General features: G+C 42.8%; 6 protein-coding genes and 2 long non-coding RNA genes across 19 annotated transcripts; 2 read left to right on the forward strand and 6 right to left on the reverse strand.

Moving 5' to 3' along the window:
- Positions 1–15,534: 15,534 nt before the first annotated feature.
- vimr2 (vimentin-related 2) lies at positions 15,535–37,643 on the reverse strand. The gene is made up of 10 exons (XM_035744683.2): positions 37,310–37,643; positions 36,333–36,477; positions 35,737–35,886; positions 35,256–35,375; positions 31,071–31,166; positions 28,816–28,953; positions 27,318–27,455; positions 24,695–24,805; positions 24,139–24,263; positions 15,535–16,394 (listed from the first exon to the last, which is right to left on the reverse strand). The coding sequence occupies exons 1-10, from the start codon at positions 37,423–37,425 to the stop codon at positions 16,352–16,354; spliced, it is 1,182 nt and encodes a 393-aa protein (XP_035600576.1). The 5' UTR covers positions 37,426–37,643; the 3' UTR covers positions 15,535–16,351.
- Positions 37,644–37,771: 128 nt separating this feature from the next.
- ocrl (OCRL inositol polyphosphate-5-phosphatase) lies at positions 37,772–77,684 on the reverse strand. Of its 8 annotated transcripts, none has more exons than XM_052488455.1 (23): positions 77,611–77,684; positions 68,947–69,038; positions 68,519–68,557; positions 67,774–67,887; positions 62,391–62,600; positions 61,863–62,130; positions 60,600–60,761; positions 60,023–60,124; positions 59,499–59,613; positions 59,135–59,251; positions 58,393–58,574; positions 57,872–57,983; positions 57,385–57,494; positions 56,223–56,358; positions 55,812–55,922; positions 55,263–55,428; positions 54,426–54,661; positions 49,722–49,745; positions 42,452–42,571; positions 42,126–42,210; positions 41,504–41,631; positions 41,186–41,297; positions 37,772–40,832 (listed from the first exon to the last, which is right to left on the reverse strand). In XM_052488455.1, the coding sequence occupies exons 5-23, from the start codon at positions 62,569–62,571 to the stop codon at positions 40,708–40,710; spliced, it is 2,592 nt and encodes an 863-aa protein (XP_052344415.1). In that variant the 5' UTR covers positions 62,572–62,600; positions 67,774–67,887; positions 68,519–68,557; positions 68,947–69,038; positions 77,611–77,684; the 3' UTR covers positions 37,772–40,707. The 8 variants fall into 8 exon arrangements, with proteins under 8 accessions (XP_052344415.1, XP_052344414.1, XP_052344416.1 ...); XM_052488454.1 differs by lacking the exon at positions 77,611–77,684 and adding an exon at positions 77,184–77,511; XM_052488456.1 differs by lacking the exon at positions 77,611–77,684 and adding an exon at positions 77,131–77,511.
- Positions 77,685–78,103: 419 nt separating this feature from the next.
- On the reverse strand, positions 78,104–87,131 carry si:ch73-335m24.2 (protein eva-1 homolog C). 3 transcript variants are annotated; one of them, XM_035744679.2, is made up of 8 exons: positions 86,915–87,131; positions 82,087–82,289; positions 80,361–80,484; positions 79,947–80,099; positions 79,418–79,561; positions 79,176–79,253; positions 78,960–79,043; positions 78,104–78,648 (listed from the first exon to the last, which is right to left on the reverse strand). In XM_035744679.2, the coding sequence occupies exons 1-8, from the start codon at positions 87,024–87,026 to the stop codon at positions 78,254–78,256; spliced, it is 1,293 nt and encodes a 430-aa protein (XP_035600572.1). In that variant the 5' UTR covers positions 87,027–87,131; the 3' UTR covers positions 78,104–78,253. The 3 variants fall into 3 exon arrangements, with proteins under 3 accessions (XP_035600572.1, XP_035600574.1, XP_035600573.1); XM_035744681.2 differs by lacking the exon at positions 86,915–87,131 and adding an exon at positions 84,098–84,242; XM_035744680.2 differs by lacking the exon at positions 78,960–79,043 and having other exon boundaries at positions 86,915–87,126.
- A 352-nt stretch (positions 87,132–87,483) lies between these two features.
- On the reverse strand, positions 87,484–90,925 carry LOC127914009 (uncharacterized). 2 transcript variants are annotated; one of them, XR_008087594.1, is made up of 2 exons: positions 88,411–90,925; positions 87,484–88,211 (listed from the first exon to the last, which is right to left on the reverse strand). It is a non-coding gene; the product is annotated as an uncharacterized LOC127914009 (long non-coding RNA). The 2 variants fall into 2 exon arrangements; XR_008087593.1 differs by having other exon boundaries at positions 87,484–88,216.
- A 1,184-nt stretch (positions 90,926–92,109) lies between these two features.
- On the forward strand, positions 92,110–97,505 carry LOC118363625 (chloride intracellular channel protein 2-like). The gene is made up of 6 exons (XM_035744684.2): positions 92,110–92,381; positions 94,624–94,733; positions 95,558–95,683; positions 95,775–95,878; positions 96,201–96,382; positions 96,667–97,505. The coding sequence occupies exons 1-6, from the start codon at positions 92,328–92,330 to the stop codon at positions 96,826–96,828; spliced, it is 738 nt and encodes a 245-aa protein (XP_035600577.1). The 5' UTR covers positions 92,110–92,327; the 3' UTR covers positions 96,829–97,505.
- LOC127914008 (uncharacterized) lies at positions 92,389–93,894 on the reverse strand. The gene is made up of 2 exons (XR_008087592.1): positions 93,642–93,894; positions 92,389–93,290 (listed from the first exon to the last, which is right to left on the reverse strand). It is a non-coding gene; the product is annotated as an uncharacterized LOC127914008 (long non-coding RNA).
- Positions 97,506–98,309: 804 nt separating the features above from the next.
- Positions 98,310–100,374, reverse strand: urp1 (urotensin-related peptide 1). Its single transcript, XM_052488461.1, has 5 exons — positions 100,094–100,374; positions 99,513–99,644; positions 99,291–99,331; positions 99,064–99,169; positions 98,310–98,737 (listed from the first exon to the last, which is right to left on the reverse strand). Exons 1-5 carry the CDS (start codon positions 100,194–100,196, stop codon positions 98,706–98,708), a joined length of 414 nt encoding a protein of 137 aa, XP_052344421.1. The 5' UTR covers positions 100,197–100,374; the 3' UTR covers positions 98,310–98,705.
- Positions 100,375–106,408: 6,034 nt separating this feature from the next.
- Positions 106,409–109,442, forward strand: LOC118363629 (C1GALT1-specific chaperone 1-like). Of its 2 annotated transcripts, none has more exons than XM_035744687.2 (2): positions 106,409–106,573; positions 107,966–109,442. In XM_035744687.2, the coding sequence occupies exon 2, from the start codon at positions 107,988–107,990 to the stop codon at positions 108,942–108,944; it is 957 nt and encodes a 318-aa protein (XP_035600580.1). In that variant the 5' UTR covers positions 106,409–106,573; positions 107,966–107,987; the 3' UTR covers positions 108,945–109,442. The 2 variants fall into 2 exon arrangements, with proteins under 2 accessions (XP_035600580.1, XP_052344420.1); XM_052488460.1 differs by having other exon boundaries at positions 106,419–106,569.
- Positions 109,443–124,415: the final 14,973 nt, after the last annotated feature.

Here is a 124,415-nt window from a genome sequence, read left to right on the forward strand (position 1 = left end):
TATCCTTAGACATTCAACAGTACTTTATGAGGTCATGTCATATTAAAGGCCAAGCAATTGAACTAATTATCAATTAAAAGAGTTAATGCTCTGGCTTAAATGAATCAGCAACACACATGGCAAGTGTTTATGTACGCAGGGAATTTTAACTGTTGCCATTAAGAGAAAGGATTGAGTCTCTCACTCAAGTAATTTCCTATAAAAGTTGCAATGCATTAATCTTTACTGTCTTTCCAATGTTAAAACAACATTTATATTTGGATACACACATGAAACCGATTAAAAACATTTTTAAAAGCACTCAATATCGCTTCCATTCTGCCAAAGGGGCTTGGCAAAAGTCCAATTAAATATGCACCATGGACATGGTTGGTGATGCCCATAACATCAAGGGGTTTAAACGCTCCGAAATATGCTACTTAATTCGTGGTGCACATTTGGCACTCCCTCTCCGCCCTGTTTCTATGCACATTTGTCTCCATCTCTGGCTGGCAGCTGAGTTAGGCCTGGCCGCCAGCTCCTCTCTGATTGTTTGATGATTAAATACATCTTGATTTGCCGAGCTAGCTGTGTCGTAAACTTCCTGTGCGGGTGCAACCAGTCAGGTCTGCGTTCGTTCTCCACCTCCACTCCCCAAAGGCCTTCTGGGAACACCGTTATTAACCCTGCTAATTAGCCTGGTTAACCACGCCCCTGCTCCGGCTTCACTGTCTTTTAACCCCTCATTTTTCACTGTCTGGACTCTGGACCTGAGGATCGAGAAGGGGGGGGGGTTCTTCTAGCTAGCTCCTGTGAATATTAAACAGCAGTGACTGCGGGAATGCTAGCCTGCTAAATTGGCAGCAGATGCTGTTGGGGGGGATTGGGTTAAAACTTTTTTTTCTCTCCAACTGGAGCTGTAAAACATTACAGGGCAGACACGTCCTCGGGTGGAACCTCCATGGAGTTGAGGCGCAGGCGATATGGGCCCGGTGGCTCTGCTGGTTTATTGGTGGCTAAACACTCCACCAGGCATTTAATGGTCACTGATGAGGGGTCTTCAGGAAACATGTTCCCAAAGGGAGATACTCCTTTAACAGTCTGAATACAACAGGGATTGAGTCTATGTAGAGCACTTGAGCCTTGCCCTTCCCCCCATTGTAGGTGATAGCGGAAAAATAATTCTGAGATTAAGTGGAGGATAGCCTTCTTACTAACACCATGGAGTGATGTCACTGTGCTCCATATGTTGACCCCCTTTATGTAGGCCTCCTAAGCTTTTATCCGGATAATTAAAAACATGTCGGTTTTGTCTGCACAGTTTGCGTATTTTCGGCTTAGATGTCTTACGTCAGCTAACTGGAAGTCCCATTTGGGATTAGATGGGCACCAACATGTTTAATGTGTTCGCAAAGCTACATGGGAGTTAAGTTACCTGCTTGGTCTGTCAATGTTGTGAGAAACTAGACCTAGTCATCTGGGACAAGATGAATGACTGGCACTCCAAGAAAATGATTTCGGAAATTTCTCCAAATACTAAAAACCAGCCATACCTCCAGGCTATGGCTGCCTACATAAATTGTAACGTGTCATTTTTGGGTTTCAAGCTGGATTTCTGGTGTTCTGGCTCCATGTCTTCTGAGGCGGACGAAAAGGAATTGACAATGAGTGTATTTGAGAAACAAATATTGAAATTCATTATTTAAAACAATGAACCTCCTTCATTCCATTGGCAATACAGGCATATTACAGCATTCTATCCTAAGCTTGGATATCCACTGCAAGGACAGGGTACGGGGACATTTAGGTTGAAGATGAGGCTTAACATGGGAACTCGGTGTTCAACTCCAGGGAAGCTATGATCCTTTCAGGCCATCTGCCAAGAGTCCAATAAGGAAAATGGATGGATCTGTGTAAGCCATGGCCTAGCAAAGTCACTATGCTGAAAATGTTGCTGACACCTTGTAACGCAAATGAAAGCCACAGCTAGAGCGCCATACAAATCCTGCCAACTTACAAGTGTTCCCGTAGTCAAGACTGTTATCTGCCGCCATCCATTACACCCTTCTGATGTTGATTAATTGAACACTTGAAAAAAAGGGGAACCTTTTATCAGCTTTGATCAAGACCGATTCGCTGTGTAGTGTTGCGAAATCCAGCGTAAATATGCCAAAATTACACTCTTTTATCATTAGATCAGAGGCAACATTATCATCACTAGGATAATTTCCATAGAAAATACAGACATTATTTATAAAAGGGCCTACTACAATAGTAATGGGTAAGTAACCAGGGTCTCAAAACAGCAAAATACACAAGATTCAAACACGGAACACTAATGAGTGGTAATGTACTGTTTGCCACCTGCTATGGAGAGACATATGGGGAGTGTGGGATAAATGAGGGGCCATGGCTGTCAACAGTCTCTCAGTTATGCACACCAAGTGGAGACTGAAGACACGAGGGGCCACAAAAACACATTGATGAAATGATAGAGACCCTTAGGCCACATGACTAAACCCCTGCCATCACAATGTGGTCAGGGCAAAGGTGTGTGAAAGAGGTTGGAAGGGGGGCATGGGGTCACATTCCCTTATGGAGACAATGCTAGAGTTCTGGTATTTTTTCAGGGACTCGGGGACGAATCCTATGTACTTTGATGCTGTTCTTCTTCTCCTACTGTGGTTCTAAGTCCATGACCCCTATAAAGATAGAGGGATGCCCACGTCCTTCTACCCTGGGGCCTGCCAGTCGCACCCCCCAGGGAGAGGGGCCCCATCATTTATTATTTCTTCCCCTCTTCTTAAGGAAATACTTTCTCAATAGCCTCCTCAGGTTTGTATATTTTTACAGTCTTAATTTTCTTCCTTGATTCAACCCCCTTTTCCTCCTATTTATTTGCTGTATAAACACCAGCTCGGTCCCCAGCTTCCACCCAGGGTTGAATTATTTTTTATTTTTTATGATGTTTCTTCCCATTGAAGACTGTGTTTATTTGCCCGGGCGATCTGGTTGGGATAAGGGTATTTTGGGGGTACCTATGAGTAGGCGAGAGCTGAATTGAAGCATAAAAGCTGACCTGGTTACCATTACCTCAGGTTCTAATCAAATTCCTCAGCTGCAGATGGGAGAGATATGTTGACTGATCCAGCTCCTGCTGTTGGTCTCAAATGTCATAATCCATAGGCAAAGGCCCTGGCTCATATTAACAGGTTCAATATTACATTTCAATATTACACTCAATTTCAATAACCCACCCTGTAGTTTGGGTAAAAGAGCCAAACAGTCAATTATGTTAAATTATTCCTTGGTCTGTTGATTGCCGTTTTCTCCCCTCCTTGAAACTCATCAAGGGCAACAGGATTAAAAGGCCAACCAAGTCACTGACCACTGACCACTGACCCGTGACACAGCTTTGATGACCCCTACGACCCTTCCTTAAAGTAAAATTGTCCAGTTATCGAGGGCTGCCCTTGGCCCCTTCAATAGCTTGGTTTCCATTCAATTGGCGACAGATCTCCATGCAAATATTCTAAAATCGCGTAAAGAAAATATGCACATTTTCCCACCAGTGGTGTTTCTACCAAACGGGACTTGTTGTGGATAAAAGTTAGTGGGTGATGACATAGTGGGTGATGACATAGTGCACACAAAATGTTTCCATCACATTTTCAACTCTACTGATAGTTTTGTCACAAATATTGTTATGTTAAATAGAAAATGTACCTAATCATGTCTTGGCATGTGTGCTCTCGCTAATAGCTTGCTGTACGGGTAGGGTGATCTATGTGATTAAATTATTATGGATAAGAGCGAGATTATTTTTATTTGCCAAATGGTAGTCAAGCATCGATCATCATTTCACCAGAATAAGACCCTTTGTTTTTATTGGAAAGGAGCAGCAAGATCACCGTGCACTTTCACCACCCTATGAAGTTCATCATAACTTCTTTCATCTGTAGCCCAATAAACTGCATGGTTTCCCAAGTCATAGAGGGATGACCAAACACCATATCATCGCTTGACTCTAAGTTTACTTTGATGTGATGGTTATTAGATACGTTTCTACCACTGTTCCTCACATCATTTATTTTACCGACACAAAAAGATCCCACCATGTCGAACGAACAAAAAAAAATACATAATGAGGAAAAATATTTTTGAAGAGTCTATCCTATATCTGATTTAGGATATAAAAGAAATTTCAGGAAATATTGTAGTATTTTGGACAAATATTTGTTTTTGTTGGCAATAATCTCCATACTTCCATTCATTCACCTTCAGACGAGTCCCGTGACAATTGTGAGGCTAATAAAAAAAAGGAGAACACCATCATGTTCGTGAGAGTCTCATCTTTCAATGAAGTGGTCATACTTAGCAGGCCAAACCGTTCAGACACTACAGGTATTTTCGTGAGAAGACCTGATTTTCGGGACGTCCGCTGGTCTGACAAACAGTGCGGTAGCTCTGTCACTTCTGCAGATGCCAAATCAAATCAAATGTATTTATAAAGCCCTTCTTACATCAGCTGATATCTCAAAGTGCTGTACAGAAACACAGTCTAAGTCCCCAAAAAGCAAGCAATGAAGGTGTTGAAGCACAGTGGCTAGGAAAAACGCCCTAGAAAGGCCAGAACCTAGGAAGAAACCTAGAGAGGAATCAGGCTATGAGAACTGCGAAAGGCCGACATAGGTGGATGCGGGGGATTGAGACAGCACATACAAAAAAAACAGATATCTCGAGCTGTCATAAGGTGAATGCACCAATTTGTAAGTCGCTCTGGATAAGAGCGTCTGCTAAATGACTTAAATGTAAATGTTAAATGAGCTTAAACTGACAGACTTTGATGGGGATTTTTATATTATATTACATAGATTGATGCACAGGTGAACAAATAGACTCTTAACGATGTTAAGGTCTTCATTCGGCATAGTCGAATATATAACTGACTTGCCATGCAGTTGTAACAGGTTTCACTGCATTTTGAGGAGAGTTCATGCCAACTTCTGTCTTGATGGATCGGAGTTACCTGCCTGCATAGTTACAGAAATAAAAATGTTCTGTTCAATGTGTCTCTCAACTACCTCCAAACCTTCTCCCATATGAGCAGAAGAACAGTGAAGAAGAGGTAAAATAAGGACTTAGTGTACACACACATAAAATGCACAGCACTACTAAATAAATACAGCACGATACAATATGAAAATAAAAATCTATTTTAATTCTTAACAGGCTGCATAGAGTTATAGAAATCGAAAACAGCATTCAGTTCAATGTTTCTCAACTGCATCCGCGCCTGTTGGAAAGTAAAGCAACATAATTGTCAGTGCGTTGATCATTGAGATATGTCGTGGCGTGACTACCATTGATGTGATGACTGCTATTCATCAAATAATTATCTCCTACATTTAATTATTACCCGATTAAATTAATCATGTAACTCATTAGGAATCTGGGGCACCATGGGAAAAGTTTGTTTCATGAGTTACCTTTTCCCAATTACCTCAAGAATATATCAGAATATATCGATATCATACCAGTCATCAATTAATCAATTAATAATTTCCTCATGTCAGTCTCATTCTGAATGTCGTTGACCTCATAAATCTGCACGAACCCTAGCCTAAGTGATGAATCAGCGATAATCAATTGACTTAATAACTAACTACATAATCACACATAATTACATAAACACACACACACGGTATAGGTTATATTGATTACTAACATAATGCAATGAAAAGTCCCTAGTGGACTACCCTAATATGACGGCTTGTTACACAATGGAAAGGGGGTGGGGAAATAAAGAGCGGGAGAGACAAAGTGAGTGGACTTATCGAACATACATGTGGAAGCTATGCACATGGGAATATGAATACTTTGCACATGAACGACCGCTCATTCGAAAATAATTACAATGTATATTTTTACACGTGGATGTCTTTGTCGCCTCTCTGTTGAACTCGATCCATCTTTGGGAAGTGGTTCGATGTAAGTTTCTGTTTGTGTATGTCTTTAGTTGTAGTCTGTTTTGTCTCGGAGTGTTCGTTAAAATGGATACGTCAGAGGTGTACCAAGCGGTGTTCAGAGGGATCTGTATTTCCCTATGTTTGTTAGAATAGATACAGAGGTACCTATGATGGTGAGAGGAATTTGTCCTTCCCTCATCTCATCTTGGTCAATTGTCCTAGACTACGTTACATGTAGAGCTGCTGGCGGTGCATGTTTTAGTCTAGTCTTCACCTTCGTCACTCGTTGAGCATTTCAGGGGGTCTTACCATTTTCTGGTCTTGTAGTTTTAACCATTTCCATCGTTGTAGCCACCGCTCCATGCTGTCTGGTCTGGTAGAGTCTAACCATTGGACGGCTTACACCGTCCACCTGATTGGTCTAATGTACGTACATTTCGTTACATTTACGAGTCCTTTTAAGCACTCTGGTCTTGGAGGGTGTTCTATCCTGTTGACACAATATGTGCGCTCAAGTGAGCGTGGTCACTGACCTGGCCCAGGTCTACATGAAGAGCCGTTATCCCGTTTAGAAGGCCAAAATTCCACTTCCATCTTCTCAAAAGTATTCCTAGACTTAATCACCTATTTTATACAACATTCAGATGCAAACCTGATAACACTTTCAGAGCTACAGCTATCTTTCTATAAGTCTTTCTGAAAATCTCAATGACATCACAAAATAGACATTCATTTTTCATATTCCATCTGACATCATTACCAACATTCTTTATGTTAGAAATATTGTTTCAATGTTCATTGTTTGATGTTTTAGTTCTTTGGCAAGAGTCTCTCTGTAACACTAAGACATTCCATTCTCAATACTGCAGAGCCAAAGGGAAGGTTTCTGCTAGGTATTTACGATCTGGCAGTTAAGTCATAAAACCGGACCAATTCCCCCAGGAGAGAGAGAGTTTGGCTATCTGTCAGCCATTGGCCTAGCTTAGTGGTTCCCAAACGTTTATAGTCCCGTACCCCTTCAAACATTCAACCTCCAGCTGCGTACCCCCTCTAGCACCAGGGTCAGTGCACTCTCAAATGTTGTTTTTTGCCATCGTTGTAAGCGTGCCACTCACACACTATATATTTATTATACACATCTATATACACATCTATATACACATATATTTATTTAACATAAGAATGAGTGTGAGTTTTTGTCACAACCCGGCTCGTGGGAAGTGACAAAGAGCTCTTAAAGGACCAGGGCACAAATAATAATATAATAATAATCAATCATTTGCTCTTTATTTAGCCATCTTACGTATAAAACTTTATTTGTTAATCGAAAATTGTGAATATCTCACCACCGGTTAATGAGAAGGTTGTGCTTGAAAGGATGCACATAGATAAGCAATGTGGGTTGTATTGGAGAAAGTCTCAGTCTTAAATCATATTCCACATAACCGGTGTGAAATGGCTAGCTAGTTAGCGGGGTGGGTGCTAATAGCGTTTCAATTGGTGACATCACTCGCTCTGAGAACTTAAGACTGCAGCTTTTGTGGAGCAATAGGTAACGATGCTTCGAGGGTGTCAGTTGTTGATGTGTGCAGAGGGTCCCTGGTTCGAGCCCAGGTAGGGGCGAGGAGAGGGATGGAAGCAATACCATTACACACACACAGTCTGTGCCTGTATTTACATTTCATGCTAGTGAGGACCAAGAATCCACTCTCACATAGGTACGTAGTTGCAAAGGGCATCAGTGTCTTAGCGCGAATTGCCAAGGAAGGATACTCTGAGCGCCGCCCAATACAGGAATCTGTCAGTGGCTTCTAATTAAATAACATTTTCACAGAACAATTTCGATGAGGCTCTCTTGTTCAGATATCAGTAAGTGGACTGGAGGCAGGGCATGAAAGGGATAACGAATCCAGTTGTTTGTGTCATCCGTTCGGGGAAGTACCTGTGTAAATATGCACCCAACTCACTCAGGTGCTACACTATATCACGTTTGACATTGTCCGTAAGCTTGAGTTCATTTGCACACAAAAAAATCATATAATGATGGAAAGACCTGTGTGTTGTCCTTGTTAATGCAGACAGAGAAGAGCTCCAACTTCTTAATCATAACCTCAATATTGTCCCGCACATTGAATAGTTGCAAGAGTCCCTGTAATCCTAGATTCAGATCATTCAGGCGAGAAAAAACATCACCCAGATAGGCCAGCCATGTGAGAAACTCATCATCATGCAAGCGGTCAGACTAGTGAAAATTATGGCCGGTAAAGATAACCTTAAGCTCATGTCTCAATTTTTAAAACAACGTGTCAATACTTTCCCTTTGATAACCAGCGCACTTCTGTATGTTGTAAAAACATTACATAGTCGCTGCCCATATCATTTCATAATGCATAAAATACACAAGTGTTCAGCAGCCTTGCATTAACAAAGTTAACCATTTTCACTGTAGTGTCCAAAACGTATTTCAAGCTGTCAGGCATTCCTTTGGCCGCAAGAGCCTCTCGGTTGATGCTGCAGAGCAACTGCTTGCACGCGCGTTACCACTCCACTATGTCTCCCTGTCATGGCTTTTGCGCCATCAGTACAGACACCAACACATCTTGACCACCAAAGTCCATTTGATGTCACAAAGCTGTCCAGTACTTAAAAAATATCCTCTCCCGTTGTCCTGGTTTCCAGTGGTTTGCAGAAGAGGATGTCCTCTTTAATTGACCCACCATAAACATAACGGACATATACCAGGAGCTGTGTCGGGCCCGCCACGTCTGTTGACTCATCCAGCTGTAAGGCATAGAATTCACTGGCTTGTATGCAAAGCAGTAATTGTTTCAAAACATCTCCTGCCATGTCACTGATGCGTCGTGAAACAGTGTTGTTTGATGAAGACATTGTCTGTATAGTTTTTTTGCCTTTTCCCCCAGCATTCCCCAGCCATATCCGCGGTAGCAGGAAGAATGAAGTCCTCCACAATAGTATGGGGCTTGCCTGTCCACTCAGTAGCTCCCCATATATGACGCTTCTAGCCCCTTCTTATTAATGGTATCTGTTGCTTTTGTACTCAAAGTCGTCTTAATTCTCACTCAAACTCCTGTGGCTTATTTTTCAAATTGGCATGTTTTGTTTCTAAATGTCTGCACAAGAGTGAAGGTTTCATCAAGTTGTGAGATAGTACTTTTGCACATATAACACACTGTGGCTGAGGAAAGGCACTACTCCCAATATAAGTGATCACCAAATCAATGTAGTTCTCATCATATTTGCGCCTCTTCGATGGTTCAACGTCCCCGTCTGTTGTTCGGTGCTTTCCAGGGTAAGGGTGCAGTCGCTCTTTGGCTGCATCCGATTCACAACTGTCAGTGTCCATGCTAGCTGGGCTAACAACAAACGTAGAATTACTGATGCTAGCATTGGATGTGCATGTGGAAGTAGACCAACTTGTGTTGTCGACAGGTTTAGGTGTGTGTCTCTGGACGCGGGCCTTACTTTTTTTGAACCATTTATCAATTTTTGAGCAAACGGAATGAGCAGCAGCTACATTTGGCTACATACGGACCTTTAGTGGAATTCCCGCCAGAGAACAATGGTTAATGTGATTGGATGTTAATTATTTCACTCGGCTACCTTTATCTGACATTGTGTTGTTATTTCGGCTAAACACTAGATGGTTTCATTTTATTTTTGGCAGTGAAACGAGGCTACTCAGGCGAGAAAAGAACCTCACCCAAATGTATAGCCCTGTTGGAAAATATAAATGGACTGTTTGAAAATGTGAAGAAAAAAAGTAAATATTTACACAGATGATTTAAAAAAATGGGAATCACATTTTTATTTGGCGTACCCCTCGACGGCATTGCGCGTACCCCTGGGGGTAGCTGATACCGCACCTTTGATCCTCACTGGGGAGAGAGAGTCATGACAGATACAATAAACTCGGTTTACCAATGAAAATAACAGCATTGCTAAAATGCTAACAAATCTGCATAGCTTGCTAGTGAATGCTACAAAACAGAGTTAGCAGCTGGTGCTCAATATGAGTGAACATTGAGTTTGTGTACAAAAATAACATTTACAACCAACAGAATTTGAACTCAATGCAATAATTACATTTACAATAAACACAGTTGACCATTTCTAGTAAACAAAGAGTGATATTAACACACTTTTAAAAACAGAATTGTAAGAGCAGAAAAAAACAATACCTTTTCCAACAAGTATAGACAGGAATATATAGCCATTGAAACAGATGATGCAACAGGTTCACAAGAAATGAACTGAACCAGGCTACACTGAACAAAAATAAACGCAACATGCAACAATTTTAAAGATTTTACTGAGTTACAGTTCATATAAGGAAATCAGTCAATTGGAATCAATGGATATCACATGACTGGGAATACAGATATGCATCTGTTGGTCACAGATACAGTACCTTTAAAAAAGGTGGAGGGCATGGATCAGAAAACCAGTCAGTATCTGGTCTGACCACCATTTGCCCTTTGCAGTGCGACACATTTCCTTCACACAGAGTTAATCGGGCTGTTGATTGTGGCATGTGGAATTTTGTCCCACTCCTCTTCAATGGCAGTGTGAACTTTCTGGATATTGGCAGGAACTAGAACAGGCTGTCATACACGTCAATCCAGAGCATCCCAAACATGCTCAATGGGTGACATGTTGAGTGAGTATGCAGGCCATGGAAGAACTGGGACATTTTCAGCTCCAGGAATTGTGCAACAGATCCTTGTGACATGGGGCTGTGCAATATCATGCTGAAACATGAGGTGATGGCATCAGATGAACGGCACAACAATGGGCCTCAGGATCTCGTCACAGTATCTCTGTGTATTCGAATTGCCATCGATAAATGCAATTGTATTCATTGTCCGTAGCTTATGCATGCCCATTCCTTAACCCCACTGCCACCATGGGGCACTCTGTTCACAATGTTGACATCAGTAAACCGCTCGCCCACACAACGCCATACATGCTGTCTACCATCTGTCCGGTACAGTTGAAACTGGGATTCGTCCATGGAGAGCACACTTCTCTAGAGTGCCAGTGGCCATCGAAGGTGAGCATTTGCCCACTGAAGTCGATTACAATGCCAAACTGCAATCAGGTCTTGACCCTGGTGAGGACGACAAGCATGCAGATGAGTTCCCTGAAACAGTTTCTGACAGTTTGTGCAGAAAATCTTTGGTTGTGCCAACCAACAATTCTCTGGCATCAGCTCTGGTGGACATTCCTACGGGGAGCATGCCAGTTGCATGCTCCCTAAAAACATGAGACATCTGTGGTGTTGTGTTGTGTGACAAAACTGCACAAGGTGCACCTGTGTAATGATCACGCCGTTTAATCTGATTCTTGATATGCCCCACCTGTCAGGGGGATGGATTATTTTAGCAAAGGAGAAATGCTCACTAAGAGGGATGTAAACAAATTTGTGCACAAAACTTATTTGTGCATATGGAAAGGTTCTGGGATCTTTTATTTCAGCTCATGAAACAATGGACCAACACTTTACATGGTGAGTTTATATTTTTGTTCAGTATAGTTGGCCGTCCTCACTGTCATGTTTTTATACCAGCTCTGCTAAACTCAAATGACAAAGATTTGCATTGAGGTTAGAAATAATACACCAGCAGTGACAATAAGCCAGTTAATATCCCAGTAAATAAAGAGAGCAATAAAATAACCCTTAGCGACCAGATTGACCATTCAAGATTAAGATTTTTGATTCATCAAAATGGTGGCACTGGCAAAAGTCAGTGACTCAGTGTGATACTGGTCTGGTATATATTTACATTTACATTTAAGTCATTTAGCAGACGCTCTTATCCAGAGCGACTTACAAAACTTACAAATATATCAGCTTGTTGTTAACGTGACACTACTTCGCTATAGCCAATTGGCATGGAATGAATAAAAATCTTGCCATCCTGTCTTGTATTTGGAAAGTTTTAAAAAATGTGTTACATTTTGTGCGTTTGTATAGTTCTGCTGTGTAAGAACATTTCCCCATGAGACCGTCAAAAGACAGAATTAGTGTGAATGATAGAGGGAGAGAGAGGCCATACTATCTCTTTAAGCACATATGAGTTTATCTTCCACCCCTTTTTGACACTTGAACAGAAGGTCCAGAAATCGACCATCGGGGCCCTAGCAGTCCCATGTGGTAGAGGAGATGGGTGGTTGGCCGTCAGAGACCCATATCCATCCTGCCCTGCCTTTCTAAAGTCTTCGAAAGCCAAGTGAACAAACAGATCACCGACCATTCCGAATCCCACCGTACCTTCTCCACTATGCAATACGATTTCCGAGCTGGTCACAGGTGCTCCTCAGCCACGCTCAAGGTCCTAAACGATATTTACATTTACATTTAAGTCATTTAGCAGACGCTCTTATCCAGAGCGACTTACAAATTGGTGCATTCACCTTATGACATCCAGTGGAACAGCCACTTTACAATAGTGCATCTAAATCTTTTAAGGGGGGTGAGAAGGATTACTTTATCCTATCCTAGGTATTCCTTAAAGAGGTGGGGTTTCAGGTGTCTCCGGAAGGTGGTGATTGACTCCGCTGTCCTGGCGTCGTGAGGGAGTTTGTTCCACCATTGGGGAGCCAGAGCAGCGAACAGTTTTGACTGGGCTGAGCGGGAACTGTACTTCCTCAGTGGTAGGGAGGCGAGCAGGCCAGAGGTGGATGAACGCAGTGCCCTTGTTTGGGTGTAGGGCCTGATCAGAGCCTGGAGGTACTGAGGTGCCGTTCCCCTCACAGCTCCGTAAGCAAGCACCATGGTCTTGTAGCGGATGCGAGCTTCAACTGGAAGCCAGTGGAGAGAGCGGAGGAGCGGGGTGACGTGAGAGAACTTGGGAAGGTTGAACACCAGACGGGCTGCAGCGTTCTGGATGAGTTGTAGGGTTTAATGGCACAGGCAGGGAGCCCAGCCAACAGCGAGTTGCAGTAATCCAGACGGGAGATGACAAGTGCCTGGATTAGGACCTGCGCCGCTTCATGTGTGAGGCAGGGTCGTACTCTGCGGATGTTGTAGAGCATGAACCTACAGGAACGGGCCACCGCCTTGATGTTAGTTGAGAACGACAGGGTGTTGTCCAGGATCACGCCAAGGTTCTTAGCGCTCTGGGAGGAGGACACAATGGAGTTGTCAACCGTGATGGCGAGATCATGGAACGGGCAGTCCTTCCCGGGAGGAAGAGCAGCTCCGTCTTGCCGAGGTTCAGCTTGAGGTGGTGATCCGTCATCCACACTGATATGTCTGCCAGACATGCAGAGATGCGATTCACCACCTGGTCATCAGAAGGAGGAAAGGAGAAGATTAATTGTGTGTCGTCTGCATAGCAATGATAGGAGAGACCATGTGAGGTTATGACAGAGCCAAGTGACTTGGTGTATAGCGAGAATAGGAGAGGGCCTAGAACAGAGCCCTGGGGGACACCAGTGGTGAGAGCGCGTGGTGAGGAGACAGATTCTCGCCACGCCACCTGGTAGGAGCGACCTGTCAGGTAGGACGCAATCCAAGCGTGGGCCGCGCCGGAGATGCCCAACTCGGAGAGGGTGGAGAGGAGGATCTGATGGTTCACAGTATCGAAGGCAGCCGATAGGTCTAGAAGGATGAGAGCAGAGGAGAGAGAGTTAGCTTTAGCAGTGCGGAGCGCCTCCGTGATACAGAGAAGAGCAGTCTCAGTTGAATGACTAGTCTTGAAACCTGACTGATTTGGATCAAGAAGGTCATTCTGAGAGAGATAGCGGGAGAGCTGGCCAAGGACGGCACGTTCAAGAGTTTTGGAGAGAAAAGAAAGAAGGGATACTGGTCTGTAGTTGTTGACATCGGAGGGATCGAGTGTAGGTTTTTTTTCAGAAGGGGTGCAACTCTCGCTCTCTTGAAGACGGAAGGGACGTAGCCAGCGGTCAGGGATGAGTTGATGAGCGAGGTGAGGTAAGGGAGAAGGTCTCCGGAAATGGTCTGGAGAAGAGAGGAGGGGATAGGGTCGAGCGGGCAGGTTGTTGGGCGGCCAGCCGTCACAAGACGCGAGATTTCATCTGGAGAGAAAGGGGAGAAAGAGGTCAGAGCACCGGGTAGGGCAGTGTGAGCAGAACCAGCGGTGTCGTTTGACTTAGCAAACGAGGATCGGATGTCGTCGACCTTCTATATTATAACCACCATCGATAAAAGACAGTACTGTGCAGTCGTCTTCATCGACCTGGCCAAGGCTTTTGACTGTCAATCACCGTATTCTTATTGGCAGACTAAACAGCCTTGGTTTCTCAAATGACTGCCTCACCTGGTTCACTAACTACTTCTCAAATAGAGTTCAGTGTGTCAAATTGGAGGGCCTGTTGTCCGGAGCTCTGGCAGTCTCTATGGGGATGCCACAGGGTTCAATTCTCAGGCCGACTCTTTTCTCTGTATATATCAATGTTGTCGCTTTTGCTGCGGGTGATTCTTTGATCCACCTCTATGCAGATGACACCATTCTGTATACATCTGATGCCCTTCCTTGGAGACTGTGTTAACTAACCTCCAAACAAGCTTCAATGCCATACAACACTCTTTCCATGGCCTCCAACTGCTCTTAAATGCTAGTAAAACGAAATGCATGTTCTTACACTGATCGCTGCCCGCCCGACTAGCTACTACTCTGGACGGTTCTGAATTAGAATGTGTGGACAACTACAAATACCTAGGTGTCCTAGACTGTAAACTCTCCTTGCAGACTCATATTAAGCATCTCCATTCCAAAATGAAATCTAGAAACGTTTTTCTGTTTTTCTGCTCTTTTGCACACCAGTATTTCTACTTGGACATCCTCATCTGCACATATATCACTCCAGTGTTAATTGCTAAATTGTAATTACTTCGCCACTATGGCCTATTTATTGCCTTACCTCCATACTTCATTTGCACACACTGTATACAGATTTTTCTATTGTGTTATTGACTGTACTTTTGTTTATTCCATGAGTAACTCTGTTGTTGTTTGTGTTGCACTGCTTTGCTTTATCTTGGCCAGGTCGCAGTTGTAAATGAGAACTTGTTCTCAACTGGCCTACCTAGTTAAATAAAGGTGAAATAAAATACTTTTTTTTTTTTTTAAAGAGGGGGGTGGCAGGGGGCTGGGTGGGATATGTCTTTTGTGGGTCCAGTCCTCGGAGGCAGAGAACATGATTGAGTGCTGCAGCCCTGAGAAAATAAAGGCCCCACAGACCCACCGGTCTGCTTCCTCCACTGCTCACCATGTTTCATGTCCACGCAATTAAACAAGTCCCCCTGACCGCTTGCAGCCTTCTCCTAGTGTGTGTGTGTGTGTGTGGATGCGTTTCAATTCACCAGGAGATCACCGGCTGTAGCAAATCTTATCTGAGCCATTATTAGCGGTATTGTTCATCTTTATGGCTGAGCAAACAAGCCTCCAATACCGTCAATAGCTGAGAACGTTCACATGTGAGGTTAAGCATGAAGACAAATGGGGCAGGGATCACACGGCATAACTCATCCTCTGTTAAAATGGTGCAGTTATGATTGTGAAATAAGGCACTTAAGTGGAGAGTGAAAAGGACAAGAAGGTGATGTCAAGCAAAATGTTTTTATTTTTATTGTTATGGTTTTAACTTGACTAAGTTCCTCCAGGTGTCATGGGCAGAGAATGAGCAAATAAGTCAGGAACAGCACACAAGCTATCTGCTGGCCAGCTGTATGGGAGCTGCAGAATGTCAACTTCAACAACCATTTGCAAAGCTAATATACCAGTTCGCAAGTATACATGAACAGTGTAACTGACTTGACTGTCATTTCTGTGTAAAAACCCACATTAATGCATGACTGTAAAACAAATGAATGGTGACCTGCCATGATCAGTTAAGGCTATCTTATAGGATATAAGAGCTGTCCAATGGCTGTGAAGAGTGGAGAGGTCAGTGGTTAAGAGCGTTTAATGGGCTCATGCTGGAGTGAGGGTTAACGGGAGGTAAATGATTCTGCAGAGTCAGTCAGTGTGTGTGTGTGTGTGTGTCATATCAGTGAGTTAGCTCCAGAGACTGTAGCCACAACAGATAGAGACCACTTAAGGAAATTTCACAGACACTGAATACACACTCTATCCGGTCCCATCCCCCTCCACCCCAATGTTAGACAACTTCATCTTTCTTATAGGACAGGGGTCACCTGCCAGTGACCTGTTATCAATGGCCCTGGCACGCCCTCCAGACCTCGTTAATCTGTCATGATACTTTTATATCTGCTCAAATGGTTGTGTGGCGGTTAGCTTCATGTGATCTCTAATGGCCGACTTAGGTCTGTTGTGTTTTGGCAACGCATGAAATCTGTATGGGAGGATATCCATCGCCGAAAGCAGGTTGGTTGGTCTGGTCTGCATCGGTTCCTCTCACAGGTAGCAAAGCCTCGCATCCTCCTCTTCCACCAAACCTCTGGGAATAGAAGAGAGGAAAGGGAAGAGAGGAAAAGGAAAACTGTAAGAAGGTCTGCTGATAACACACACACACACACACACACACACACACACACACACACACACACACACACACACACACACAGAGTTCTTCCACTTCAGCTAGGAGGACTTGGCTAGCCTCCATAGAAACATTGTCTGTTTTATTTACTTCTTAATAAGCCACTATGAAAGCATACCTATCGGAGTTACGGATATTGCTTTTTCATATTATTGATTTCAACCAGATTGTTTAGATAAGATGTGAATTAGATCAGATGAATTCCATCAGTTGTGCCTATTTCATTCATTATAGCCAGCATATCAGGGCTAGGGGTAATCTCAATATCTGTTTAAACCTCTGCTTGTTCTTGTTGTGTCGTCTACCACTAAGACATTGTTTGTGTCCCAAATGGCACCTTATTCCCTATAGTGCACTACTTTTGACCAGAGCCCTATAGGCCCTGCTCACAGTCCGAGTTACACACGTAACACTGCAAGCAAGTGAATTGTCAACATTAAGACTCCATCACTGGGGAGCTACAACAGCGGCGAGCATCTGGTCCAAATGGCTCAGTGTACATTTTACAGGCGAGACTCGTGTCATAAGGCTCTCTTCTGCAGACACATTTCCAAGGTGTGGAGAGAAGCTTTTTTTCCATTTCTTATTCATGCTTTTAAATCACAGATGACAAAACAGCCCTGTTAACAAGATGTTTAAAAAAGTAAAGCAATGTCGCACCCAGACCGTCTTGCCTGACTGTGTCTTGACAAAGTGTTTGTGTATGTATGTAAATGTAGGCGCGTCATTGGAACAGTCTGTTCAGGAACCAGAGTGTTTAAAAGATGCTACGGTGGGTTGCGGGGCTGCTGACATTAACAGGCTGGCGGATAAAGTGGCTTGGCAGAGACCCAGCCCACGGTCCTGACAGTGTGAGGTCCCCCCCACCCCCTGTCCATTCTAATGAGGAATTGTTTGAGGCTGCCTCTTCCTGAGCCGCAAGGGGGGGCTCCCAAGGATCGGATGCGTAAGGAAGGGGAGTCCAAATGTAGGGGGGTCAGCAAGGGCAAAGTGCATCACTCTACATACCAGGATGGCAGATGGTTGAGCGCACAGACAGACAGACACAACAGGAGGGAGGCATGACAGAAACACAAAAAAAAACGTCTTCAATAGGCACACCGGACAGGAAACTGCATCATGTTTTCTGGGGCTGTCGTAGGGTCTGTTTCCTGTGACCCCTGTTAACCTTGAATGTCAGGCCTTTGTTCTCAGGAATGTCTTAATATGGATATGGAGTTGCCCAGGTGACATACTACATGTTCACAGTGTAGAGCTACACAAATATTGTGAACAAAATCGAAAATATCACGCCATCTGAAGACGCCATTGTCATTGTAATACTACAGAGGCCTCTGTACACTCTTCTCAATTTACATCAACAACATAGCTCAGGCAATAGGAAGCTCTCTCATCCATTTATATGCAGATGATACAGTCTTCTACTCAGCCGGCCCCTCCCCGGATTTTGTTTTAAACGCCCTACAAGAAAGCTTTTTTAGAGTCCAACAAGCTTTCTCTGCCTTGTTCTGGACACCTCCAAAACAAAGGTCATGTGGTTTGTTTAGAAGAATGCCCCTCTCCCCACAAGTGTGATTACTATCTCTGAGGGTTTAGAGCTTGAAGTAGTCACCTCATACAAGTACTTGGGAGTATGGCTAGACGGTGCACTGTCCTTCTCTCAGCACATATCAAAAGCTGCAGGCTAAAGTTAAATTTGGTTTCCTCTATCGTAGTCGCTCCTCCTTAACCCCAGCTGCCAAACTTAACCCTGATTCAGATGACCATCCTACCGATGCTAGATTACAGAGACGTCATTTATAGATCGGCAGATAAGGGTGCTCTCAAGCAGCTAGATGTTCTTTAGCATTCAGCCATCCGATTTGCCACCAATGCTCCTTATAGGACACATCACTGCACTCTATACTCTTCCGTAAACTGGTCATCTCTGTATACATGTCGCAAGACCCACTGGTTGATGCTTATTTATAAAACCCTCTTAGGCCTCACTCCCCCCTATCTGAGATATCTACTGCAGCCCTCATCCTCCACATACAACACCCGTTCTGTCAGTAACATTCTGATAAAGGTCCCCAAAGCACACACATCCCTGGGTCACTCCTCTTTTCAGTTCGCTGCAGCTAGCGACTGGAACGAGCTGCAACAAACACTCAAACTGGACAGTTTAATCTCAATTTCTTCATTCAAAGACTCAATCATGGACACTTACTGACAGCTGTGGCTGCTTTGCATGATGCATTGTCTCCTCTACCTTCTTACCCTTTGTGATGTTGTCTGTGACCAATCATGTTTGAACAATCATTAGTTAACCTCTTGAAACTAGGGGGCACCATTTTCATTTTTGGAAAAATAATGTTCCCAAAGTAAACGGGTTATTTTTCAGGACCAGATAATAGAATATGCATATAATTGACAGCTTACGATAGAAAACACTGTCTGTGAATATAACAGAACTGATATTGCAGACGAAAGCCTGAGAAAAATCCAATCAGGAAGTGACTCTTATTTAGCTGCGATCTTATTGCGTCCCTATTGAGCAGTGAAAGGGATATCAACCAGATTATTTTTTCTATGGATTCCCTAATGTGTCTAGTGTCACAAGACATAGTTTCAGGCTTTTATTTTGAAAAATGAGCGTGAGCGACAACATTGCGTCAATGGTCAGCTGGTGGCTCTCAGAGTGATATGTGCGTAATAGACAAATGCGGCCATTGTTTCTCTCACTCCTACTAAGAAGCCAACTGACCCGGTTGATATATTATCGAATAGATATTTGAAAAACACCTTGAGGATTGATTATAAAAAAGGTTTGCCATGTTTTTGTCGATATTATGGATCTAATTTGGAATATTTTTCACCGTTGTCGTGACCGCAGTTTCCGGTGGATTTGTCAACCAAACGTGAAGAACAAATGGAGGTATTTCAGCTATAAAAATGATCTTTATGGAACAAAATTAACATTTGCTGTCTAACTGGGAGTCTCGTCAGTGAAAACATCCGAAGATCATCAAAGGTAAACGGTTAATTTGATTGCTTTTCTGATTTTCGTGACCAAGCTTCTTGCTGCTAACTGGACATAATGCTATGCTAGGCTATCGATAAACTTACACAAATGCTTGTCTTGCTTTGGCTGTAAAGCATAATTTCAAAATCTGAGATGACAGGGTGATTAACAAAAGGCTAAGCTGTGTTTCACTATATTTCACTTGTGATTTCATGAACATGAATATTTTCTAGTAATTTTTGTCCATTGCGTTATGCTAATTAGTGTCAGTTGATGACAATTCTCCCGGATCCAGGATGGGTAGTTCCAAGAGTTAACACTGCTGTGTAGTCTTTTTTCACTACTACATAAGCCATAAGCCCTGTAGGTTATCCATTGTTATGCATAGGGACATTTGGGTGAAATGTATCAATGTCTCGAGTATGGCGCTGGAGGGGATGGCTGCCATTTTACGGGCTCCTGACCAACTGTGCCATTTTGTTAGTTTTCTTTTCTGCATTTTTGTAACTCATATTGTACATAATGTTGCTACCGTCTCTTATGACATCAGAACAGCGATTATTCACCTCGAACTGGAAAAACATTTTTTCTTTAAAGATTCCGATGTGAAGGATTTGCTTTGTCAAGACAAGGCACAAATTCCCGTCATCAGCGTGAAGACAGAGAAAATGGGGGAGAAGTGCCTTGTAAGAATTCGCCAATGAGTAAGTAAACCACCACTACCCTCTATATTATTGGCCAACGTGGAATTATTAGAAAATTAGCTAGACGATCTATGATTAAGACTACCCTACCAACGAACATTAAAAATTGTAATATCTTATGTTTCACCGAGGTGTGGCCAAACGACGACATAGAGCTGGCTGGCTTCTCCGTGCATCAGCAGGACAGAGCAGCTACATCTGGTAAGACGAGGGTCGGGGGTGTGTGTCTATTTGTCAGTAACTGATGGTGCACGATGTCTAATATTAAAGAAGTGTCGAGGTATTGCTCGCCTGAGGTATAATACCTCATGATAAACTGTAGACCACACTATCTACCAAGCGAGTTCTCATTTATACTATTCGTAGCCGTCTATTTACCACCACAAACCGATGCTGGCACTAAGACCGCACTCAATGAGCTGTACAAGGCTCATTGTACAAGGCCATAAGCATAAGCTTCTGGAAAATGCACATCCAGAAGCGGTACTCCTAGTGGCCGGGGACTTTAATGCAGGCAAACTTAAATCTGTTTTACCTTATTTCTACCAGCATGTCAAATGTGCAACCAGAGGAGAAACCAGAGGAGGAAAAAAATAAACATACAAAGCTCTCCCTCGCCATCCATTTGGCAATTCTGCCAATAATTCTATCCTCCTGATTCCTACTTACAAATAAAAACTAAAGCAGAAAGTACCAGTGACTCGCTCAATACGGAAGTGGTCCGATTACACAGATGCTATGCTACAGGACTGTTTTCCTAGCACAGACTGGAATATGTTCCAGAATTCATCCAATGGAATTGAGGAGTATACCACCTCATTCACTAGCTTCATCAATAAGTGCATCGACGACGTCGTCCCCAGTGACCGTACGTACATTTCTGAACCAGAAGCCATGGGTTAAAGGCAGAATCCACACCGCGCTAAGGGCTAGAGCTGCCGCTTTCAAGGAGCAAGACACTAATCCGGACGCTTATAAGAAATCCCGCTATGCCCTCAGATTAACTATCAAACAGGCAAAGTGTCAATACAGGACTAAGTTTGACAAATATTTTACAGACTACAAAAGGGAGACCCAGCCACAAGCTACCCAGTGACGAAAGCCTACAAGAAGAGCTAAATGCTTTTATATGCGCTTCGAGGCAAGCAACACTGAAACATGCATGAGAGCACCAGCTGTTTGGGACAATTGTGTGATCACACTCTCAAGACTTTATAACAGGTCAATATTCACAAAGTCGTGGGGCCAGATGGAATACCAGGACGTGAACTCAAAGAACGCACGGGCCAACTGGCAAGTGTCTTCACTGACATTTTCAACTTCTTCCTGACCGAGTCTGTAATACCTACATGTTTCAAACAGACCACCATAGTCCCTGTGTCCAAGAAAGTGAAGGTAACCTGCCTAAATGATTACCGCCCCGTAGCACTCATATCGGTAGCCATGAAGTGCTTTAAAAGGTTATAGCTCATAAAATCATCATGCCGGAAAACCTAGACCCACTCCAATTCACATACCACCCTAACAGATCCACAGATGACACCATTTTTAGTCACACTCCACACTGCCCTTTCCCGCCTGAACAAAAGGAACACCTATGTGAGAATGCTGTTCATTGACTACAGCTCAGAATTCAACACCATAGTGCACACAAATCTGATCACTAAGCTAAGGAACCTGAGACTAAACACCTCACTCTGCAACTGGATCCTGGACTTCCTGTCGGGATCCTGGACTTCCTGTAAAGGGTAAGCAACAACACACTGGGGCCCCTCAGCGCTGCATGCTCAATCCCAGTCCCCTCATGTACTCCCTGTTCACCCATGAGTACATGGCCAAGCACGACTCCAACACCATAATTAAGTTTGCTGACGACACAGCAGTGGTAGGCCTGATTACCAACAGCGATGAGACAGTCTATAGAGAGGAGGTCAGAGACCTGATAGTGTGGCGCCAGGACAACAACCTCTCCCTCAATGTGAGTAAGACAAAGGAGATGATCATGGATTACAGGAAAAGAAGGGCCGAACAGGTCTCCATTAACATCGACAGGGCTGAAATGGAGCGTGTCGAGAGTTTCAAGTTCCTTGGTGTCCACATCACCAACAAACTATCATGGTCCAAACACACCAAGACAGTTGTGAAGAGGGCACAACAAAACCTTTTCCCCCTCGGGAGACTGAAAAGATTTGGCATAGGTCCCCAGATCCTCAAAATGTTCTACAGCTGCATCCTGACCGGTTGCATCACCACCTGGTATGGCAACTACTCAGCATCTGACCCGTAAGGCGCTTGTGTGTACGGCCCAGAGCTTCCGGACATCCAGGACATATATACTAGGCGATGTCAGAGGAAGGCCCCAAAAATGTCAAAGATTTCCGTCACCCAAGTCATAGACTGTTCTCTCTGCTACCGCATGGCAAGTGGTACCGGAGCGCCAAGTCTAGAACCAAAAGGTTCCAGAACAGCTTCTACCCCAAGCCATAAGACTGCTGAAAATGTATCAAATGGCCGCCCGGACTATCCCCCCTTTGTTTTTACATTGCTGCTACTCGCTGTTTATTATCTACGTATAGTCACATTACAAATTTCCTCGACTTAACTGTACATTTACTCGGTACTGGTACGCCCTTATTATAGCCTCGTTATTGTTATGTAATTCTCTTGTGTTACTTCTATATATATATATATTTTTTTTTTAAATTTTAGCAAGGCCTTCTCTGCTGGCCTAAACATCATCAGAATATAATTTTAAAAAATATATATTTTCCCACAAATATGTATTAAATTATTCCCCAGAGTAAGAGTTATACTCTTCATTTCATAGCTTTCCTCTTGGTTGCACTGCTTCCAGCCCCAGGTTGAGATTTGGAGGGCTGGTCTTTATGTTAGATCTTTTATCCAATCATATTCAGCCATCATGTGTTTACCGGGGGTCTAAAATCTGCCCTCAGGCCTTCAGAATCAACAGTGCGGGCGCTTGTAGCTTAAAGTGAATGGAAATGAAAATTTAGTGTCAACCAATCAGCTTTAGAGTTGGCTATTGTACGCCTGCTGGCTGGCTCCAGTGTTACACAGGAGCCAGCTAGCAGGCGTAGTGCGTGCACGTCTTTTGATTGGATTACCAATATTGAGAGGCAGGTCCTATATGGGCAGGTCTATGCAAACCTCAGAACTAGGAAACTGAATTTGATAAACTAATTAATTTGCGTACTACTAAGCTGTTTTTTTAACCCACAATGGCGGAAGGAGGAGAAGATATCGATTTGGTCGAGGATATAATTATAACGCCATTCTCAAGACAAACTTTTCAAGAAAAGTTAGACATTGTCAGGAGAGGTCGCCCGATGCCGACCCTACAAAGCCTGTCACAGGCGGGAAAGAGGTTAATTCGCCACTTTCAAAGTTCCAACTAGGAGCGCTATCAATGGCTCACAGGCCCCGAGAAGCACTGCAAACTGTACTGCTGGGAATGCCTATTATTTGCAAGTGATAGATTTGGTGTTTGGAGCCACACTGGCTTTGCAAACTTGAGTTGTCTAACCAAGGCAGCAATGAGACACAGCTGGGCACTTACAAGCAATGGTGCTTTTGAAAACTTTTGGGGACACCCGAGTGGATCTACAGCTCAACGAACAAGCGCGCAGGGCAACAGGAGCTGCACAATGAAAAGGTATTATACTCTTCCACTGCAATTCTATGAATAAAAATGTCAATTTCAAGGTGACGCAACGCCTGGTTTTATACTGCGTTTGTCTTAATTAATTCGGGTGGGACTGTGTAGGACTGCACTGAAGGCCCAGCCCCCAGGCCCACGGCACGCCACTGCATTAACTCTATTTCTTGAACTGCATTGTTGGTTAAGGGCTTTTAAAGTAAGCATTTCACGGTAAGGTTGTTGCGCATGTGATAAATACAATTTGATAAGGCCCACCTGTAGGCAGCGATCTCGATTTCCCGGGCCATCTTCTGACCCAGCAGCTCCTCGTAGTCATCACATTGTTCCGTCATCTGGACCTGCAGCTCATGCTGCTGCCTCCGCATCTCCTCAAGACGACACTGAGGAGAAACGGAGAGATAATGGGCCACGTTCTAATAGCCGCACAAGCATACTACCACTTAGTATTAAGCCATGTATCTATGTATTGGACACATTCTAAGTGGTATGCTAGTGTGGTTATTGGAACAGAGCCATTGGGTTTATGGGATGGGTGGAGGGAGAAGTTATTGGAATAGAGCCATTGGGTTTATGGGATTGGTGGAGGTAGAAGTTATTGGAATAGAGCCATTGGGTTTATGGGATGGGTGGAGGTATAGAGGTTGACCCTAACATCTGGTCTATGGTCTGATATTTAACTTTCTACCCTTAGGATTGAGGGTAGGGTAAACTGTTCATAGATCTGTGATTAGGGGCCATGTCTACTTGGAGCAGAGATGGTGGGGTACTGTACTTGGGTCAGTTTAAGCTCGGTGTGGTCTGTCCCTCTTACCTCCAGCTCAAAGATCTCCTCCACATACGCTTCTCTCTTCATCTCAATCTCATCTTCCAGCTCCTCACCACACTTCTCCAGCTCTGCAAGCTCCTTTTCAAGCTCTGCAATCTATAAACACAGGTATAAACGCAAAAACACAGAAATTCAGGTACATAGTCAGAGGAAACATGAGATGCGTGACTTAATCTCTGCCAATGTCATTCTAAACAGCACATTGAAACCTCTAACTGTATACTACACACACACATACAATCACACCTGGCTCCCTGCTGTCCACTGAACAAAAATGTGAATCCAACTGTTAAGTTTTTTTTTGTTAAGTACTTTGTATCCGCTGCTTTTAAGGTATGTGTGTCCCCATAGGAGGCAGTGTTTTTGAAATTCTCTGTCTGTCATCTTTACTCGCACCTATAATCCCATACCTCTTTCACTCTATGGGGAGTTGAGTTGTAGCAGGGCGTTGCGCTCCCTCCTCCGAGAGGCGTACGTAACACCAACATGTAAAGTGTTTCATGAATTGAAATAAAAGATCGCAGAAATTTTCCATACACACGAAAAGCTTATTACTCGAAAGTTTTGTGCACAAATGTGTTAACATCCCTGTTAGTGAGCATTTCTCCTTCGCAAAGATAATCCATCCACCTGACAGGTGTGGCATATCACGAAGCTGAATAAACATCATGATCATTACACAGGTGCAACTTGTGCTGGCGACAATAAAAGACCACTCTAAAATGTGCAGTTTTTGTCACACAACACAATACCACAGATGTCTAAAGTGTTGAGGGAGCGTGCAATTGGCATGCTGATTGCAGGAATGTCCACTAGAGCTGTTGCCAGAGAATTTAGTTCATTTCTCTACCATAAGCCACCTCTAACGTTTTAGAGAATTTGCAGACCACGTGTATGGCGTCATGTTGGCTGATGTCAACGTTGTGAACAGAGTGCCCCATGGTGGCAGTGGGGTTATGGTATTGGCAGGCTTAAGCTACGGACAACAAATGCAATTGCATTTTATCGATGGCAATTTGAACGCACAGAAATACCATGAAAGGTATCTATGACCAACAGATTGCATATCTGTATTTCCAGTCATGTGAAATCCATAGACTAGGGCCTTAATGCATTTATTTCAATTGACCGATTTCCTCGTGTTGTTCCTGCATGTTGCGTTTATATTTTTTGTCCAGAGAAGTTAAACAATTAGCTGTCAGAGACGGATGAGGATACGTCCTAAATGGCACTCGATTCTCTATATATATTCTCTGGTCAAAAGTAGTGAACTACATATGGAGCCATCTGGCAGACGGCCCCAGTCAACTAGGTCTCTCTCTCTCCCTCCCCTGGTCGGATGCCCTGTGTGTGGGCAGGGGGGGTTGGGTGTGTGTCATCCCCATCAATGCATGTTCTACTCTATTATACACACCTCTAAGCTGAGCCTGATTTCACTGCAAGGTTGTTTGTTTGGCCAAGTTGTGTCTCAGTGAGAAACCAGAACTGGAACATCCATCATGGCCGGTGAGTGATAGATTAAGGGAGGGGAGAAAGACAGGCAGGGACGTGTCCATCAGACTAGGCCCAGGCTAGGCAGAGCGAGGACTCGCGTGCTGCACATTAAGGGAAGAGGAGACGGTGTTATGAGAGTGCGACTGCGGTTACAGAGGGGGCCTGTTTATTTAAAGACCACAACCTCGGTAATGGGAACCAAACCTCCATGTTTGTTGTGGAAATGGAGAGGTGTCGGCTGTGGTCCGACCACTGATGATTACGGTGGAGCGAGCAGTTAAGCCAGTTACTGTCGATTTAAGTCATTGACTGATTCTGTTAAGTGTGGATTCTTGAATGATAGATGAACTGCAATGGGAAGTTCCAGCATTTCCTTGAATACTGTAAACTTGAGTGAATCATTGAGTTTTGGGTTGGCTGGAGACTAATTCTTGAAAGACATTCTACCATTTTATCAATAAAGCCTCTCTGTTGTGTGTTTCTTTTTCTCTAGGAGACGGGTGATATATGATGTTCTATTTCCATTGTTCAGTTTGGGGTTGGAGTCTCTGGAGACACAGAGGAGGAATGTGTGAAGTTTTAAGAAGTTGATGATGAAGAAGAGAGAGTACTGTGAAAAGTCTGTCTAATAATATATATAAATAATATATATAAATGAGAGAGAGAGAGAGAGAGAGAGAGAGAGAGAGAGAGAGAGAGAGAGAGAGAGAGAGAGAGAGAGAGAGAGAGAGAGAGAGAGAGAGAGAGAGAGAGAGAGAGAGAGAGAGAGAGAGAGAGAGAGAGAGAGAGAGAGAGAGAGAGAGAGAGAGAGAGAGAGAGAGAGAGAGAAGTCACTCATTGAGAACTCCTGAGGAGTGCCTTTCTCTCCCTAAACTTTACTGTCTGTGGGAAGAAGCCATACATTTTCTACAATTCCTCTTGATTTCGTGGCTGATGTTTGATGCTGAACTCATGGTGGGGCTGGCTTTTCTGAGGAGATGTCTGAGAACTGTGAATTTACTGGAAGGAAAGTTTACGGGAAAGAAAGAAACTTGAGAAACAGTCAAAATCAGCAGGTAGTGATTGTCTGAGAAAAAGTAGGTGAATGCCAGAGAGAGAGATAACGGTTCCTCACCAGTTTCTTCAGTTCGCTGACGTCCGTTATCTGGCCAACGCCTGTGACCCCCGCAGGTCTAGCCACCGTCAGCTCCTTTCCAGCTCCAATGGCGACAACAGCACCAGCAACAACCGCACCAGTTTCCCTACACTCACACTGGAAACATAACATAGTTCACTGCATGACACTAGTTGGGGGGTAGCCACAAGTACAATAACCACAAGTAGATATTTCAGTCTTACGGTCGTTGTTTAGAAATGCAGTATGCGTGGGTTATTCATGTGCAATGAAGTCCTTATGTAGATACACTTCCAGTAAAGTGTTAACCTTTCCCCCATAAAGGGAATGGTGAAGAGGAACAACTTAGACAGCAAACGAGTGGCATCAAGGGCTCACAGGTGTGTCAGAGTCATCCAGCAATCACAATCACACTTCAATCCCAATGGCAATCATTTGGGGATGGAGACAATTGCACCTTGTAAGACACTAATGGAGGCCAGGCCCAGACCGCAAGCTGTCCAGCTGGCAATGAACGAGGGAAGGAGGAGGGGAGGATGAAGTGGGAAGGAGAGTGTAAGTGTCTGGGTTAGAGAGATTAAGAACTGTGGTCAATTTCTACTAGTTCTCACAGTCTCACATCCGAATTAAACATTCATCCATGTTTTGCAAACGTCAAATTTCAAAGTGTGTAAGGTTAAGTTTAGGAATTAACTTCTAATGTTTAAGGTTAGGGCTACATTTAGGAATTAACTTTGAATGTTAAAGGTTAGGGTTAAGTTTAGGCAGCCCGAAACCTTAATGTTTCTATCGCTGGATTAGATAGCTGGAGTAGATGCTCACACCCAACCACCATCCCTGTCCACCATGGTCTCGCAAAACCAAAACTTACTTGACGGTAACAGCGCACACTGTTGCCCATAGTGGCCGGTTTCCAGGTCATCTTTTGACATCCACAGACAAATGGACATCAACTATTGACTTTAATCACAGGTAACCTGGCTGGAAATTTAGCCCAAAGCCTTTTCACATACACATGCACTCACACACACCGCCTAGGGGCCTGGGAAGGAGCCCAGGGGTCTGATTACGAACGTGACCTCGCTTGGGGGGGGCAGACATCCCCGACCCGGGACCCTATGGTGGGTCAGACCCCCCTGGAGAGCAAGGTTGACCCCAGCAGAGCACCTCTAGCTTGTAACACACTCACACAAACTCTCTTTCTGTAAAACACACCAATATAGACACACCAACGCAAGACACAGAGGGAGAAAGTGGGTCTGTACTGGTGTGCGGCAGCACCTCCGAATCTAAGTTTCGCCTCCAGTGTTATGTCAAGAGGAAAAGAAAACAAGCGGGCACGTCCCTCTGCGATGTGAGAAGGCTCATATTTAGCCAGACGGTTTGGGGAAGAAAGGGGGAGTGGTGTGTAGCCGGTGAGTGCACTGTCAGGAGTTACATTGTGTGTGTGTTCTGTTTTTGTGACATGCACATTGTGTGTATGCTCCAGACTCTGTACCTGGATGGTCTCAGCCAGCTGGCTGTAGTTCTCCTTGATATCTATGAGGGCTGAATTGATGTCAGGGTTGCAGAACTCCAGGACTCCTCTCCCTGCTGCAGCTGGACTCTCTACAGGGGCCACCATGTTCTGAACCGTCTGCAGACACACACACACACACAATTAAGTAAGTGGATAACAACATTAAGCCCCCACCGTGTACGTCTTCAGGTCACAATACCTAAAATTCCATTATTAACCTCCATGCATCTATCATAGCAGAATGAAGTGCTGGAGAAATACCAAAGCAGCTTGACCCTCATCTAATTTTTCCTCGACATGAGTAACGGCGGCTGATTCATCAGGAGAATAGGTGTTTGGAAATGCCTGATAATAATAGCAGTTAATAAAACAAAGGGGGACTTCTGTTTTCATTGAGCTGGTGCTGTGAGTTATTCAGTGCAGGGAGTTATCGAGCATGTCCCTGAGGGAGTGTGTTAAACGTAGCCGGCCAGCCGAGTGGCCGGGATTCACAGAGGAGAAAAAAGAAACTGAGTGATGGAACTGCCTCGCTTTCTCCCTCTCTCACTGCTCCCAGTTTCTTTTCTCTCTGCCTCGGCCTCTCCTACCGCCTCAGCCTCTCCTATCTTCTTTTCTGCTGTCTCCCTCTGCCCCTCTCCCTCTGATATTGCATTAACACCCCTACTCTTACGAAGTGCCATGGGATCTTTAGTGACCACAGAGAGTCAGGACACCCATTTAATGTCCCATCCGACAGACTGCATCCAACACAGGGCAATGTCCCCAATCACTGCCCTGGTGCATTGGAATATTTTTCTTAGACCAGAGGAAAGGGAGCCTCCTACTGGCCCTCCAACACCACTTCCAGCAGCATCTGGTCTCCCTTGCAGGGACCAACCAGGACCAACCCTGCTTAGCTTCAGAAGCAAGCCATCAGTGGGATGCAGGGTGGTATGCTGCTGAGATTGCCCTGTGTAGGGTGCCGTCTTTCGGGTGGGACGATAAACGAGTGCCTTTCTGTGGTCACTAAAGGTCCCATGGCATTTATGGTAAGAGTAGGGGTGTTAACCCCGGTGTCCTGGCTAAATTCCCAATCTGGCCCTCATACCATCATGACCCCCTAATCATCCCCAACTTCCAATTGGCTCATTCATCCCTCCTCCTCTCCCCTGTAACTATTCTCCAAGTTGTGCTGTAAATGAGAATGTGTTCAGTCAACTTACCTGGTAAAATGGAAAATAAATAAAACGATTGGTCTATAAACTCATTTACCACCTAGTGATGTCACCGGGCAAGCTAAAACAGACATTTCCGGTGGTCTTTTCAAACACTAAAAGGGCATTATTATTTTCACGATTTCACAGTATTATTCCAACCTCCAACAATACATTTCACTGCACCTATCCGGTGTTTGTGACAATAAATGTAAAACAAATTATATAGTGTGGAAATATATAGAAAACACAGGTCAATTATGTTTTTGACAGCACTGTGCCTTTAAAAATATGTGGGTTTTTGGTAATGAAATTAAAAGGCACAAGGCGATATTTATTAAAATAACCGGAAAGGAAAATTGTTTCTCCAAAACAAAATATAAGTGTTGATATTAGTTGGCAGAGGTCTTTACCTCAACTTGCGTGTTGATGTATTTCTAATACCCGTTAAGACTTTTTGTTTGCAGATGTTTTCCCCCCCTTTCCCTCTGTTTGACCAGAAATTAAAGCCATTACTTGATATGCTCTTGTGACCTTCACATGTTAGAAATTTCCTTCAACAACTGGTCATATCACCTGTGAGATCTATCCTTGGCAAGGCTTATTCTGGCTCTACCCTGCTTTGCTCTAATCCTGTCTCAGTACCACAATTGTTCCTCGTAAAATAACTACTGTTCATGGTAAAAACCTGGTCAACAAGGTGGCCGGGGTCATCTGAACCCGTGTTGCCCCCCGGCAAACCCTAATGGGAATCTCTCCAACACCAGCCCTTGTCTGGAGTTTTAGTGGCTTTGGCTAAACAGAAAAGCTTGCTGCTTGTGTAAAAGTGGTGGTTCAGCAAACCTTGCCAAAGATCTGAAGACTCAGTGGGTAAACAGTCTATTGGCATGCATGAAATATGGGTTCAAACCCAGTCACACATGTAAGTAATGACTCAGAGAGCCATTGAGTAGTATACTTTTCCTCATGTGTGTACTAATACTGTGGGATAATCAATGTTTGCCATCCAGCCATATCTAGGATATGTCCCTTCTCTCTTACCGTCTCATGCTGTGCCTCCATGTGAGCCAGTTGTTCCTCATAGATGTTCACCTGCTCCCTCAGGGCCAGACAGTCTGTGGTCACTACATCCACTTCCTACAAAGGGGTGGCAGACAGACAGGTCAATAGAAAACCGAAAGCACTCGTATGTTGAAAGCTCCCGCTTGTCTTTTGATAGACTAGATGTCATTTTCACAAGATTGCTTACACCAGTGTTTCCCAAACCGGGTGCTGGGGGCCCAAAGGGGTGCACCCGTTTGTTTTTGCCCCCGCACAAAGACGCTTGATTCAACTAATCAACTCGGCATTAAGCCTTTAGTTGAATCAGGTGTGTTAGTGCTCGGGCAAAAACTAAAATGTCTACCCCTTTGGGTCCCTGGAACCAAAATTGGGAAACACTGGCTTGCACCAATCCAATCCTTTAATATCTACACTGAACAACATAAAAACACAACATGCAACCATTTCAAATATTTTACTGAGTTACAGTTCATAACAAGAAAGTAAATTGCAATAAATTCATTCAGCCCTAATCTTCCACATGACTGGGAATACAGATATGAATCTGTTGGTCACAGATACCTTAAAAAAAAGGTAGGGGCCTGGATCCGAAAACCAGTCAGTATCTGGTGTGACCACCATTTGCAGCGCAACACGTCTCCTTCACATGGAGTTGATCAGGCTGTTGAGTGTGGCCTGTGGAACATTGTCCCACTCCTCTTCAACGGCTGTGTGAAGTTGCTGGATATTGGCGGGAACTGGAATATGCGGTCATACACGTCGATCCAGAGTATCCCAAACTTGCTCAAATGGGTGACATCTCTGGTGAGTATGCAGTCCATGGAAGAACCTTGACATTTTCAACGTCCAGCAATTGTGTACAGATCCTTGTGACATGGAGCCTTGCATTGTCATGCTGAAACATGAAGTGATGGCAGCGGACGAATGGCACGACAATGGGGCTCAGGATCTCATCACGGTCTCTCTGTACATTCAAATTGCCATCGATAAAATGCAATTGTGTTTGTTGTCAGTAGCTTATGCCTGCCCATACCATAACCCCACCGCCATCATGGCGTACACTGTTCACAATGTTGACATCAGTAAAACAGTTACGACGCCGAACTGCAATCAGGTCAAGACCCTGGTAAGGACGACGAGTACACTGATTAGCTCCCTGAGACGGTTACTGACAGTTTGCGCAGAAATTCTTTGGTTAAGCAACCCACATTTTCATCAGCTGTCCAGGTAGCTGGTCTCAAGACGATCACGCAGGTGAAGAAGCCGGATGTGGAGGTCCTGGGCTGGCATGGTTACGCGTGGTCTGCAGTTGTGAGGCTGGTTGGACGTACAGCCAAATTCTCTAAAACGGTGTTGGAAATGGCTTATGTCAGATAAATTCATATTCAATTCTCTGGCCACAGCTCTGGTGGACATTCCTGCAGTCAGCATTCCAATTGCACGCTCCATCAAAACTTTAGACATCTGTGGCATTGTGTTGTGTGACAAAACTGCACATTTTAGAGTGGCCTTTTATTGTCCCCAGCACAAGGTGCACCTGTGTAATGATCATGCTGTTTAAATCAGCTTCTTGTCAGGTGGATGGATTACCTTGTCAAAGGAGAAATGCTCACTAACACGGATGTAGGGAGGAGGGTAAGGGGCTAGGTGTGGTAAGGGGAAGGTAAGGGCTAGGGGTGGTAAGGGGTTGGGAGGAGGGTAAGGGGCTAGGGGTGGTAAGGGGTAGGGAGGGGGCAAGGGCTAGGGGTGGTAAGGGGTAGGGAGAGGGGTAAGGGCTAGGGGGGGTAAGGGGTTGGGAGGGTAAGGGGCTAGGCGTGGTAAGGGGTAGGGAGGGGGTAAGGGCTAGGGGGGGTAAGGGGTAGGGAGGAGGGTAAGGGGCAAGGGCTAGGTGTGGTAAGGGGAAGGTAAGGGCTAGGGGTGGTAAGGGGTTGGGAAGAGGGTAAGGGGCTAGGGGGGGTAAGGGGTAGGGAGGGGGGTAAGGGCTAGGGGGGGTAAGGGGTAGGGAGGAGGGTAAGGGGCTAGGGGTGGTAAGGGGTAGGGAGGGGGTAAGGGCTAGGGGGTAAGGGGTTGGGAGGAGGGTAAGGGGCTAGGGGTGGTAAGGGGTAGGGAGGGGGTAAGGGATAGGGGTGGTAAGGGGTAGGGAGGGGGTAAGGGATAGGGGTGGTAAGGGGTAGGGAGGGGGTAAGGGCTAGGAGGGGTAAGGGGTAGGGAGGAGGGTAAGGGGCTAGGGGTGGTAAGGGGTAGGGAGGGGGTAAGGGCTAGGGGGGGTAAGGGGTAGGGAGGGGGTAAGGGCTAGGAGGGGTAAGGGGTAGGGAGGAGGGTAAGAGGCTAGGGGTGGTAAGGGGTAGGGAGGGGGTAAGGGCTAGGAGGGGTAAGGGGTAGGGAGGAGGTAGGGGCTAGGGGTGGTAAGGGGTAGGGAGGAGGGTAAGGGGCTAGGGGTGGTAAGGGGTAGAGAGGAGGGTAAGGGGCTAGGGGTGGTAAGGGGTAGGGAGGAGGTAGGGGCTAGGGGTCGATTTGAAATTCAGAACAAAAGTACCATGACGCACTATTTCCTCAACCAGCAGGTAGCTAGACAACGCAATGCAGAGGAAGAGGGGCTAATTAGCTAAAAATGCCTTCGTCCTCGATTCCATTCAGCGGCAGGGTTTATCCAGCCCTTTTAAGTGCCTGATTAATTGGTGATGAATTCAATTACTCCTGGTGCTAGCATTTGTATCTGAATGCAAAACGGGTAGGGTCCAACGGTGGAACCTTCCTGCTGTGGCTGCCTGAAAACATGGGTCCCTGATGGACGTCACACATAAGGCAAGCGGTCTGTTACTGTTATCTCTGGGCAAACACAAGGCCGTAGATTGGAGAGTCATGCACTCACAGTCTATGGACTGTAAAGACCAAAGAGATCCCCCCTAGATCACCCTTCTCTTCTCTTGTTCCTCATCCATCGCGTCAGGCTAGCTGTGCTTTATAGCACCGTCTTCTGCTTTGGATTTGGATGAGAACCAGCCAGCTACCCCAGCCTTCTTCCACTGTGGGAGCCTTGGTGGGAGCCTGCTGAACCTTTTAAACACTATAAGCCTCAGCCCCAGATAAAAGCTCAAAAGAACACTCCGAGAATTGGCTGGCAGAGAGACGGACAGACAGACCATGGAGTTTGTCCAAGATGTGGGCAGCTTTACCACAAAATACAAACAGGCTTAATCAATAGCTAATGGCAAGGCTGGATTTTAAATACACAGCCATGCCTTGTTTTAAGCCTCTTCCAAAGTTTGTCTGCTTGCCTACTGAGAAAGACTGCAGCCTCCTCTCGTGGAGCTGCTTCCAACACCGGTTCACAATCACATACAATCTCTCCTCTCCCTGCCTGTTTCTGTTGGTTTGTTTGCCACCCGACTCTAAGCACTCTCCACGCTCCAGCTGCTTTCCAATCGGAGCCAGAATCTGAGCCAGCCAGCAGCATTACTGCACCGACTACATTACAGTCCGTATTGCATCTGTATAGGAGAAATTAAAGACTGAATGACTCAATAAGGAGACATGTCAACAGCCTCTCCCACATCTGGGCTGGCAGCGGGGAGATGGGCTGTGAAGGCAGGGACATGTGTGGTGTGGTAGGCAGTGAGGGAATGGGATAGTAGGGTTTGTTAGGACTGGGGTTTTGTGGTTGTGTTGTGGCCACCGGCCCAGACTGTAGGACTGATAATTAATCAACACCCTGTGGGTAGAGATACAGAGGAGCAGCAGGGCTATGCTGAGCCACACAGCTTATGAAATTCGTTTTTTTGAATAGTAGAGAATAAAACAGTGTTGGCAAATCATGGCAATAGTGCCGTCTAGTGGTAGTTATACATTAGTACAGTCAGTTTATTAGTTCTCCTAAAGAGATTTTGGCCTTCTTTGACTATTTAGATAATTCAGGCTGCTTTCCACCCTTCCTTGCCTATTTGCAATCTTTCATTTTGAGGAATGAACAAACTGGGAAAATTGGGTATAATAGTTGAGCTACCACAAGTTAGATCTATGTCTATGTACAGGTTCTAAATTGACAGTAGCACACACACACACAAAGTCTACTTATTGTCAGAGAATAAAAGACCAACAAAGACACCAGTTCAACACAATTACTAAACAGTGACACCAAAATGAAACAGGAAGCGAGGTCATTACCAGGCCAACGTCTTCCTGTTCCAGTTGGACGAGGGTCCTCTGCTGAACGGTCTCCTCATACTGCTCCTGCAGACACTCCAGCTCTCTCCTCAGCTCCTCCACATCAAACAGGCTCTGGTCCTGGACACACACAATGACTTATCAGTCTGGCACTGGTAAGTAATGGTAATGGTCTGTGACAATGGCTACCTGTCAATTTGGCAGCCCGCGTGCCTCTCTGATTCAGAGGGGTAGGGTTAAATGCGGAAGACACATTTAAGTTGAATGCATTCAGTTGTACAACTGACTAGGTATACCCTCTTTCCATCTGCACAGTGGCTGTACATATAGACGCTCACGCTGACACATACACACTCACATTCGTTCGCACACATACTACTTATCTGTCACGGGAACCAACCACCATTAGACAACAGGTTCCTTTTCTCCTAGCATTCATGTGACATGAATGCCTCCACTCTGCTGCGTTGTTAATATGTACCCTCTCCTTGCGCAGTCTCTCCATCACGGCGTCCAGGCTGTATTCAGGGACAGCTACGGTTGTGGAGGTGGTCTGTTGGCCGGTCAACCTCTCCTCCAGCTCACAGATCTGGGCCTCCAGAGACTCATTGTCCTCCTCAAAGCAGCGTGCCTATAGGGCGCACACAGCATGTACAAATGGTATGGGAATGTACATGAATGTTAAGAGTTGCAAAATTCTGGTCATTTTCCCATAATTCCCAGTTTTTTCAGAAATCCCAGTTTGACTATTAGAATTCATGCTTATTCCTTCCTTGATTGCGGGAATATTCCAAGTGTGATTTCTGGAAAATCTGGGAATTCGGGTAAGGTTACCAGAATTTTTGGGGAGTTGTTGCTTCCTTGGACCATCTGTGTAGAATAGACTTGGGTCAAATGCATAAGAAATACCTTTGAACTTTTGGGACTATCCCATTGGTTCTACTGTATTTGTTGGTCACTCTAAAATCGAGCACAGTGCTCAAGTTAGTGTTCATTGTGACCCTTAGGTGTCAAGTTTATATAACCTTATAGAACCTTAGAAGAATGTTTCAAGGGTTGAATCCATCCAGGGCTCACCATGTTGATGAGGGCGACAAAGCGATCATTTAGGGCGGCAATGATGCTGCGGTCTTTAGCGAATCGGACCAGACTCTCCTTATTGAGCATCTTGGCAGCCACAAAGTCCAGCTGGACACACGTACACTTCTCAGCAGCCGCACCCCTGTGGGAGACACACAGCTTATGAGATGCCTGAGTTTGTATAAAGCCCTGGAGAGAGACACACTAGCACAATACATTTCAAAAAAGTATCAGCATCAGTTTTGTGCATGTACATAGAAAATCTAAGATAGCAATCCCTAAAAAGTATTTACTGCATAGCATTGCTGCCCCACCCAAATTATATCTGTGTAAATGAACACAACAGAGGGGAATATATCATCATTATCTGATGGAAGTTTTTTTTATTTTTAAGGCATTTGTCAACACCCTTCAAACTTTTCCCTTGGGACAGACAACTAACGTAACCAAACATGCATAACTAACACTAAACACACAATAGCCAATTGGGGGACATTCAATACTGCATATGAAATCCATGCAAAGCTACCACACACACACACGTGCTTGCAATTCAATGAAATAAATATTTAGACATACTTAAGGAGTGAAAGGAAACAAACATCTGGTCCCTAGGATGTTGCTGCCTGGTCCCACAGATGTTGTCGGACACGTTCTAGTTTTAATCTAAGCAGTCCCCCAAGAAGAAAGGACACTAGCTTGCCGGCCTGTGGTACACCGTAGTAAACCATCCTCAGTGCACAGGGTGTTCTCCATAAAGCCCTTTCCAGTGCTCCATATGCATGTTGAGTCATGTTTGATAAGAGCTTACCGTAGCAAAACATTTTGTGACAGAAAACATAAATCCTTGAGTTTAGGTAGTACCTCCACATTTCACTCAGTTTCTAAATGCTTCCCCACCCCCCTACTGAACAGGACCCAGGCCCCCTAAGCCATGAAGAGGTGAGGGGGCTACCAAGAAACCACACACTGACCTGGCCTTGACCGCTGAGGAGCGGTACTGCCCTCCACAGCCTCCGCCGGACCGTCCATTCCGACTCCACTGCTCCTCAAACTGCCGGCGGTAGGACGACACTCTCAGCATGGCCATGGCTGATACTGGGACACGTACTGCAGGCTGGGGCTACAGTAACAAATAATGGCAAACGGATGACAGTGAGTCCAGTTTGAGGACTTTATACATGGAGATGAAGGGGAATGTTGCATCCAGGCGATGGATCTCTCACGGCCCGCTGACTGGACTAACTATAGGGGCTCACACCAACAGCTGGCCATTTCACACAGAGCAGACAAATCGGCCATAGCAACGATGTCACCATATTGTTTATCTGATTCTTAGGATTTCCAAAAAAAGGGGGGGGGGGGCTGTAATTACTTAAGAGTATCATACGTGAACAATTGGGTATTTCGTAGGAAAAATGTTCAAACAATGGATGTTCTTTGTACATTATTTTATTTCCGTTAAATAAATTAAAAGTACCACACAAAATATACATTGAAAACAGTTGTGCAAGTCTTCCTTTGCATATGTAGCATTATTACTAGACAGACCATTACGAAACTTGAGGCATGAAGAGGAGCAGAGCGCATAAGCCAACACATGAATACACAGACAGGCGCCAGATGAAGAGAAATAAGGAAACATGAATGTGGATTTCTCTCCCAAATATGACTATTCAGGCCTGGCTATCTCTACTCAGCTTGGGTTGGCCTTATTTCTGATGTAAAAGCTTTGTGTTGTGAATGAGATGAAAAGACCAGATTTCCTGTTCCTCCTCTTTTGACTCCGAGACAACCGGAAGGACAAATCCATCCAGGGCCAGCCATGGTTCGGCCAAGCTAAGCAAAGCGCTTAAGTCTATGACAACTCTGAGGAACACTAAAAAGCATGCCTGGCCCATTTAGAAATATACTGTATGGGATGATTGCAGCGAGGCACAGAAATGTACACAAGGCCCACTCCACTCAAACTCATTTCAGGTACAGAGCGAACACTGACATAGAAACCGGTAAGTGCTTTGATTAACGAACTATCAGTGTTCTAGCTATAAGATTATGTAACATACTGAAACAAAGGCTTCCGTCTCAGAACGCATTTTCTGGTGTAGCAATGCCTGTTAAACAAGATGACGAAGTACAGGCTTTTCTGGCAAGAAGGTTGGTGTGTTAGCTATAATGTTATTTAACCCATTGAAACACTGTTTGAAATGTATTCATTAGCCTGGACCTGTAGTAGGCAAATCAATACTCGATGTCATACCTTAGCATGGATGACAACAATAGAGGCGTTGGCTACACCACATACAGTGTACGGAACCAGGCTAGTCTTGAAGTGTCTGTTGACTAAGCAACAGGCTTTTCTGGCATGATTAGTTGACTGGAGACTTACGCCAGGGCAACAGCTCCAGTGGAAACGGGCGTCATATACCAACCGTGTCACATAACCGGCCTGTAAAGTGCCGGCCAGGAGACATTTTGACATATAACTTCTAAAATGACTGGACAGTGTCAAACACAGAGAGGAAACACTGTTGAAATTGCACAGCATTGGAGTTCCCCATTTCATAACCATAACAAGATCCACGACAGCGTTCGGGGAAAAACATTTCCTTTGTGGCCCAGAAAAGAGAATCTGTCTGGAAAACAGTTTTCGTTTCTCAGGGTGTAATGAACAACTAAATCCTGTTCAACCTGCACTGTAAAAAATGCTTAGTGACTGAAAAAACTAACAGTGTTTCCGAAATGGCACCCTTATATAATGCAGTGCTTTGGATCAGAGCTCTGGTGGTGGAGCACTATAAAGGGAATAGGCGGCTATTTGGGACACACGGACAGCAAAACAGGACATTATATTGTCTCAATATACTGCGGGAGACAAAGTGACAAAAAATACCCTTGCATGAGCACACAAGCCCAAAACAATGACGCTCTAAATCGGCATGAAGGCAGATAGTGATGCTGAAGCAAAGAAAGAAAAAACTAAATGAGGACATGGCAGACATTAAAAACGACTGTACCACCTGCACATACATTTTGAAAACAAGAACACATAGTTTGCACCAGCATAGTAAGAGTTGACAAGCAGAGTCGAACATCGGGGACAATGGGGACTATTTACAACAGTTAAGACACCGATACCGTAGAGGTGTTTTCTCTCTGATGTTCTGTAGGACTGGTTTCTGGGAAAGCCTCCTCTTGAACTAAAAAAAATGCATGCTCAATAGAGAATGTTCATCTCTGGGTCTGAAAAACTGGCCCATAAAAATGGCAAATAAATGCAGGCATGATGACTGATCACTCTATTGTGAAGTTAGTGTTACGGGTTCAATGTACTCTCACTGATATTGAACGACACGTGTTTCAGAACGGCAGAAGCAAAAAGGTGGGTTTGAACAACCACAGGCAGTTAAACAATACGCAAAATGTGGTCTCTTAAAACAATTATGAAGGTGAAATAAACTAGAAGATGGTGAAAAAAAAGTCATGTAAGAAAAAAGAGAGAATAAATAACATTGGTTTAAAGGACAGCCCACTGATCGTTCTAACATCTCCCAATATCACAGAACCCAGACGGGACTTCTCCCCATTGTCATCGTTGTCTTGTAACAACGGAAAATCTTCCTTTTATCAGATTTTTCCAAACAAGAAAGGACTCACTCAGTCTCTCTGTGTTCACTAGAATTATTTTGTGCCCAATATCACTGTCTACTGATGGTTTTGAATAGTTCACCCCGAGAGTAGTATCCATCGGATAGCTGCAATTCAAATCTTCTGGACGACCACCTGTGTGGTCCATCTTTAGTGTCATGGACTAACGGATCATCATTATCTTAGTATCTATGGGTTCGTACGTACATACATACATAATACATTACACACATACATACACACATTGTATTTTCATTCAGAGTTCAGATCAGGTATAGGGAGTCATTTTGGCATGGAACATGTTATATGAAGGGGTCTTGGGGGTTGCCTGGGGGGGGTGAATCCATAGACAGGGCATTCAGGTCTCCTGGTACAGCAAAAAGTGCAGAGAGGCATCAGTCAGTTCACTGTCACTCCAACACCTAATCTGCAGCTACACTATGAGCAGAGGTGAAAACTATGGTGATGGTTGTGAGTGACTGAAGCACAGAACTACAAAGGCTGGGGCAATTGGTAAGAGCCTGTGATAAAAGAGAGGGTCCCATATAACTACACTGTTTGTTCTTCCACCACAGGATCCAACACACTTCCCCTAAGGGCCAGGGGAGTCACACCATGGTCCCCACACACACGCCTTGTGTGCACCAAAACTCCACTCTTATAACAGTTATCAAAAGGTCCAGCCTGGAGGATGTCTGAGCCCTAACCCCTGACTCTTAACCCCTCACTCGTCGTCCCCGCCCGTGAGGAAGCCCAGCATGAAGATGACGGCTCTCTGTCGGTCCTGCGGGGTCTGTCGGCCCAGCATTTTGGGCGGGGGCCGGATGAGCAAGCTGGCAAAGAGGGTAGCTGGCATGGGGCACAGTGGAGGAGAGAGAGGTAGAGGAAGATGTTAGAAACAGGAGTTTGGATCCGTTTCCTTTCAATTCAGTGAATTCCAGTTCCTGAATATTTCTTTTCAATTCTAAACTTGAGAATTTTATTTCCAGAATTGAAGTGGTATTGACCCTGAATTTGGGTTGTGTTCAGTAGAGAGGATACATGTTGAAATGGAGTCAAGTGGGGACAAACTATTCTACCTGAACATGTCCAATAAGAACACTGATATTTGCATTCTGTTGTTAAATGTTTTCCTACATTGTACCCTAGTGAACTCAACCTCAGAAAGCGATTGTGAGAGAATGTGGCCATGGGGAACTGACCTATGAGGTTGGCAGTGAGGTTGTTGTTGTGGGCGTATTTCAGCAGCTCCTTGAGGAAGGCCATCAGGTAGCGGAACACGTTGCGGTGAGCCCGGGGCAGCTGGGAGATCAACTGTCAAAACAGCCCAGAGAAAAGACAAATGAGAACCCCAACCAGACCCTTCTAGAACATCGATGACAAACTATGTCTCATGGTGTGCAATGACCATATGAGCTTTTAACGATTCAATAGAAGTCAATGACTCCTACTTGTATCCATTACGATTCATATGGTATCAAACACATACATTTTTCTGTGGAAATATGTACACAATGCACCTGTTTGCAGAGGCGGCTGTCGTGGGAGCAGTCCAGGCTGCGCTGGTAGAGCTCGTAACACACCACTGGCTCAGGCAGAGCTTCCAGAAATATCAGCAGGGCCTCGGCCACAGAGTGGTTACAACCAGCTGACACACACACAGTCGGGGAATAACACACAGATTTGGGGCCCGAGGGTCAGTGTGCGTGTTTGAACCACATTGCTGTGCAGAATCACCCTCGAAATGGTTACCCATTATGTGATGAAGAATAGCAATCTTGTGCCTCTCTTTGCTCAAACTGATCCTCTCAAACACACTGGTTGTGTGTGTGTGTGTGTGCGCACGTATGGGCAGGAACACTGATGATAGGGAGAATTGCACACCATAAAAAACCCAAAAACCACACACATAATTTTTCATTCACATGGCAAATCTACGTAGCATATGTCATGAATGTAGCATCTCCTAATACTACCACCCCATGCACATTGGCAGCAGTCTGTGTATAGCAGCTGCTTTATCACAGTGACCCATATAGCTGTGTGGCATCTCAGTCACAGTCTCCCGTTACAGGGCTGGGCCTACTAGTGGATCTGGGCCAAAGGGTTTGGAATGACTTGGGACATATGAGCAAAGGATACGGATGGAGTCAGGAATGCTGGTGTCCAGGCAATCAATGATACTCTGCAGCTCCTCCTGCAGGCCCGGAGTCTGGAACAGGTCCTCCTGGAATAATGGTAAGGAGTTTACTGCCATTTTGTTTTTCCTTGGAATAAGGGTAGGTTAGAAGACAATTTAGAGGCTGAGACGCTAAGTCTAGAATAGTGCTTGGAAAGGTTAGCCTGGAATACAAAAACAAAATGTTGTGCTGTTTCGCTCCATCCAAACAGAATCATTGACGTGACAATAGTGAAATGGAGTGATATTCCGTTTGGATTCCAGACGGAATCCCTTACTATCCTCTCACCTGTTGGCAGGACTTGGTAAAGAGGTGGTTCACCAGCAGCCACACCTCCTTGGGGATTTTTAAAGGCTTGTCCTCCGTACCAGCACTGTCCACCATAAGGAAGCTCATCTTAGACTTCTCCTGAAGTAACACACACAACCACAAGATGTCAGAAACATAGATAATATACTGAGAGCCCCCCCGCTAGATGTCAGAAACATATATACTATACTGAGAGAACACCATAAGATGTCAGAAACCTATATACTATACTGAGAGAACACCATAAGATGTCAGAAACATATATACTATACTGAGAGAACACCACAAGAAGTCAGAAACATATATACTATACTGAGAGAACACCATAAGATGTCAGAAACCTATATACTATACTGAGAGAACACCATAAGATGTCAGAAACATATAGTATACTGAGAGAACACCGTCAGAAACATACATAATATACTGAGAGCCCCCCGCTAGATGTCAGAAACATATATACTATACTGAGAGAACACCATAAGATGTCAGAAACCTATATACTATACTGAGAGAACACCATAAGATGTCAGAAACATATATACTATACTGAGTGAACACCACAAGAAGTCAGAAACATATATACTATACTGAGAGAACACCATAAGATGTCAGAAACATATATACTATACTGAGAGAACATCACAAGATGTCAGAAACATAGATAATATACTGAGAACACCATAAGATGTCAGAAACATAGATACTATACTGAGAGAACATCACAAGATGTCAGAAACATAGATATTATACTGAGAGAACACCATAAGATGTCAGAAACATAGATAATATACTGAGAGAACACCATAGGTTGTCAGAAACATATATACTATACTGAGAGAACACCATAAGATGTCAGAAACATAGATACTATACTGAGAGAACATCACAAGATGTCAGAAACATAGATATTATACTGAGAGAACACCATAAGATGTCAGAAACATAGATAATATACTGAGAGAACACCATAGGTTGTCAGAAACATAGATAATATACTGAGAACACCACAAGATGTCAGAAACATAAATACTAGACCGAGAGAACACACACAACCACAGCATGTCAATGGAATACTATACCATAAGGACAACACACACACTCACAGTATACTGAAGAAAATAGTTGGCATTTCAGCGCAACTTTCAGGCCAAAAAAGACTGGTCGTCAGAGCATAAGCATACCAGATTCTGACACAAAGTCTCTGTTAGTAATGTGACTGAGACCAGCTTTACCCGGTCGATTCATAAACTTATGAACTGCTTAATTCCCTAGGGAGGATTTGGTTAGATTCATCCTTAGACATTTTAAAAGTATCCCATTTATCAAAATGTTGATTCCATTCCAAAGATGATCCCACATGGCACATTGCCTGCCATTATAGGTATAGGGAACATAGAGCGGATTAACGCAAGGGTTGGATGTCGGGTCGGCTTGTAGGAGAGCCATCTGACTGGAAGCGGATCACATTGTTTTGTGTCTAGCTGCAAATGGATCCCTGAGAACTAGGGAGAGTCGGGCCAAAAATAACCACTGGCAATGGGGGGGTCACACACACACGAATGGGACACAGTGATAGCCTACAGAGCCATATACAACATCAAGAGCTAGAGAGCCTCTCAAAGTGTTACTGTTAAACGTCTAGGAGTGCAGCTTCTACAAGAGATGTAGCCTAGGCTATGGTTAGATGACCAGAAAAAGGCTTTTACAGAACTCAAATACATCAGGCCCTGGATGTTGATTGGGGGGGTTCCACTGGTGCTACCAATTTTTTCAGTTGATGGCACCAGCAATTGATTTGGTCGCACCAATGTTTTTACCTGAACAGTGTCCCATAATGTACCTTCATTCCATAGAACCAGGCTAAAAGACGAGCCATCTTTTAAAGTAACATGCCATTGCAGGGCTTGACATTCTGGTCAGTGACAACTGAATGCTACTGACCTGACTGAAAAGAACACTGGCCTGGGAAAGCAGATGATGCTCACATTACTTAAATGTTATATTTCATTTGAGGGCTGAGCAAATACCCTATTTCTCGGGATACCCAGACTCCTTGCTCCATCCAAACGCTACGCCACACCACGGACGTTAGTTTCTTCACTGTAATTAGTCTGGATCGGAGTACCTCCCCAAGCCTTTACCGAATGCGAACACATTCGGGGCCATCTTATTGGTAGACACCGATGGGTTGGGCCAGAGACCAAACACACATGGGTAAACTGGCAGTTTGACAATTCCTCATTGGATCGGATACGAAGATTGGATAGGAGACGATCCAATTGCTGAATAATTTGTTTTGTACAAACACCCCTCGTCACCACAAACAACTTCAATAACGGCGCAATCTCAAAAGGGGTGTTTTTGTTAGAGATTTTTAAGTCACTCCACAGTTCAAGAGCCCTTTTTATATTTTGGTAAATTCTGTTTTATTGTTCTTGGTTTCTGGTTTTCACTATCAAAAAACTGGATGTTCTAAATTAACAAAAATGCTTAAACCACATCAGGAGACCAATTTTGAGGTCAGGAAACAAAAAAATAAATAATAACTTGTAAAAAATTGGAGGGATTATTAGGTGGCCATGATGGTATGAGGGCCATATTGGGAATTTAGCCAGGAAACCGGGGTTCACACCCCTACTCTTACGATAAGTGCCATGGGACCTTTAGTGACCACAGAGAGTCAGGACACCCATTTAAAGTCCCATCCAAAAGAGAGCACCCTACACAGGGTAATGTCCACAACCACTGCCCTGGGGCATTGGGATGTTATTTTAGACCAGAGGAAAGAGTGCCTCTTAATGACCTTCCAACACCACTTCCAGCAGCATCTGGTCTCCCACCTAGTGACCGACCAGGGCCAACCGTGCTTAGCTTCAAAAGAAAGCCAGACGTGGGAAGCAGGGCAGTATGCTGCTGGCCCACCATAACACGTTAACTAGCTAGCTAACTTAGCTGGTCCATTGTTGCCTATGCGAGGACGTTAGGCTAGCAAGCATTTTTAGCTAGGTAGCCTATGACAACAAAAACTAAAATCCATAAACCATAGAACATGAAAGAGGATGGCATTGGCGTTCAACTTGTCTACAAGTAGGGCGAGTTCAAAAAATGTTTTACTTGGGCATGCGCACACACACAAATAAACACAGAAATCAGTTCCATGGACAGCCACATTACATTTAGCAACATTGATTGGACTAAATAGTTTTTGATATCTTTAAGTTAGTTTTCACTGTATTAAAGCCTAGTTGATTTGATGATTTTTAAGTGTAAATGGTGCTGGAATAGCAGAGGCAGGGCTCCTGTTGTCTTTGTGCTAACCTGCAGTAACTCCATGGTTCTAAATCAGTAGTTGTTCAGTAACCTGTAGGAAACATTAACTTGCTGGACCATGCTGCAGGTCTGTTACATCTAATATTTGCTTTGTGGACTTCACCGGACAGATGTTGCTCTCCAGTTTTGTCATGAAACAAACGACTGTGTAGTTGAATTTATTCTACCTCTGTGCGACTTGTCTTTTTGTTGTCTCGGTCTTATTCTACTGTATATCACAGTGGCGTATGAATGAATGGGTTATAAAGCATGCAACGCAATTATCATAGGTTGTAATACAGCTTTTATTACCGTCTTGGCTTGACCAGTGATTGATCCCACGCACCACTACTGGTAGTTCCTGAGTTAATTAGCAACTAACATCCCATCATGCTTAGGGTCATGTATAAAAATGCCCAGTTGCACATTATTTTGCCTTCCATGGTTAGAAGAAGGATCTCAGTGACTTCGAAGAGGGGTCTCAAAAGGAGCATAGGGGGTTTAAAGGATATGTGTGTGTCTCTCAGTCACCAGATCCCAACTCAATTGAACACTTACGGGAGATTCTGGAGTGGCGACTGAGACATCGTTTTCCACCAATTATGGAATTTATTGTAGAATAATGGTGTTGAATCCCTCCAATAGGGTTCCAGACACTTGCATAATATATGCCAAGGCACATTGACGTTGTTCTGGTGGCTTGCAGTAGGGCCCAACGCCCTATTAAAACACTATGTTGGTGTTTCCTTTATTTTGGCAGTTACATATTTATGGTGCCATCTGTAGTGGGTTTAGCCATGCAGTGATTCAGTTTCACTGGCCGGTGAGCTGCTCAGATACGGAAGGTGAAGATGGGATTAACATCAGGCTTTATATGGGTGAAGTTGATGCTGCTTAACTGAGCACAGGCCCCCTCTGCTTCTCCCTAAACTCTCATTAGCCTTAATCATGTGTGTGAAGGCCTGTGCACTGTAGGGTGACCTGCTGTGAAATGAGCTTGGGTGTGCGGAAAAAGGACTGTATGTGTGTGTAGAGGGACGGTTGTGATGCGTGTGTACTGCGGTGGTACATGTGGTGTCACTTCTATGATCACACACGCACGCAAGTGTGAAAACCAGGCTCCTCTCTTGTAGGGCTGGGCGATATATCGAATACATTTGAATTCATCAAATTAATATGTTTTTGCACGATATTCTAAATGCCTGTATCGCTCCTTCTTTGCACCTTACCATTTACACTAGAGATCTAAATATAATGACAAGATGCTCATGACTCCAGCCTAACAATAGATGTTGTTGTCCCAAAGGCGGGAAGGCAGGCGACAAGCTTAGGTCCAAAATAAAACCATAGAAATGCATTGGACAGATTTTAACGAGAGCAAAACCTCTCGCTTCGCCTCTTCCTCTGTTCACACACACACAAGCCCCTGAACCTAACACCAACAAAGTTGAGAGATCACTTCTTCCTCTCTATTTGCATTTGAGGTTTGGTCCAACAGAATCGGTCATATGGACACCCAAACACATTGAACCATTTTACTGTAATAGTAGAAGTTAACCTGTCTCAACGACTCAGCTGTCTAGTCTTTTATAAAATGTCCAATAAGCATAAAATATAGCTATATTAGGAATTGACCACTTATTATCAATCGGAGAAATACGGTAGGTTACTTGATTTCAACATCTGAACAAAGTGAAGAGGCTGGCATGCTGTTCAAACAGTTGGAGACGCATAGAAGGTAGTCTTCATAACAATTAAACTGTTCTGCCGTGTTAGCTACAAAACATATCCAAGTTGGCCAAACTTGAAATATAAAGATTAGCTGGCTACTCACTAGCATGTGGGCTTGTGCTTGAGAGATTGCTGTGGAGACCTGTGTTCATTTTCTCTAATGCCTGCTACAATAAATTGGTCATTATTAGTGAATGTGTATTGTGAATGGTTCTGGTTAAATGTATAACGAGGGCATTTTCATAGACTTGAAAGCCATATCAAGAGACGTTGGCAAAAAAGCTGGATAAACTATTTAGAATAAATAATTACATTATCAGTGGGGCTTTAAGCCTAATTTCACACACCCTGAATTCATTAGATTATTGCTGACTGCTTGAAATGCAATGTATTTGACATTTAACTGTACAACAAAGCTTAGAGAAAATGTTTGTTTTTTTTAAACAAATTTAATAGAGATGTATTTGAAGAAAAAAAACAATATGATTTTTAGGACATATCGCCCTGCTCTACTCTCTGGTCTATCACTGCCTTAGGGTTATCAATCTCAACCAGTGCTTGCATAATTTGAAATATTTAAAGCATATTATATGCACATTTCATGACGGTCTTATGCGGAACACCAATATCTCAGATTGAAGACTAGTACAGCTAGTAGTACTGAGAGATTAGGTCTTTAGGTCAACTATATATATTTTTTTAAATAACTTTTTTTTTTTTGCGATTTCAAATATTTTTGTAGACATTAAATGCAATACGCATTATGTGGGTTGAATGCAGTAACAGAGAGTAAAAAGTCCCACGATGGTAGTGACTGCCCATTACTGCTTATCACTTATTAACCACAATTTATTCACATTACTTCAATCGAATATTTCAGTTGTGTATATTACATTAGTTTTTGGCCTAGTTGATGACTTTATTATTTCATTTCAGGTGATCATCTCTATAGAGCAGCTGCCTATGCTGTCTGACAAAACAGAATATTGGCCTGCTGGAAACTAAAACGCCCTACTATATATATATATATATCACACAGTTGGGGCTTGATCGGATTTCTCTCTAGAGAACCTGCACATGGCGATCACACAGCAAAAAAGGAATTCAAATAATTGAACCAACAACAGTCAATGAGTTGTTTTAAAAAACGGAAAAATATCACAATTCAACTAATTGCTCAGCACTTACAGCTAGTACTGCTATAGCAGAGACGGACATGCAACCAATGCGTCTAGAGCTGTAGTAAATTAAGCCTTTAGTATTGGATCCCAAAACAGAATATTTGATCATGGTCCTGTCTGAACCAATGTCCTTCCCTAATTCAGAACATGAGGTACTGTATATTTGGTTAATCTAAAGGTGTTTTTATGTCAAATCTGGAAAGCAACATTACTAGACTAGAACCTGGGTTGCCTATTCCGCTGACCAACAGCGGGGCAACAGACTAGCCTTATCCCCTGACTACACAGCTCGCGTCGCATGAGCGAGTGTTGCAAAATAAATGTAGAAATCTGTTATTCAATTATTGCACCCACACTGCTTGTGTCTGCGTTGCCAAGGGCTAAAATAGAAGTGAGTTCTATTTCTGACGCAGATCGTCCTGCCTCTCCCATCTCCTCATTGGTTTATAGAAGCAGGTACCCACGCGCCATCTCCTCATTGGTTATACCCAAGTGGGTGATTGAAAGACTAACTGTGTTGTCGGTCGTCGTAGTAAAACTATGAAAGTTTACCAATCACCATATAAGTTCAAAGATGAAAAAGCTTGGAAGGAGGAGAGATGACTAGAAACGATTCAGTTGACCATTTTATGTGTGGATTAATTGTCAGAGTAGAAGACCTTGTGCATTTCAGGTAAAATAACAACTCAATGTTTATATCCCAGGACAAATTAGCTAGCAACAGCAAGCTAGCTAAATAGGAAAAATTTGCTAGCAAGTGCAAGCTAAAACTGCCAGAAATGTTTAATGCTTTTCGACCTGTCCAAAAATTAATGCAATTGGTTCAGAGTTTGTTTTGATATTTTAACCTGCGTGTCGTGATCGCGTTTGGTGTAGGGGGACAAAATACATGTATGCACCATGGCGCACAAAACACCGTTTGGGTTCGGTGTTACAGTGGACAGTCCCATAGTGGGACACCATAGAAATAGAAGGATTCCAAACATTATATATTTCTATAAATGGGCACACCATGTTGACTTTACCTTTTCCATGTAGCTGTCCTCTCCCTGAGCACCCAGCAGCCACCAGCACAGCAGTGAAGAGTTGGAAAGGAATGATCAACGCAATGAGGAAAGAGAAATAGAGAACAGAGAAGATACTGTAGATAGGACATAAAGCGTAACCACAGAGGAGTAAGGGAGTAAGATAATGACATGCTGTTTGAAAGGTGCAATCTGTAGGTTACTTTGTTTTTTTAAAGTATTGTCCCAGGCCGGCAGGATTGGGGGAAAGGGTCTTTGTGAGTGTATCGAGCACTGATTGGCCTAAATTGAGTTTTGTTTTGTGTGTGTTTTTGTTTGTACATTGACTCCTTGAGCATTACAGGGGTTTAAGAAGTTACAGATTGCGCCTTTAAAAATGAATGATTTCACCCAAAAGTAATCCATGCAAAGAATGACAGTAGAAAAGTAACAGTGGAAGCAAGAGATCACTTGAAATGCAATGGATCATATAAACATAGCATACACATCTAACACTAGTGGCCAAGGTGGATATAGATATAAATGCATGGACAGGCTATCCCTAGACTTTTAGTCAATGATCCCAGCATTTCAGGAAAGCCCTTCTGACATTTGTACACACCATGTGCCACTTCCTTATTCCCTTGGAGATTCTAAACAATGGCACAGGTTGAAACATTCTCGCTGCACTCGACATACTATGGAGATTAGGGCTGTGGCGGTCACTAAATTTTGTCAGCCGGTGATGTCAAGCAAATAACTGTTGGTCTCATGGCAATTGACCGTTAATTAAAATAAACACGTGGAAGCCAGGAAAAGCTACATGCAGACCTTTGGAACATCTACAATTTAAAAGTCTAAAAAATCCATGTAATATAGCCTACACCTTCACAATAAATCCATTATATATTTTAGACAGGTCTAAAGAAGCATGATAAAAAGAAAATGCAGTCTATTTCAAAGGAACAGAATAGCATACTCTGAGTTGTCTTTATGTTAGGTCCTGATCTGGCTATGCCAAATGGATTTGGGCTACACTAGTTCATTTAGTAGACCACAATTGCTTAGAATTCCATGGCATTATTTTATATTATGAAGAATACAATTGAACAAAGCTGAATAAAATAGAAACGATTTGAGGGTGTGCGGCTATTCTGTATTGAGCGGTTAACAAAGAAATAGGTACTCCTATATGCTTAATTTAGAGTTATTTATGCAACTTTAGTTGTTCTACAAACGTTGGGCTATATGTTTTGATTTTTAATACATTGTAAGGCTGCATGATGCGACTCTAATGATGATTTGAAAAAAGTTGCTTGAAAGGCATGAACTCTGCTTAGTTTTTTTGTGCAGGCTGTACACACTTCATCAGTATCTCATTCACAATTTGACAAGCACTTGATAATGCCTTGAACTTCACGGCGGCCTCCCCTTTGTGTGGCCGTAATGTACCCTAAAAAATCCATGCCTTTTGCGGCCAGTGGCTGTTGTGCCCTTGACCCGGAGTGCTGTGTTGTGCCCTTCTCCCGGAGTCCTGTGCGCTCCGAAGCACCTCTTACTCACATGGCTCTCCATCACGTGATCGGATCTTTCTCACAGGCTACCAGTGAAGACGGACATCTGGGATGCAACTGCGCGCGTCCTTATCCAATTCCGAGGTGCATATAAAAGATATTGGAAGAATTGTCCCCATTGACTTTTCATCAGCAAACAAGATGTGTAGGCCTACCGAACAGCAAAAGCACTAGCTTATGTCAATCTACTATCCCCCATAGTACAATAGTCAACCTATTCTATTCTGTGCGAGAAATAAATATTCCAAAACAGTCTGGAACAGTTGTGGGATGCAATAGATCCCAAATTAATACAACCACTAATATCCAAAAACCTTTTTCTTGCCATTTTGGCTGACAAAATGGAGCAGAACATTTAGCTTAAAATGTTGATAAATTAGGCTATTTCTTCACATTATAAGCGCAGCAATGTGCACATTGCAGTAGGCTATAAGTGCAAATGTTTTATTAAACAGGAAAACACCATTATTAAAAGTGACCACAATTGTGATTATGCATGTAATGCTTTTATTATAAAATTATCTTCCCCAAACTTGAAACTCACGCGCTGCTTATGTATGCCAGTTAGGCTCTACACCCCTTGTAAAGTGGATTAATGTGCTTCATTTTAAGAAGTTATTTGGCGACTTTAGTTATGATTACAAACCTTAGCAAAACATAAACTATGGGCTAGGTTACATGAGGTGTCCGACTAAGATTAGAAAATGTTTTTATTTTTTAAAGGCATTGTTTCTTATGCTGGGCATCATTCACAGGTGATAATATATAATTCAGGCTAATATTGTCACCCATCAGACTATTCTTAATTGAATCTCGTCTTTACATTTACTAAATAATATGTGTGTGAAATTTGTTTTGATTTAGAATGGACCATTATCATGCACCTGTATTGAAATAGGGGCAGTGTGAAAAAATACATGCCATCTATTCACTTAAATAGCGAATGGAGGACGCTTTTCCTGTGGTTCATTTTCATGCCACCCAGGTAGGCTATACTCCTGTTGTAAAAGATAAGCAATGTGCTTAATATTATGAAAGTTGAGAAATAAATATAGTAAGCCTAGCCTATAGAAAGCTGATGGGATCCTCCTCTTTTTAGTAGAGACCATCACTGTTTTCTCGTGCAATTGCGAAGCCAATAGAAATGTTGCGCAACATGAGCTCTCATGTGGAATTTGACTGCCTTCATGACCGCTGGTGTGGCGGTAATACGGTCACCGCAACAGCCATAGTGGAGACTCTTTACAATCCCTTAAAGGAGTGGACAAACAGGCCTTCACGTGTCCCTGCCAGATATCACTTTCTGAACAGGCTTTTTGAACAAATAAAGGAGGGGCCAATGGAGGACGATCAAGAGCAAATCTATGTGCTCTTCAACACCAACCTTTGAGGCCTGCTGCAGTGTTGGCTGCTTTTCATGTCTTACCCGTTTGATGGTTTAGGGTTAGGGAAAACAACTTTAGCAGAATCTCTTTGCCAAAAGTGTCATGAAGAAAAAACAACTTCCTGCCTTCAGTTCCTTCAATGACTGAAGTACTGTATATTTAAAAAAATAAGCTGTTGCATTGTTGCATTGCTGTGTTGTCATCTTAGGTCTCTCTTTATGTAGTGCTGTGGTGTCTCTCTTCGTGATGTGTGTTTTTTTCAATCCAATCCCCAGTCCCCGCAGGAGGCCTTTTGACTTTTGGTAGGCCACCATTGTAAATAACAATTGGTTCTTAACTGACTTGGCTAGTTAAATAAAGGGAAAACAAAAATAACAATATTTAAAAATACACACAGTACCAGTCAAAAGTTTGGACACACCTACTCATTCAAGGGTTTTTCTTTATTTTTACTATTTTCTACATTGTACAATAATAGCGAGGACATCAAAACTATGAAATAACACATATGGAATCATGTAGTAACCAAAAAAGGGTCATAACATTTTAGATTCTTAAAAGTAGTCACCTTTGCACACTCTTGGCATTCTCTCAAACGTTTGAGGTTGTGAAAAGGTAGGACTGGTATACAGAAGACAGTCCTATTTGGTGAAAGACCAAGTCCATGTTATGGCAAGAAGAGCTCAAATAAGCAAAGAGAAACGACAGTCCATCATTACTTTAAGACATGAAGGGCAGTCAAGTCATTTTAAGTCATTTTGCCACAACTTTGGAAGTATGCTTGGGGTCATTGTCCATTTGGAAGACCCATTTGCGACCAAGCTTTAACTCCCTGACTGATGTCTTGAGATGTTGCTTCAATATATCCACATAATTTTCCTCCCCCGTGATCCCATCAATTTTGTGAAGTGCACCAGTTCCTCCTGCAGCAAAGCACCCCCACAACATGATGCTGCCACCCCCAAGCTTCACGGTTGGGATGGTGTTCTTCGGCTTGAAAGCCTCCCCCTTTTTCCTCAAAACTTAACGATGCCCATTACAGTTCTATTTTTGTTTCATCAGACCAGAGGATATTCCAAAAAGTACAATCTTTGTCCCCATGTGTAGTTGCAAACCAAAGTCTGGCTTTTTTAGAATTCAAGGCACACTTAACCAGCATGGCTACCACAGCACTCTGCAGCGATACGCCATCCCATCTGGTTTGTGCTTAGTGGGACTATTATTTGTTTTTCAACAGGACAATGACCCAACACATCTCCGGGCTGTGTAAGAGCTATATGACCAAGAAGGAGAGTGATTGAGTGCTGCATCAGATGACCTGGCCTCCACAATCACCTGACCTCAACCCAATTGAGATGGTTTGGGATGGACCGCAGAGTGAAGGAAAAACAGCCAACAAGTGCTCGGCATATGTGGGAACTCCTTCAAGACTGTTGGAAAAGCATTCCTCATGAAGCTGGTTGAGAGAATGCCAAGAGTGCGCAAAGCTGTCATCAAGGCAAAGGGTGGCTACATTGAAGAACCTAAAATATACTTTGATTTGTTGAACACTTATTTGGTTACTACATGATTTCATATGTGTTATTTCATAGATTTGATCTAGTAGTAAAAATAAAGAAAAACCCTTGAATGAGTGGTTGTGTCTGAACTATTGACTGGTACTGTGTGTGTATATAATTTAACTAACATCTCTTTAATACATCAATCCTAACCTACTTCGAAAGTATTCCTTCCTGCTTGCTATCACGTTAACTAGTCCCACTCACCAGGTCGATGAGCTTGGTGATGGGGATCTCCCGGATGGGCTTCTTCATGCGGCACAGGGTCTCCAGTGAGGTACCGAAGCAGCTGGGCAGGTAGTTGCCTGAGATGGTGATGAAGTAGTCCTTGCCTCGGTCCAGATGCAGCACCAGAATATCCTCGATGGCGTCCTCTCCTGAGTTGAGCAGAGTCACCGAGTCCTTGCTCACATACACATCCAGGAAGATCTCTAAAGTTTCATCTGGTGGGGAGAGACAAAGAGGGGAGGTGTTCATTAGGGTTTAGGATGGAAAACATTCTGCAATGGAAAGTAGACATGGGCTTTTCTTATTGAACAAAATCCTTGTTTCAATCGGTTTTCTTTCGTTTTGGTGCCTCAAGAACAAAGCTCTAGTGGCATGATAACTGAAGAGGGATAGCCACACTGGGAACAAAAGATACATGCACACAATGGGTTATGACAGAGTATAGATACTATACAAATGCATTCTTCGGTCCAGTTGCAAAACAACCCCTATGTAAAATATTTGATTGGTAGGCCTATAAATAATATGGTAGCAGCATGCCCTCTGACAGGCTTGGTAGGACTTTCAACATATTGCATAAGTATCAAAAGTGTATTTAAGGAGTAGAGGCGAGGGGTCGTATCTGGACAGGCCTTCCTTCTCCCTCCTCTAGGAGATTATTCAACTGATTGATCAGTAAATCCTTAGATCCACTCAGATCAGTGAAATCCCACCAAGGAAGGAGTAAAGGATGCATTGTGAAAGTATCCCCACCAGACAGGGCCTGTGACTGACTGTGGAAGGTAGGTGCCATGGCTGAAAGTGAAGTGGACTCACTGGGCTCTAGGAAGCCTTCACTGGGCTCGGCGTGGAGCCAATTCTTGCAGTACTGGGAGTCGTTCAGCTTGGGAATGAAGGCAAAGTGACAGGGGACCTGCCCGTCGTTGGAGATCACAAAACGCTCCCGCTGAAGCTGGCGGAACTTGACGTCCTTAAAGGTGAACTACGGGAGAAGAGGGAGCGAGAGAAAGAGAGAGATGTTGGGAGGACAGACACACAGTAAGCCAGAGTGCAATAATATTTGATTGATCTATGCAAAGCAGATTGTTTAAAATACAAATAGATGCCCATGTCATTCTACCTGTGCAAAGTAACTCAAGCATCTTGGCAGGCTTATATCAATTTTCTTAGTGATTTAAATTCAGACCAAAAAAATTGCCTGTCACAAGTCCCTGATTCAATTCAAAACGACCATGTCCCTTGCTTACTGCCAAAAACAGAGAATTATTGATCTGAAACAACATGTCAGTGGGGAGGACATGCTGGACAGGAAATCAATACGATGAGAGTCATGGCTCTGTACGTGTGCATGTTCTGTCTACTCACCTCTCTGTCGGTCAGTGACAGAGACGGGAGGAATTCGTTCTCCATCCTGTCCATCATGCGCACAATCTCCTCAAAGACCTTCTTGTAGCGTGCCTCATTCACCACCTTCACCTGTTACACACAGATTCATTTTCCATCAACACCGATACATTCATTATAGCATAACTAAGCACGCTATTCGAGAATAAACACATTTTAAGCCAATTTATATGTATTTATGATTCTCAATAAGCTGTATAGTATGTTAAAAGGTTTTTATGTCTATTTTACTTAATGGACTCCTTTGGCTTAGCAGATATGTGTTTATTGTGAAGGTGAGGTCTCCATTGACTGCCTTGACCTGAATCAGTCAGATGTGATTTCCAGACGCTGAGGGACAATGTAGTGAGTAAGTGGCTCCATGATCCTTACCCCTACGCTGAAGAGGGAGCTGACGGGCTTGTGGTCGCTGGTCTTCAGTTCCATGTGGCTCCTGTAGTGGAGCTGCTTAACGTTACTACCCCTCCACAGGATCCGGTCGCACCACGCCGGGACACGACACTTACCACTGCAGGAGAACCCCAGACAGAGAGACAGTGGTTAGGAGGCACACGGTCAGCTAACCTCACACAAGGATCGTGTTCCTCCAGTACCTCCAGGCTCTGATCAGGCCCTACACCCAAACAAGGGCACTGCGTTCATCCACCTCTGGCCTGCTCGCCTCCCTACCACTGAGGAAGTACAGTTCCCGCTCAGCCCAGTCAAAACTGTTCGCTGCTCTGGCCCCCCAATGGTGGAACAAACTCTCTCACGACACCAGGACAGTGGAGTCAATCACCACCTTCCGGAGACACCTGAATACCCACCTCTTTAAGGAATACCTAGGATAGGATAAAGTAATCCTTCTCACCCCCCTAAAAGATTTAAATGCACTATTGTAAAGTGGCTGTTCCACTGGATGTCATAAGGTGAATGCACCAATTTGTAAGTCGCTCTGGATAAGAGCATCTGCTAAATGACTTAAATGTAAATGTATGTTAAATGTGTTCATTTGGGCACTAAATGAAAGACAGCGGATTGAAAGTGATAGACAACATCCAATATGAAACAGTAATTTTCGCTTTCCGCTGAAAAGTTTTCCAAACAGGTTCAGTTGCATGCCACACAACCCAGTGTCTCCCTAGATACCTTATATTGTTTTCCAGGTAAATCACAAAGGCCCCCAAAGCAACCTCCTGAGTCTCTTCAAATTATTTTAGGCAGGAAGGGAACAAAGCTAGTTAGGGCGGCCTACCATGCCTATTCAATACTGGAAAAACATTGCCTCAAACAGCTGTCTATATTTGAGTAAGGACTCGTTTCATTACTGGGACAGAATGTTTGGAACGGTGGCTTTTCAGATTTGACCTTACACATAAACATGAATAATCAAGGTGCTATGGCATATGAGGACTATCCAACACAGGGTATTTCCTTTACACTCTGTTGGGTGGGGGAGTAATAGTTTACAGCTCAAAATACCAAACTCTCTGGGTATTATATACTTTAAGTACGTACTTGGAGGGAAAGGAATCAGGATCAGTGGTAAATTTACCTAGAGTCCCAACGGTCCGTCTTGGCATCATACTTATATGTGGGCATGAAATTGATCTCTCCCTCAATGAAGTCTGTGAAGGCTCGCCTGGTCTGTCTCTGGATATTCAGCTTCACACAGAGGAAGGAGGGGAAATATAGCAACAACAAAGGTTATTCAGAGACAGACAGAGGAACTCCTGTATTTATAACCCTCATAAACAACCAGAGAGAAAAAAGGGAAGGAGGGATTACACCAAAGTTATTGCAGAATACAGAACTCCACCCAAAAAACATTTACTTTTATTTAGTGTCACTCTTATCGTTGAGGTTGCCGTTTTCTGTTTTGGTAACTGATTTGTCACAGTGCAGAATGACAACATGATTTATGTGCAGTATTGTTGAATTAAATGTCAAACATTTATGACAGCGCTGAACCTTACACTTTAGGTTGTTTGCATAAACAAGCTGTAAAAACCCATTGTGTGTGTGTGTGTAAATATTCCTACCTGGTCATACTCCTGCAGCTTCCTTAGTTCGTTGTGGGAGATGAGCTGTTTGACCTCAGCTGCATCGTACACAAACAACCGGTAGTTCAGATCTCCTACCCAGATCACTACACTGGACCACAGAATGGATGAAGAGTTATGCATTGTAACACAACAGCATGTAAAGTCTTACAGTAACACCATAAGTTTACACATAATATAAAACTCTACGAAAGTACATCTGTGACATGGTTACACCATTTTACAGTTCACTATTTACTTTGAAATTATGTTGAATTACATTAGTTTTTACCTGAGAATTGTTTATTGGGTATTCAATAACACAATCACCACAGCACTTTGTAAGTACTATTTCAAATAATTACATGCATTATGGGCAATGACGACTACTGTAAGCCCCTTAGGTCTTGAAATACTATTATGGAGAACACATGCCCAATGCTTCACACTAAGTGGTATGCTAGTGTAGTCATTGGATCAATGCCTATGACTTTACAGTATGGGTCTTGTAAGGGACTGACTCGTGTTTGACGATGGTGAGGGGAGGGTGGTCTAGCAGGTGGAAGCTCATGCGGGCACAGATGTCTTTGTAGTCCTGGTTCCTCCTCTCAAAGTCCTCGACGTGGGCCGCCAGGTGGGAGTTGACAAAGCAGAAGCTGGTGTTGTGGAACACAAAGCGCACCGCCACGCCTCCCTTGTTCCCCTAATGGGAAAAGAAAGCATTGAATGTTGATTGACTGATTTGTTTGTTCAGTGAAGTGTCCCGCAACAGACGCTCAGCCCATCAAAACTTAAGACATCTGTGGCGTTGTGTGGTGACAAAACTGCACATTTTAGAGTGGCCTTTAATTGTCCCCAGCACAAGGTACACCTGTGTAATGATTGTGATGTTTAATCAGCTTCTTGATATGCCACACCTGTCAGGTGGATGGATTATCTTGGCAAATAAAAATGCTCATTAACAGGGATGGTAAACACATTTGTGTGCAAAATTTGAGCGAAATAAGCTTTTTGTGCGTATGGAACATTTCTAGGATCTTTTATTTCAGCTCATGAAACATGGGACCAACACTTTACCTGTTGCGTTTATATTTTTGTTCAGTGTATTTCATATTGCATGAAAAGATCTGTTAATTTACATTTGCGCATAAATATAGTGTATACGTTCTGTATACCTACCTATAAAATGGTATAAAGTTATAAAGTTGATTGGAGAAATAGGAGAACAAACACTTCCTCTTAGTTGACTTGACTCATTCGTACCATTTTTCCCATGATGCCAGTTCCCACTTGCTCTGCAGCCACTTCTTTGATGTGATTCTTGTGCACCTTGTTGACATACACCACCAGCATCATGCCCACTAGTCGGATGGTGCGCACCTGCGGGGACAAAAGCATCCATTGTGGACGACATTCATATCCAAATAATATTACGTCTATTTGTGTATGAACCAAATAGATTGATAAGGGCAAATAGATTGATAAGGGCATCTGATAAGTGCCATTGATAAGTGTGTGATTACGGCCATTATATTCCGTAATTACAAGAATGTAATATTTTTAGTTTAGCTGATCGAACCATTCCTGTTTTACACTGAAGATGAGAAGAGACCTCTCACTGGCTCACCCTTTTGTACTTGGCTTTGGGGTGAAGACTTCTCTCCACAGCCTCCACCCACAGCTGCTCCTTCGACGAGTCCAGATAGAAGAAGGCCTCTGTGCTCAGGTCCAGCTCCTGGAAACTACAGCACCCAGAATGCACAGGAAAGTCAGTGTTTCAATGCTTAGTAAAGTGCAATCAGCACTCATGCATGGGAAAGTGCACAAAAACACTCTTTAGAGTATGCAATGAAATTTAGGTTATAACTAAGTCCATCCATCATTAATGATGTGGCATTCAGAGGATCCGTTTCCCGAAAAGTATGTTTTTTGCACAATTCTGTTTTGTATTCACTAGGCCCCAAACGGAAGAAAACGGACTGAATCAGGGAGGGAATACCTGAGGTTGTCCGATAAGAAAATCTTGTTGCTTGTTTCTGTTTTGCGTAGCAAAACATTTTGCAACGGTGTGCACTGATGAATACAACAGGTCCATTCACTCATACATTCTGTGTAGAAGACATTGGATACTCAGATAGACATGTCACTGACCCCAGAGCGTAGACGTCAGGAGGTTCTTGGTTACAACACAGCCAGGGCTCTAGACTGCTGTCTGGAGACTGGCCGTTCACATTCCACGTTCCGGTAAACAATCTGAAACAAACACACATAACATTCTTATATAGACATTCACATGCTTAAGTGGACAGACACATAAGTGAGTAGACTGATAAGGGTTGCAGGTAAGAATAGGGACAATGGCTCAGTGAGTGAAGGTAATTTTTAGAACAATGCAGGATCCTGCCCACTACAGCCTCCAGAAAAATGTATAATAACTAAAATAGGCGCATTTGATTTAATCTCACCAGAATGGAATTTTAAAAAAGGGTGATGCTGCTATAATCCCCTTTCAATTGATCTCCTCAATGTTCTGTCCAGAATAACAACTGTCTACTGCAGGGGAGCACATGTAATGAAGCTGGCTCAACGAATCACGCTTGTGTGATGTTACCTTGCCGAGACCTGAATACTCGGATTAGCTCTCCAAGGTAATGCCTAGTGTTTCGCTTGTGGCACACAGGAGACCCGGGTCGGTCACACACACCCCCACAAACCAACGGGCACTCACCTGAAGTCCTTGATGTCCACATACTCCTTCTCCTTCTTGCCCAGGCGGTGTTTGATGAGGTACTCTCTCTGGCCGGCCTGAGTGGAGAACATGGCATTCCGCATGCTGTTGGTGGTGGGGCTGTCGTTCCACGAGGTGGGCCGGTCCACTGAAGTCCTAAGACTACAAGATCAAATGAGCTAAGTCATCACCACAGTATTTCCACATCATTATTTTCCAAGCAGGGTGTAAAGCAGACACATCAACAACTAGGCAAGTGGTCACCAACCGATCGAGAGAGCTCCAAGGCATTAGTAGGCGATCACCAAACATTTCTATAGAAAAGCCAACGATAAAGCCTTGTGTTCCTATTTTTTTTGGTTTGCACTGTTGGCGGTAGGTGCACTTGATTCAGCAGCCTTAGGGCCAAGAAGGTAAAGTGTTCCCATTGTGAACCATTTCATGTGTCTGAAGGCAGAACTTGGCATACGTTCATGTTTAAGTTATTCAGCACTGTAAACACTTTGTTCAACACTTTTTACAAGTCATTCTGCTTACCTCCACTCACGCTACAACCAGCACTGCAGCTACAATTAATGAGTTCATCAAAATGTTTCCATAAGCTTGTGTTTCATTAACACATATATATATATATATATATTCGAGAAATATGACTTTCTCTGGTCATAGGAATAACGACATGAATTGGTGCATGAGGCAGAAATAATGCAGTGCGACTTGAATTTCAACCATCAGCTGGAAGGAAGACCTTTTTCTCAGCGAAGGGAGGGAGAGTGGAGCGACAGTGAGTCGGGTGAGAGACAGTCTTATCGCTGCTCTCTCCCTCCCTCCCCTCAGACTGACAATCAGATGCAGGCCATCAGTCCAGTAAAACAAAAAAAAGCCAATTATTATGCTCGCTCAGCTTTGCCTCACAAGTAATAGAACAAATTATCTATTACCAGTGTGGTCAAATACGAAACATTTCGCAATATAATTAAAAAATGCTCTGAGAAGAACAACATTGGCAAGGCAATTCAAGTATAGCCAATATGTAGTGATAATATATTGGGCCTATAGCCTACAGCACAAACATTAACGTTGCATATGATTATGTTTTTTAAGTCACGTTTATTTTGGAATCAGAAAGTGATCTGGACTCAAAAAGGTTGGTGACCACTGATCTAGGCCCTCTAGAAATAAATAGAGGCCCTCTGACACCAAAAGAAGCTAAATACAGTTCTGTAGAGGGAAAAATATCTCCAACAGGATGGGCATACTCACTCTGTTTTGGCAGGCGTGACGAAGGCAGCATCTTTAGCCTGTGTGGACGAGGCTCTGTCTTTGGAGGTGGGGATGGGAGCGGGGGGGAGAGGATTGGAGGGAGTGTACGAGCCTTTACGTGGAGGTAGAGGAGGAACTGGAGGGGCTTCCCGGGGGGGCACAATGCGATTCTGCTGGTTCTTCTTCTCCTCCACTTTGAGGGAGTGGTTGAAGTTGTCCTCAAAGCCAAAGTCCGTGGCCAGGGAGAGAGCTGTGTCCTGTCTATCTGCTGAGATGGAAAGATTCAGATGTGAGAAGCCGTGACATTCAACAAGTATTGATTCACTCCGGACCACTTCACTGTATTGTGTGCTGATGTAAAAAGGCTGCAGCACCATCACCCAGGTGGGTGCTAGACATAAGTGGGGGACAAGGTGAGTTGACCCTATACAATGTCAAGCGCTTTGAGCAGCTGGAAAAGCGCTATATAAATGCATTCAATTTTAACTATATTATCCATGTGCATACCTGTGCAGGTTGTATCCATACCTGTGCAGGTCTGGTTAGATGAAAAGCTATTGGCGAGGTTGGGAGGCGGTGGCGGTACGCCGGTGGGCTTGGTATGAGAGTTGACAGCTTTATGGATCCCTCTTTGTGGAGGGATGGGTGGGACTGGGGCAGAAACTTTGCGAGGAGACGACATTATGGGAGCAGGTATGATGGGATCCATCACCTTGATTTGCGTGCTTTTGGACTCCACTGGAGGAACAAAAATCAAAATTTAAAAAATTAATTAAAACATTTAAAAAAAGAGAACCTTGGGTTTGACGGCAGCGCTGGATCACTTAAGAGATAAATGTTCTGAGTTACATAAGACAGCATTTCTGTACAGGTTGCAACCTGCATAGTACATAGTACCAAGAATTGCAGTCTTTCAAATGTGTATAGTTCCAAGAATGTACAGTAAATGTCATTTTTGTGGATCTAAGGAGAAATGCAAATAGCAATATCACTACTCCCTTCAAAAGGATCCAACTCATTGTTCTATGAAATGTGCCATCTTGTTTCTATTGACCATCTCAAGCTGACATCAGCAGTTTCTGTGAATCATTATTACAATGACTGGGAAAACAGACTTATCTAGAGGGACAATCCAGGAGGAATAAGATCGTTGTGGATGTCATTCCAGAGTCTTCATAGGAGAACTGGGCCGTATGAAGAAAAATGCTCAGTGAATAGCTGCAGATGGATCATACGAAGATTGAGGTGGAGCGCGCTTACAGGTCTGGAAAACATTAACCAGCCTAGGTGACAGACCCATGCCAATAGTGGTCAAGTTCCTGAGGTTTAAAGACAAGATGGCTGTTCTGGAGAGAGCCAAAATCTTGAGAGGAACCAACATCTTCCTCAACCTGGACTTCTCTGAAACTGTGCACCAGTGGCAGAAAGAACTTATCCCAGCTATGAAAGCTGCCAGAGAGCATGGGAACATTGCTTACATTGACTATGACAGGCTCATTGTCCACCCTCCCTCCCAAAAGCCTGGGAGGAATGAGAACCAAACATATTTATTTATTTTCCCTCCGTATTATATCTAGCTCTGATTAACTGCCAATGAAAGGGCTAAGGCCCATATTCATATATGCAGCCTTAGAAATAAGGTTCACGAAATCAATAACTTGCTGACTGACACTGGATAACATTCTGGCCATCTCTGAAACTCAAATAATTCCATTGATGATACAGCAGTTGCAATACAAGGATATAACATCTACAGAAAAGACAGGAATGCTTATGGGGGAGATGTCGCTAAATATGTTCTGAGCAATATTCCTGTAAAGCTTAGAGAGGATCTCATGTCGAATGTTGTTCAAGTGTTGTGGTTGCAGTTCATCTGCCTCATCTAAAGCTTATTCTTTTGGGTGCTGCTATAGGCCACCAAGTGCTAAAAGTCAATATTTCGATGAATTGTGTGTGATGTTAACAGAGGTAAATTTTCTGGGTAAAATTAACATTGACTGGTTAGCAATTAGCTGTCCTCTCAAGAGGAAGATTCTAACTGTGACTAATGCCTGTAATATGACTCAGGTTATCACTCAACAAACTAGAGTGCATACCAATATTGGATCTGTGACATTCACTTCTATTGATCTGCAGAGCTTTGCTTCAAAGCAATATCAGTTTCCATTGGCTGAAGTGACCATAACATTGTGGCAATAACACAGAATGCCAAAGTACCAAAAGGTTTGACCTAAAGTAATTTAAAAGAGATAATACAAAATGCTCTCATGATTCTTTTGTTGAAGATGTGAAAAATGTTTGTTGGTCTGAAGTGTAATGAAGTGAATCCAGACACAGCACTGGAAGTATGAAGTGAACCCAGACGCAGCACTGGAAGTATGAAGTGAACCCAGACGCAGCACTGGAAGTATGAAGTGAACCCAGACGCAGCACTGGAAGTATGAAGTGAACCCAGACGCAGCACTGGAAGTATGAAGTGAATCCAGACGCAGCACTGGAAGTATGAAGTGAATCCAGACGCAGCACTGGAAGTATGAAGTGAATCCAGACGCAGCACTGGAAGTATGAAGTGAATCCAGACGCAGCACTGGAAGTATGAAGTGAATCCAGACGCAGCACTGGAAGTATGAAGTGAATCCAGACGCAGCACTGGAAGTATGAAGTGAATCCAGACGCAGCACTGGAAGTATGAAGTGAATCCAGACGCAGCACTGGAAGTATGAAGTGAATCCAGACGCAGCACTGGAAGTATGAAGTAAACACTGGAAGTATGAAGTAAACACTGGAAGTATTTGTAAAATTATTAATGCCAATTGTTGACAAGCATGCACCTGTTAAGAAACTAGCTGTGAGAACTGTTAAAGCTCCCTGGTTTGATGACGAATTGAAAAATTGGTTAAAAGAAAATTATGCAAAAGAGGTGGCAAACAAGTCAGGCTGCTCAGCTGATGGAGTGATCTACTGTAAATTGAGAAATGTCATGATTAAATGTAAAGACATTATACGACAAAACAAAGATAAATGACATAAAAACAATGGAAACATACTTTGGAGTACCTGAAATTAAGTTCATGGGTCATTTATAACAAAATATTTCTATATTGTCAATCATTTCAATGACTATTTCACAAGTAAAGTGAAATTACAATTTCACAGTGAACCATCATATTTTTGTATACTGTAAAACTTCAATTATGCGCAGTCTCAAATAGCCACCTGACCTTTTATTAGCCGTGCAACGGCACACAGTTCAGTAAATAAATGCCCGTTTCAAATAAACGGTGGGTCTAAACAAATTGTTGACTAGGTTTAAAGTTAGATTTGTTAGATTAAATAATTCAGTAATGACAACAAAACATGTCATTCATCCATTTGTATCACCAGTAAGAAACCGCTAGCCATTCGCTACTGAGAACTGATAGCTAGCCATAGACATGTAGCTAACTGGCAATCAAAAAAACAGTCAACAACTTCGGGAGTACAGACCCAGAAAATCAAAAAAATGTATCTTCCCAAAAGAGACAAAATAAACCTGACAGTGTGTAAATGACAACACATTATTGCAGGAAATAAAGAAAGTAATTTAAATGCTGGAAGTGAAACTGAAATTGCCTGAGTTAAAACATTTACTATGCAAATGAGCAAAAGCTGTGTGCCGTGCCTTATGAAAACAAAAGGCTGGCTCAAATAGAAGCCTGACTTAAATAAAAGCCTGTTGTGTCCAGTGATTCAGTGAATAAGCGCCTGGGCTATTAATTTAAGTTTTACAGTAAAAGATCAAATAATGAAAGAGAAGGATTGCCGTTTTGAATTTGGTCAAGTTAGTGTGACATATGTCGAAAAACCATTGTTATCAATCAATAATGATAAGGCACCAGGTATAGACAACCTTGATGGGCAACTATTGAGAATGGTAGCAGACTGTATCGCCACCCATATTTGCTATATTTGTAACCAAAGCCTAAAGGAGTGTGTGCATCCACAGGCATGGAAGGAAGCTAAAGGAATTCCACTGCCTAAAAATAGTAAAGCACCTTTTGCTGGCTCTAACAGCCACCCAATCAGTTTGCTGCCTGCTATTTTTCAGAGCACAAGTTAACTACTGACTTCCAGCATGCATTTAGAGAAGGGATTGTACTTGTACTGCACTGACTTATACTTAGGAGTTTATCATTGGATGGTCAATTATCATAGGCAACTCACACTGACAAAGTTGTTGTGAAGATGGGGAGGAGTGTCTGTTATGAAAAGATATTCTGCGTTTTGACACAATAATCAACTGTACTAGTTGTTCAGGCGCTGGTCTTGTCCCATCTTGATTACTGTCCTCTAATATTGTCAAGTGCTGCAACGAAAGACCAAGCAACGCTGCAGCTAGCTCAAAACAGAGCAGAACGCCTTGCCCTTAACTGCACATAAAGAACTAATATCAACAACATGAGAAATGTTACTGTGACAAATTCCAGATTGTCTGCAAAAATCAAATAACATTCAACTCAGATTCCAATACAAAAGACATGCAACCAGGGGTCTCTTCACAGTCCCAAGTACAAAACGAATTCACAGAAACGCACAGTTTTATACAGAGCTATGATCGCATGGAACTCCCTTTCAATTACTCAAGCAAACAGAAGAATTACCTTTAAAAAAATGGATTAAGCCTCCCGAGTGGTGCAGTGGTCTAAGGCACTGCCTCGCAGTGCTAGCTCTGCCACTAGAGATCCTGGTTTGAGTCCAGGCTCTGTTGCAGCCGGCCGTGACCGGGAGACCCATGAGGCGGCGCACAATTGGCCCAGCGTTGTACGGGTTAGGGGAGGTTTTGGCCGGCCGGAATGTACTTGTCCCATCGCGCTCTAACAACTCCTGTGGCGGGGCGGGCGCATGCATGCTGACACGGTCGCCAAGTCTGCGGCGTTTCCTCCCGACACGTTGGTGCGGCTGGCTTCCGGGTTAAGCGGGCATTGTGTCAAGAAGCATTGCGGCTTGGCTGTGTCATGTTTCGTAGGACGCACGGCTCTCAACCTTCACCTCTCCCGAGTCCGTACGGGAGTTGCAGTGATGGGACAATTGATTACCGCGAAATTGGGGAGAAAAAGGGGTAATTTGAGGTTAATTTGTGTGACTTTCATTGTCTATCAGTGTATCAGTGTTTTGTTACTTTCCATGTTCTGTTTTATGTGGACAGCAAGAGTAGCTGCTGCTTCTGCAAAAGCAAATGGGGATCCAAATTGCCACTGGTCAAAATTTGTGCACGGAATAGGGTGCCACTTGGGACAGTCAGAGAGACAGCACGTGGGCAGTTTGGGTGGTATCTAGAAACTAGGAAGGAACTGGTTGATGTAAGAGGCTGTGTTGCAATATTTTTACAAGCTCGCTGTGACACTGCGTCCCAAATGGGACCCTTACTCCTTATATAGTGCAGCCTATGGGCCCTAGTCAAAAGCAGTGCACTATATAGGGAATAAGGTGCCATTTGGGACAATGTATCAGTGTGACCTCATTACAGTGGGCTTTCTCAATTATTAACCAGCGATGCCAAGGCAACCATTGACACGGACAGGAACTGTTCAAAACTTAAAAGGGCAGGTTGTCATATTGAACAGTTACTATCCCCCATCTAGCCAAACTGCTTCAGAACCTGGCTAAGGTTCATGGCTAAGGCTGCGTGATCGAAGGTAGCCGCCACTTTCTGCCCCCGCCCCGTCCCCTTGGTAGACTTCAACAGAGCTTCAACATATCTGAGGAATGTCACAGGCAGGCATGGGTTCAACGTGAGAGAAGAGAATGTAGAGATATATCAGTAACGTGAAGCAGTGCTAAGTGAATAATACATGCCCAAGGGAGTAGGGACGTCAGTCCGGTTCAGCAGTGTTGAGCAGTGTGAGAGAGAAGAGAGAGGAGACTGGCTCACCTTGCTGCTTGGCTCTCTTCACTTGGGAGAAGAATGACTGGCTGCGCTCATCGTCCTGTAACTCCAGCACCAGCTCTGGGGCTTTCTCCCCTCTGACACGAATCCTAATGCAAGCTGGAGGGGGCAGGGAGAAAGACAGATTCATTCAAACAAACACACATTCATCATTGACTCACCTTATGGCCAACACAGACCCCTTCAATTCAAAACACTTTATTCCCAAGGGGCAATTATTGCTGGACATGGTGTGTGACACGGGCAGGAGTGACATGCAGACAACACATGGATAAATTAGTTACATTCGCCACAAATATACCATTGACTCACTCACCACAACCATGGAGACAATACCCACGTCTACATGCATGTCTACCCACTATGCACAAAATTAGGTAAACAGTGATTTGGAAACAGTGACCCACTTCAACCGAGTGCAGATTGCCACATTGCCATAGGCAACTCATGACCAACTTTTGCAACCAAATAAAGCTGCAGACACATCCAGGCATGGAGCTCAGGGCATTGCATGCTCTAAAAATGTAGCCAAATTGAATGTAGACCGACTGAAATGTTTTTATTGTAGTATTGTTGCCACAACACTGGTCTTGCACATAAGCTCATATTATAAAAAGGTAGAAACAACAACCTGATCCATTGTTTACAGTAAATCTCCATTAGAAACAATTCCTATCAAGACGGATGCACATTTTTAAAAGAAATAGAAGTATGAGGAGAAAAGTCTTACTTTTTAATGGTAAGTCAATGAACAGCGCTTCTTCGGCCTCTGAAATAAAACGGGTAAAAGGAGGGGGGGTTTATGTCGTGAGAAGGTTCCAATAGGCTTTTGCTGTTGACTTTTAAATGCTGTCTAGCAAGAGAAAAGAAAGCACCTTGGACTTGTTGCACACTACGACAAGCAATAACCTTGAGTAAATACTCCTCCCATGGTAAGGAGTTAAGGAATGTGAAGTGAAATGCCTGCAGGATTTTGAGGAGAGGGGCTCTGCATCAAAAATAACTGTTTCATGACTGGAAGCACAAACATTTCATATAAAAATCTCTGAAAACGAGCCTGTTGGAAGTTAATTTAAAAATCATTTACTTAGCCTGCATTACAAACTGCATGGAATTTAGTCTCAAAGGATAACTTAGAGAAACCATATGTTCACTTACGTCGCACTATCTGAAAATGACTGTTGATGGGTATGGACAACTGAGGTACCGGAGAGGACACAACAGCATCAGGGTTAGCCAAAACACCCAACCTGGAGGGAGAAGAGGAAATTATATTTAAATACAGCACCCTAAATGGTTGGTTTTCAGCTAAAAAGTTTAATTTGATGCAATTTGCATAATGCTTCATGCAATATAGTGAGCGAGAGGTTTTGTCATAGCGATTTCATGGACCTCATCTCAAAAAATGTATCAGGGAGGGAAAAATACATTTCTAAATAACTTCCATAACTTTTGCAGTTTCATGCAAGACATTCAAATGCAAGTGCAATGAAAGGAAATGTAAATGATTAGGTCTGAATGTTAGAGCTTCAGAGCTGTGATGCTAGGGTTAATATAGGGTCATATATTTCTCTCTCTCTCCCTGATGATGACAACGCAACAGCCAAAGCATCAGCGAACTGAAGCCGATTCCAATTGAAATCCATGCAAGACACTCAAATAACAGACAGCTTAACCTCATATGAAATGCTTACAAGGCCTGAGCTTTAATCCATATCAAATGGAGAGTTTGCCAGAGCTGTTACGTGGGTTAATGTAGGTCGTGTTTCAGTCCCCAACAATGACTGTGCAGCAGCAGCCAGGGCATCGGGTTCGGCAGAACATGTCCACACATCCGTTCAAGTCTAACCAGGAAATGTGATTACTGTGGAGTTGTAGAAAATGATTCAACCCTGGCTGCTTGTCGGAATGTGTCAAGTCGGGACACTCTTTTCCAAAAAGGCTAGCTGGAGATAGCTCAGTAAGTAGTACACCCAACTTTTAAAAAAATATATATATCAAATCACAATGTTTTATCCCCTTCGTAATTTAGGCTACATTTAACATCAACAAGTAGGCCTCTATTACCATGACAACCCTTGTCCCTCACCATCATTCCAGCAAGAAACGATCAATTCAACACGTGACATCATTGAAAAAAAGCCTGACATCATCCCCTCCTGGCACCTCTCCTTGCAATCACTGCCTTACGAGCACTTTCAGCACGTTTCCTTCAAGTTGGTAACCAACTATAGGCAAGTCATACAGAGGGCCTGGGACCTCTCTCAGCTTATGAGAGCAAAGCATAGACCTATGAGTCAGACTGGAGCAGGGCTTAGCTCAGTGTGTACAGTTTTGATGCATTTAGGTAGCTCCCATGCCAGTCCCATTAGAATCTAGGACATGGTAGTGGAATGCAGGTATAATACAGTGGCTGGTACTGGGGCTAATTGCCCTCTCTCTGCCACACATAGATGTAATGTTCCTGAGTCTTACTGCTCGCTAAACAAAAACATCCAACAAGCAACCATGTGCTCAAGCTGCAGGCTGAGAATCTCCTCTTGAACCCAAGATGGGTGCTGTAAACAGCTTACTTTGAGACTGTGGCTGTTCTGCTTGCTCCTGACTGTCCATATTAAGAACTCAGCAACAACAACTTTTCACTTTTATACTGAAACATCTGATTGCAGGAAAAGCCACTTCGGCAGCAGGCTACATCAACATGACATTCTGACGTGAAAACCACTAGGACATCTGAGATCTGTAATAAATGGCCTGCGTGCATTTGACAGTGAACTCCCATCAGGACACAGCGGATCAATTTCAGGCTCTTTCTGGCATGATGCACTGAGGTCTATCGCTTTATGCTGCAGTGTTTCTCTTGAGAGGCATACCTGGGAATTATCACTCCACCTCAACATTATACTGCTAAAATTGTAACGACGCAACCCTGTTATTCAAGGTAGACTACAGTATACACAGCAGCACAGCCAACATTGGTATGGTGGTTCTGCAGATTGTCTTGTAGAGAGGGTTCACAAGAAGCAAAATGCCTTACAAGTAGCAGTCAGAGCGGAAGACGTTTTGCAACGCAATGTGTCATCTTAAATTGTGCACCACAGCTTGACAAAAATAAACCTGACCACTGGAGTGCAACTCATCATTATGTGCATGTTTGTTGACCCAGTCTGAGTGAGAAAGGCAGATATGAATAGGGCTTTGGCGGTCATGAAAATGTGTCAGCCGGTAATTGTCATGCAAATTACTGCCGGTCTAACGGTAACTGACTTAATTAACGTAAACACTTTTAGCATCTCCAAGCCTTTTAATATACACCGTCACAATAAAGCCATTATTTATTTTAGGTCTAAAGAACCATGATATGAAGAAAATTTATTTCAGAAGAACAAAATATGAGTCGGTCTACTGTTTGTTATCTGGCTATGTGCCATGCCATAGGCTGTAAGCTACTTCAATTAGCAGACAAGATTTGCTTATAAGTCCTGTGCCATTATTTTATGTTATATGATTTTATAGTAAGAAGGATATAATTTAACTTAGCTGTATAAGATAGAAATTATATTTTCACCATTCCAGAAATAGTGCACATATGAAGTGGCTACATTGACCATAAAAGTGATCATTTGAAAAGGTCCTATATGCTAGATTTAGAGTTATTTGATAACTTTAGTTGTGAACGATACAAACCTTAGAATGTCTTAGAAATCAACACATATATGCATGATGTGACTACACTGAGTATACAAAACATTAGGAACACCTTCCTAATATTGAGTTACACCCATTTTTGCCCTCAGAACAGCCTCAATTCGTCGGGTCATGGACTCTACAGTGTCGAAAGCGTTCCACAGGGATGCTGGCCCATGTGGACTCCAATGCTTCCCACAGTTGTGTTAAGTTGACTTGACGTCCTTTGGGTGGTGGACCATTCTTGATACACATTGGAAACTGTTGAGCGTGAAAAACCCAGCAGTGTTGGATTTCTTGACGCACTCAAACCGGCGCACCTGACACCAACAACCAAGCCTGTTCAAAGGGACAAAACTTTTGTCTTGCCCATTCAACCTCTGAATGGCACACAAACAATCCGTCTCAATTGTTTGAAGGTTTAAAAATCCTTGTTAAACCGGTCTTCTCTCCTTCATCTACACTGATTGAAATGGATTTAACAAGTGACATCAATAAGGGATCATAGCTTTCAACTGGATTCACATGGTCAGTCTGTCATGGAAAGAGCAATGTGTTCCTAATGTTTTGTACTCTCAGTTTATAGGCTATTGATGATATGAAAAAGTTGCAAAAAAAGCTTGCGGCCTGTTCCTTGCCTCAGGCTGCACACACTGTTCTCTCATCATGATCAGACTATTCTCAATTTAACCTCATCTTTGCTAATATGTAAAAGGAGTTCAGATTTAGAATGGCCAGTTATTAAAAAATGGGCAGGAACAGGGGCAGGGTGAAAAAATACCTAATCCGTATGCACTCGATTAGTGAATGGAGGCCGCTTTCCCATCGAATAGTGAATGGAGGCCTCTTTCCCCCTGGTTTGTTTTTTAAATCATGCCGAGTATATAGCGGTTTTATAGCGGAGCAATGCTTAATATTAGAAGCTGAGAAATATATATAGAAGCAGTAGAAAGCTGGGATCATTTTTTAGAGGCAACCATCAAAAAAGTGCTTCACACAGGATAGCATTTATAAATAAAATGTCTGGGCTTATAAGAACACTTATTTCACTCAAGTCATCAACCACTGTTTGAGTAGTATGCAGCCTCTCGCTGTGTGGCAGGCGATATTCCACCCAAATTCCTTATGCCATGGACTCTCCAACCCTGTTCCAGCAGCTACCCAGTGGTTACATTTGGGAAACAAAGTGAAATCTGCTTGGGAACATCTATAGTAACATATTTTCACAACAAAACATACACTGCTCAAAAAAATAAAGGGAACACTTAAACAACACAATGTAACTCCAAGTCAATCACACTTCTGTGAAATCAAACTGTCCACTTAGGAAGCAACACTGATTGACAATACATTTCACATGCTGTTGTGCAAATGGACTAGACAACAGGTGGAAATTATAGGCAATTAGCAAGACACCCCCAATAAAGGAGTTGTTCTGCAGGTGGTGACCACAGACCACTTCTCAGTTCCTATGCTTCCTGGCTGATGTTTTGGTCACTTTTGAATGCTGGCGGTGCTTTCACTCTAGTGGTAGCATGAGACGGAGTCTACAACCCACACAAGTGGCTCAGGTAGTGCAGCTCATCCAGGATGGCACATCAATGCGAGCTGTGGCAAGAAGGTTTGCTGTGTCTGTCAGCGTAGTGTCCAGAGCATGGAGGCGCTACCAGGAGACAGGCCAGTACATCAGGAGACGTGGAGGAGGCCGTAGGAGGGCAACAACCCAGCAGCAGGACCGCTACCTCCGCCTTTGTGCAAGGAGGAGCAGGAGGAGCACTGCCAGAGCCCTGCAAAATGACCTCCAACAGGCCACAAATGTGCATGTGTCTGCTCAAACGGTCAGAAATAGACCCCATGAGGGTGGTAGTATGAGGGCCCGACGTCCACAGGTGGGGGTTGTGCTTACAGCCCAACACCGTGCAGGACGTTTGGCATTTGCCAGAAAACACCAAGATTGGCAAATTCACCACTGGCGCCCTGTGCTCTTCACAGATGAAAGCATGTTCACACTGAGCACGTGACAGAGTCTTGAGACGCCGTGGAGAACGTTCTGATGCCTGCAACATCCTCCAACATGACCGGTTTGGCGGTGGGTCAGTCATGGTGTGGGGTGGCATTTCTTTGGGGGGGCCGCACAGTCCTCCATGTGCTCGCCAGAGGTAGCCTGACTGCCATTAGGTACCGAGATGAGATCCTCAGACCCCTTGTGAGACCATATGCTGGTGCGGTCTGCCCTGGGTTCCTTCTAATGCAAGACAATGCTGGACCTCATGTGGCTGGAGTGTGTCAGCAGTTCCTGCAAGAGGAAGGCATTGATGCTATGGACTGGCCCGCCCGTTCCCCAGACCTGAATCCAATTGAGCACATCTGGGACATCATGTCTCGCTCCATCCACCAACGCCACGTTGCACCACAGACTATCCAGAAGTTGGCGGATGCTTTAGTCCAGGTCTGGGAGGAGATCCCTCAGGAGACCATCCGCCACCTCATCAGGAGCATGCCCAGGCGTTGTCGGGAGTTCATACAGGCATGTGGAGGCCACACACACTACTGAGCCTCATTTTGACTTGTTTTAAGGACATTACATCAAAGTTGGATCAGCCTGTAGCGTGGTTTTCCACTTTAATTTTGAGTGTGACTCCAAATCCAGACCGCCATGGGTTGATAAATTTGATTTCCATTAATAATTTGTGTGTGATTTTCTTGTCAGCACATTCAACTATGTAAAAAAAAAGTATTTAATAAGAATATTTCATTCATTCAGATCTAGGATGTGTTATTTGAGTGTTTCCTTTATTTTTTTGAGCAGTGTATTTCATTAAGATGTTGACAGCCACTCACTCTGCAGGCTCGAGAAAGGAATGAAGGACAGAGGGGATAGAAACACTCGGTGAGATATTCTGTAGCTAAAGGTGTCAGCCTAGTCATTATGTAAATATTAAAAATGACAAACACAGGCTACATATACGAAAACAATTGCAGCCTATTTGACTGATAAACCTTAGCTTACAACCCAATACGGCGAGAAAAATAGACTTGCTTTCTAATTTGACGCTGTAGAGTCTACAGCGTCAAATTAGACGGTCATGGCCTGTAGACGGTCATGGCTGTGTTCTCTCGGTCACTCGAGTGCATTCGAATTCCAGGTGTTCTTAAAAAAAAATGTAAACGAACAAAATAAACCGCTTTTTGATTGATTTGGGCTTAACTCTAAACCGCCCTGCACCATCAATGAACCAACAGCATTGTCTACAGGCTCATGGATACAACGTTTGGACTGTAGCATAAGGTAACCAGTCCATCCATAATGAATAATGCAGTCCACTCAAAGGCGATTACTAGAATTTGTTTCATTTTGCAGTAGAGGCTAGACCAATTATGTACCAAAGACATCTTAAATCTGTTTTTTTCTCCCGTGCATAATATGTGGTAGGATATTAGACTATGTATTGTATAATGCCACAATCATTATTTGAATTCATTTTTTAAAAATGTTTTTTTACAGATCTGGGGGTCATATATACGCCCATGCGCATTGGTGTTTAGAATGAGTCATAACCTTAGAAAAAGCTGTCCATTTGTTTGCGTTTGGATTAGAAAACACATACACAACGACCATGTTTTCCACTCAGTTTCAACCTGTTGTTAAACTTCTTTCTTCAAATGTAGTAACAGAAAGGTTGCAAGTTCAAATCCCCGAGCTGACAAGGTACAAAATCTGTCGTTCTGCCCCTGAACAGGCAGTTAACCCACTGTTCCTAGGCCGTCATTGAAAATAAGAATTTGTTCTTAACTGACTTGCCTAGTAAAATAAAAGGTTAAAATTATTATTATTATTTTTTTTAACTTTTTTAAAATGGATCGATCACAGTAGGTGAGTTTTAAAAGCATGGTACTGTTTTGATGACAAGTGTTTGTTGTGATTTTCAATTGCATTTGCATTGTGAGTGGTTAGAGGGACAATAGAGTGCCGACAGAGTTGGGTACTACTAACGCATGTCCAGAGTGCATAAAAGGAGATTACCATGACTCAACAGTTAGGTGGAATTTGACTGCGGTCATGACTCATGACTGCCGGTGTGGCGGTCGGTAATACTGTCACCACAACAGCCCTAGATATGAATTAACATTACATTTCAGACAATGAGTTCTCTATTGTTAGTACTTACACAAACTCCCCAGAGCACTCAATCAACGACAATAGCCTGGGTTCCTTCTGACCAGACAGCCTTAGCTCCTGTCCTCTTACAGTTTGAACACCACTATTAAGGAACCAGCAGCAATCATGAGAGGGCAGGGACACAGACTAGGGCAGGCTAGTCTGTGTCCCTGCTTGAACATAAGACCAGAATATTGACTATGATTTTGTGAACAAATATTTTAGCCACTAACTATTCAAGACTGTCTACTCAAGGCTGTTGTGAAATTCTTCAAATGTATCTAAAGCCTATAATGCTTGTGGTATTATTAAAGAAACAAAATGTTAACTAAAGTTAGTACATTTGCACAATCCTCAAAGAGTAAAGCATCATGACCATAGATTGATTGTATGGGCCAAGCAATGGGTTATTTGGTTACATTGATAGCTACATTGTTTTGGAAACTGAAGTTAAAAAAAAAGCAAGCGTTAGTTACGTTAGGCTGTAAGCATTCCACCAACACTGGCATGCACTTCTGAACATAGCATTCCAATCTAACTAGTTTAGTAACTAGGCTAAATGGGTTATCAAATCAATAAACATCTGACATGTTCAGAGTAGCACACACAAACGTTTGACCCACAAGACAGTATTAGCTACACGAACTGTCCTGTTTCAATTTACATTCAAATGCAAGCGAACCTAAACAGTTGGACAATATTCAGGAAGCTAACGTTAGCTAGCTAGCGTTACGCAAGCTAGGTTTTAAAAGCAGAACAAAAAAAATGGCACAGACTTTCAAAAGGATATTGCCAAGCACTGCTCGTCACGTCCGAAGGCCAAAGAGGAATCCATTCTCAGCTATATAATATACACGCGTATGGTAGTTATAGGCAACTAGCTATATTTACTCGGGTCCATCCAGACGTTTTAGGCAAGGAAAGTTGTTCAATCCCCGGGCCCACCCCTGACCCGCGGCCTTCCGGGTGACAGCTGCGGGCGGGGGGCGGGCTATGCTAAGCTTGCAATAGGCTAGGTAACTAGCTAGCTTGCTAATTCCACCATCAACCACTTGACAGCCAGTGCCGTGTGGTTACCAAGCGAGTTATCTAACGACAATAGCCTGGGCTCCTTCTGACCAGACAGCCTTAGCTCCTGTCCTCTTTGCAGTTTAAACACCACTAATAAGGAACCAGCCGCAATCATGAGAGGGCAGGGACACAGACTAGGGCAGGCTAGTCTGTGTGTTTCATTCCAGTTATCTGAATATAATGAGGTTAGGACACCATATCATATAAAACGTACATTAAGGAAAGATAACATAAAGTGACAAAATAATCTACTAAATATTAATTTTCAGTCTAGCTTGGCTGGTTCAATAAATTGTTGCAAGAGGTAGGCTGCGTGCTATGTTCATATGGCTAGACTGGTCCTGGCTTAAAATGTGTCATCCACACGCTCACGGAGAATGCGTGCTAGCTGTGCTAATCAAAATGCCGGTGGCATAATTAGCTACCTAGGTTTGATAAGAATGTCATTATATTGCTAGTAACTCCCTCATCGTGGCACCTTGTCTGCGGTCTGTCTTCTCCCCTCTTCAATGGCCGGCTAGCTAGCCATCCAGCGGCTGCATAAACCCGAAAACTCGGCACTTGCGTTGCGTTGCGACCATTTGTGTACAACTTTGGTTACAGATTCACTCATGTGAACTTGCCCGCTTCGCAGCATTTGCGCACGGTTACTTTCTCCAGAGCAGTGGGGACGAGGTCGTCCGGGAAAAGAAAACAGGCTACATCAGAACAGTCAATTGAATATCATTATGATAATCATAAAGCCTGTTCGTGTGTGAATTGATCATACCATTAGGAATGAGCCCACAAAAACCCTTTAGCCCCTCTATACTGTATTAGGGCAATACAGTGCCTATTTAGGGATTACACTGACAAAACTCTTGGATCCATGTATTCAAAAACGTTTCCAGCTACTAATCTCTTACCTGGACTAAGATTATCAATAACGTGGATGAGGAACAACAGTGAGAACAATGGAGGTCTGTATACCATAGCATGAGCTGGACCTACACTATGCTTGAGGATGGCGTCATCTACTGGACAGTTTACTGTAGGCTACATGAAGATCACCAATAGATGGAATTTAATGGTAAAAAAAGGCCTAAATCAAAGAAACATTTGATTTGACTCAGTGCAATTGAAATTGTCTTACCATTTCCCCAAACTTCTAGGCAAAAAGTTATTACGTTTATTGAAACCCACCAACCAAAAACATGTTGAACTTGTTATTATGTGTGTGCTTCATTCCAGTTATCTGAATATAACGAGCTTAGGACACCATATCATATAAAACGTACATTAAGGAAAGATAGATAACATGAAATTACAAGAAAATAATGTCTACTAAATATTCATTTTCAGTCTATGATTAATGTGTTGCTGCTGTCTGTTCCCACAAACTTTCCTGTGGATTCTCAGGCATTGCAGGCCTTTTATTTTGTGTGTAGTATAGAATACAATAAAATACCTATAGATATTCAGACACTGCTGGCCTTTATCTTATGTCTATTCAATTTGATTCTATTCTACTCTACTCCTGTGGAGTCTCGGGCACTGCAGGCTTTTATTTTATGGATATTCTATTCTATTCCCTATTATCTTATGGATGGCGTATGGGCTGGAGTCCCTGTGGGGCCAGATGTCTCCGAACTTGGGCATCTCCTTCTCCTCTCCCTCCCTCTCCACCATCTCCACCGTCATGGTCGCTGGACTAAAGATATCCGCCGCACGGTAGGACTGGGTGAGGCGGCGGAAGGAGGAGGCATCAGAGGTGTCGTCGTCATACTGGTCCTCCATGACTTCCCGGCGGGGTCTGCGGCTGGCCTTGAGCTCATCCCCCAGCTCTGTTGCCAAGTCCTTGACGTCCCTCACCAAGGTGGAACGCAGGCCGAACAGACAGAGCAGGAAGACTAGACCAGCGCAGATCCCTGAGACAAAGTAGAGAGCCACTCTCTCTGGAAGACCTGTGGGTGGAGGGATGACACACTAGTCTGGGGTGAAATTAGCATGATATTGCTCAATGAGAAATAGATAGAAGACAAAGTCTATATTGACAGCTATACAATCGAGATAGTTACAATTGGTTGGCCTGGTCCCAGATCTATTTGTGCTGTCTTGCCAAATCCTACAGCTATACAGAACAAAGAGATCTGGGACCAGGCTAATGATGGGTGCCTGCTGATCATTAAGTAAGACAAGGCATATTATATAAAGTACAAAGAGGCCCTGCTAATGAGTAACCAGCCTACATGCACACAGAAAACAATAGACCTACCCAGTATTTTGTCAAAAATTTCCAGAGAGTTGGTATAAAGCACGTTTTGAGGCCTGATGACGCCGGGGCCAGTGTACCAGCCTCCTGCAGATGAGAAGGGACTTACTGTGCCTTCTGCCCAACGGCTGCAAATCATATTGTCCACCGACCTAATTGCACTACTAGTAGCTGAGCTAGCTACATTTACTTGGATACATGTATTTGTAGGTGTCTTACCATGTGTGTAGTCTGAGATCAAGAAAGGGTCTGATGTTGAGCCACTCCGTCGCACATCCTCCAAGAGATATCGAGGAACTGGTGAGGCAAAAGAGAGCTCATTTTGATCAATTTCTCCAGAAACATTTTCTCAGTAATCTGGTGAGTCCATGAAAACAATTTCTTCAACTGTGGGTTATAGACACCATGATGTTTGTGTCTCTCACATGGTTGTTGTGGCTCTTTGACTTCTAGTCACATACCACATGTAAAGGACACTCTCAGGTGCTTCCTGGTGCCAGGAAAACATGGGTCCCCAAAGTTCTGAGTGTCAGCCAGCACTGAGCAGTTGGGTCGGCCATGACACCTGCGTGACACCTTCCTCAGGGCAGATGGTGACAGACACTCTGAAGGATAGATGTATACTCTGATCAGATGTGGGTGAAATAAGTCAAATACTTGAGCTGTGCTTGATATAGTCTGATACAAACAAGCAAAAAAAGTCCCTAAAGTATAAACTCCAACCTTAATCAAGCACAAGTATTTAAAATAGGCATATGATCCTGGTCTGACTCTGATATACAGTAGGCTATAGAGGTTGAAAACATGCATAGGTCAAGGGTATATCCATGTACCTTATGCCTACTCATGTGTTACTCATCTGTAGTAAGTAACATAGTAACACACACTATTGATTATGTACTGATAAATGCACATTATTTTTATCCTAGTATTTGACCACTAGATGACACTTTAGTTCCCTGTTTCACACCAATGACTATGGTTTCAGACCCATGTCAGGCTGTGGTGCAGTTTCCTGAGGACAGTTGGGACTCCCGTGCAGCAGGTGGCCAAATGTAGCCGAGTAGATAGCCAGGACAGTGTTATTCTTACACACCAGCCTCAGTCTCTCGTTTTCACACACCAACCTAGTACGGTGGTGCTCTGAAAGATAAAAACAGCAGTATCGATCACTGACAAACTTACTGTATAATACTGTATATTTCAATAGAATTAGATATTATCCTATTCAGTTAAATAAAAACAGACCAATTGAATTCAGTGTCCGATAATACATTTCCGGATGTATCTGATGTATTCAGTTGTGGAGTACTATTCAAGATCTTTTGTCTCCTAAATTCACAACTACACTTTATGACAGTTTGTGTTACCCTCACACAATCAAACCCTGTGGACTAGTCTCACCTGGGCGGCACTTGTAGGACACTATGAGGTACTTGCTGGTGAGGGGACAGGGGTCCTGACCAAACACTGGGCTAATGACAGGTATATGACAGGAACGCCGGTCCTGACACTCCGACACCACTTTCTGCAGGGACAATACAACAATATATATGTCTGAGTGTGAGAAAAATATGCACATTTACATGCAAGTCCTTAGGTCTCAGGCAAGGTTACTCATCAGAAGGCTTTAGCTCAGCAGACAGTCTTGAGGCATACCCAGGTTCAAACCCACAACATATTCAATCACTGCTGTAGTTACATTTACATTTAAGTCATTTAGCAGACGCTCTTATCCAGAGCGACTTACAAATTGGTGCATTCACCTTATGACATCCAGTGGAACAGCCACTTTACAATAGTGCATCTAAATCTTTTAGGGGGGGTGAGAAGGATTACTTATCCTATCCTAGGTATTCCTTAAAGAGGTGGGGTTTCAGGTGTCTCCGGAAGGTGGTGATTGACTCCGCTGTCCTGGCGTCGTGAGGGAGTTTGTTCCACCATTGGGGGGCCAGAGCAGCGAACAGTTTTGACTGGGCTGAGCGGGAACTGTACTTCCTCAGTGGTAGGGAGGCGAGCAGGCCAGAGGTGGATGAACGCAGTGCCCTTGTTTGGGTGTAGGGCCTGATCAGAGCCTGGAGGTACTGAGGTGCCGTTCCCCTCACACCTCCGTAGGCAAGCACCATGGTCTTGTAGCGGATGCGAGCTTCAACTGGAAGCCAGTGGAGAGAGCGGAGGAGCGGGGTGACGTGGGAGAACTTGGGAAGGTTGAACACCAGACGGGCTGCGGCGTTCTGGATGAGTTGTAGGGGTTTAATGGCACAGGCAGGGAGCCCAGCCAACAGCGAGTTGCAGTAATCCAGACGGGAGATGACAAGTGCCTGGATTAGGACCTGCGCCGCTTCCTGTGTGAGGCAGGGTCGTACTCTGCGGATGTTGTAGAGCATGAACCTACAGGAACGGGCCACCGCCTTGATGTTAGTTGAGAACGACAGGGTGTTGTCCAGGATCACGCCAAGGTTCTTAGCGCTCTGGGAGGAGGACACAATGGAGTTGTCAACCGTGATGGCGAGATCATGGAACGGGCAGTCCTTCCCCGGGAGGAAGAGGAGCTCCTTCTTGCCGAGGTTCAGCTTGAGGTGGTGATCCGTCATCATCATTCTTTTCCTTTTTCTTCTGTCCTTCTTTTGTCCTTATTTTGTCTTCCTTTCTTCTGTTAACTAGATATTTTTTGTTGTTATTCTTTGTAAGCTAGCTAGCTTCTTCCAGGAGAGTCCCTAGCAACTGCTTAGCAACAAGTAAACAATTCTGCTAGCAATTCAGCTAGCTAAGATAACTGTACAATTTTATGAAAAATAGTTACTTTTTCAAAAGCCTGTCTTTTTGGTTTGTTCCTTGTTTTGTCTTCTATTGAGTCTTGCAGTTTTCTCTTGATTTTTTTCGATGTACTTCACTCTAAAAAAACATTTAAATCTCAATATATACAGGAGCTCATTTTTCAGCAGCTGCTCAATTTAGAACTCCGGAACAGAACTGTAGTAAGTCCTAACAGTATGTGATTCATATTATTTAAGTGAAGAGTCCAATGTTCTTAAGTTATCAACTTGTGGAGCTAACTGCTGATAAGTTGGCTTCTGTTTTGCTGTCAGTAATAGAGGACAACTCTGTATGGCTAATTACTATACTGTACCTGGATAGCGACAGTGGAAGTGCATCCAGTGTTGTCCTCAGTCATGTTTGTGTTTGCAGGGGGACATAAGTTCTTGCTGGGGACACGACGTCCGTAGAATGCTGACAGGACGGACACAGAGGTTCTGGAGGGACACTTGATTGAAAGGGTGTCTCCATCGCAGGCATGAGCAGTGTGGTTTCTTAGTATTGTGTGGAGGTACACTGAAAAGGAACAGAAGGTATGCATGGAGATAAGACAGACCTCAAAGATCAAACTGACAACTGTCAATGCTTTTGATCAAATCCACCACTTCTCAAGAAATGGAGCAGAAAATATACATAGAAAATAATTCAAAGAAATAGGCCCTATTATGCAACGGGGATTATTATGCCAAAATATTGTATTGTAATTGATTTTACATTTTAGAGGCAGGCACTGCCAACAGTACAATATAACACTGTTCAAATAGTCATGCAGTGTCATGCAGTGACTTGTCATGCAGTGCTTTCAGAAAGTATTCATACTCCTTGACTGGAGTGTGGTGCCAGGAAAACAACCTCTCTCACTGAACGTCAACAAAACAAAGGAGATGATCGTGCACTTCAGGAAACAGCAGAGGGAGCACCCCCCCTATCCACATCGACGAGACAGTAGTGGAGAAGGTGTAAAGTTTTAAGTTCCTTGGCATACACATCACGGACAAATTGTGGTGAAGAAGGCAGTGTGGCGAAGAAGGCACAACAGCGCCTCTTCAACCTCAGGAGGCTGAAGAAATTTGACTTGGCACCTAAAACACTCACAAACTTTTACAGATGCACAATTGAGAGCATCCTGTCGGGCTGTATCACTGTCTGGTATGGCAACTGCACCTCCATCAACCTCAAGGCTCTCCAGAGGGTGGTGCGGTCTGCACAACGCATCACCGGTGGAAAACTATCTGCCCTCCAGGACACCTACAGCACCCGATGTCACAGGAAGGTCATAAAGATCATCAAGGACAATAACCACCCGAGCCACTGCCTGTTCACCCCTCTACCATCCAGAAGGCGAGGTCAGTACAGGTGCATCAAAGCTGGGACCGAGAGACTGAAAAGCAGCTTCTATCTCAAGGCCATCAGAATGTTAAACAGCCATCACTAACACAAAGGCTGCTGCCTACATACAGACACAAATCATTGACCACTTTAATAAATGGATCACTAGTCATTTTAAATAATACCACTTTAATGTTTACATATCTTACATTACTCATCTAATATGTATATACTGTATTTTATTCCATCTATTGCATCTTGCCTATGCCACTCAGCTATTGCTCCTCCATATATTTATATGTACATATTCTTATTCCATCCACTTACATTTGTGTGTATGAGGAAATTGTTGTGGAATTGTTAAATTACTTGTTAGTTGTTAATGCACTGTCAGAACTAGAAGCACAAGCATTTCGCTACACTCGCATTAACATCTGCTAACCATGTGTATGTGACCAATAAACTTATTCCAAAATTTTGCTGTGTTACAGCCTGAATTCAAAATGGGTTGAATTTATTTGTATTTATTACCCATCTATACACAATGCCCCTAATGTCAAAGTGAAAACATGTCAAGACAAGTAAAGGTCAAAACCCAGGAGGACGCGGAACTAGGAGCTGAACCAACAAGATGAACTGGCAACAAACAGACAGAAAACACAGGTATAAGTACCCAGGGGATAATAGGGAAGATGGACGACACCTGGAGGGGGGTGGAGACAAGCACAAGGACAGGTGCAACAGATCAGGGTGTGATAGGGTTAGTCTCTAAGAGATTTGCACACCTGGATTGTACAATATTCAAACGTTATTCTTTAGAAAATTCTTCAAGCTCTATCAAATTGGTTGTTGATCATTGCTAGACAACCGTTTAAGTCTTCCCATAGATTTACAAGCAAATTTAAGACAAAACTGTAACTCCCCCTACTCAGGAACATTCACTGTCTTCTTGGTAAGCAACTCTAGCAACTCCACTTTACAATAGCAACACTTACTGTTGACCCGGGGAAGCTTTAGCAGGGCAGAAATTTGACAGACTGACTTGTTGGAAAGGTGGCATCCTACGACGGTGCCATGTTTTAAGTCACTGAGCTCAGTAAGGCCATTCTACTGCCAATGTTAGGCTATGGAGATTGCATGGCTGTGTGCTCGATGTTATACACCTGTCAACAACGGGTGTGGCTGAAATAGCCGTATCAACTCATTTGATAGGGTGTCCAAATACGTTTGTGTACGTAGTGTACTTTCTGAAGTCTGTATCTAATCTTCTGGGAGTGGTTTTAATCAGCTTTTTACTAGTTGACAAGCTGTTCAGAGTTTATGAAACATATTTAAGAAATAAAGGATGACCTCACATTCAAGAAGCAATATAGGTCTTGATACACTTGACTTGTTGAACCAAGACCAAATAAAGTAGAGTTAGTAATAAATCAATTGCCATACAAATAAAATAATTGACTAAACACAGAATGAGTTTGTTTTTCCTAAGTCATCATCTTTTAACAATGGAATTACATTACATCTCATGTAATGCAGTTGCTTCTACACCTGCATTACTTGCTGTTTGGGGTTTTAGCACTGAGACATCAGCTGATGTAAGAAGGGCTTCATATATTAATTTGATTTGATTTGATAGACCATCTTGGCAGGTTTACCTGACACTGACGAAGCCTATCCTGGACAAAAAAGCCCTTTTAATGGAGAATCTCCCTTGATTGAAAATGCTTCTTAAATGAGGACTAGGCTTCATCTGTGAAGCAACAGTTTGACACATTGCACATTCTGTGTCCTGTGTCATTGTACTTATGGTCACCCAGCCCTGGTTACAAGAGGGTTGTGTCCCAAACATTGGGAGTAGCTCTCCTGAGCAGTGTTGTGCTATGATACACAATCACATAGGATAACAGAGTTCATAACAGAGTTGGATCCATAGAAATAGAATTCCTAGAATGGACAAAATGTTGACATAAAGGGAAATTATCTCTTCTAGTCATTCTTATTCTATTGTTGGATTTGGACTCATCTTATTTTCACAGCGATTTCCTGGGCTATAGAAATAGAATGAATGTCCTTTCTAGTCATTCTATTTCTATGCCCTGGCCCCTGTCTGTCTCTTCCTGGCTAGGTCTGTTTTGGGTTCCCCAATGTTATGCAGCTCTGCAGAGCCATGGTAGGGCAGTACCAGTCTCTCCCTCACAATGTGCTATTCTTAGAGCAGCTCATTGCTCACACCCATACACAGATGTTGATCCCTGTAATGGTCAGATATAGAAATGGAGTGACAATGACAAGCCCCAGACAAAGGCAACACTGGTCAGTAGTGGTCACCCTGCATGGACTGGCTGTCTATCTTGTCCAAACAAATCATCATGTAACATCTCTGTCTGTTGTCATGCTGAAGTGTCTGACATTCATCAATGAATATGCAACCAGGACAACACAAATACACTCACTGGCCATTTTATTAGGTACATCCATCTAGTACCAGGTTGGACCCCCCTTTGCCTCCAGAACAGCCTGACTTCTTCAGGCCATGGAAACATTGCTCAATTAATATCAATGGACCTAACATGTGCCAGGAAAACCTTCCCCACACCATTACACCACCGCCACCAGCCTGTACTATTGATACCAGGCAAGATGGGGCCATGGACTGATGCTGCTTACGCTAAATCCTAACTGCCATCAGCATGACACAACAGGAACCGGGATTTGTCATACAAGACCATGTTTTTCCACTCCTCAATTGTTCTGTCTTATTGATTGTGTGCCCACTGGAGCTGCTTCTTCTTGTTTTTAGCTGATAGGAATGGAATCCGGTGTGGCGGTGTGCAGCAATAGCCTATCTGTGGCAAAGACCGACGAGTTTTGTGTTCCGAGATGTCGTTCTGCACATCACTGTTGCACTGTGCCGTTATTTGTATGTTTGTGGCCCACCTGTTAGCTTGCACCATTCTTACCATTCTCCTTAAACCTCTTATCAACGAGCTGTTTACGCCCACAGGATTGCCGCGACTGAATGCTTTTTGTTTGTGGCACCATTCTCTGTAAACCCTAGACACTGTCGTGGGTGAAAAGCACAGGAAGTCAGGCCATTTCTGAGATGCTGGAACCAGCATGCCTGGCACCGACGATCATACCACGCTGAATGTCGCTTAGGTGACTCGTTTTGCCACTTGTGACGTTCAAATAAACAGTAACTGAATGCCTTGATGCCTGTCTGCCAGCTTTATATATCATATATATATAGTCTGTATGAGCAAACCATTTTCATGAACGGGGTGGTGTACTTAATCACTGCTATCAGCTCAAACGGGTGTCAATGTCATTCTTATTGAACTACAAAAAAAATACTATTACTCAGGCCTATAATTCTAGATTATGTTTGCTTGATATGTGTATTGAAACAGATAATGGAATGGCCTTTATCAGTGATATGTGGAGAATTAAACAATAATTATATTTTCAGAATTATAATGGTTATTATAATGACATTATTGTCAATGAGGAGGACAGGGTGCTTTAACCCTGACAATTGTCTCTCACAGTGAACCGCTGCCGCTGTTTGTTGGCACAGGATGTCCAGGAGATAAATCAGGGAATGTACCGTCCCAAATGACACCCTACTCCCTACATAGTGCACAACTTTGACCAGAGCCCTGTGAGCAAACCGGGTGCCATTTGGGATGCTGCTCGTGTCTTGCGTAGGCTTCCTCTCTACACAGCATGTAGTGCTGAGTGAGCCATACCAGTATCTATTTTCCCCACTTTTTCTCTATAACAGCAATAACAAAGGCCAAAAACACACTTACCGGAGAAATCGGGAGAGGACCATGCACTGTGCGTGTTCAGAGCCAGGATGAGGAAGAGGGACAGAGAACAGCAGGACCTCCAGAAGCTCCATGGGACTGTCATGGTGCCCATCCTATATTACACACCACCAGTGGGGTTTATCACTATGCGATGCTGCTTGGCTGTTTACTGACCGTGAGCGAGTGGTCAATGATACCCATTGTCTTGACCGTCGAACAGTCCCCCTTTTCACAGTCAAAAGGATCAGCTGACTGTTGTGTGTGCGTGTGTGTGTGTGTGTGTGTGTGTGTGTGTGTGTGTGTGTGTGTGTGTGTGTGTGTGTGTGTGTGTGTGTGTGTGTGTGTGTGTGTGTGTGTGTGTGTGTGTGTGTGTGTGTGTGTGTACATAGATAGGTACAATTGTGCATGCATGTGCTTGTGGGTGTGCATGCAAGCATTTTTTTCCATTTGTGTGTTTATCACCTACCGTCCAAGGTGTGAGAACTATCGACCTACTGTATATGACCTTGATAATTAGCTAATTTCGCAAAGGTTACCTGAACGTCGTTACACATGAGAGAAAATGTATGTACAGTAAGAACTACGTTTTAATTTATTTTATGAGTTGCAGCAAGGCGCGTGAAAACGAAGGATTTGTCAAAAATATACTAAAAATATACATTTGTCAACTTAAACATTCAAAGCAATGAAGATGTATTGGTAAAAAATATATACAAAATAAAGTTAATAAACAAAGTTGCCAGACTTCTATATACAGTATATATACAGACTCCATAAATAAACATGTCAAATTTTTTCACTTATTCAATCCCTCATTCCCCCCCCTGTTACTTGTTACTTGTCCAGGGTCCCTTCCGATATTCACTCACTCCCCCATTCACACTCTTTCCTTCACTCACTCAGTCCCTCACTCACAAAATGTATCTTTTAAGAGTACTAAAATATCCTACTCAACTAGAAGTACTGTTACTATAATGCAATTTTCCTCAAGTATAAGTAAAATTACTGACTTTCAAAAATATTCAAAGTTTAAGTACTCGGAAAAGCTAGTCAATTACAGTAACGAGAGTAGCTGTAATTAGTTACTTCACACCTCTGTCCAAATGGAACCCTAATCCCTTTATACTGCACTACTTGTAATGAGTCCTGGTCAAAATTAGTGCACTACATAGGCAACTGGGTGCCATTTGGGACTTCCTCATAGAGGTGGTTTTCCAGAGGGGCTCACTTCCAGATGCTGTGTGTCTAATGGAGATATGGCTAGTCTGTCTCCCTGAGATAGGCCTTTTCTTTCCCTCTGCTCTGTGGAAGGGGAAGAGAGAGGTCAATGGCAAGTAACACATTTCCAGCCAGCTCTGCTTTTCCAGTAACACTCCAGATATCACACTTAATTGTCACAATGTTGTTTCATTGCTCCATAGGTTTGTGACATATCTGTTGTTTCCATTTTTCTTATCCTAGTCCAAAAAAATGATTTACTAGGAAAGGTACATTACCTGAAGAAAGGTTGTGTGCTTGCTTCAGCTGTTCAAATGTAAGAAAGGATAAAAGTAAATAGTAAGTAGTATATCAAATAACAGTAGTGTTGCAAACACATTCATTAACAAATATTGTCTTTTTACGAGACAGGTTTATTCAAGGCAACTGAAATGCATGCCTGTATCACAGGAGGTTGGTGGCACCTTAATTCCATTCGCTCCGTTCCAACCATTATTGTGAGCCGTCGTCCCCTCAGCCGCCTCCACTGACCTGTATGTTTAAAAGATGTGATGCAAATGGGAACCAAACCCATCATGCTTCAACTGAGCTATCAGCGCCACTCGGTGTAGTTGTTATAGCAACCAAACATTGATCAATTAATAAAACTGGTGAACTGGTGAGTTGGTACGTAGGTTCACAATTGCGCCAACTAGAGTGAGAATCAGTGAGAGTTGATTGGCTTCTCTCGGATAAGATCAGATAGTTGTTTATCGTGTAGGAGATCTCATAGTCAAACACTGGATGCCATTCAGAAATTACTATCAGCCCTGCCCTCCCAAACACAAACTCCCTCCATAACTCTAGAGCAGTGATTATTAACTCTGTTGAGAGGATGGTCAGGGGGCCGGAACAGAATTACAAATCATTTGTAGACTGAAAATTGACTGCAAGAAGCCCAAACCGATATAATGTCTGGCTAAAACATAATAATTTCAAACGTTGCTTACATTTGTATACGATCACGTCTCTCTATTATGCGTGGGAATAATTTAAACAGATTTCATTCATTTAATTAAAATCACTTGGAGCTGATATCCTGGAGTTTTATGTCCAACAATGAAAATGTAAAAAATTTTTTTTTTTTTGCTCAGAAAACTTGGGAGGACCAAATGAAACCATCCCTGGCCCAAATTCGACCCACTGACCGCCAGTTGGGGAACCCTGCTCTAAAGGTCAACCAATTCCGAGATGAGTCACACTCTTAGACACTCTTGGAGCGATACAGTAATTCAGATGGAATTCATAGGGGCTTGGATAGATACACATCCCTGCTTTTTGATCCTATTGAGAAAACCTATTGATCCCACATTTCCAACTTTCCCTTAAGTTATTTTAACTTGACAAGTGATCCAACATACGCCCCGTTGAAATCCAGAACACCTCCCAATGAGTGTCAAGGCGGTGACTAAGTCCTGTAGGGGAACTCCGCCTATGTCTATCACAGGAGGTTGGTGGCATCTTAATTAGGGAGGACACGCTCGTGTTAATGGCTGGAGCGGAATGAGTGGAATGGTATCAAATACATCAAACACATGGTTTGGTGCCATTCCATTCGCTCCGTTCCAGACATTATTATGAGCCGTCCTCTCCTCCGCACCCTCTACTGATGTCTATGGCATGACCTCCTATTCTTTCTTCATTGGTAGAGGATGCTTTGTTACTCTCCATGCTGGCTAATTTCCTGTTCTGGCTGTGGGTTATTTGTCTCATTTCCAGGATTTGTTGGGAGTTTCCATGTCGAGCTTTTGCTTTTTATCCTCCCCCCTCTGTGATGGAAATACCCATCAGACCCTGGGGCGGCAGATACTATATATCTGAGACTAGAAGTACACTGAGCAGAGGTCCATATTGTTCAGTCAAGTGTCCCTGGACTCCTTGTCTTATCAAGGTTTTAGCCCCTCGGAAGGCATGTGTTTCATGAGCCGTCTCCACACGGTTGAAAGATGTCAGAAATCGGTGAACTCCCCCCCTAGACTTATTTATACTGGGTTTACGTATGTACAGCTGGAGCAACTAAATTCCCCGGCAGATGTTGCAACTGTCAACTGATTTCTCACAGATGCACACACTTCAGTGAACAGTGGAACTAAAACCTGGTCTCAAGGGAGGTGTAAAGTGGCAATCATATCAAATTAATTCAATGAATTTGCATCTAGAATATGATGTACTGTAGATATAATAATATAACACCCCGCAGTTTTAATACTTTATTTGCTATAAGCATGTACGGGCCTGATTAAATGAGAAGAGATCATACATGCTTATGATAACTGCATTATAATGGATTTTATAACGTGCTGACTGGTTCGTTCATATTTACCTATGTCCTCACAAATAATCAGCAGATCTTTTACACTTCTGCTACTCTCTGTTCATCATATATGCATAGTCACTTTAATCATATCTACATGTACATACTACCTCAATCAGCCTGCCTAACCGGTGTCTGTATGTTGCCTCGCTACCTTTATAGCCTCGCTACTGTATATAGCCTGTCTTTTTACTGTTGTTTTGTTTCTTTACTTACCTATTGTTCACCTAACACCTTTTTTTGCAATATTGGTTAGAGCCTATAAGAAAGCATTTCACTGTAAGGTGAATACACCTGTTGTATTCGGCGCACATGACAAATAAACTTTGATTTGATTTGATCATTGCTTTATTCGATGAGCTACGGACTTGTGCCTATTTATGGATTATGGACAAACCCTTTTGGTTTTCTTAAAGTTCCCCCCTCCACCACTATACCCTCAGATGGTAACTGAAAGCAAAACTAATCCGCTCCATTCCCTCTACCCAAGGGATGTAGGCTGGGGGTTCTCCCATCATGACACAATGACCCGTGCCTCCACCTCCCCTGTGACTCACCAAGTAACAACATTAACCACAAACACCCATGTGATTTCACTAAAATCATGCCAGCCAGTTTCTACTGCTAACCGTGTAGTCTTAAAGTGTAAGGGGTGCGTAACTGGTGGCAGGGAAGTCAGACGCAGGGAGCAGAACTAGGTAATAGCCGAAGCAGTTTAATTGTAAAACCAACGGCATAACGAAATAAACAAACATGGGTACAAAACCCGACGCGCACCAGTAACATGTGCACAAGCACTTACTAATAAACAATTCCACACAAAGACATGGGGGGGAACAGAGGGTTAAATACACAACAATAAATTAGAAATATTGAAACCAGGTGTGTAGGAAAACAAGACAAAACAAATGGAAAATGAAAAATGAAAAATGGATTGACGGTGGCTAGAAGACCGGTGACGCCGACCACCGAACACCGCCTGAACAAGGAGAGGAAACGACTTCGGTGGAAGTCACAACATAAAGGGTACTGGCAATTCTGAGCAAATGTCTGAATTTTTCTCCAGAAATCCTTACCATAACACGACATCAAAAATGTGTGATATATATATATATTTGTTTCTCATGCGCAATTGGGTCTCATCACAAAATATCCTCATCTGGAAGCCCAGTTACCAAAGCAATCACTTGCTCAAACAGATGAGAGCCACTTGTATGTTAACATTTCCAAATCATTTCCCAGTATTTCCCAGTATATTCCAACACAGTACATGCTTTGTAAGGACGAGCCAAAAAGTAGAAAGTGTACACTAGTTACTAGTGTGACAAATCATCAAAACAGTGTATTCAATATGGTTATACTGTCAGTATGGGGAATATGATAGCTGTCAGCTTTTTTGTCACATGGTGAAACTATATGTCTACATTGTTTGATTAACTGTTATTACATTTAACATTTACATTTAAGTTTAACTGTTATCAACTGACAAATAATAGGACCTATTTTAGGCTCTCCTCATAGAGAGAGCTTGGCACTGTTTATATAAGGGAGGACCACGCCCATCCTCTGGACCCACCCCCTCCTCTGACTTTTCACAGTGATAGCCTCATGAAGCCCTCAGACAAAGCATGCCAGCCACAAGGGTCTTACACTGCCTCCTAAGATCCATATATAAACCAGCACACTAGAGCACACAGATATATAGCAGACTCAAGGGCATAGTGAGGTTTTACATCAGTGGACTTGGAGTCTTCAGTGTTAAGAGGTTTTGGTTGGGTCTGAGGACACTTGTTGGAAAAACGTTTCTGAACTTGGCACCACACAACACAGCTTTTGGACAAAATGGCACTACGACAGAACTCCGACAAAGACCCGACAATTGAACTCTTCATAAAGGTCAGTATTGTGTTTAGTTTAGTATTGTTTTTCCTTTAGTTTAGAATAAAAATAAGAAGAATTTGTATTAATTCTAACATACCGCCTATGAATGTCTACTATTTCAACAATATGTAAAAAGATGTCAATTATGTGATGATTGAAATACAGACAAACATACCTCAAAAGTGTTTCATGTGAAAGCAAATGAAATGTACAAAATCAAGCTGTAATGCAAGCTTCAGCTACGTCAGCCATAGCCTCTGTTTCAAATAAGGGCTCAATACTTGTAGTGTTGTGTTCAGGATTGGTAAAAACTGGAATGTGACCAAGATTTGTAGTTCACTTATCAGCCCTCAGCATTGTAGAGGGTCAGAGATCTTCATTATGGGCACCATCAATCCAATGGTTGGCACTCCATGAACGGTCGTCATCTAGGGTTACGTAAAGCCTTGGAGGCTGGTGCGTGTGTGTGTGTGTGTGCGTGCGTGCGTGTGTGTGCATGTGCGTGTGTATGTGTGTGTGTGTGTGTGTGTCAGAGCATACACTCCTCAGTGACAGTGAGAGTGGCCTTTATCCCTGGGTAATGACGCCAGATACTGGAGGCCACCTTATCACCACACGCCCAGGAGGTGATGGCAGGACGCTGGAGACCCCTGGCCCCCGATGAGACAGACACGCCCACACACTGACACATTTGCACATGCTCTATTACAAATACGCACATTCACACAAAAATATCAAATAAGAAGACACATACACACGTATGTTTCTATGTGAAGTCATATCCCAGAAACGTAATCCACCCCTTCGGCGCCAGATCCCCCCTTTTCCTCATGAGGGGACACGTCAAATCTCAGGGTGTTTGTTCTGCAACTCTGGGTATGTCCATGTATCCCTACTTCCTTTGGAGGGGGAGCCGAAGGGCGTCTGTGAGACAAAGATTTTTGGTAAAAGGGAGGTGAAGCCACGGTGCATTCGAAAAGCATTCAGACCCCTTGACCTTTTCCACATTTTGTTACATTACGGCCTTATTGTAAAATGGATGACTTTATATATATATATATATATATATATATATATATATATATATATATATATATATATATATATATATATATATCTACACACAATATCCCATAACAACAAAGCAAAAACGTTTTTTAATATTTCATATTTACATAAGTATTCATACCCTTTACTCAGTACTTTGTTGAAGCAACTTTGGCAGTGATTAAAGCCTTGAGTCTTCTTTGGTACAACACTACAAGCTTGGCGTACCTGTATTTGGGGAGTTTCTCGCCTTCTTCTCTGCAGATCCTCTCAAGCTCAGGTCAGGTTGTGTGGGGAGCGTTGCTTAAAACACACACACACAAAATAAAATTGCGTACAACAGTGAGTGAACAATTCAGTTTGTTTCTCAATACCAGAGGCCGTTATCTACCGTTATCTTCCTCTCCAACACAATGTCTGCTTTTTCTATCAAGTAGCAGCTCCTAAAATACCCCAGCCACTCCCACCACTACAAGTGTGTATATCTGTGTCTTTTGTTATGACATGAGATTAATATGAATTGCATGATAGGGTTGGAGATCAGGACTTACTGTAAGGATAACATGGACAATGTCAACATGAAGCTATTGGAATTTGGAAAGGGCACTTTCTTACTTGTGACCATGAGTCTTCTGTGTTTGAGGCAGTTATTGTATATTGCTGTCTATGAAATATACTACTGGTAAACTAGCCTGGTCCGAGATATGCTAATATTGTCTTGCCAACTTTTTTATTTTACCTTTATCTAACTAGGCAAGTCAGTTAAGAACAAATTCTTATTTTCAATGACGGCCTAGGAACAGTGCGGCAGGGTAGCCTAGTGGTTAGAGTGTTGGACTAGTAACCGGAAGGTTGTGAGTTCAAACCCCTGAGCTGACAAGGTACAAATCTGTTGTTCTGCCCCTGAACAGGCAGTTAACCCACTGTTCCTAGGCTGTCATTGAAAATAAGAATTTGTTCTTAACTGACTTGCCTGGTTAAATAAAGGTAAAAAAAATATTTTAACTGTCAGGGGCAGAATGACAGATTTTAACTTTTCAGCTCGGGGATTCAACCTTTCAGTTACTAGTCCAACGCTCTAACCACTAGGCTACCCTGCCGCCCCAACTCCCTTGGTATGACAATGACCAAAGGAATTGGCAATACAGCACAAACAGAACCAGGCTATAACCAAACCTAAACCCAATTATTAATGCTGCTTGTCCTTCAGGCTGGCCACGATGGAGAGAACGTGGGCAACTGCCCATTCTGCCAGAGACTCTTCATGGTCCTGTGGCTGAAAGGAGTCAAGTTCACCGTTACCACCGTCGACATGAGGAAGTGAGCCCCCCGCCTCCCACCCTTCCACTTCCTGTGCATCTGTTTAAAGATCCCCTTACACAGGGTCATGTCTAGATTATGTAAAATTGACTTCCAAAATGTAATTATTTAGCATTTTAGCTAACCTTAACCCCAACCGTTTCCCTAATCTTAACCTAATTAACCTAACTTGCTATATTAATTCTCCTAACCAACTGCATGAGTTGTCCTAACCTGCTACGAAAAGTCAATTTTGACATAAACAGTATCCCTTCTAGACAAAACCCTCACTCACGCAGGGCTCTATTAAGAGTTGAGGGAGAACAAGGATGTTTTTCACAAACCAAACCGTTTAATAAGGAAAAAGTAACACTCAATGGGGTGTGATACAGAGAGGGGATAGAGGGCTGTGTTTGCAAGGCTAAAGCAATAGCAGAATGGTCCGTATGTTATTGAACAAACATATTTTCTTAATCTAAACCGTGTGAATTTCTCAGGCCCATTACCAGTGAGTGAGCTAATAAGATCAGGAAACGTTGAAAGGATGCTGATAACTGAGTGATTAAGAAAAAACACAACATGCACCCTTTGAGCTAGCCACTCCCATGTCAGTGTGTTTTACTTACTGAATCATGGGCATTGTTGGAATCATTCATCAAGAATGCCAACACTGGATTTTTGACATGGCTTGATAACCATTGTGTTCATTGTGATTGTGTCGCTGAATGATCGACATCGTATCTATTGATATAAAGCTGGAAGGATCACATATATGACCCTGTCTACTCCCTTTCTCCCTCCCTTTTACCCACCTCTCCACCCAACCCTGCCCTGGTACACTCTAGGAAGCCAGCAGAGCTGAAGGATTTGGCACCAGGGACCAACCCTCCGTTCCTCCTGTACAACGGAACCCTCAAGACAGACTTTATCAAGATCGAGGAGTTTCTGGAGCAAACACTGGCCCCACCCAGGTATAGTGTTATTATATTAAAGAAAGTGAAATGCACTGACCTTCTTCAAAACAAATTCATACTCAGGCTCATCTCATCTCCCTCCCTTCAGGTATCCACACCTTAGCCCAGTCAACAAAGAGTCCTTTGACGTGGGTGCGGACATTTTCGCGAAGTTCTCCGCTTTCATCAAGAACAACCCAGCCAACACTACTTGTATGTGAAGTTACAGTCAGTCCACATTAATCTATTAGACCATGTCTTATGAGGCAATGGAAAATACGTACTCAACGGAATACACGCTATGGGCGTATGCCTTCATGAAATGCTGGTTTGATGCGAATGTTTGGGACCAGACAATGCCTACTCCTGGCTATGAAAAGCAGGCTCAATGGAGAATCTCAATTGAAAGCGCTTTTTCAACCCAATATATAAACTTAATCTGGGTCTGGGAAAGGTGCCCATAAGGAACACCTCTAAAGCTATAGATATATAATATATGTCTGATATACATACCTGTGTTTCTCTCAATCCATAGTCCAAGAGAAGGCACTGCTCCGGGAGTTCAAGCGGCTGGATCTCTACCTGAACTCCCCCGTCCCAGAAGAGATTGACCACAACTCCAGAGAAAGCATCACCCTCTCCAAGAGAAAGTTCCTGGATGGCGACCATCTCACCCTGGCAGATTGCAACCTTCTGCCCAAGCTGCATGTCATCAAGGTGAGACAAATAGGTCCATCCATAAACGGTATACAATACGAATTTGATTATTTTCTGGTATTAGGCATGTCTTATGAAGTGTAGAACACAACCTACGCAATGACAGGGTCCGTCCTTACTTTCTAATCCTGAGAGAAGTGTAACTTAATTTTTAACCATTGGGAATAAACATTCTCCGTCCTTGTTCTCCAGTCTTCATTATTTAAATAGTGTAACATGACTATTATGGTTTATAGTGTCTCACAATTCAACAGTTTTCCCATGTATTCTGTTTTATATGATAGATTGCTGCCAAGAAGTACTGTGACTTTGACATCCCGGCGCAGTTCACCGGTGTTTGGAGGTACCTGAACAATGCCTACGAGAGGGAGGAGTTCAGTCAGACCTGCCCTGCCAACATCGAGATCGAGAAGGCTTACCTGGACGTGACCAATAAGAGGCTGTAAATCTATAACCAACCTTTAACCAAACATTACACAACATGTCCTCTTTCACTATTACCTTACATGGAAATGGTAACTCATTCACCCCCCAAAAAATTTAACACATTTTTGGGAGGCCACAGCAATCATTATCAAAGTATCTCAAGTCAATCCTGCATCAGGATGCCTTTGAAATCGATAGGCATTCTAGGAATCAGATCAGTACAGAAGTTCACACCCGCTTAATTAAAGTGCATTATGTTAAAATGTGCATTATTTACAAAATGCCTTGTGTTTTACAGACAATTGACTAATAGGCTGCTACAGTGTTTATTTCAAGTAATTATACTGCCAGTTCCCATTATATGCCACACTAAATTGGCCAAGTGTGCAATTTGACTGTTTATCTAATTAAGTGTTTCTTTGTCCATAGTGTAAATATATTTTTTTTCTCCACCTGAACACCCATAAAATTAGAATGTATAAGACCATAAGAGTGTATTCTAATTATGTTTATGTGTGATTGAATGTCGTGATATAAAATCTATTTTAACAGTTGCTCATGATTACCATAAAGAATAGTCAATTATCATGTAAATAAGTTTAGGTCAAATGTTTTACCATAATACATTATACCTGCCTGATTCTAGTTTTTTCAAACTATGATGTGAACTAAAATAAAATCTATTTCATGAGTCTGACCCTCGAGAGTGTGTGTGTGTGTGTGTAAATCTCTAGGACTCTCCTGCTCCCTTGTGGGTGTAAAAAGGAAACACAGAAACCATTGCTGATCATGTCAAAGAAATCCATATATACTGTATGTAGTCATATCTGATTTATGTTGCATGATTACCCTAAATATTTATCTACTGTGCATTTCTAAATTTGTCAATTTAAATAACTTGACAGCTAATTTGTGTTTAATCCTTAAATCTATTGACACACCCGTGCGGCAATCGAAGGAACATAATTACTAACAAATATCCCCATCAAAATGGGTCCGTTTAATAAGCTAGAGATCTCTTTTTGCCTGGGCTGTGTCTCAATCCACGGATATCGGCCTTCCACATCTGCGGTGGATGGTGGCCGAGCTACTGTACAGCAGTGTTTGTCAGACCATAAGACCTCCCGAAAAATCGGTCTTCTTGTGAAATCGTCTGCAGCATCCGACCGGTTTGGCCTATAAAACTATTATGACCACTCTAGAGAAAGGGGAGACACTCACAAAGTGGTTTTACATTTTGCTCTACGACCTCCACGTGTCACTGGACTCGTCTGAATTCGGTAACACTGAGGTGCCAACTTCTGTCTGTTGTGTCCGATCCGTTTAAGCTACAAACTTATTTGAAAAGAGGAGACTCTCACGATGGTTGTAAGGTACAAATTGAAGTATTGTTGTAGTTTGTGACCAAACAAATAAGGGGTTAAATATGTACATATATCCTGAGCTTTTTAATATCTCCTAGACATACGACAGACACTTCAAAACCTCATTCCCTTATGATACATTTCTTTACTGTCTAAGACTAATGTTGTTGACTTCTTTTCGCTTCCAAGCATTGGTTCTAGGCATATACACTGTGTATTTGTGTAGAAATGTATATGCAATCTGACACAGTGTTGGTGTCAAAAACAAAGTTGTTCCATTCAATCCACATTATACTGTATATTTCATTTTATTGTCAGCCAGCCTCAATGCAAGGCCATTTTCAGCTGGATTAAAAAATATATTTCCTACCAATCATTTACTCTAGGTTTCTATGTATGAACAATGTACCCATTGTCTTGGGGCTGTAATTTTAATATTTAATAAGGGACACAGCTTGGGGTGAGGGTGGTGAGAAGGTGTTCTTGTCCAGGTATCGTCAAAAATGATCTTATTCTCCTCCAGCACACAGCTTCTAGTTTGTCACACAGTATTTCCAGAAGCAAGCTATCCAGGGAAGAAAGAGAAAGATAAAGACAAATGTCAAGATTATGTGCATCAGTTCTGCTTTCATGAGTCCTATCATATCCTGTTTGTATCCTGCAATGCTATAGTTACTCCATCTGACCTTCCTCAGAACAATCCTTAGTTAAACATCCTTACCAAACACTTCATTGCAAATATGCCGGTATAAATTCATTTTCTTCTGTTGTTGACGCAACACTGTGTTTTTGATTGTCCTCAGCAAACATCTGTTCTTACTATGTACATAAGGAACATAAAGAAAGGTATGGCAACGGAGTCGGTCCAGGATAACGTTCTTCATTACTCACCTCTCTTGTTGGTTTTCGGTAAATTCTGCTCAGACCGAAGGAAGCCCTGAGAGCGAAGCTTGTCGGCTGCAGCGAGCTTCAACACCACCGCCTTCAGATCATCAACCTAAAAAAAGCACAATACATTTTATGACACGTGGAGCAAAATAGAACAGGACATAATATAATGGCTTTTCCTAGAGGATTCTTCTGTATTACATATTCAAATAAAAATGTCTAACACTTACCATGTTGACAAATTTATCCTGCTGCACAGAATCTTTAGCTCCTGATGGAAAATTGAGAACATAAACCCAATTCAATACAGAACTAATCATGTTACATGGGTGACTAGCTGTTGAGAATAAAACTAATTGTGCTTTTTGATTAACATATGGCAAAGAGTTATGGGATATCAGAACATTCATGTCCAATCCTTAGTGTCTTGGTTCTAGGTTATCTCTCCTCACCTGCTTTATTCCATGTACCCCTGGCGCCACTGCGCTGCATCAGGAGAGGGTAGAGATTCTTCACCTCTCTCTGGTCAGTCAGCTCAGCGTTCTCTCCATCCTCCACCTCTGCCACCAACTTCTGGATCAGCTCTGCTCAGGCATAACAGCTCTCAATTATCAAACCGTATTATCACTATCATCAATACTGAGACCCACACCATTGCTGAAAGTTCCAGTGAACCCAATGATGTCACCCTAATCCAGACTCGAACCCTGAATTTAACAGTCAAAATAGCTATTGCCTTCAATGTTCTCAGAGGAAAATCTATCCCCTTTGCCATCTACGGGAGACCTACATGGTTATAGAAAACTCTGTCAACAGACAAAGAATTTCAGAGTTCAACATTGCCCTCACAGCATTATGCATAGGGATCTAAGAATGAATATCAGAAACCTGAACACTATCAATTCCACCAAGAAAAGATGAGACCTTAATTGTCTCATAAGGTTCAGCAAGACATGCCCTAAAATAGAACAGACTATTCAGAAATGATCAAATCAAGGGAAATTTTCCCTACACCACAGATTCTCTTGCATACCTTCTTGAGGTTCCAAGCTTGTGTCTGGATACAGTGGTAGAGCATGCGTCCGTCTGGCAGAGCAAATAACAGCCAAAATGTAGAACAGTGCTAAGGACAGCATGATGACAATAGCTTAGGTGGCTCTGGACTGTACTATCTTACCCTGACTGGGAACTTCACTTTTATATCTTCCTCAACCATCCATCATGACGGGATCAATACATTATCATGTCACCCAGTCTCAGTCTAAATGGTTTTGATGTAATGGCCCCATCGTCATAGACACAATTCAGGGATTCTGTCAATGTATCTAGGGCCTATCTCTGCTTGTTCAGAGGGCCCTAACAAATGTTTACTCTCCAATAGCAATCAGAGGCCAGTCAGCATCCTCAGATTCTATGTCTGACTAACACCATTTTCTTGTTCTAATGGGTTGTTCATCCCATCACAGACAACATGATTCACTGTTCTAATCACAGCCCCTTCTACGCACAGACTGTTTCTTTTCTTCTTTTCTTCTCTTACCCTTGTAGTCATACACTCTCAGAAAAAAAAGTCTATGGTTAGGGTACAGTATTGTTCCTTATGGTACAAATAGATCAGAATACACAATGTACCTTCAGAGATACACATATAATCTTGTACTGTTTGGTACCTTTTAGGGTAGGCCTACATATGCGAATAATCTAGTATAATGGTACATTTCTGTACAATCATAACACACACAAAAAACAAATGGATCATTATCATATGTCCCAGCATGCTCTATTGCAGGTTGATTTTTAGAATGTTGTGTTTTTGCATGCACATTGATTGATCTTATGCTACATAAAATTAACTAACCCAATGTGAAAGTAATTCTTCCTGTTTAAAGTGTTTAGGAAGTCTCATTTACACATTTTCCTACCTTGGCAGTCATTCTAAATGCAGGCTGCTGTTATGTTTACTTCCGCTCCCCGGCGCTTGAAGTTGCCAGTTTACTCACTATTACCCACACCTGCCACCATCTTTATGAGCGCCTGAAACTCACCTGGACTCCATCACTTTCCTGATTACCTCCCCTATATCTGTCTCTCCCTTTGGTTCTTTCCCATTTTGGGATATCCTAACTCTGGTTGAAATCCAATAGGAATTACATTTCACTTTGCAAGCCAGCATAATAGGACTTGTCTGATGTGGCCTGCAAACCAGGAGTTTCCGACCACTATGTTGGGGTAAAACAAGCCTGTCAAAGTATGGCGTTACGATATACATTGAATATATCAGGGCCAATTTTGACTCCAATGCTTCCTACAGTTGTGTCAAGTTGGCTGGATGTCCTTTGGGTGGTGGACCATTTTTAATACACATGAGAAACTGTTGAGCATGAAAAATTCAGCAGCATTGCAGTTCTTGACGCACCTGCCACCTAAACTTTTTCAGGACCCTGTCTTTCAAAGATAATTTGTAAAAATCCAAATTACTTAACAGATCTTCATTGTGAAGGATTTAAACACTGTTTCTCATGCTTGTTCAATGAACCATAAACAATTAATGAACATGCACCTGTGGAACGGTCGTTAAGACACTAACAGCATACAGACGGTAGGCAATTAAGGTCACAGTTATGAAAACTTAGGACCCTAAAGAGGCCTTTCTACAGACTCTGAAAAACAACAAAAGAAAGATGCCCATGGTCCCTGCTCATCTGTGTGAACGTGCCTTAGGCATGCTGCAAGGAGGCATGAGGACTTCAGATGTGGCCAGGGAAATAAATTGCAATGTCCATACTGTGAGAAGCCTGAGACGGTGTTACAGGGAGACGGGAGGGACAGCTGATCGTCCTCGCAGTGGCAGACCATGTGTAACAACACCTGCACAGGATCGGTACATCCGAACATCACACCTGCAGGACAGGTACAGGATCTCAACAACTGCCCGAGTTAAAACAGGAATGTACAATCCCTCCATCAGTGCTCAGACTGTCTGCAATAGGCTGAGAGAAGCTGGACTGAGGGCTTGTAGGCCTGTTGTAAGGCAGGTCCTCACCAGACATCACCGGCAACAACGTCGCCTATGGGCACAAACCCACTGTCGCTGGACCAGACAGGACTGGCAAAAAGTGCTCTTCACCGACAAGTCGAGTTTTGTCTCACCAGGAGTGATGGTCGGATTTGCGTTTATCGTCAAAGAATGAGTGTTACACCGAGGCCTGTACTCTGGAGCGGGATCGATTTGGAGGTGGAGGGAACATCATGGTCTGGGGCGGTGTGTCACAGCATCACCGGACTGAGCTTGTTGTCATTGCAGGCAATCTCAACGCTGTGCGTTACAGGGAAGACATCCTCCTCCCTCATGTGGTACCCTTCCTGCAGGCTCATACTGACATGACCTTCCAGCATGACAATGCCACCAGCCATACTGCTCATTCTGTGCGTGATTTCCTGCAAGACAGGAATGTCAGTGTCCTGCCATGGCCAGCGAAGAGCCCGGTCTCAATCCCATTGAGCATGTCTGGGACCTGTTTGATCGGAGGGTGAGGGCTAGGGCCATTCCCCACAGAAATGTCAGGGAACTTGCAGATACCTTGGTGGAAGAGTGGGGAAACATCTCACAGCAAGAACTGGAAAATCTGGTGCAGTCCATGAGGAGGAGATGCACTGCAGCACTTAATGCAACTGGTGGCCACACCAGATACCGACTGTTACTTTTGATTTTGACCCCCCATTTGTTTAGGGACACATTATACCATTTGTTAGTCACGTCTGTGGAACTTGTTCAGTTTGTCTCAGCTGTTGAATCTTGTTATCTTCATACAAATATTTACACATGTTAAGTTTGCTGAAAATAAACACAGTTGACAGTGAGAGGACGTTTCTTTTTTTGCTGAGTTTACTACCATACCCCGTTGAAATGCACTTATTTTTTGTCTTGCCCTTTCACCCTCTGAATGGCACACACACAAGCCATATCTCAAGTGTCTGAAAACTTTTTTTAAAATCCTTTAACTGGTCTCCTCCACTTCATCTACACTGCTTGCAGTGGATTTAACAAGTGACATCAATAAGGGATCATAGCCACTGTCATGAAAAAAACAGGTGCTCTTAAGCCTTTATATACTCAGTGTATGTAATATATTGTCAAAAAGACTTACCTAGACACTCACTTGATGAATGTTACAGGACTGAGTACCCTTGAATGCAAAAACCATGTCTCTGTCACTAGCAAACACAGTCATTGGTGGTACTCTAAATTTAACTTGAAATGCACCATGGGAAATATGCAAATAAGGCTTTGCAAACCTTTTTAGGGGTACATTTTTGCCACTTAAAAGAAACGGATTTGTCACTCTGGTGGTACCCTAAAATGGCAAATTGTACATTTTCTAAAGGTTCTCTTTTGCACCCTTGGACTATATGTAAGAAAGGTAGCCTACTAACTCATCCCCTAATGTACACTATTTGCTCTTCCACGGTATAAACTGCAAGGATATAATTATGTACTTATAACTGAAGGTACAATGGGCTTACCACACTGGGTGCCACTACAGTGACAAATGTTTGTACCCCTTTAAGTACAATTCTAAACCAAGAATACATAATGTTGTGTTTAGAGACCATCATTAGGCAAGCTTCAGGGAAATTACTTATTGGGTGGTCTTCAGCCATTTCTCATTGTCCGAACATGAAGCTATTGACAAAGACAATTGTGTGCCCTGCTTTCCTAATGTCAGTTTATACAGGAAGCCTGTTGCATGTTATACATAACAAATGAAGTATTATTTTATATGTACTTGCAAAACCATCCTATCATTTACATTTCACACAACCTTGATCATATATAACCTTAGTGATTGTTGAAAAAAAGATCTGAGAAAAGTTTGATCGGGTACAAAGTATGACGTAGTGTGTGGTGTGTCAATGCTCTAGGTTTTAAGGTCTCTTTGTCAAAATGAAAGGTTTTTAATAACAGGAAATAGGAGTATGATCAAAAGGCCCAGACTGTTGTAAATGATTTATAAGGTTGTCATATGGTTGTCTACAGGTTTCAGAAATTGCTGTGGAAAACAATCTGGTGTCTTGATCTTACCTCTATACATCATCTCATCTGCTCTTTCTTAGGTGAAAAATAGTGATGAAAAAATAGTGATGAAAACAAGCAGGACTAGACTTCCATCATAGAATATTGTATTACTCAATTTCAAAATGAAAAAACAATTATGATGTGTCAAAATCTAATTTCAACATTAGGCTATACAAAATAAAATATTATATGATGAGTTATGGTGATGATATCCATTTCAAAGTTTGTACAATGGCATTGTATCTGGTTCGTGTTAAAATAAGTAAAATTTACTATAGTCACACATATAGTTTAAAGCGGTAATCAGCAGTTGAAACAATAACTAAGCTTTCTCTCTTGGGGCTGGAGAAATGCAACCACTCTCAAATTCATAGACAGAGCAATAGGATGCAAGGACTGACCATCCATGATAACTAAATGATAGCGTTAACCATCTTTTGAGGCTATATAGTGTTTGTTCACATTTACTTTGATACAAACACTGGAGTAAATCAAGCTTATATTTTAGGTTCTGATGAGGTACAGTTCAACTAAGCTCATGAGTTATATTTTTCATGAATCAATGGTCCCCCCAAGCCACAGATATGAGCTATCAAGAGGATTCCAAGAGCAGGATGAACTGAATTCTCAGAGTGAGTATGGAGTGGAGGACTAAATCAAATCAAATCAAATTGTATTGGTCAAACACATCAAATACAACAGGTGTAGACTTTACAATGAAATGCTTACGAGCATAAATATTAGAGGGGGTCAGTGTAAAGTAAATTGTCCAGGTAGCCATTTGATTAAGCAGTCTTATGGATTGGGGGTAGGAGCTGCTCAGGTGCCTTCTGGTCACAGACTTGGTTCTCCGGTATCGCTTGCTGTGCGGTAGCAGAGAGAACAGTCTATGACTTGGGTGGTTGGAGTCTGACAATTTTTAGGGTCTTCCTCTGACACCGCCTGGTAAAGAGGTCCTGGATGGCAGGTAGTTCGGCCCCGAGCAGTTGCCATTTCAAGCGATGATGCAGCCAGTGAAGATGCTCAATGGTGCAGTTGTAGAACTTTTTGAGGATATTATCAGCCTCCTGAAAGACTATGGAAGGTGGATGGACTCGAGGACGATGGCGGAAGCGGATGCTGAACTTGAATCTGATGGCAGTGGAAACAAGGAGAAATTGGCTATTGTCCAAAAGAATGGGAAAATAAGCTAAATTGCTAGTCTTGATAATATCCCAGTGTATCTGTATCTGAGATTAATAGAAAACAGACATACAGAACCAGTCAAAAGTTTGGACACATTCAAGGTTTTTCTTAATTTTTTACTATTTTCTACATTGTGGAATAATAGTGAAGAAATCAAAACTATGAAATAACATATATAGAATCATGTAGACACCAAAAGAGTGATAAACAAATAAAAATATATTTGACATATGACATTCTTCAAAGCAGCCTCTCTTGGCTGCTCACACTCTTGGCATTCTCTCAATCAGCTACATGAGGTAGTCACCTGGAATGCATTTCAATTAACAGGTGTGCATTGTTAAAAGTACATTTGTGGAATGTCTTTCCTTCTTAATGCAATTGAGCCAATCAGTTGTGTTGTGACAAGGTAGGGGTGATATACAGAAGATAGCCAGCCCTATTTGGTAGAAGACCAAGTTCATATTATGGCCAGAACAGCTCAAATAAGCAAAGAGAAACAACAGTCCATTGTTACTTTAATGTCAGTCAATACGGAACATTTCAAGAACTTTGAAAGTTTCTTCAAGTGCAGTCACAAAAACCATCAAGCGCTACGATGAAACTGGCTCTCATGAGGACCACCAGAGAGGAAAACCCGAAGTTACCTCTGCTGCAGGGGATAAATTCATTAGATGAGGCGCGATTTCGCCTGGCATAGAATTTTTGTTGTCGTTGTTGTTTAAAAAAAAAAATATTTTTTTTTTTTGATGCGTATATCCATAAAATTATGCCAACTGATTCATGATTTCGACTGGCTGAGAAACGCTGCCTGTCTGTCTCGTCCCGACTCTATGGGACAGTATGAGATCGAATTTGAATATTGAAACAATGTTGCAAATGTCCGATAGACAGACAGCACGGTTTATACAAATCTCCGCTGTTAAACGTAATGTTATTCTAAAATAAATGTGAGAATGTTATTGTAAAAGACGTGAGATAATGTCTAGATGCGTTTTATAGTGGAGATCAAGACCAATGTGTCATGTTAGACAAGTCAGATCTGAAAATTCCTATGTGGGAATTGTCTTTCTGGCCCGAGCGTCAGTTAGACTGCAGTACCGAAGCAAAACTGTAGGATCAGTCGAAACTGTGCTTTTCGACCGGAACCCAGGCCCCTTAATCTGCCACAGCACACCTGACACCGCTCTCGACAGGAGTGGAAACTAAAAAGAAGGGAGTGAATTCTTAGCCCGTGGCAGTCGTTTGTATGTAAGTGTTTTCTTGATGTTTTGGTTTAAACGTTTGTCTTAATGAGATATTTTGCCATGTTGTGATTATAGCTACGGTAGCTAGCTATCTGTAATGTTACCTAACAAGCAAGCTAACAATATTGTACTGACGGTAGTTGGACAGCTTCATTAAGCGTAAATCATAGTCTAGACGCCGAGACGTAAATTAAGCGTAAATCATACAAACGCCGAGACGCGATAGTACGGCGTCCCTTTGTAACATGACTACGCGGCTCATAGACCACCATTCTCGGGGGATGCACAGTCCGAGCGCGCACCTCCCCACAATGCCCAACCAACGCGTCTCCCGGTACACTTCCTCTATTCATTTGAATGTGTCGACAGTTTGATTAACTGCTTGAGCTGCTAGGAGAAATTGGTACAATATTTTAGAACACTGCAGTGTTTACGCGTGCGTGTACGTTTAGCACTCTGATACACCCTTTACTTGTAAACCTGTTTGTCAAGTGTCATAGCCATTTAGCAATGAAATAGTTAATTTTTGCACTGACAGTTTGTCCTTTGCTAACCGGATTCTAATAGTAAAAAGTGAACTACACTGAAAAAAAGCACGAACGCAAACATGGAAAGTGTTTGTGTTCATGAGCTGAAATGAAAGATCCTAGAAAGATCCATATGCACAAAAAGGTTATTTTTCTCATATGTTAACATTTGCCAAGATAATCCACTTGACAGGTGTGGCATATCAATAATCTGATTAATCAGCATGATCATTACACAGCATGATCATTATATTACCCTTGTGCTGGGGACAATAAAAGGCCACTCTAAATAGTGCAGTTTTGTCACACAACACCTCTCAAGTTGATGAAATGTGCAATTGGCATGCTGACTAAGGAATGTCCACCAGAGCTGTTGCCAGATAATTTGTCAGTATGTCCAACTGGCCTGACAACCGCAGAGCACGTGTAACAACGCCATCCCAGAACCTCCGCATCCGGCTTATTCACCTGCTGTTGAAACTGAGGAGTATTTCTGTCTGTAATAAAGCCTTTTTGTAAGGAAAAACTCCTTCTGATAGGCTAGGCCTTGCTCCCAAGTGGGTGGGCCAGTCTCAAGTGTTAGGCCTGTGCCCTCCCATTGCTGAGACCTTGACCAGTCATGTGAAATCCATAGATTTGTGCCTCATTTATTTCAATTGACAGATTTCATTATATGAACTGTAACTCATGTTGCGTTTAAATATTTTTGTTCAGTATAGTTGTTTTTTTACACTCAACTAACATGAAATGACAGTCACTTGTTATGTAGCTAGATAGCTAGCTTCTTTATTTTGCGCCTTTTACCACCACCATGACTATCCATTTGATTAGTAATAGGGCAAATTAATGTTTGTTTCCTACTTTCACAGTGTGTGCTGCTGACAAACTAACATGTTGTCGGAAGGCAGCTCCTTCATGAAGGGGATGGCCCTGGGAGGCATATTCTGCCTGTTGTTGTCCCTGTTAGGGAGCTTCACACCAGGCATGCAGTCTAGCCCAGAGGACCAGCACCACCACCACCACATCAAGGCTCCCACCAACGACGAGCTACAGAGCCTGTCCGAGCCCCAGATGGTGGAGCTGAGCCAGAAGGTGCGAGTCTATTGCGTCATCATGGTTCAGCCTAAGGTCCTAGTGTATTGGGCCACAGCCAAGGACACCTGGGGTAAACACTGCGACCAGGCTGTATTCTACAGCTCCGAGTCAGCCAAAGCTCTAGAAGCGGTGGACCTTAATGAACAGGACGAGTGGGCCAAGCTGCACAAGGCCCTGAAGCACGCGTACGACAATTCCGGTGACCTGCGCTGGTTCTTTGTGGCGCGGCCTACCACCTTTGCCATTATTGAGAACCTCAAGTACCTCGTTCTGGCCAAAGACCCCAACGAGCCCTTTTACATCGGCCACACCGTGAAATCGGGCGAACTGGAGTACGTTGAGTACGAGAGCGGCATCGTGCTGAGCTACGAGGCCCTCAGAAGGCTGGTGAACGTGTTCAAAGACAGGGAGAAGTGTCCAGAGCGAAGCAGGTCCCTTTGGAAGCTAAGCGAGGAGAAACAGCTGGCTATATGTCTGAAGTACACTGGGGTCTTTGCAGAGAACGGTGAGGACACACAGGGCAAGGGGCTGTTCAACAGTAAGAGTGTGGGTTCACTCATCGAAGACGGCATGTCCAAAAACTCTTTGGATGTGGTGGAGGGCTGTTGCTCTGACTTAGCCATCACCTTTAGCGGAATGTCACCAAACCAGATGCAGGTCATGATGTTTGGGGTTTACAGACTACGCCCGTATGGGCACAACTTCCATGATTCCTTGATATTCCTGCCCCCCGAGGGCTCTGACAATGACTAAAGTGCAAGGCTTCCCCCTTTGGGCCAGACAAGGAATTAAAAAGACTGCTGCTGTGTGATGTCAGGTCAACTGTTGAACTGTTTTCTTATTCAGTTTGTATACATGAGAGAGGGTGGCAAATCTTTAGTCTTTTATACCTTTTGAAATTTGCACTCCGCACAATACAATTGTGGTTGTGAAGAATGAATGAACAGATGTAGGCTAATACAGTGCTATGAAGAAATATATCTAATTCTTTCACACAATTAATTCATTTATTTTCATTGGTATGTGTGGCTAATTTGGTTTAATTAGGCTAATACAAGGCCACACAGAGTGAACATTTGGTGAAATTGATCAAGTATTGAGATGACTGTAAAAGTCTGTAAACAAATAGTTTGCTACACATGATTGTTGTCATTGTAATTAAATTAATGTTGGTGGATTTGTTTTTTGTTTATTTTGTAACTATTTTACCCACTTGGAAAACCAGGTGAAATAAAAATGGACTGAAATTGACAGCCATGTTTATCCTCCTAATACCAACAACTAAATGAAATGACTGTTCTGTTGTTGCATTCAGTCAGAGTGGGAAATCATAGTTCTTAATTATAAAAAGTGCTAAACCAAATATAGAGCACTGTAAAGCAAAATAGGCCTAGCTCATAGTGAAGCATTTTCATCTTACCCCTTGTTATTGATAAGCAAAACAAAAAATATATATTGGACACGCACACTTACACACACACACTGTTAGGGACTAGTGTAATATGGCTAAAATAGACTAGTTTCTGACTAGTAATTACTAGTTGTAGCGCCGTTCGCATAGATTTTTCCCAGTCATATGTGGTAAACAAAGAGTGATAGAGATACAGTCTCATCTTTATACACAGTGTACAAAACATTAGGAACACCTGCTCTTTCCATGACAGACTGACCAGGAGAAAGTAATTATCCTTTTTTTGTATACCCCCCCCCCATTTGAATAAACATGGAATCATGTAATAACCAAAAAAGTGTTCAAAGTAGCCACCCTTTGTCTTGAGAGCTTTGCACACTCTTGGCATTATTTCAACCATCTTCATGAGGTAGTCACCTGGAATGCATTTCAATTAACAGTTGTGTCTTAAATTAATTTGTGGAATTTATTTTCTACTTAATGGGTTTGAGCCAACAAGTTGTGTTGTGACAAGGTAGAGGTGGTATACAGAAGATAGCCCTATTTGGTAAAAGACCAAGTACATATTATGGCAAGAACAGCTCAAATAAGCAAACAGTCCATCATTACTTTAAGACATGAAGGTCAGTCAATCTGTACAATTTCAAGAACTTTGAAAGTTTCTTCAAGTGCAGTTGCAAAAACCATCAAGCGCCATGATGAAATTGGCTATCATGAGGACCGCCACAGGAGAGAAAGACCCAGAGTTACCTCTGCTGCAGAGGATAAGTTCATTAGAGTTACCAGTCTCACAAATTGCTTCAGAGTTCAAGTAACAGAACCATCTCAACATCAACTGTTCAGAGGAGACTGTGAATCAGGCCTTCATGGTTGAATTGCTGTAAAGAAACCACAACTAAAGGACACCAATAAGAAGACTTGCTTTGGCCAAGAAACATAAGCAGTGGACATTAAACCGGTGGAAATCTGGCCTTTGGCCTGTTGAGCCAAATTGGAGATTTTTGGTTCCAACCGCCGTGTCTTTGTGAGAAGCAGAGTAGGTGAATGGAGGATCTGCGCATGTGGTTGCCAGTGTGGAGCATGGAGGAGAAGGTCTGATCGCGTGGATGAGCTTAGCTGGTGACACGGTCTGATTTATTTAGAATTCGAGGCACATTTAACCAGCATGGCTACCACAGCATTTTGCAGCGATACCTAGTGGTGAAAAAAGTACTCAATTGTCATACTTGAGTAAAAGAAAAGATACCTTAATAGAAAATGACTCAAGTAAAAGTCACCCAGTGAAATACTACTTGAGTACAAGTCAAAGTAGTTGGTTTTAAATATACATAAGTATCAAAAGTAAATAGGATTTACTAAAATGTACTTAAGTAAAAGTATAAAGAATTAAGTAACTTATATTAAGCAAACCAGACAACACAATTTTGTATTTATTTTTGACGGACAGCCAGAGGCACACTCCAACACTCAGACATAATTTACAAACTAAGCATTTGTGTTTAGTGAGTCCGCCAGATCAGAGTCAGTAGGGATGACAAGGGATGTTCTATTGAGAAGTGTGTGAATTGGACCATTTTCCTGTCAAAATGTAATTAGTACTTTTTGGGTGTCAGGGAAAATGAAATTGTATCCAGTTTTGTATGGCATGTTTAAGAAAGGGCGATACTTTAAACAAAATTCCATCACTTCCCTGATTACCTTCCCTATACAGTGGGGAGAACAAGTATTTGATACACTGCCGATTTTGCAGGTTTTCCTACTTACAAAGCATGTAGAGGTCTGTAATTTTTATCATAGGTACACTTCAACTGTGAGAGACGGAATCTAAAACAAAAATCCAGAAAATCACATTGTATGGTTAAGTAATTAATTAGCATTTTATTGCATGACATAAGTATTTGATACGTCAGAAAAGCAGAACTTAATATTTGTTACAGAAACCTTTGTTTGCAATTACAGAGATCATACGTTTCCTGTTGTTCTTGACCAGGTTTGCACACACTGCAGGAGGGATTTTGGCCCACTCCTTCATACAGACCTTCTCCAGATCCTTCAGGTTTCGGGGCTGTCGCTGGGCAATACGGAATTTCAGCTCCATCCAAAGATTTTCTATTGGGTTCAGATCTTGAGACTGGCTAGGCCACTCCAGGACCTTGAGATGCTTCTTACGGAGCCACTCCTTAGTTGCCCTGAATGTGTGTTTCGGGTCATTGTCATGCTGGAAGACCCAGCTACGACCCATCTTCAAAGCTCTTACTGAGGGAAGGAGGTTGTTGGCCAAGATCTCGCGATACATGGCCCCATCCATCCTCCCCTCAATACGGTGCAGTTGTCCTGTCCCCTTTGCAGAAAAGCATCCCCAAAGAATGTTTCCACCTCCATGCTTCACGGTTGGGATGGTGTTCTTGGGGTTGTACTCATCCTTCTTCCTCCAAACACGGCGAGTGGAGTTTAGACCAAAACGCTCTATTTTTGTCTCATCAGACCACATGACCTTCTCCCATTCCTCCTCTGGAACATCCAGATGGTCATTGGCAAACTTCAGACGGTCCTGGACATGCGCTGGCTTGAGCAGGGGGACCTTGCGTACGCTGCAGGATTTTAATCCATGACGGCGTAGTGTGTTACTAATGGTTTTCTTTGAGACTGTGGTCCCAGCTCTCTTCAGGTCATTGACCAGGTCCTGCCGTGTAGTTCTAGGCTGATCCCTCCCCTTCCTCATGATCATTGATGCCCCACGAGGTGAGATCTTGCATGGATACCCAGACCGAGGGTGATTGACCGTCATCTTGAACTTCTTCCATTTTCTAATAATTGCGCCAACAGTTGTTGCCTTCTCACCAAGCTGCTTGCCTATTGTCCTGTAGCCCATCCCAGCCTTGTGCAGGTCTACAATTTAACCCCTGATGTCCTTACACAGCTCTCTGGTCTTGGCCATTGTGGAGAGGTTGAAGTCTGTTCGATTGAGTGTGCGGACAGGTGTCTTTTATACAGGTAACGAGTTCAAACAGGTGCAGTTAATACAGGTAATGAGTGGAGAACAGGAGGGCTTCTTAAAGAAAAACTAACAGGTCTGTGAGAGCTGGGAATTCTTACTGGTTGGTAGGTGATCAAATACTTATGTCATGCAATAACATGCAAATTAATTACTTAAAAATCATACAATGTGATTTTCTAGATTTTTTGTTTTAGATTCCGTCTCTCACAGTTGAAGTGCACCTATGATGAAAATTACAGACCTCTACATCCTTTGTAAGTAGGAAAACCTGCAAAATCGGCAGTGTATCAAATACTTGTTCTCCCCACTGTATATGTCACTCCCTTTGGTTCCTTCCCCAGGCGTCATTGTTTCTGTTTCCTGTCTGTGTGTTGTCTGTGTGTCTGGTTTAATTTATTTATTAAAACTCTCACTCCATATGATTACACATCAATCCCAACATCGTCTGTCTGACTGCCCCTAGCATGAAACGCAGGTCCCGCAAGGGTAACAGATGTTAATCGTACTCTCCTTGCGTTGTGTTTTGTCCAAATAAATCACCCCAGCCAGTGGTCCCAGTTGAGCATTATTTATAATATGTTGTTAAATAGGAAACAGCACGTTAGTTGTGCAGGGCTTAATGATGTTGATGGTAAAATCTGTAGCATAAAAGCAACTGTGTTAGCAGTGAGCTTATGTGACCATTACATCGGTGCATGCTAGCTAACAGACTTATATACAGCAATCATATACCAAAGCACATCCCAGAAAGCTCCTCGATCCCTAACAGGTGCCATATGTATAAGTCGGCAATGGTCAGCAAACTTGTACACATTGTAAAATATAATTCAGAACGTGATCTACCCCTTGCACCACATTTTCATACTGGGGAGACCTGACATTCGCGATCTCCCCCTTTCTACAAGCGGGCCAATAACAACAGGCCTTATTGTCAACGTGAATTGAACCAACCAACCAATTGTTTTTTTTTTTTACTTCACCTTTATTTAACCAGGTAGGCCAGTTTAGAACAAGTTCTCATTTACAACTGCGACCTGGCCAAGATAAAGCAAAGCAGTGCGACACAAACAACAACACAGCGTTACATGTGGAATAAACAAGCATACAGTCAATAACACAATAGAAGAAAATAAAGTCTATATACAGTGTGTGCAAATGGCATGAGGAGGTAAGGCAATAAATAGGCCATAGTAGCAAAGTAATTACAATTTAGCAGATTAACACTGGAGTGATAGATGAGCAGATGATGATGTGCAAGTAGTGACTCTGGTGTGCAAAAGAGCAGAAAAGTTAAAAAAACAATAAGGGGGTCAGGTAGGTAGATTGGGTGGGCTATTTACAGATGGACTATGTACAGCTGCAGCGATCGGTTAGCTGCTCAGATAGCTGATTTTTAAAGTTAGTGAGGGAAATGTAAGTCTCAAGCTTCAGAGATTTTTGCAATTCGTTCCAGTCACTGGCAGCAGAGAACTGGAAGGAAAGGTGCCAAAGGAGGTGCTGGCTTTGGGGATGACCAGTGAGATATACATGCTGGAGCGCGTGCTACGGGTGGGTGTTGTTATCGTGACCAGTGAGCTGAGGTAAGGCGGAGCTTTACCTAGCATAGACTTATAGATGACCTGGAGCCAGTGGGTCTGGCGACTAATATGTAGTGTGGGCTAGCCGACTAGAGCATACAGGTCGCAGTGGTGGGTGGTATAAGGGGCTTTGATAACAAAACGGATGGCACTGTGATAGACTGCATCCAGTTTGCTGAGTAGAGTATTGGAAGCTATTTTGTAGATGACATCGCCAAAGTTGAGGATTGGTAGGATAGTCAGTTTTACTAGGGTAAGTTTGGCGGCATGAGTGGAGGCTTTGTTGCAAAATATAAAGCCGATTCTAGATTTGATTTTGGATTGGAGATGTTTGATATGAGTCTGGAAGGAAAGTTTACAGTCTAGCCAGACACCTAGGTATTTGTAGTTGTCCACATATTCTAGGTCAGAACCGTCCAGAGTAGTGATGCTAGTCGGGCGGGCGGGCGGGCGGGCGGGTGTGGGCAGTTGAAAAACATGCACTTGGTTTTACTAGCGTTTCAGAGCAGTTGGAGGCCACGGAAGGAGTGTTGTATGGCATTGAAGCTCATTTGGAGGTTAGTTAACACAGTGTCCAAAGAAGGGCCAGATGTATACAGAATGGTGTCGTCTGCGTAGAGGTGAATCAGGGAATCACCCACGGCAAGAAGTGATATCGTTGATATATACAGAGAAAAGAGTCGGCCCGAGAATTGAACCCTGTGCTACCCCCATAGAGACTCATAGAGACTGCCAGAAGTTCGGACAACAGGCCCTCCGATTTGACAGACTGAAGTCTGTCTGCGAAGTAGTTTGTGAACCAGCGAGGCAGTAATTTGAGAAACCAAGGCTGTTGAGTCTGCCAATAAGAATACAGTGATTGACAGAGAAAGCCTTGGCCAGGTCGATGAAGACAGCTGCCCAGTACTGTCTTTTATCTATTGTTTAGTACCTTGAGAGTGGCTGAGGTGTACCCATGACCAGCTCGGAAACTGGATTGCACAGCGGAGAAGGATATGAATAAGAATGCTTGAACATTAAACACACCTTTCTTTTCAGGCAAGTGGAAACATAACCAACCCTGTTACACAAGCATCCCATGGAAATGCAGCCCTCTTGTGCAGTCAGTACACAAAACTATGCTCATCGTGTCTTAGCAGGATCAGATGGTGACTGGGGTCTCAGCATGCTCAGACAGCCAGGGAAGTCCAGTCTACAGAGCACAGGTGAATTTTGCAGTATATTAACAATATCAGTGAATGATACAAAGTTCCATCTTGAAATGATGGGTAGACCTACAGTAGCTACAGGGCAGTGGATTAAGTTTAAAGCTACAGTGTGGGATTTGGGAATAATGGTCATTTCCATTATTCAACCATTGGTTCTATTCTTGGATAATATAATGTATAAATGTACACCAAGGCAATTCCTTGTCATGCCTCATTTTAGGAAGATCAGATGGTGACAGGGGTCTCAGCAGGGTCAGGCAGTCAGGGGAAGACCAGTCTGTGACAGAGGTGAGATACAGTTTTGCAGATACAAACCTTTATTCTCTCTGCGCAGTAAACTCTGGACAAGGACAGGCCAGATGCTATTTTAAGGCAGTATGACAAACCTCCAAACTTGATTTCCAAACTATCAAGGGTTGATAGAAGCTTTTATCAATGACACAAAACATGTAAAACAAAGATGTGAGGAAGACCTGTTAGAAGCTATTGATGATGATGAATGGATACAGATGTGTTTAATTGTTGTTGTGTTCGTATCATCTCAGACATAAATGACTGCAGTTTAAGGCCATCCATAGAATGTACTATATGCCAGTGAAACTGAATTCCATGCACTCAGAAATGTCATTCCTCTGCCGGAGGTGTAAAACACAAAAGGGGGCATATTTGCATATGTTTTGGTCTTACAAAGGCTGGCTAAATTCTGCCAAATAGTGTGTTCTTTTATCTCAGCAAGTCTACAGAATCTCCCTTCTCCCTGTTTTGTTTGCTTGGAAATGTTGATACTGGAGACTGTTATCTGAAGAAACTGTGTAACCAAGCATTTATAGCAGCTAAGAAATGCATTGCAATTAATTGGAGGGTTGGTTATCCTCCCAGAATGTCAAGCTATGTATTACTATATTAAGGGTATATTGGGCAACTTTCATAAGGTCTGAATGCCTTATATGGAATACAGTATGACTAAAGATATCTGTATTGAAAACGTGCTCATGTCAGGGGAGATGCCCTTTTAGGCTATCCCTAGCTGCTGGGCTGCTCAGTCCTGGCCCTGGTGGTCTTCCGTCCTGTGGGTTGTCACTGTGCCTAACACACCCAAAACCAATAATGAATATTTAACTAGGATCCTAAAGCGGGGGTGGGGTGTGTTGGGGAGCTGTAGGGTGTTAGACCCCTAGGGACCGAATGAGGCGACAGTTATATTGTATGCAACTAAAAAGAGCTCAACACTACTATTAGTAATATGAGATTAATTATATGGAGGATTTGCAGTTTCTGTGTGTTATGAGGTATATGTGTTTTATTTTTTTTTCTTCTCCAAACCATTCCCGTGGGAATTTTTAAAAATTAAGGTGTGAACTGGGAATTAAATTGTGTTGGGAGAGAGTTGAGTTATTGACTAGACTGTTGGTCCTTCTGTGGCTCAGTTGGTAGAGCATGGCGCTTGTAACGCCAGGGTAGTGGGTTCGATTCCCGGGACCACCCATACGTAGAATGTATGCACACATGACTGTAAGTCGCTTTGGATAAAAGCGTCAGCTAAATGGCATATTATACTGTTGGGGGTTGGGAGTGCAGGTGGCTCGGGCTGGCTGGTTGGTCTGGATGAAATTTGATATAGAGGATGTCTTAACAAAGACAGTCTGTATTTTTTTCAAGAGTGGAGCATTTGTTGGGCTACTGGTTAACGGTGTAACAGTATTTGTTATTGAATTACCTTTTATCTAGTTCAGTCTTATTAATCACTTAAACATTTTTAATAATGAGCTCTTACCTAGCTTGATGACAATGGGTATTTTTTCTTACTTTTTGTTCTAAATGCAGACAACGTATTGGAATGTGTAAAAATGCAGAGAATTAGCTTTAGTTGCACCCAAAAAATCTGGGGGATGACACCCAGACCCCCGCCAGGTTATGTCCCCCCACTTCAAATGTTAAATTAATCAAATGATTGACATTTAAAGTGGGGGGACATAACATGGCGGTGGTCTGGGTGTCCTCCCCCAGGTTATGTCCCCCCACTTCTAAAACCAAAGTGAATAATAGTGACATTGAATGAAAATAAAAGTAAATAAGTCCTGTACAACGTATTTCCATAGCTGGTAAATGACTATAGCACAGCTACTAAATTACTATAGCACGATACTACACTATTTCTGAAAGATGCCAGTCAGATTCCCATATCAATCAAAGCATCTGGTCTAAGTCTTAGCATTAATAAATGCAAACTCATGGCTGTCAAAGATTGTGTGACACCATCATATTAGGGTATTCCAGTGAAAGAACTTAAATATTTAGGCATAACCATACAAAAGATCAGAAGTCGAGGCTTCCTACATTTCTAACCCTGTATAAAAATACATCTTTGTTTTTAGAATATTTGTTCGGAAATATTCTATTGGTGAGCCAACTTGTAAATGCAGGGGATTTTTTACTTATGAGGATTTCTTATCACTGTAACACCTAAAGATTTTGCAATTGTTTTAGATGCCATTCCTCAGGTGTTGATTTATTATTCAGGAATGTGTTAAGACCTGACAAAGCTTGAGAGGATCTGCAGAGAACAATGGGAGACACTCCCAAAATACAGGTGTGTCAAGCTTGTAGCGTCATACCCAAGAAGACTTGAGGCTGTAATCGCTACCAAGGGTGCTTAAACAAAGTACTGAGTAAAGGGTTTGAATACTTATGTAAATTAGATTTTTTTTTTGCAAAAATGTCTAAACTGCTTTTCCATTGTCATTATGGGAAACAATTGAATCCATTTTAGAATAAGGCTATAATGTAACAAAATGTAAAAAGTCAAGGGGTCTGAATACTTTCCAAATGCACTGTAAATCCCTTAAGGTTTTTATGTTCTGTGTTATTGTACCCCTAGCCCAACTGTCGTCTGAGTATTTTTATGTAGGCTCTACTTTTTCTCCGTGTACCTTCATATTGATTATTGTTTTGTTTCCACGGTGAGAAGAAAACGTAGTCGCCAAGCAAAAACTATTGATTCTCCCACAGAGCTCCAAACAAACTATCCTCAACTCGAGTTGCCATTTCTAAAAAACTATTTCATTAAACAGTGAATGTGACATTCTTTTTGAATGTTTACTAGTGATGCCTGTCTGTATTCATGCCCCATCAAGCATCATTGTACATCCTGGCATATGGAAGTGTCTGCTAGATTACTTTAGTTTTCATAAATACGTACACCTAATGAAGACCATGCGTGCCCAAACTTCTGCAAAGAGAGAATGTAACTGACCCCCTAAAAAAAACTGATTTAATCTTTCTTTAGCCTCCAACTCGCCAGAGAATTCTTTATTGATTTCATGTCATAAATACATGTAACAGTATATACATGGTACTATGATCTACAATCCATTTCAGATGTTTTTCTCCTGGTTGCAAGTGAGTCCCAACGACTTTAGCAAAGAAACCATGAAATGTAAAGGCAGTGCAAAAGAATGGAAAATAACTTTAAATGCAGGTTTTTATTTGTGCATCAATTGGAGGTTGGTTCAAAACCTCCAGCTTTGGTGTAAACAATTGACTGGAAGCCTCGCTGTCAAGAGCTCCATGTTGTCCAGGGGTGGGTAATGACATCTCACTTATACGTCTTCATGTGCCACAGTCCGTCGTTAAGATAATGAACATGTTCAACTCCTACTCCCTTGTTGACTTTCTCTCTGTCCACAAAAAGTGAAGTGGAATGAGCATCAGGAAAGTCTATACGCGTACTGTAGTTTATACAAGTACACCTAATCAAAAGTATGAGGACACCTGTTTTTCTAACATCTCATTCAAAAATCATGGGCATTAATATGAAGTTGGTCCCCCCTTTGCTGCTAAAATAAATGTTCCCTTTTATTTTTTACATTGAGCAAATTTCAGGTCTGCTGAGCCCAAATTGAACATTGTGAAAATTCAGTGCAACTTCAAGCACGTGTTTACTGTGAACACTGAGGCTGTACCCACTTTAAGTTACAGTTTTAACAATGGCTATGTAGGCTATTGGCTATTTTATCATAATATAGGCCGACCAGAGTGGCCTAAAACAACAGTGAAAATGTTTTCCATGACATTGAAATAGCTGTTCTGTCATTCAGCCAATGTGTGGTGTTCAATGTGGGTTACCATTCCATGAGACTTTTGGGGGAAAAAACATGCAGGGCTTGACACTAACCTGTCTATCCACTTGTCCTTCAGATAAGGCGACTGAAAGTGTTGTTTTATGCAAAATCAAATAAATAAATAAATAAAATGCATTATTATTCCCATTCCATTATTTCAGAGAATCAGAACAATTATTCTACCCTCTGCCTGTTGGTTCAGTCTTCTTGGGTATGACGCTTCAAGCTTGGCACACCTGTATTTGGGGAGTTTCTCCCATTGTTCTCTGCAGATCCTCTCAAGCTCTGTCAGGTTGGATGGGGAGCGTCGCTGCACAGCTATTTTCAGCTCTCTCCAGAGATTTTCGATGGGGTTCAAGTCCAGGCTCTGGCTGGGCCACTCAAGGTCATTCAGAGACTTGTCCCGAAGTCAGTCCTGCATTGTCTTGGCTGTGTGCTTAGGGTCATTGTTCTGTTGGAAGGTGAACCTTTGCCCTGGTCAGAGGTCGTGAGGGCTATGGAGCAGGATTTCATCAAGGATCTCTGTACTTTGCTCCGTTCATTTTTCTCCTCGATCCTGACTAGTCTCCCAGTTCCTGCTGCTGAAAAACATCCCCACAGCATGCTACCACCACCATACTTCACTGTAGGGATGGTGCCAGGTTTCCTCAAGATGTGTCACTTGGCATTCAGGCCAGTGTTCAATCTTGGTTTCATCAGACCAGAGAAACTTGTTTCTCATGGTCTGAGAGTCTTTAGGTGCCTTTGGCAAACTCCAAGCGGGCTGTCATGTGCCTTTTACTGAAAGTGGAGTACTGCATTGATGGTTGTCTTTCTGGAAGTTTCACCCATTTCCACAGAGGAACTCTGGAGCTCTGTCAGAGTAACCATCGGGTTCTTGGTCACCTCCCTGACCAAGGCCCTTCAACCCCGATTGCTCAGTTTGTCAGGGCGACCAGCTCTAGGAAAAGTCTTGGTGGATCCAAACCTCTTTCATTTAAGAATGATGGAGGCCAGTGTGTTTTTTTCTGGTTGACCTTCGATGCTGCAGAAATGTTTTGATGCATTACCGCCACCTACTGTACTGGAGTGTGGGCCAGAGACCGGGAGAAACTAAATCCTACCTGCCAGCCCTGTTGCTCTTAAAAAATATAAAATATTTGAGACTATATCTAATGACGTTCTACTCAATATACCTCAAAACTCATTTCTTGTATCTACTTCTCCCTCATACTAGACCTCAGCCTCTCTTTCCCTCTAAACTGCCCACACTGTAGTGATACATGCTCCACGTCTCGGTTTCCTGGAAATAAATCACACTTTACTGTTGGATGCTTTCCTATCACATTGAAGGACCGGCTGTGTCCCACCCTTAATCTTGTAAAAATAGCCTCCTCTGTTCTGTCCCTTCCTACAGTCTTCCCCGCACTGACTTTCCTCTGAATAAATGCCTGTCCTTAGCATCTCTATTCCACTGCTCCTGCCATCTCTGCACCATCACGGTCCATATCAGGCTTTTTGCCTCTGCCCTGCTCATTGTAACTTCAACATCAACATTCCCACTTCTAAGTGGTTGTTTAGCCAGTACATCAACTGCCTCGTTCCCCTCCATCCCCACATGGGCTGGAACCCAAGTAAACCTATATACCCATCTGTCTAATCCTGCCATGGGTTTTTATCACCTCATAAAGCAGGTCTTGTCTGCTATGTGACCTAAATGACCTGGAGACTTATCAACACTGCACATCAATCAGAGCAAATAACTACTCCATCTGCTTTGACTTCCTCCACCCACTGCAAGACCATCTGTAATACGTTTCCTGACTTCCACCCCAGATTCCTGCACTACAAATGCTGACCCAATACGTCCGGTCTTTGGATCTTTTGAACCATCTGTGTATTTGGCCACAAAATCCTGATACACAGTATCCAGACGTCTCTTAAACAAATCAGATGGATCATCACCCTCCCTATCTTTCTGTCGTCTCTCCAACACTTCTAGATCAACTACTGGAGGCAGGTGTAGCCATGGTGGGTTTACAGGAATGGCTACCTTTGGACTAAACTCCCTTCCATACAGTCCCATTTCCTTCGCCTGGATATTACCCACCCACCCAAAGCTCGTATTCTGTCTTCTCTCATGTTCCCAGCAGGCCTGTAAAATCCCTTTTGCAGGATGAGACACCCCATGTCCCTGTAGGTTAACAGAATAATTCATTGCCAGCTGTCGTCTCCTAATCTGCAATGACATATCCCCCATCTCCACATGTAGTGCAGCCATTGGGGATGTCCGAAACGCTCCACTACATATTCTGAGTCCTTGCCCCGTATGACAGCTAGCCTTTCCAAAGATGTCAGGGCTGCCGAACTATACTGCCATAGTCTATTACAGATCAGATCAATGCAACATACACTGTCCTCTGAAATGCATTGTCAACTGTGGGACCTTATATAGACAGGTGTGTGCCTTTCCAAATCATGTCCAATCAATTGAATTTACCACAGGTGGACTGCAATCAAGTTGTAGAAGCATCTCAAGGACGATCAATGGAAACAGGATGTACCTGAGCTCAATTTCTAGTCTCATGGCAAAGGGTCTTGAATACTCGTGCAAGTAAGGTATCTGTTTTAAAAATTCAACATCTGTTTTTGCTTAGTCATTATGGGGTGTCTGGATTGGGTAGAAGAAATGTATTTAATCAATTTTAGAATAAGGCTGTAATGTAACAAAATGTGGAAAAGGGGAAGGGATCTGAATACACTGTACTATACTGTATGGGTCAAACTGCATTGAAAATGGCTTTGTTTTGCTTCTACACCTGCATTGCTTGCTGTTTGGGGTTTTAGGCTGGGTTTCTGTACAGCACTTTAAGATATCAGCTGATGTACGAAGGGCTATATAAATCAATTTGATTTGAATTTGTTTTACAATCTTTTGGTTAGAGTTAAAAGGTAAGTGGAGAAACATCACAACTCGTAAACTCGGGTATCAACATTCTGGTCTGAGTTTCCCACTTGGAACTCAGATTTACTGAGGGCCGATCTAGTGGTTAGCCATTTCCAACTCTGGAACTCTTGAGTTGCTGAAAGCATCATCGTGGCCATAAATTAATAGGATTACATGGACGGAGCCTGATCCTAAAGGCTCGTCCATGTAGAAAACGGGCCAAGTAAGGCGTTGTACTGAACAAACAGTGCCTTCAGAAAGTATCCACACCCCTTGACTTTCTCCACATTTTGTTGTGTTACAGCCTGTATTTAAAATGTATTCAATTGATATTTTGTGTCACTGGCCTACACAATACCCCCAAAGTGGAATTCTGTTTTTAATTTTTATCTTCAACTGAAATGTCTTGAGTCAATAAGTATTCGACACCTTCATTATGGCAAGCCCAAAATAAGTTCAGGAGTGAAAATGTGCTTAACGAGTCACATAAGTTGCATGGGGCTCACTGTGTGCAATATGACTTTTTGAATGACTACCTCATCTCTGCACCCCACGCATACAGATAATTGTAAGGTCCCTCAAGTCGAGCAGTGGATTTCAAACACAGATTCAATCACAAAGACCAGAGAAGGGCACCTCACAGAGAAGGGCACCTATTGTGAGATGTGTAAAAAATAAACATTGAATATGCCTTTGAACATGGTGAAGTTATTAATTACACTTCGGATGGTGTATCAATACACCCAGTCACTACAAAGATACAGGCGTCCTTCCTAACTCAGTTTCTGGAGTATAGTTAAACCGCTCAGGGATTTCACCATGAGCTCAATGGTGACTTTAAAACAGTTGTGGAGTTTAATGTCTGTGATAGGAGAAAATGGAGGATGGATCAACAACATAGTATTGGAGTAAATAACCTAAATGACAGAGTGAAAAAAATGCATGTACAGAATAAAAAAAATATTCCAAAACATACGTCCTGTTTGCAATAAGTCACTGAAGTAAAACTTCAAAAATAAAATTCAAAGAAATGTACTTTATTGTCCTGAATACAAAGCATTATGTTTGGGGCAAATCCAACAACACATCACTGAGTATCACTCCTCATATTTTCAAGCATGGTGGTGGCTGCATCATGTTATGAGTTTGCTTGTCATCGGCAAGGACAAGGGATTTATTTTGGATACAAATAAATGGAATATAGCTAAGCACAGAAAAAAATCATAGAGAAAAACCTGGTTCAGTCTGCTTTCCAACAGACACTGGGTGACAAAATGCACCTTTCAGCAGGACAATAACCTAAAACGCAAGGCCAAATATACACGAGTTGCTTACCAAGATCACATTGAATGTTCCCGAGTGACAATTTCAACTTAAATCTATGGCAAGACTTGAATGGGTGTCTTGCAATGATCAACATCAACTTGACAAAGCTTGAATAAGTTTAAAAAGAATGTGCAAATATTGAACAATCCTGGTGTAATCACTGCCAAGGGTGATTCTGACATTGACTCAGGGGTATGAATACTTATGTGATATTTCTCCATTTCATTATCAATACATTTGCAAAAATGTCTAAACAGGTTTTAACTCTCGTAATGGGATATTGTGTGTAGATGGGTGAGAAACCATTTAATACATTTTGAATTCAGGCTGTAACACAATGTGGAATAAGTCAAGGTGTATGTATACTTTCTCAAGGCACCGTACATGATCAGCATATCGGTCAAAGGAAGGATACAACTACTGTTTCTGAGGCAGAAGGGTAGAGTTTGGCACCTGGGGATGTCAATCCAGTGCACATGATATTGGCTCCACTTAGGACAAATTTGATGGTCCCTTTACTTGTTGGTGTGGAAGAATAAAAGGGTCTGTAAAATACAAACAGAAAAAAATAGTAACTTACCAAACAGTACAAGTACACAAAGCACATAGGGTAAATACATTTGAATTCATTCACTTTTTGACAGCCTCCCTTTTGAT

This window comes from Oncorhynchus keta, chromosome 30, assembly GCF_023373465.1.
Source record: "Oncorhynchus keta strain PuntledgeMale-10-30-2019 chromosome 30, Oket_V2, whole genome shotgun sequence".
Classification (NCBI taxonomy): Eukaryota; Metazoa; Chordata; class Actinopteri; order Salmoniformes; family Salmonidae; genus Oncorhynchus; species Oncorhynchus keta.

Bases quoted from the DNA above. Each gene is read 5' to 3' on its own strand.
- si:ch73-335m24.2 (XM_035744679.2), bottom strand. From the start codon at position 87,026: ATGGGCACCATGACAGTCCCATGGAGCTTCTGGAGGTCCTGCTGTTCT. The intron at 79,254-79,417 runs GTATGTGACTAG...TTGCCTCACCAG, and splicing joins GAGAGTGTCCTTTACATGTG to TTCCTCGATATCTCTTGGAG. The intron at 78,649-78,959 runs GTAGGTCTATTG...CTCCACCCACAG, and splicing joins AATTTTTGACAAAATACTGG to GTCTTCCAGAGAGAGTGGCT.
- urp1 (XM_052488461.1), bottom strand. From the start codon at position 100,196: ATGCTGTCCTTAGCACTGTTCTACATTTTGGCTGTTATTTGCTCTGCC. The intron at 99,645-100,093 runs GTATGCAAGAGA...ATGCCTGAGCAG, and splicing joins AAGCTTGGAACCTCAAGAAG to AGCTGATCCAGAAGTTGGTG. The intron at 98,738-99,063 runs GTGAGTAATGAA...TTCCCTGGATAG, and splicing joins ACCGAAAACCAACAAGAGAG to CTTGCTTCTGGAAATACTGT.
- LOC118363625 (XM_035744684.2), top strand. From the start codon at position 92,328: ATGGCACTACGACAGAACTCCGACAAAGACCCGACAATTGAACTCTTC. The intron at 92,382-94,623 runs GTCAGTATTGTG...CTTGTCCTTCAG, and splicing joins CAATTGAACTCTTCATAAAG to GCTGGCCACGATGGAGAGAA. The intron at 94,734-95,557 runs GTGAGCCCCCCG...GGTACACTCTAG, and splicing joins ACCACCGTCGACATGAGGAA to GAAGCCAGCAGAGCTGAAGG.
- LOC118363629 (XM_035744687.2), top strand. From the start codon at position 107,988: ATGTTGTCGGAAGGCAGCTCCTTCATGAAGGGGATGGCCCTGGGAGGC.
- ocrl (XM_052488455.1), bottom strand. From the start codon at position 62,571: ATGGATCCCATCATACCTGCTCCCATAATGTCGTCTCCTCGCAAAGTT. The intron at 57,495-57,871 runs GTAGGAATATTT...CTCTGTGTGAAG, and splicing joins AGCTGCAGGAGTATGACCAG to CTGAATATCCAGAGACAGAC. The intron at 55,429-55,811 runs GTGAGTAGACAG...CTTCTCCCGTAG, and splicing joins TGTCACTGACCGACAGAGAG to TTCACCTTTAAGGACGTCAA.
- vimr2 (XM_035744683.2), bottom strand. From the start codon at position 37,425: ATGGCCATGCTGAGAGTGTCGTCCTACCGCCGGCAGTTTGAGGAGCAG. The intron at 35,376-35,736 runs GTACATATTAAC...GTGTGTGTCCAG, and splicing joins AGAGACTGCGCAAGGAGAGG to GACCAGAGCCTGTTTGATGT. The intron at 28,954-31,070 runs GTAAGAGAGAAG...GTGTGTCTGCAG, and splicing joins TGGAGGCACAGCATGAGACG to ACGGTTCAGAACATGGTGGC.